This window comes from Scyliorhinus torazame, chromosome 22, assembly GCF_047496885.1.
Source record: "Scyliorhinus torazame isolate Kashiwa2021f chromosome 22, sScyTor2.1, whole genome shotgun sequence".
Lineage (NCBI taxonomy): Eukaryota > Metazoa > Chordata > Chondrichthyes > Carcharhiniformes > Scyliorhinidae > Scyliorhinus > Scyliorhinus torazame.
Window position 1 is genome coordinate 14,987,033 of NC_092728.1, and position 127,014 is coordinate 15,114,046.

Here is a 127,014-nt window from a genome sequence, read left to right on the forward strand (position 1 = left end):
CAGCCCCTACAACCCTCCCTATCTCTGTAACCTCCTCCAGCCCCGACAACCCTCCCTATCTCTGTAACCTCCTCCAGCCCCGACAACCCTCCCTATCTCTGTAACCTCCTCCAGCCCCGACAACCCTCCCTATCTCTGTAACCTCCTCCAGCCCCTACACCCTCCCTATCTCTGTAACCTCCTCCAGCCCCTACAACCCTGCCTATCTCTGTAACCTCCTCCAGCCCCCACACCCCTCACTATCTCTGTAACCTCCTCCAGTCCCTACACCCTCCCTGTCTCTGTAACCTCCTCCAGCCCCTACAACCCTCCCTATCTCTGTAACCTCCTCCAGCCCCTACAACCCTCCCTATCTCTGTAACCTCCTCCAGCCCCCACAACCCTCCCATCTCTGTAACCTCCTCCAGCCCCAACAACTCTCCCGATCTCTGTAACCTCCTCCAGCCCCGACAACCCTCCCATCTCTGTAACCTCCTCCAGCCCCTACAACCCTCCCTATCTCTGTCACCTCCTCCAGCCCCTACAACCCTCCCTATCTCTGTAACCTCCTCCAGCCCCGACAACCCTCCCATCTCTGTAACCTCCTCCAGCCCCAACAACTCTCCCGATCTCTGTAACCTCCTCCAGCCCCGACAACCCTCCCATCTCTGTAACCTCCTCCAGCCCCTACAACCCTCCCTATCTCTGTCACCTCCTCCAGCCCCAACAACTCTCCCAATCTCTGTAACCTCCTCCAGCCCCTACAACCCTCCCTATCTCTAAAACCTCCTCCACCCCTACAACCCTCCCTATCTCTGTAACCTCCTCCAGCCCCTACAACCCTCCCTATCTCTGTAACCTCCTCCACCCCTACAACCCTCCCTATCTCTGTAACCTCCTCCAGCCCCTACAACCCTCCCGATCTCTGTAACCTCCTCCAGTCCCTACAACCGTCCCTATCTCTGTAACCTCCCCCAGCCCCGACAACCCTCCCTATCTCTGTGACCTCCTCCAGCCCCGACGACCCTCCCTATCTCTGTAACCTCCTCCAGCCCCTACGACCCTCCCTATCTCTGTAACCTCCTCCAGTCCCTACAACCCTCCCTATCTCTGTAACCTCCTCCAGCCCCTACAACCCTCCCTATCTCTGTAACCTCCTCCAGCCCCCCAACCCTCCCTATCTCTGCAACCTTCTCCAGCCTCTACAACCCTCCCTATCTCTGTAACCTCCTCCAGTCCCTACAACCCTCCCTATCTCTGTAACCTCCTCCAGCCCTACAACCCTCCCTCTCTCTGTCACCTCCTCCAGCCCCGACAACCCTCCCTATCTCTGTAACCTCCTCCAACCTCTACAACCCTCCCTATCTCTGTAACCTCCTCCAGCCCCTACACACTCCCTATCTCTGTAACCTCCTCCAGCCCCGACAACCCTCCCTATCTCTGTAACCTCCTCCAGCTCCGACACCCCTCCCTATCTCTGTAACCTACCTCAGCCCCTACACCCTCCCTATCTCTGTAACCTCCTCCAGCCTCTACAACCCTCCCTATCTCTGTAACCTCCTCCAGCCCCTACAACCCTCCCTATCTCTGTAACCTACCTCAGCCCCTACACCCTCCCTATCTCTGTAACCTCCTCCAGCCTCTACAACCCTCCCTATCTCTGTAAACTCCTCCAGCCCCTACAACCTTCCCTATCTCTGTAACCTCCTCCAGCCCCTACAACCCCCCCTATCTCCGGAACCTCCTCCAGCCCCTCCAACCCTCCCTATCTCTGTAACCTCCTCCAGCACCTACAACCCTCCCTAACTCTGTTACCTCTGCTCCAGCTCCTAGAACCCTCCCTATCTCTGTCACCTCCAGTCCTACACCCGTTGCCAGCATGGTAGCACGGTGGTTAGCACAGCTGCTTCACAGCTCCAGGGTCCCACAACTGCAGAGTGTGGTGAACTCAGCCCAACGCATCACACAAGCTTGCCACCCTCCCGTTGATTCTGTCTACCCCTCCCACGCAGGCTTTGCCCTCTTCCAGACTCTTCCATCAGGCAGAAGGTCCAGAAGTCTGAAGACCCGCACATCCAGACATCGGAACAGCTTCTTCCCCACAGCTACCAGACTCCTCAACGACTCCCCCTCGGATGATCTGTTCCCTGTAAGAACACTATTCACGACGCCCTATGCTGCTCTTGATCATGTATTGCTTTGTTTGGCCCCTTGTTCCGCACTGTAACCAATCACTGTTTGTCGATGCATCATTTGTCAATGTATTATTCTTTTGTCTACTATGAACAAAGAACAAAGAAAAGTACAGCACAGGAACAGGCCCTTCGGCCCTCCAAGCCTGTGCAGACCTTGCTGCCCGTCTAAACTAAACTCTTCTGCACTTCCTGGGTCCGTATCCCTCTATTCCCATCCTATTCGTGTATTTATCAAGATGTCCCTTAAACGTCACTATCGTCCCTGCTTCCATCACCTCCTCCGGCAGCGAGTTCCAGGCACCCACTACCCTCTGTGTAAAAAACTTGCCTCGTACATCTCCTCTAAACCTTGCCCCTCGCACCTTAAACCTATGCCCCCTAGTAATTGACCCCTCTACCCTGGGAAGAAGCCTCTGACTATCCACTCTGCTTATGCCCCTCATAATTTTGTAGATCTCTATCAGGTCTCCCCTCAACCTCCGTCGTTCCAGTGAGAACAAACCGAGTTTATTCAACCTCTCCTCATAGCTAATGCCCTCCATACCTGGCAACATCCTGGTAAATCTATTCCGCACCCTCTCCAAAGCCTCCACATCCTTCTGGTAGTGTGGCGACCAGAATTGAACACTATACTCCAAGTGTGGCCGAACTAAGGTTCTATACAGCTGCAACATGACTTGCCAATTCTTGTACTCAATGCCCCAGCCAATGAAGGCAAGCATGCCGTATGCCTTCTTGACTACCTTCTCCACCTGTGTTGCCCCTTTCAGTGACCTGTGGACCTGTACACCTAGATCTCTCTGACTTTCAATACTCTTGAGGGTTCTACCATTCACTGTATATTCCCGACCTGCATTAGACCTTCCAAAATGCATTACCTCACATTTGTCCGGATTAAACTCCATCTGCCATCTCTCCGCCAAAGTCTCCAAACAATCTAAATCCTGCTGGATCCTCTGACAGTCCTCATCGCTATCCGCAATTCCACCAACCTTTGTGTCGTCTGCAAACTTACTGATCAGACTAGTTACATTTTCCTCCAAATCATTGATATATACTACAAACAGCAAAGGTCCCAGCACTGATCCCTGTGGAACACCACTAGTCACAACCCTCCAATCAGAAAAGCACCCTTCCATTGCTACTCTCTATGAGAAATGAGCATTTTATGTTGTTTTTACATGTATAACTCTGGTTCACAATTAAGATGTCAACAATAGGGCTTGATGGGAAATTAAAATGTCAAGTTCTGTGTAAGCTACATTGAGCAAGTTGTTGTAACTATGTACAGGACTGACCTTCGGGGAAGAACGGGATGTACAATAACAGAAACCACTAGGCAAAGGGGAAAGACAAAATGAACATAACTAGTCCAAATAAGGAATCACTGATAAGGAAACTGCCCTTTCGGCAGTTTGTGGGATGTGTTTCTCACAGATTGTATATCACAAAGTGATGCTGTATGAATTCTTTGTGTCTGCCAATGTTGATGGGCGGCACCCGCTCTTGCAAGATCGATTGAGTAAAATACTTCTTCAGAATTTGACTAAGTGTAAATTATTATCAAGTGAGTGGTGTTTCTCACATCTCTGCCTGCTATGACCTAGCCAGTTCTGTATCCACCTTGCCAGCTCACCCCTGATCCCGTGTGACTTCACCTTTTGTACTAGTCTACCATGAGGGACCTTGTCAAAGGCCTTACTGAAGTCCATATAGACAACATCCACTGCCTTCTTTGTCTCTCTCTCTGTCCCTGTCTCTGCGGTAGTCACCAATGTATCCACCTAAAATGGCCGATTCCCAATTAATTTGGCCAAACCCCGAAGTAAAATGGCTAACCGGAAAGGCTGATGGGAAAAGCAGCCAACAGGGCACAAACGGACAGCTGCAGACAGAACAGCGTATTCGGCTCTGGGGAAGTCGGCCCAGATCGATACCTGCGACCATTAGCAGGACATCAACACAGACATCTGCAGTTTAATCGGCTATCCCCGGGAACAATTGCAACATATTAGCAATTGAATGCCGGGCCAGACTTCTCGGCGCCAGCAGTGGCCGAAACAAAGACAGGTGAACGACCACCCCCCGATCGAGGAATCGCCCCATTATTGGAGCATATCGAACCCAGTGATTGGGACCAAGTCCAATCACTTGGGACCAGGGTCAAGGTCCGCCCCGAGAGGCGGGAAGCCCCTGGGAACTATAAAGATAGGGGCCAAGTTCAGATCGACCCTTCTTCTCTTCGAGACCCTTCGATGAAGAAACAAGTAAGTCTTACTCCAGCGATCGCTGCCAGATAGGTGTTCCAGACTATCGACCCGTACCAGCCCTTTTGAATCCCGCAGGCCAGACCCAATTCGATAAGTCATTCGTTTCCCTGACCTGGTGGGCCATCACCAAAGTTAAGTATTGGCCTTTAGTGGTAGGTAATAGTCTAGAAGTAGGATTATTGTATACGTATTTATTGCTGTATATAATAAATGATCGTTGATTTAACATTTACTAAACGGTGTGCTGCATGATTAATCATTACTTGAGCTTGAACCATGTGGCGGTACCAGAAAGATACCTGGCGACTCGTGAGCAAAGGTGACAGAATTAGAGCTAATAAAACTAAGGCTAATAAGAGCAACACCACTGTTGTATTATATTGTATATATGGATATTACGGTAAGGCCCCTGTACTACAGGTACGGGGGTAGATCCCTGCCTGCTGGCTCCGCCCAGTAGGCGGAGTATAAATGTGTGTGCTCTCCGAACAGCAGCCATTTCATCAGCTGCTGTAGGAGGCCACACATCTCTGTGTAATAAAGCCTCGATTACATTCTGCTCTCGTCTCGTCGTAATTGACCGTGCATCAATTTATTCCACACAGATTTTTCAGAGATGGACCTCCGCATCGAGCCGGATCGCCTGCAGCTGCATCCCCAAGCAGACAATGCCAAAAAGGACTTCCAACATTGGCTAGTTTGCTTTGAAGCCTACATCGGGTCTGCGCCAGACCCAGTCTCAGACGCACAGAAGCTCCAGATTCTGTACACGCGGCTGAGCTCCAACGTTTTCCCCTCGTCCGGGACGCGCCGACCTACGCAGAAGCCATGGCGCTACTGAAGGAGAATTACGCTCAGCAGACCAACAAGATCTACGCCAGGCACCTCCTGTCCACGCGGCACCAACTTCCCGGTGAGTCTATGGAAGATTTCTGGCGTGCCCTGCTCGCCCTGGTGAGAGACTGTGACTGCCAGGCCGTTTTGGCCACTAAACATTTTGTATCGCCCCGGTAAGCTCAATGAGCCCCCCGATGCCCTGTCCCGAGGTACATGTGCCAGCGCACAAGTGGACCGACTCCGGACCCTGCACGATGATCTCTGTCACCCGGGAGTCACCCGCTTTTACCACTTCATTAAGGCCCGCAATCTGCCCTACTCCATCGAGGAAGTCAGGGCTATCACCAGAGACTGCCAGGTCTGCGCCCAGTGGGGGACCTGTTTGTGGACGGGAAGTTCGCGAGCTTGGGTGAGCTGGAGGAGAAGTACGGGCTCCCCCCGGGGAACACCTTCCGGTACTTACAGGTAAGGGCGTTTGCCAGACGGCAGGTGGTGGAATTCCCACGGCTACTGCCACGCACAGTACAGGACAGGGTGCTCTCGGGGGGGTGGGTGGGAGTGGGGAAGATCTCGGAAACTTACCAGGTGATGCAGGAGGAGGAGGAGGCCTCGGTGGTGGAGTTGAAAGGTAAGTGGGAGGAGGAGTTAGGAGAGGAGATCGAAGAGGGGACGTGGGCAGATGCCCTAGGGAGGGTGAATTCTTCCTCTTTGTGCGCAAGGCTCAGCCTCATACAGTTTAAGGGCACAGGGCACACATGACCGGGACAAGGATGAGCCGGTTCTTTGGGGGTGAGGACAGGTGTGTTAGGTGCTCAGGGAGCCCAGCAAATCACACCCATGTGTTCTGGGCATGCCCAGCACTGGAGGAATTTTGGAAGGGCGTAGCGAGGACGGTGTCGAGGGTGGTAGGATCCACGGTCAAACCGGGCTGGGGGCTCGCAATATTTGGGGTGGCAGAGGAGCCGGGAGTGCAGGAGGCGAAAGAGGCCGGAATTCTGGCCTTTGCGTCCCTGGTAGCCCGGCGACGGATTCTCCTTCAGTGGAAAGATACGAGGCCCCCAAGCGTGGAATCCTGGATCAGCGATATGGCAGGGTTCATTGGAGAGGGTGAAATTCGCCTTGAGGGGGTCGGTACAAGGGTTCTTTAGGCGGTGGCAACCGTTCTTAGACTTTCTGGCAGAACGCTAGACATTGGTCAATGGCAGCAGCAGCTCGGGGGGTGGGGGGGGGGGGTTACTTTATGTTTGTTTATGTTATTTACACTGGAGGGTCTGAGGGGGTGTATACACCTGTTGTGTTAAGTAGGGGTGTTAATGTTAATTTATTATTTATGTATGGGGGGGAGGGGTTTGGGGGGTTGCTTTTTTAGATTGTGTTTTGTACTTAACCCTGTTGGGTTCTTTTTTCTTTCTCATTTTGTTATTGATATTTTATGAAAACCTTTAATAAGATTTTTTTAAAAAAAAAAGGTCTGCGCAGAGTGCAAGCCGCACTTCTACCGGCCAGACCGTGCGCGCCTGGTGAAGGCCTCCCGCCCCTTTGAACGCCTCAGCATGGACTTCAAAGGGCCCCTCCCCTCCACCGACCGTAACACATACTTTCTTAATGTGGTCGATGAGTACTCCAGATTCCCCTTCGCCGTCCCATGCCCGATATGACGTCTGCCACCGTCATCAAAGCCCTCAGCACCATCTTCGCCCTGTTCGCTTTCCCCACCTACGTCCACAGCGACCGGGGATCCTCATTCATGAGCGAGGAGCTGCGTCAGTTCCTGCTCAAAGGGGCATTGCCTCGAGCAGGACGACCGGCTACAACCCCCGGGGAAACGGGCAGGTGGAGCGGAAGAATGGGACGGTCTGGAAGGCCGTCCAGCTGGCCCTACGGGCCAGAAATCTCCCGGCCTCCCGCTGGCAGGAGATCCTCCCCGACGCCCTTCACTCCATTCGGTCGCTCCGGTGCACCGCGACCAACGAACCCCCCATGAACGTTTCTTTGCCTTCCCCAGGAAGTCCACCTCCGGGGTTTCGCTCTGTAGCCACCTGAGTTGGCCACTTCCCGACTTAAAATGGAGAACCGCAAAGGCTGAAGGGAAATTCAGCCAACACAGGCAAAGACTACCAAATACAGAGATCATGTATATTGGAACCTGCAAAACAACCGGGCAGCACCGAAACCAGCAGCCATCTGCATAGTAATGAGCGATTCCCAGGCACAATTGAAACATTTAAGGTAAACAAGGCCAAGCCAGACTCCTCGGCGCCAGCAGGAGCCAAGACAAAGGAAGGCCAACGGACACTCGGGGTCCGCCCAGCGATCAGGGAACAGCTCCAGTATTGGAGAAATCGATCCAAGTTGATCGGAACGCAGTCCAATCATTGGAACCAGGTACGGGGTCCGCCCCGAAGGGCGGGAAGCCCCTGGGGACTATAAAGTAAAGCCCCCAAGTTCAAATCGTCCTTCTTTGGCAGGGTCACTCAGCAACTTGAACCAACCCTTGACAGTGACCTGTCTTGTTGCCTCCAAGCAAGTAAGTCTCAAGTAAACGCTCGCTACGAGATAGGCGCTCCTTGCTACCAGTCCATACCAGCTTTTGAATCCCGCAGACTCAGAATTGAACGAAAGGCCATTTGTTCCCCTGACCTGGTGGGCCAGACCGAAGCTAAGTATCGGCCTGTTAGTTATAGAAATAGCCTAGAAAGTAGAGTTTATGCATGAGTAGCGATTTACTGTGTATAATAAATGTGTTTTCATTTGAATCTTACTAATTGGTGTGTTGAGTTATTGATCATTACTTGAACTTGAACCTCGTGGCGGTATCATAAAGATACCGGGCGACTCGAGAGCAAAGGTTATAAAACAGAGTCAATTGAACGAACCAAAAGTTAGCAACACAGTACGCCTACGTTGCGTACCCCGACGGCCGCCAAGACACAGTCTCCCTCAGGGATCTGGCACCAGCTGGGTCCCCACAAACCCTGCCCCCCCGCCCCGTCGCCACCCACCCCTCCCCCGGTGCACCCCACCGCAGCCCTCGCTCCAGGACAATCCGTCCTCCCCTTGCTCCCACCCGGGGATGAAGAGGATTTCGACACACTCCCGGAGTCACCGAAGACCAAGCAAACGCCTGAGTCGCCACCAGCACTGCGGCGCTATCAACGACAGATCAAGGCGCCCGATCGTCTAAATTTGTAACCTTCTCTGTAATTTTAAAACCAATCTGTATGTATATAGTCCCCCCCCCCCCACTCCGCTGGACTCATTTTTAACAGGGGGTGAATGTGGTAGTCACCACTGTTGTATTATATTGTATATATGGATATTACGGTAAGGCCCCTGTACTACAGGTACGGGGGTAGATCCCTGCCTGCTGGCTCCGCCCAGTAGGCGGAGTATAAATGTGTGTGCTCTCCGAACAGCAACCATTTCATAAGCTGCTGTAGGAGGCCACACATCTCTGTGTAATAAAGCCTCGATTACATTCTACTCTCGTCTCGTCATAATTGATAGTGCATCAGTCTGTTTGTCTCTGTCTCTCGCTCTCTCACTCTCTCTGCCTCTCGCTCTCTCGCTCTCTCTGCCTCTCTTTGTCGCTCACTCTGTCTTTTGCTCACTCTCTCTCTAAAACATTCCAAGGCCTAGCTAGACCATCAAAACTTGCTTCCCTTTCTCTCTGTTTGTGGCCTAGATCGCAGGCTGCAGCCTGCGGCCTCGTTCAGACTTGGTTGAGCGAGGGACATGGGCTTGTGGGAGGGGGGAGCAGGTTGGGGAGGGCGTGGGGAGGGGGGGTTGGTGGTTGCAAGCTGGTTAGAGCCAAGGCAGGCACAGATCGAGCCTGGCTAATTTCTTGACATGAGATAATAAATACTTGGCCTCCTCTGACCTGAAGTTAACGTCAGAGCTCTCGCAAGGTTCTGGCTGTGCTCATAGCGCCATTATTCCTGTCTATTTCCTGTCAGTATCACAGTCAGAATTGGTGGGAGATTAACCTCAGCATCTGAAGCCAATTTCATTCAGGATGGTGTTGGCTTGACTCAGCCTCTGTGTTGGGGCAGCTGAGTTCAGGCGCTCTGTGGAGCGGGTTTCACATTCTTCACGGCAACCAGGGCTGTGGAGCAGCCTGTTCAGTAACAGCAGTAACCCTTTGCGAGCTCTGTGGCCCAGCCCAAGATTTAATTGAGATTCCTGAATACAGAGTAAAGCTCCCTCTACACTGTCCCCATCAAACACTCCCAGGACAGGTACAGCACGGGGTTAGATACAGAGTAAAACTCCCTCGACACTGTCCCCATCAAACACTCCCAGGACAGGTACAGCACGGGGTTAGATACAGAGTAAAGCTCCCTCTACACTGTCCCCATCAAACACTCCCAGGACAGGTACAGCATGGGGTTAGATACAGAGCAAAGCTCCCTCTACACTGTCCCCATCAAACACTCCCAGGGCAGGTACAGCATGGGGTTAGATACAGAATAAAGCTCCCTCTACACTGTCCCCATCAAACACTCCCAGGAGAGGTACAGCACGGGGTTAGATACAGAGTAAAGCTCCCTCTACACTGTCCGCATCAAAAACTCCCAGGATAGGTACAGCACGGGGTTAGATACAGAGTAAAACTCCCTCTACACTGTCCCCATCAAACACTCCCAGGACAGGTACAGCACGGAGTTAGATACAGAGTAAAGCTCCCTCTACACTGTCCCCATCAAACACTCCCAGGATAGGTACAGCACGGGGTTAGATACAGAGTAAAGCTCCCTCTACACTGTCCCCTTCAAACACTCGCAGGACAGGTACAGCACGGGGTTAGATACAGAGTAAAGCTCCCTCTACACTGTCCCCATCAAACACTCCCAGGACAGGCACAGCACGGGGTTAGATACAGAGTAAAGCTCCCCCTACACTGTGCCCATCAAACACTCCCAGGACAGGCACAGCACGGGGTTAGATACAGAGTAAAGCTCCCTTCTCACTGTCCCCAACAAACACTCCCAGGACAGGTACAGCACGGGGTTAGATACAGAGTAAAGCTCCCTCTACACTGTCCCCATCAAACACTCCCAGGACAGATACAGCACGGGGTTAGAGACAGAGTAAAGCTCCCTCTACACTGTCCCCATCAAACAGTCCCAGGACAGGTACAGCACGGGGTTAGGTACAGAGTCAAGCTCCCTCTACACTGTCCCCATCAAACACTCCCAGGACAGGTACAGCACGGTGTTAGATACAGAGTAAAGCTCCCTCTACACTGTCCCCATCAAACACTCCCAAGGCACGTACAGCACGGGGTTAGATACAGAGTAAAGCTCCCTCTACACTGTCCCCATCAAACACTCCCAGGGCAGGTACAGCAAGGGCTTAGATAGAGAGTAAAGCTCCCCCTACACTGTCCCCATCAAACACTCCCAGGACAGGCACAGCACGGGGTTAGATACAGAGTAAAGCTCCCTTCTCCCTGTCCCCATCAAACACTCCCAGGACAGGTACAGCACGGGGTTAGATACAGAGTAAAGCTCCCTCTACACTGTCCCCATCAAACACTCCCAGGACAGGTACAGCACGGGGTTAGATACAGAGTAAAGCTCCCTCTACACTGTCCCCATCAAACACTCCCAGGACAGGTACAGCACGGGGTTAGATACAGAGTAAAGCTCCCTCTACACTGTCCCCATCAAACACTCCCAAGACAGGTACAGCACGGGGTTAGATACAGAGTAAAGCTCCCTCTACACTGTCCCCATCAAACACTCCCCAGGACAGGTACAGCACGGGGTTAGATACAGAGTAAAGCTCCCTCTACACTGTCCCCATCAAACACTCCCAGGACAGGTACTGCACGGGGTTAGATACAGAGTAAAGCTCCCTCTACACTGTCCCCATCAAACACTCCCAGGACAGGTACAGCACGGGGTTAGATACAGAGTAAAGCTCCCTCTACACTGTCCCCATCAAACACTCCCAGGACAGGTACAGCACGGGGTTAGATACAGAGTAAAGCTCCCTCTACACTGTCCCCATCAAACACTCCCAAGACAGGTACAGCACGGGGTTAGATACAGAGTAAAGCTCCCTCTACACTGTCCCCATCAAACACTCCCCAGGACAGGTACAGCACGGGGTTAGATACAGAGTAAAGCTCCCTCTACACTGTCCCCATCAAACACTCCCAGGACAGGTACAGCACGGGGTTAGATACAGAGTAAAGCTCCCTCTACACTGTCCCCATCAAACACTCCCAGGACAGGTACAGCACGGGGTTAGATACAGAGTAAAGCTCCCTCTACACTGTCCCCATCAAACACTCCCAAGACAGGTACAGCACGGGGTTAGATACAGAGTAAAGCTCCCTCTACACTGTCCCCATCAAACATTCCCAGGACAGGTACAGCACGGGGTTAGATACAGAGTAAAGCTCCCTCTACACTGTCCCCATCAAACACTCCCAGGACAGGTACAGCACGGGGTTAGATACAGAGTAAAGCTCCCTCTACACTGTGTCCATCAAACACTCCCAGGACAGGTACAGCACGGGGTTAGATACAGAGTAAAGCTCCCTCTACACTGTCCCCATCAAACACTCCCAGGACAGGTACAGCACGGGTTTAGATACAGAGTCAAGCTCCCTCTACACTGTCCCCATCAAACACTCCCAGGACAGGTACAGCACGGGGTTAGATACAGAGTAAAGCTTCCTCTACACTGTTCCCATCAAAAACTCCCAGGACAGGTACAGCACGGGGTTAGATACAGAGTAAATCTCCCTCTACACTGTCCCCATCAAACACTCCCAGGACAGGTACAGCACGGGGTTAGATACAGAGCAAAGCTCCCTCTACACTGTCCCCATCAAACACTCCCAGGACAGGTACAGCACGGGGTTAGATACAGAGTAAAGCTCCCTCTACACTGTCCCCATCAAACACTCCCAGGACAGGTACAGCACGGGTTTAGATACAGAGTCAAGCTCCCTCTACACTGTCCCCATCAAACACTCCCAGGACAGGTACAGCACGGGGTTAGATACAGAGTAAAGCTTCCTCTACACTGTTCCCATCAAAAACTCCCAGGACAGGTACAGCACGGGGTTAGATACAGAGTAAATCTCCCTCTACACTGTCCCCATCAAACACTCCCAGGACAGGTACAGCACGGGGTTAGATACAGAGCAAAGCTCCCTCTACACTGTCCCCATCAAACACTCCCAGGACAGGTACAGCACGGGGTTAGATACAGAGTAAAGCTCCCTCTACACTGTCCCCATCAAACACTCCCAGGACAGGTACAGCACGGGGTTAGATACAGAGTAAAGCTCCCTCTACACTGTTCCCATCAAACACTCCCAGGGCAGGTACAGCACGGGGTTAGATACAGAGTAAAGCTCCCTCTACACTGTCCCCATCAAACACCCCAGGACAGGTACAGCACGGGGTTAGATACAGAGTAAAGCTCCCTCTACACTGTCCCCATCAATCACTCCCAGGACAGGTGCAGCACGGGGTTAGATACAGAGTAAAGCTCCCTCTACACTGTCCCCATCAAACACTCCCAGGACAGGTACGGCACGGGGTTAGATAGAGTAAAGCTCCCTCGACACTGTTCCCATCAAACACTCCCAGGACAGGTACAACACGGCGTTAGATACGGAGTAAAGATCCCTCTACACTGTCTCCATCAAACACTCCCAGGGCAGGTACAGCACGGGGTTAGATACAGACTAAAGCTCCCTCTACACTGTCCCCATCAAACACTCCCAGGACAGGTACAGCACGGGGTTAGATACAGCGTAAAGCTCCCTCTACACTGTCCCCATCAAACACTCGCAGGACAGGTACAGCACGGGGTTAGATACAGAGTAAAGCTCCCTCTACACTGTCCCCATCAAACACTCCCAGGACAGGTGCAGCAGAGGGTTAGATACAGAGTAAAGCTCCCTCTACACTGTCCCCATCAAATACTCCCAGGACAGGTACAGCACGGGGTTAGATACAGAGTAAAGCTCCCTCTACACTGTCCCCATCAAATACTCCCAGGACAGGTACAGCACGGGGTTAGATACAGAGTAAAGCTCCCTCTACACAGTCCCCATCAAACACTCCCAGGACAGATACAACACGGGGTTAGATACAGAGTAAAGCTCCCTCTACACAGTCCCCATCAAACACTCCCAGGACAGGTACGACACGGGGTTAGATACAGCGTAAAGCTCCCTCTACACTGTCGCCATCAAACACTCCCAGGACAGGTACAGCACGGGGTTAGATACAGAGTAAAGCTCCCTGTGCACTGACCCCGTCAAACACTCCCAGGAGAGGTACAACACGGCGTAAGATACGGAGTAAAGCTCCCTCTACACTGTCCCCATCAAACACTCCCAGGACAGGTACAACACGGGGTTAGATACAGAGTAAAGCTCCCTCTACACTGTCTCCATCAAACACTCCCAGGGCAGGTACAGCACGGGGTTAGATACAGAGTAAAGCTCCCTCTACACTGTCCCCATCAAACACTCCCAGGACAGGTACAGCACGGGGTTAGATACAGCGTAAAGCTCCCTCTACACAGTCCCCATCAAACACTCCCAGGACAGATACAACACGGGGTTAGATACAGAGTAAAGCTCCCTCTACACTGTCTCCATCAAACACTCCCAGGGCAGGTACAGCACGGGGTTAGATACAGAGTAAAGCTCCCTCTACACTGTCCCCATCAAACACTCCCAGGACAGGTACAGCACGGGGTTAGATACAGCGTAAAGCTCCCTCTACACTGTCCCCATCAAACACTCGCAGGACAGGTACAGCACGGGGTTAGATACAGAGTAAAGCTCCCTCTACACTGTCCCCATCAAACACTCCCAGGACAGGTGCAGCAGAGGGTTAGATACAGAGTAAAGCTCCCTCTACACTGTCCCCATCAAATACTCCCAGGACAGGTACAGCACGGGGTTAGATACAGAGTAAAGCTCCCTCTACACTGTCCCCATCAAATACTCCCAGGACAGATACAGCACGGGGTTAGATACAGAGTAAAGCTCCCTCTACACAGTCCCCATCAAACACTCCCAGGACAGATACAACACGGGGTTAGATACAGAGTAAAGCTCCCTCTACACAGTCCCCATCAAACACTCCCAGGACAGGTACGACACGGGGTTAGATACAGCGTAAAGCTCCCTCTACACTGTCGCCATCAAACACTCCCAGGACAGGTACAGCACGGGGTTAGATACAGAGTAAAGCTCCCTGTGCACTGACCCCGTCAAACACTCCCAGGACAGGTACAACACGGCGTAAGATACGGAGTAAAGCTCCCTCTACACTGTCCCCATCAAACACTCCCAGGACAGGTACAGCACGGAGTTAGATACAGAGTAAAGCTCCCTCTACACTGTCTCCATCAAACACTCCCAGGGCAGGTACAGCACGGGGTTAGATACTGAGTAAAGCTCCCTCTACACTGTCCCCATCAAACACTCCCAGGACAGGTACAGCACGGGGTTAGATACAGAGTAAAGCTCCCTCTACACTGTCCCCATCAAATACTCCCAGGACAGGTACAACACGGGGTTAGATACAGAGTAAAGCTCCCTCTACACAGTCCCCATCAAACACTCCCAGGACAGGTACAACACGGGGTTAGATACAGAGTAAAGCTTCCTCTACACAGTCCCAATCAAACACTCCCAGGACAGGTACGGCACGGGGTTAGATACAGAGTAAAGCTCCCACGACACTGTCCCCATCAAACACTCCCAGGACAGGTGCAGCAGAGGGTTAGATACAGAGTAAAGCTCCCTCTACACTGCCCCAACAAACACTCCCAGGACAGGTACAACACGGCGTTAGATACGGAGTAAAGCTCCCTCTACACTGTCCCCATCAAACACTCCCAGGACAGGTACAGCACGGAGTTAGATACAGAGTAAAGCTCCCTCTACACTGTCCCCATCAAACACTCCCAGGACAGGTGCAGCAGAGGGTTAGATACAGAGTAATGCTCCCTCTATACTGTCTCCATCAAACACTCCCAGGGCAGGTACAGCACGGGGTTAGATACAGAGTAAAGCTCCCTCTACACTGTCCCCATCAAACACTCCCAGGACAGGTACAGCACGGGGTTAGATACACAGTAAAGCTCCCTCTACACTGCCCCCATCAAACACTCCCGATGTGCTTACGTACGTGTATATTCTCTTGGCCACAGAAAAATACTTTTCACTGTACTTCGGTACATGTGACAATTGTCATGATACGCAAACGTGCAACCAACGAACACTCAGAATAGGACACAACCAATGGACAGGCAGGACACTCAGAGGTGGCATCACCACAAGGGGGCATGAGATAAACGCTATAAAAGGGATGAGGCATTCACACCCTGCCTCTTTCCACAGACAGACGTCTAGAGAGTTGGACAGGGTTGATCAGCAGCGTCACACCCCAGCACGGGGCTTAGAGCAAGCTGCTACAGTTAGACTGAGTTACTGCAGTTAGATTAGCAGAGAGTCGATCTCATTTGAGAACTGTGTTAATAGTTCAATAAACACAGTGTCCCAGTGAACTGATTTCAGAGTCTGGAGCACCCTTTAGTTAAGACTGCATCAAGTAGCAGCCTGCGTTATCCGAAGCAGCATAACACAACAACAATAAATATCTATCAATCAATCTGTTTTTTTTAAGTAGCAATAAGAATAAAATATTCCCAGGGACTCAACAAGTAGCACTGAAGAAAGGCTTTCGACAGATCATCTCTGTTTCAAAGAGATTTGTTTTAATATTCATTGGATTGGATTGGATTTGTTTATTGTCACGTGTACCGAGTGAAAAGTATTTTTCTGCGAGCCGCTCAACAGATCATTAAGTACATGAGAAGAAAAGGGAAGAAAAGAAAATACATACATACATCCATTTATTGGATGAGGATATTCCATTGAAGACTGGTACTTACAGCCAGCAATGATACAACCGAGGGCCTCGCTCGGACTGTTTCATGGGGCACTCAAAGAGTCGTCCATCATTGCGATGGATCACGAAGGACCATAAGACATAGGAGCGGAAGTAAGGCCATTCGGCCCATCGAGTCCACTCCACCATTCAATCATGGCTGATTTCAACTCCATTTACCCGCTCTCTCTCCATAGCCCTTAATTCCTCGAGAAATCAAGAATTTATCAACTTCTGTCTTAAAGACACTCAACGTCCCGGCCTCCACCGCCCTCTGTGGCAATGAATTCCACAGACCCACCACTCTCTGGCTGAAGAAACTTCTCCTCATCTCTGTTCTAAAGTGACTCCCTTTTATTCTAAGGCTATGCCCCCGGGTCCTAGTCTCCCCTGCTAATGGAAACAACTTCCCTACATCCACCCTATCTAAGCCATTCATTATCTTGTAAGTTTCTATTAGATCTCCCCTCAACCTCCTAAACTCCAATGAATATAATCCCAGGATCCTCAGACGTTCATCGTATGTTAGGCCTACCATTCCTGGGATCATCCGTGTGAATCTCCGCTGGACCCGCTCCAGTGCCAGTATGTCCTTCCTGAGGTGTGGGGCCCAAAATTGCTCACAGTATTCTAAATGGGGCCTAACTAGTGCTTTATAAAGCTTCAGAAGTACATCCCTGCTTTTATATTCCAAGCCTCTTGAGATGAATGACAACATTGCATTTGCTTTCTTAATTACGGACTCAACCTGCAAGTTTACCTTTCGAGAATCCTCGAAAGGACAGGCCCGGTAAGGACGGCAGATTTCCTTCCCAAAAGGCCATGAGTGAACCATCCCGACTCAGAAAGTTAGTTCCGTTCTCCCTCCACAGACAGGCCTGCTCAGATTGTGAAGCCTTTCTTGTTTTTGTTTCCGACTCCAGCAGTAATTTGCCTTCATTGCCAAGGCAGCACGGTAGCACAAGTGGATAGCACTGTGGCTTCACAGCGCCAGGGTCCCATGTTCACTGGGTCACTGTCTGTGCGGAGTCTGCACGTTCTCCCCGTGGCTGCGTGGGTTTCCTCCGGGTGCTCCGGTTTCCTCCCACAGTCCAAAGAAGTGCATGGATTGGCCGTGATAAATTGCCCTTAGTGACGAAAAAGGTTAGGAGGGCTTATTGGGTTACGGGGATAGGGTGGAAGTGAGGGCTTAAGTGGGTCGGTGCAGACTCGATGGGCCGAATGGCCTCCTTCTGTACTGTATGTTCTATGTTGTTCTTTTAAAAAAATATATATTTTATTAACGTTTTTCGATCAACCAAGAATTTTCCATTTTTACAACTTTGTAACAGTATATACATTGATCGTTTAAAAAAAAATAATATATTAACTAACGGCAAGTGCCAACACAAATAAAAAACAAAAAGAAATATTAACATTGACGAGATAAATATGAACAGCAAATATATAAGAACACACAAAAAAAACCCGAAGACCCGAATGCACCCTCCCCCCTCCCCCCCCCCCCACCCCCCCCACCCCCCGCCCCCGGGTTGCTGCTGTTGTCTTTCCTATTTTCCCTTATCGCTCTGCGAGATAGTCGAGGAACGGTTGCCACCGCCTGGTGAACCTCTGAGCCGAACGTCTTAGTGCGAACTTTATTCCTTCCAGTTTTATAAACCCTGCCATGTCGTTTATCCAGGCCTCCACTCCCGGGGGTTTAGCTTCCTTCCACATAAGTAGAATCCTTCGCCGGGCTACTAGGGACGCAAAGGCCAAAACATCGGCCTCTCTCGCCTCCTGGACTCCCGGCTCATCAGCAACCCCAAATATAGCCAACCCCCAGCCTGGTTCGACCTGGACCCCCACCACCTTTGAAATCACTTTTGCCACACCCACCCAGAACCCATGCAATACCGGACATGACCAGAACATGTGGGTGTGGTTCGCCGGGCTTCCCGCGCTCCTCCCGCACCTATCCTCCACTCCAAAAAAATCTACTCAGCCTTGCTCCAGTCATATGCGCCCTGTGTAGAACCTTGAATTGTATCAGGCTGAGCCTGGCACACGAGGACGAAGAGTTTACCCTACTTAGGGCCTCTGCCCACAGCCCCTCCTCAATCTCTTCCCCCAGCTCCTCCTCCCATTTTCCCTTCAGCTCCTCTATCATCGTCTCCCCCTCGTCTCTCATTTCCCTGTATATATCTGACACCCTACCATCACCCACCCATGCCCCCGAAATCACTCTGTCCTGGATCCCTTGCGCCGGGGGCTGCAGAAATTCGCTCACCTGTTGCCTCGCAAATGCCCTCACTTGCATATAGCGAAATGCATTCCCAGGTGGCAACCCGTATTTTTCTGTCAGTGCTCCCAGACTTGCGAACGTCCCGTCTAAGAACAAGTCCTTCAGTTTCGCAATTCCTGCTCGCTGCCAAGATTTAAATCCCCCATCTATCCTTCCCGGGACGAACCTATGGTTGTTCCTTATCGGGGACCACACTGAGGCCCCCGTCACTCCCCTGTGTCGTCTCCACTGCCCCCAAATTTTCAGAGTTGCCACCACCACTGGGTTTGTGGTGTACTTTTTCGGGGAGAACGGCAGCGGCGCCGTCGCCAGTGCTTTTAAGCTAGTTCCCCTACAGGACGCCATCTCCAGTCTTTTCCACGCCGCTCCTTCTTCTTCCCTCATCCACTTACATATCACAGACACTTAGCGGCCCAATAATAATCACTCAGACTCGGCAGTGCCAATCACCCTCTATCTCTACTGCGCTGCAGGAACACCCTCTTTACCCTTGGGGTCTTTCCGGCCCCCACAAAGCTCACGATGCTCCTGTCCACCTTCTTAAAAAAGGTCTTTGTAATCAGTACAGGGAGGCACTGGAACACAAAAAGAAACCTCGGGAGGACCACCATTTTAACCGCCTGCACCCTGCCCGCCAATGACAGGGGCACCATATCCCACCTCTTAAAATCCTCCTCCATCTGCACTACCAGTCGTGTCAAGTTAAGCTTATGCAAGGTTCCCCAGTCCCTGGCCACCTGGATCCCTAAATACCGGAAATCTCTTGTTACCCTCCTCAGCGGCAGCTCGTCTATTCCCCTGCCCTGTTCCCCAGGGTGCACCACAAACAGTTCACTCTTCCCCATATTCAGCTGGTATCCCGAAAACTCTCCAAACTCCCTGAGTGTCTGCATTATCTCAGGCATCCCCTCCACTGGGTCCGCGACATATATAACAGCAGATCATCCACGTATAGTGACACCCGATGTTCTTCTCCTCCTCTAAGTACCCCTCTCCACTTCCTAGAGCCCCTCAGCGCTATGGCCAATGGCTCAATTGCCAACGCAAACAGTAACGGGGACAGGGGGCACCCCTGTCTTGTGCCCCTATATAGTCGGAAGTAGTCGGATCGTTGCCTGTTCGTAATCACACTTGCCATCGGGGCCCCGTACAGGAGCCGAACCCATCTAATGAACCCCTCTCCAAATCCAAATCTCTTCAGCACCTCCCACAGGTAGTCCCACTCCACTCTATCAAATGCCTTCTCTGCATCCATAGCCATCACTATCTCCGCCTCCCCCTCCGGTGGGGGCATCATCATCACCCCCAGCAGCCTCCGTATATTGGTATTCAATTGCCTCCCTTGAACAAATCCTGTTTGGTCACCATGCACCACCCCAGGGACACAGTCCTCTATACTTGTCGCCATCACTTTGGCCAATAACTTGGCATCTACATTCAAGAGGGAGATAGGCCTGTATGACCCGCACTTCAGCGGGTCTTTGTCTCTTTTCAGGATCAGCGATATCGTCGCCTCCGACATCGTCGGGGGTAGTGCCCCCTTTCCTTAGCCTCATTAAAGGTTCTCATCAGGAGTGGGGCCAGCAGGTCAACATATTTCCTATAGAATTCCACCGGGAACCCATCTGGCCCCGGGGACTTCCCCGACTGCATGTTCCCCAATCCTTTGCCCTGTATCAATCCTAAACTAATCTCACTGCCCCACTCTCTCCCCATAGCCCTGTATCAATCCCCAAACTAATCCCACTGCCCCACTCTCTCCCCATAGCCCTGTATCAATCCCCAAACTAATCCCACTGCCCCGCTCTCTCCCCATAGCCCTGTATCAATCCCCAAACTAATCCCACTGCCCCGCTCTCTCCCCATAGCCCTGTATCAATCCCCAAACTAATCCCACTGCCCCACTCTCTCCCCATAGCCCTGTATCAATCCCCAAACTAATCCCACTGCCCGCTCTCTCCCCATAGTCCTGTATCAATCCCCAAACTAATCCCACTGCCCCGCTCCCCATAGCTCTGTATCAATCCCCAAACTAATCCCACTGCCCCGCTCTCTCCCCATTGCCCTGTATCAATCCCCAAACTAATCCCACTGCCCGCTCTCTCCCCATAGCCCTGTATCAATCCCCAAACTAATCCCACTGCCCCGCTCCCCATAGCCCTGTATCAATCCCCAAACTAATCCCACTGCCCCGGGGCCTTCCCTGCCTGCATGCTCCCGATTCCTTTTACCACCTCCTCCACCTCAATCTGCGCTCCCAATCCTGTCCTCTCCTGCTCCTCAACCTTCGGGAACTCCAACTGGTCTAGGAAGTGCATCATTCCCTCTTTCCCTTCCGGGGGTTGGGCCTTATACAGCCTCTCGTAGAATACCTTAAATACCCCGTTCACCCTCTCCGCTCTCTGTTCCATCCTTCCCTCCTCATCTCTAACTCCTCCGATCTCTCTCGCCGCCCCCCTCTTCCTAAGTTGTTGGGCCAGTAACCGGCTCGCCTTCTCTCCATATTCATACTGCACTCCCTGTGCCTTCCTCCACTGCGTCTCCGCCTTACCCGTGGTCAACAAGTCAAAGTCCGTGTGTAGTCTCGGTCTTTCCCTGTATAGCCCTTAGTCCGGAGCCTCCGCGTATTGCCTATCCACCCTCAAAATCTCCCCAATCAGTCTCTCCCTTTCTTTACCCTCTTGTTTCCCCTTATGGGCCCTTATGGAGATCAGCTCCCCTCTCACCACCGCCTTCAGCGCCTCCCAGACTACTCCCACCTGGACCTCTCCGTCATCATTGACCTCTAGGTATCTTTCAATACATCCCCTCACCCTTCCACATACCCCCTCGTCCGCCAACAGTCCCATGTCCAGTCTCCAAAGTGGGCGTTGCTCCTTTTCCTCACCTAGTTCCAGATCTACCCAATGTGGGGCATGATCTGAAATGGCTATAGCCGAGTACTCCGCTCCTGCCACCTCCGGGATCAGCGTCCTTCCCAGGACAAAGAAATCTATCCAGGAGTACACTTTATGGACGTGGGAGAAGAAGGAAAACTCTTTACTCCTGGGCCTAGTAAATCTCCAGGGATCCACTCCTCCCATCTGCTCCATAAAGCCCTGAAGCACCTTGGCCGCTGCCGGCCTCCTCCCGGTCCTAGACCTGGACCGGTCCAGCCCTGGGTCCAGTACTGTGTTGAAGTTTCCCCCCCCCATTACCAACTTTCCCATCTCCAGGTCCGGGATACGCCCCAACATACGCTTCATAAAGTTCGCATCATCCCAGTTCGGGGCATATACGTTCACCAGCACCACCGCCTCACCTTGCAATCTGCCACTCACCATCACGTATCTACCCCCACTGTCCGCCACTATGGTCTTCGCCTCAAACAATACCCGTTTCCCCACCAGTATTGCCACCCCTTTTTCGCATCCAAGCCCGAGTGGAATACCTGTCCCACCCATCCTTTTCTTAATCTGACCTGATCCGCCAGTTTCAGGTGCGTCTCCTGAAGCATGACCACATCTGCCTTTAGCTTCTTTAGGTGCGCAAGTACCCTTGCCCTCTTAATCGGCCCATTCAACCCTCTCACGTTCCACGTGATCAGCCGGGTTGGGGGACTCTTTACCCCACCCCCATCGTCGACTAGCCATCCCCTTTTTTAAACCAGCTCCTCACCCGGTTCCCACGCAACCGCTTGTCCCCCAGACGGTGTCCTCCCGTCCCAACCATCCCATCCCGCAACAGCTCCCCCTTCCCCTTAGTAGCAGCAACCCAGTTAATCCCCCCTCCCCCCCCGCTAGATCCCGCTCTAGCTTGATTGCACCCCCCAAATTGCTTCCCGGAGTCAGCAAACTCTGGCTGACCTCGGCTTCCCCCGTTTATCCTTAGCCTCCCTGCGTGTGAGGCCCCCTCGTTCCTACGCCCCCTTTTCCCGCCACAGTTTCCATAGCGCGGGAACAAAGCCCGCGCTTCCCTCTCGGCCCCGCCCCAAATGGCGCAGCTCCCTCTCTCCTTCCCCATCCCCACCGGCGCCCACATTTCTTCGTGTCCCCCCCTTCGAGGGGAAAAAATTCCCCCATCTGATTTATAATTCCTTGCCACCACCTCGCTACTTCATTCCAAACATCCTTTCCCAAATCTAGTCCAACTTCTCCTCTTGAATGAATGTCCACGCCTCCTCTGCCGTCTCGAAGTAGTGGTGTTTGCCCTGGTGTGTAACCCACAGTCTTGCCGGCTGCAACATCCCGAATTTCACTTTCTTCCTGTGGAGCACCGCCTTGGCCCGATTGAAACTCGCCCTCCTTCTCGCCACCTCCGCACTCCAATCTTGGTAGACGCGGATCACCGCGTTCTCCCATCTGCTGCTCCGTGTCTTCTTAGCCCATCTCAGGACCATCTCCCTGTCCTTGTAGCGGTGGAATCTCACCACTATTGCTCGCGGTATTTCCCCTGCCGTTGGTCTTCTCACGAGGACCGGGTACGCTCCCTCCACTTCCAGGGGGCCAGTCGGGGCCTCAGCTCCCATTAAGGTATGGAGCATCACGCTCACGTACGCCCCAACGTCCGCTCCCTCTGCCCCTTCGGGGAGACCCAAAATCCTTAAGTTCTTCCTCCTCGAGTTATTTTCCAGGGCTTCCAATCTCTCCAATCACCTCTTATGTAGCGCCTCGTGCGTCTCCGTCTTCACCACCAAGCCCTGTATCTCGTCCTCATTTTCGGCAGCCTTTGCCTTCACTCCATGGAGCTCCATCTCTTGGGTCTTTTGCGTCTCCTTCAGCCCCTCAATCGCCTGCAGCATCGGCGCCAGCACCTCCTTCTTGAGCTCCTCCACACATCGCCGGAGGAACTCCTGCTGTTCCAGGCCCCATACCAACTGGCCTCCCTCCACCACCATCTTGCTTCTCACTTCCCTTCTCTGCCACTGCTCCAGAGGATCCTCCACAATCTGGCCACTACTATCACTTCTTTCCATCCACACCCGGGGGGACTCCTTCCTATGTCGCCTCACACTGGGTTTAGCCTTTGGACATTTCCGTTGGGGCTCCCGATAAGAGCCCAAAAGTCCGTTGAAACGGGAGGTGCCGAAACGTGCGACTTAGCTGGTCATCGCCGCACCCGGAAGTCATTCTATGTTGTTCTAATAGAGATACAGTCATGTTCATTTCATTCCAGGACAACCTGGCAGTTCTCGAAATATTTTGTTTAGTAAATGGTCATAGAAAAGATAAAAGGATGAAACCAAACACCCCACAGACCAATAATGGCGGCTTTCTAATCGCCGTAATTGATGCCAGTTTTTTAATGCCAGATTTTTAATATTAATGGCATTAAAATTCCTTCGGCGGGGGTGGGATTCGAACCATTGGCCCCGGGTTCAATTGTGGGCCGAGCGGGCAGGGCGCCAGGCATGCGCTGTGGGAAGGCGCAGGAGCGGACTACAAGTCATGCGCCCAGTTCGGCACACGTGATCAATTGTGGGGCTAAAGAGGCGGACGGCAGTGACATGATGCCGGGCATGCGCAGTTATCAGTCCACGTGATAAGTTGTAGGCGCAATGCTGGACTACAGATCCCAGAGGGCATAGCACCGGGCATGCGCGGGTATCACGTGATTACTTGTAGGCGCAAAGCTGGACTACAAGACCCAGAGGGCGTGGCGCCGGGCATGCTCAGTGGGCTCCCGGGCGGAAAGGGGTGATGAAGATGATGATGATGATGGCGGCGGGGCGATGGGCGAGCGCAGCGGCCGGGAGGACACTCAAACACTCGGCCCAGGTAACCGGGGCGGCTCCGGGGACAGCGCATCAGCGAGCGTCCCGGAGGTCACCTTCAGTCCGGGCGCCGGCTCTCTTAAAGGGACAGTAACCCCACTATGCACCAGGTTGCTCTCTTAAAGGGGTAGTAACCCCACTATGCACCAGGCTGCTCTCTTAAAGGGACAGTAACCCCACTATGCACCAGGTTGCTCTCTTAAAGGGACAGTAACCCCACCAGGCTGCTCTCTTAAAGGGACAGTAACCCCACTATGCACCAGGTTGCTCTCTTAAAGGGACAGTAACCCCACCAGGCTGCTCTCTTAAAGGGGCATTGACCCCACTCCCACCACCAGGCTACTCCCTTAAAGGGACAGTGACCTTCCTCTCCCAACCAACCTCCTCTCTTAAAGAGGCAGTGACCGCCCCTCTCCAGCACTAGGCTGCTCCCTTAAAAGGACGGTGACCCTCTTCTAATCAACCTGCCCTCTTAAAGTGACCTTCCTCCACCAGCCTGCTCTCTTAAATGGGCAGTGACCCTCCTCTCCCCACCAGCCTGCTCTCCGAAAGGGGCAGTGACCCCACTCCCTCCACCAGGCTGCTCCCTTAAATGGACAGTGACCTTCCTCTCCCCACCAGCCTGCTTTCTTAAAGGTCAGTGACCCCCCCCCCCGACCTTCACTGTTAAAGAGTTAGTTTCCACAAATTAACGTGCCTACTTTAAGAGGCGAGAACGTGGGTAGCATGTTCCTTTAAGGGATAGGACCCTGCAGGATATTCTCTGAAAGAGACAGGGTTTCCTGCCCTTCCCCTGCTCCCATTTAAAGGGCCAGGGAACCACACCCAGGTTCCGCTCTCAGTGGAATGTGTCTCTGGAAATTTCAGGCTTGAGAACTGGAATATTTTGCTCAATACTGGATAGTCATCAGTGAATTACCCATCAGGAGGCCCATTCAGCTCCGCTTCCTGTTTCTAAAACAGAAACTGGAAGAGCCCATTCAGCCCCTCTCGAGCCTGTTACACAGGGAAGGAGGAGGCCCATTCCCGTACCAGCCTCCCCGAACAGGTGCTGGAATGTGCGACTAGGGGCTTTTCACAGTAACTTCATTTGAAGTCTGCTTGTGACAGACAATAAGTGATTTTCATCTCATTTTCATTTCATTCAGCCCCTCTCGATCCTGTTACACAGGAACAGGAGGAGGCCCATTCAGCCCCTCTCGAGCCTGTTACACAGGAACAGGAGGAGGCCCATTCAGCCCCTCTCGAGCCTGTTACACAGGAACAGGAGGAGGCCCATTCAGCCCCTCTCGAGCCTGTTACACAGGAACAGGAGGAGTCCCATTCAGCCCCTCTCGAGCCTGTTACACAGGAACAGGAGGAGGCCCATTCAGCCCCTCTCGAGCCTGTTACACAGGAACAGGAGGAGGCCCATTCAGCCCCTCTCGAGCCTGTTACACAGGAACAGGAGGAGGCCCATTCAGCCCCCCTCTCCAGCCTGTTACACAGGAACAGGAGGAGGCCCATTCAGCCCCCCTCTCCAGCCTGTTACACAGGAACAGGAGGAGGCCCATTCAGCCCCTCTCCAGCCTGTTACGCAGGAACAGGAGGAGGCCCGTTCAGCCCCTCTCCAGCCTGTTACACAGGAACAGGAGGAGGCCCATTCAGCCCCCCTCTCCAGCCTGTTACACAGGAACAGGAGGAGGCCCATTCAGCCCCTCTCAAGCCTGTTTTCCGGGTGGATGAGATCATGGCTGATCTAACTCCGTATCTTTGTTCCGTGTCCCTTAACCAGCAACAATCTGCATTTCTGTACCACCGACTAGGATATTCCCATGATGCTTCAGAGCGGTGTTTACACTTGAGGTATAACATTACCCAAAGTAAGGACGTGTTAGATTAGGACAGAAACGTGTGTTTTGAAGAGAGATGGAGAGGTTTAGGGAGTTTGTTTAAAAGGTTATTCTTCTAGTTTGTCGTGCAAGTGAGTGGTCTGTAACGGTGGCCCCACAGCCACTGTCAGACCGGACGCCATCGTTACAGTGTGGCACGTTGACATGTCCGTTTACATTCTGATTGGAGGAGAGCGGGTCGGGGAGGGGGGGTGGGGGGCCAGAGCGGGTCAGCCGGGCGGGGGGCAAGTACGGGCGGCCTGGGGGTCTCTGGGAGAGCCTCGTCTCCTCTGGCGCTAACCCTCATTCTCTTTCTCGATTCCACAGGCCCGCCGCGTGACACCGTCCGCTCACCGAGGGTTCTCGACATTGGCCGTAAGTCCGCCCGTCCCCGCCTCCTAGCTCCGCCAGGGCGTCGGTCAGTATGGTGACGTCCTGGCCGCGTGACGAGCGAGGTCTCTCTCTCTCTCTCTCCCCCATCCCCGTCTCGCAGGAAGGGCTCACTCTGAGCAGATCGGCCGCCGGCCTGTAGCTGGGGCTGAGGGAGTGACCCGGTTGGTGGGCGCGGTGACGTTCTCTCAATAGATGCCCTCCTCCCCTGACCCCAACTCCCCTCAACGCCCAGAGTACGCCTCCCGCAGCCACTCCGAAGCCAGGGGTTACCGAGCAGGTGGCCACATCTCGGGTGGCCTGTCCCTTTTGACCGTCCACTTCGCCCTGCCCAGACGACCACCACTCAACCCAGTTTTACCACCCCTTTCAGAGGCCTTCCCCCACAAACTCCGCTTACCTCCCCCCCCCCCCCCCCCATGTCCGAATGGGCGCCCACCACCCCTCGCCCAGCTCACTGATCCTCACCGACTCCCCCATTGTAAAATTCTCCTGCTGCCCTTTCAATTGGTCAATGTTCTCACCCCCTCCCCATTGCTGTAACCGCCCCCCCCCAGCCCCGACATCCTCCCTATCTCTGTAACCTCCCCCAGCCCCGACAACCCTCCCTATCTCTGTAACCTCCTCCAGCCCCTACAACCCTCCCTATCTCTGTAACCTCCTCCAGCCCCGACACCCTAACTATCTCTGTAACCTCCTCCAGCCCCGACACCCTCCCTATCTCTGTAACCTCCTCCAGCCCTGACAACCCTCCCTATCTCTGTAACCCCCTCCAGCCCCGACAACCCTCCCTATCTCTGTAACCTCCTCCAGCCCCAACAACACTCCCTATCTCTGTAACCTCCTTCAGCCCCTACACCCTCCCTATCTCTGTAACCTCCTCCAGCCCCTACAACCCTCCCTATCTCTGTAACCTCCTCCAGCCCCGACAACCCTCCCTATCTCTGTAACCTCCTCCAGCCCCGACAACCCTCCCTATCCCTGTAACCTCCTCCAGCCCCGACAACCCTCCCTATCTCTGTAACCTCCTCCAGCCCCGACAACCCTCCCTATCTCTGTAACCTCCCCCAGCCCCGACAACCCTCCCTATCTCTGTAACCTCCTCCAGCCCCGACAACCCTCCCTATCCCTGTAACCTCCTCCAGCCCCGACAACCCTCCCTATCTCTGTAACCTCCTCCAGCCCCGACAACCCTCCCTATCTCTGTAACCTCCCCCAGCCCCGACAACCCTCCCTATCTCTGTAACCTCCTCCAGCCCCGACAACCCTCCCTATCTCTGTAACCTCTTCCAGCCCCGACAACCCTCCGTATCTCTGTAACCTCCTCCAGCCCCTACAACCCTCCCTATCTCCGTAAACCCCTCCAGCCCCGACAACCCTCCCTATCTCTGTAACCTCCTCCAGCCCCCGCACCCTCCCTATCTCTGTAACCTCCTCCAGCCCCTACAACCGTCCCTATCTCTGTAACCTCCCCAGCCCCGACAACCCTCCCTATCTGTGTAACCTCCTCCAGCACCTACAACCCTCCCTATTTCTGTAACCTCCTCCAGCCCCTACAACCCTCCCTATCTCTGTAACCTCCTCCAGCCCCTACAACTGTCCGGATCTCTGTAACCTCCTCCAGCCCCGACAACTCTCCCTATCTCTGTAACCTCCTCCAGCCCCGACAACCCTCCCTATCTCTGTAACCTCCTCCAGCCCCGACAACCCTCCCTATCTCTGTAACCTCCTCCAGCCCATGCAACCCTCCCTATCTCTGTAACCTCCTCCAGCCCCGACAACCCTCCCTATCTCTGTAACCTTCTTCAGCCCCTACAACCCTCCCGATCTCTGTAACCTCCTCCAGCCCCTACAACCCTCCCTATCTCCGTAACCTCCTCCAGCCCCGACAACCCTCCCTATCTCTGTAACGTCCTCCAGCCCCGACAACCCTCCCTATCTCTGTAACCTCCTCCAGCCCCGACAACCCTCCCTATCTCTGTAACCTCCTCCAGCCCCTACACCCCCTCCCTATCTCTGTAACCTCCTCCAGCCCCGACAATCCTCCCTATCTCTGTAACCTCCTCCAGACCCTACACCCTCCCTATCTCTGTAACCTCCTCCAGCCCCGAAAACCCTCCCTATCTCTGGAACCTCCTCCAGCTCCTACACCCCCTCCCTATCTCTGTAACCTCCCCCAGCCCCGACAACCCTCCCTATCTCTATAAACTCCTCCAGCCCCTACACCCCCTCCCTATCTCTGTAACCTTCTCCAGCCCCTACACCCCCTCCCTATCTCTGTAACCTCCCCCAGCCCCGACAACCCTCCCTATCTCTGTAACCTCCTCCAGCCCCTACACCCCCTCCCTATCTCTGTAACCTTCCCCAGCCCCGACAACCCTCCCTATCTCTGTAACCTCCTCCAGCCCCGACAACCCTCCCTATCTCTGTAACCTCCTCCAGCCCCTCCAACCCTCTCTATCTCTGTAACCTCCTCCAGCCCCGACACCCTAACTATCTCTGTAACCTCCTCCAGCCCCGACACCCTCCCTATCTCTGTAACCTCCTCCAGCCCTGACAACCCTCCCTATCTCTGTAACCCCCTCCAGCCCCGACAACACTCCCTATCTCTGTAACCTCTTTCAGCCCCTACACCCTCCCTATCTCTGTAACCTCCTCCAGCCCCTACAACCCTCCCTATCTCTGTAACCTCCTCCAGCCCCGACAACCCTCCCTATCTCTGTAACCTCCTCCAGCCCCGACAACCCTCCCTATCCCTGTAACCTCCTCCAGCCCCGACAACCCTCCCTATCTCTGTAACCTCCTCCAGCCCCGACAACCCTCCCTATCTCTGTAACCTCCCCCAGCCCCGACAACCCTCCCTATCTCTGTAACCTCCTCCAGCCCCGACAACCCTCCCTATCTCTGTAACCTCTTCCAGCCCCGACAACCCTCCGTATCTCTGTAACCTCCTCCAGCCCCTACAACCCTCCCTATCTCCGTAAACCCCTCCAGCCCCGACAACCCTCCCTATCTCTGTAACCTCCTCCAGCCCCCGCACCCTCCCTATCTCTGTAACCTCCTCCAGCCCCTACAACCGTCCCTATCTCTGTAACCTCCCCCAGCCAGGACAACCCTCCCTATCTGTGTAACCTCCTCCAGCACCTACAACCCTCCCTATTTCTGTAACCTCCTCCAGCCCCTACAACCCTCCCTATCTCTGTAACCTCCTCCAGCCCCTACAACCCTCCCTATCTCTGTAACCTCCTCCAGCCCCTACAACTGTCCGGATCTCTGTAACCTCCTCCAGCCCCGACAACTCTCCCTATCTCTGTAACCTCCTCCAGCCCCGACAACCCTCCCTATCTCTGTAACCTCCTCCAGCCCCGACAACCCTCCCTATCTCTGTAACCTCCTCCAGCCCATGCAACCCTCCCTATCTCTGTAACCTCCTCCAGCCCCGACAACCCTCCCTATCTCTGTAACCTTCTTCAGCCCCTACAACCCTCCCGATCTCTGTAACCTCCTCCAGCCCCTACAACCCTCCCTATCTCTGTAACCTCCTCCAGCCCCGACAACCCTCCCTATCTCTGTAACGTCCTCCAGCCCCGACAACCCTCCCTATCTCTGTAACCTCCTCCAGCCCCGACAACCCTCCCTATCTCTGTAACGTCCTCCAGCCCCGACAACCCTCCCTATCTCTGTAACCTCCTCCAGCCCCGACAACCCTCCCTATCTCTGTAACCTCCTCCAGCCCCTACACCCCCTCCCTATCTCTGTAACCTCCTCCAGCCCCGACAATCCTCCCTATCTCTGTAACCTCCTCCAGCCCCTACACCCTCCCTATCTCTGTAACCTCCTCCAGCCCCGACAACCCTCCCTATCTCTGGAACCTCCTCCAGCTCCTACACCCCCTCCCTATCTCTGTAACCTCCCCCAGCCCCGACAACCCTCCCTATCTCTATAAACTCCTCCAGCCCCTACACCCCCTCCCTATCTCTGTAACCTTCTCCAGCCCCTACACCCCCTCCCTATCTCTGTAACCTCCCCCAGCCCCGACAACCCTCCCTATCTCTGTAACCTCCTCCAGCCCCTACACCCCCTCCCTATCTCTGTAACCTTCCCCAGCCCCGACAACCCTCCCTATCTCTGTAACCTCCTCCAGTCCCGACAACCCTCCCTATCTCTGTAACCTCCTCCAGCCCCTACACCCTCCCTATCTCTGTAACCTCCTCCAGCCCCTACAACCCTCTCTATCTCTGTAACCTCCTCCAGCCCCAACAACACTCCCTATCTCTGTAACCTCCTTCAGCCCCTACACCCTCCCTATCTCTGTAACCTCCTCCAGCCCCTACAACCCTCCCTATCTCTGTAACCTCCTCCAGCCCCGACAACCCTCCCTATCTCTGTAACCTCCTCCAGCCCCGACAACCCTCCCTATCCCTGTAACCTCCTCCAGCCCCGACAACCCTCCCTATCTCTGTAACCTCCTCCAGCCCCGACAACCCTCCCTATCTCTGTAACCTCCCCCAGCCCCGACAACCCTCCCTATCTCTGTAACCTCCTCCAGCCCCGACAACCCTCCCTATCTCTGTAACCTCTTCCAGCCCCGACAACCCTCCGTATCTCTGTAACCTCCTCCAGCCCCTACAACCCTCCCTATCTCCGTAAACCCCTCCAGCCCCGACAACCCTCCCTATCTCTGTAACCTCCTCCAGCCCCCGCACCCTCCCTATCTCTGTAACCTCCTCCAGCCCCTACAACCGTCCCTATCTCTGTAACCTCCCCCAGCCCCGACAACCCTCCCTATCTGTGTAACCTCCTCCAGCACCTACAACCCTCCCTATTTCTGTAACCTCCTCCAGCCCCTACAACCCTCCCTATCTCTGTAACCTCCTCCAGCCCCTACAACCCTCCCTATCTCTGTAACCTCCTCCAGCCCCTACAACTGTCCGGATCTCTGTAACCTCCTCCAGCCCCGACAACTCTCCCTATCTCTGTAACCTCCTCCAGCCCCGACAACCCTCCCTATCTCTGTAACCTCCTCCAGCCCCGACAACCCTCCCTATCTCTGTAACCTCCTCCAGCCCATGCAACCCTCCCTATCTCTGTAACCTCCTCCAGCCCCGACAACCCTCCCTATCTCTGTAACCTTCTTCAGCCCCTACAACCCTCCCGATCTCTGTAACCTCCTCCAGCCCCTACAACCCTCCCTATCTCTGTAACCTCCTCCAGCCCCGACAACCCTCCCTATCTCTGTAACGTCCTCCAGCCCTGACAACCCTCCCTATCTCTGTAACCTCCTCCAGCCCCGACAACCCTCCCTATCTCTGTAACCTCCTCCAGCCCCTACACCCCCTCCCTATCTCTGTAACCTCCTCCAGCCCCGACAATCCTCCCTATCTCTGTAACCTCCTCCAGCCCCTACACCCTCCCTATCTCTGTAACCTCCTCCAGCCCCGACAACCCTCCCTATCTCTGGAACCTCCTCCAGCTCCTACACCCCCTCCCTATCTCTGTAACCTCCCCCAGCCCCGACAACCCTCCCTATCTCTATAAACTCCTCCAGCCCCTATACCCCCTCCCTATCTCTGTAACCTTCTCCAGCCCCTACACCCCCTCCCTATCTCTGTAACCTCCCCCAGCCCCGACAACCCTCCCTATCTCTGTAACCTCCTCCAGCCCCTACACCCCCTCCCTATCTCTGTAACCTTCCCCAGCCTCGACAACCCTCCCTATCTCTGTAACCTCCTCCAGCCCCGACAACCCTCCCTATCTCTGTAACCTCCTCCAGCCCCTCCAACCCTCCCTATCTCTGTAACCTCCTCCATCCCCGACACCCTAACTATCTCTGTAACCTCCTCCAGCCCCGACACCCTCCCTATCTCTGTAACCTCCTCCAGCCCTGACAACCCTTCCTATCTCTGTAACCCCCTCCAGCCCCGACATCCCTCCCTATCTCTGTAACCTCCTCCAGCCCCAACAACACTCCCTATCTCTGTAACCTCCTTCAGCCCCTACACCCTCCCTATCTCTGTAACCTCCTCCAGCCCCTACAACCCTCCCTATCTCTGTAACCTCCTCCAGCCCCGACAACCCTCCCTATCTCTGTAACCTCCTCCAGCCCCGACAACCCTCCCTATCCCTGTAACCTCCTCCAGCCCCGACAACCCTCCCTATCTCTGTAACCTCCTCCAGCCCCGACAACCCTCCCTATCTCTGTAACCTCCCCCAGCCCCGACAACCCTCCCTATCTCTGTAACCTCCTCCAGCCCCGACAACCCTCCCTATCTCTGTAACCTCTTCCAGCCTCGACAACCCTCCGTATCTCTGTAACCTCCTCCAGCCCCCGCACCCTCCCTATCTCTGTAACCTCCTCCAGCCCCTACAACCGTCCCTATCTCTGTAACCTCCCCCAGCCCCGACAACCCTCCCTATCTGTGTGACCTCCTCCAGCACCTACAACCCTCCCTATTTCTGTAACCTCCTCCAGCCCCTACAACCCTCCCTATCTCTGTAACCTCCTCCAGCCCCTACAACCCTCCCTATCTCTGTAACCTCCTCCAGCCCCTACAACTGTCCGGATCTCTGTAACCTCCTCCAGCCCCGACAACTCTCCCTATCTCTGTAACCTCCTCCAGCCCCGACAACCCTCCCTATCTCTGTAACCTCCTCCAGCCCCGACAACCCTCCCTATCTCTGTAACCTCCTCCAGCCCATGCAACCCTCCCTATCTCTGTAACCTCCTCCAGCCCCGACAACCCTCCCTATCTCTGTAACCTTCTTCAGCCCCTACAACCCTCCCGATCTCTGTAACCTCCTCCAGCCCCTACAACCCTCCCTATCTCTGTAACCTCCTCCAGCCCCGACAACCCTCCCTATCTCTGTAACGTCCTCCAGCCCCGACAACCCTCCCTATCTCTGTAACCTCCTCCAGCCCCGACAACCCTCCCTATCTCTGTAACCTCCTCCAGCCCCTACACCCCCTCCCTATCTCTGTAACCTCCTCCAGCCCCGACAATCCTCCCTATCTCTGTAACCTCCTCCAGCCCCTACACCCTCCCTATCTCTGTAACCTCCTCCAGCCCCGACAACCCTCCCTATCTCTGGAACCTCCTCCAGCTCCTACACCCCCTCCCTATCTCTGTAACCTCCCCCAGCCCCGACAACCCTCCCTATCTCTATAAACTCCTCCAGCCCCTACACCCCCTCCCTATCTCTGTAACCTTCTCCAGCCCCTACACCCCCTCCCTATCTCTGTAACCTCCCCCAGCCCCGACAACCCTCCCTATCTCTGTAACCTCCTCCAGCCCCTACACCCCCTCCCTATCTCTGTAACCTTCCCCAGCCCCGACAACCCTCCCTATCTCTGTAACCTCCTCCAGTCCCGACAACCCTCCCTATCTCTGTAACCTCATCCAGCCCCTACACCCTCCCTATCTCTGTAACCTCCTCCAGCCCCTACAACCCTCTCTATCTCTGTAACCTCCTCCAGCCCCTACAACTGTCCCGATCTCTGTAACCTCCTCCAGCCCCGACAACTCTCCCTATCTCTGTAACGTCCTCCAGCCCCGACAACCCTCCCTATCTCTGTAACCTCCTCCAGCCCCGACAACCCTCCCTATCTCTGTAACCTCCTCCAGCCCCTACAACCCTCCCGATCTCGGTAACCTCCTCCAGCCCCGACAACCCTCCCTATCTCTGTAACCTCCTCCAGCTCCTACACCCCCTCCCTATCTCTGTAACCTCCCCCAGCCCCGACAACCCTCCCTATCTCTGTAACCTCCTCCAGCCCCTACACCCCCTCCCTATCTCTGTAACCTCCTCCAGCCCCTACACCGCCTCCCTATCTCTGTAACCTCCCCCAGCCCCGACAACCCTCCCTATCTCTGTAACCTCCTCCAGCCCCTACACCCCCTCCCTATCTCTGTAACCTCCCCCAGCCCCGACAACCCTACCTATCTCTGTAACCTCTTCCAGCCCCCTACAACCCTCCCTATCTCTGTAACCTCCTCCAGCCCCTACAACCTTCCCGCTGTCTGTAACCTCCTCCAGCCCTACAACCCTCCCTATCTCTGTAACCTCCTCCAGCCCCGTACAACCCTCCCTATCTCTGCAACCTCCTCCAGCCCCTACAACCCTCCCTAGCTCTGTAACCTCCTCCAGCCCCTACACCCCTCCCTATCTCTGTAACCTCCTCCAGCCCCGACAACCCTCCCTATCTCTGTAACGTCCTCCAGCCCTGACAACCCTCCCTATCTCTGTAACCTCCTCCAGCCCCGACAACCCTCCCTATCTCTGTAACCTCCTCCAGCCCCTACACCCCCTCCCTATCTCTGTAACCTCCTCCAGCCCCGACAATCCTCCCTATCTCTGTAACCTCCTCCAGCCCCTACACCCTCCCTATCTCTGTAACCTCCTCCAGCCCCGACAACCCTCCCTATCTCTGGAACCTCCTCCAGCTCCTACACCCCCTCCCTATCTCTGTAACCTCCCCCAGCCCCGACAACCCTCCCTATCTCTATAAACTCCTCCAGCCCCTATACCCCCTCCCTATCTCTGTAACCTTCTCCAGCCCCTACACCCCCTCCCTATCTCTGTAACCTCCCCCAGCCCCGACAACCCTCCCTATCTCTGTAACCTCCTCCAGCCCCTACACCCCCTCCCTATCTCTGTAACCTTCCCCAGCCTCGACAACCCTCCCTATCTCTGTAACCTCCTCCAGCCCCGACAACCCTCCCTATCTCTGTAACCTCCTCCAGCCCCTCCAACCCTCCCTATCTCTGTAACCTCCTCCATCCCCGACACCCTAACTATCTCTGTAACCTCCTCCAGCCCCGACACCCTCCCTATCTCTGTAACCTCCTCCAGCCCTGACAACCCTTCCTATCTCTGTAACCCCCTCCAGCCCCGACATCCCTCCCTATCTCTGTAACCTCCTCCAGCCCCAACAACACTCCCTATCTCTGTAACCTCCTTCAGCCCCTACACCCTCCCTATCTCTGTAACCTCCTCCAGCCCCTACAACCCTCCCTATCTCTGTAACCTCCTCCAGCCCCGACAACCCTCCCTATCTCTGTAACCTCCTCCAGCCCCGACAACCCTCCCTATCCCTGTAACCTCCTCCAGCCCCGACAACCCTCCCTATCTCTGTAACCTCCTCCAGCCCCGACAACCCTCCCTATCTCTGTAACCTCCCCCAGCCCCGACAACCCTCCCTATCTCTGTAACCTCCTCCAGCCCCGACAACCCTCCCTATCTCTGTAACCTCTTCCAGCCTCGACAACCCTCCGTATCTCTGTAACCTCCTCCAGCCCCCGCACCCTCCCTATCTCTGTAACCTCCTCCAGCCCCTACAACCGTCCCTATCTCTGTAACCTCCCCCAGCCCCGACAACCCTCCCTATCTGTGTGACCTCCTCCAGCACCTACAACCCTCCCTATTTCTGTAACCTCCTCCAGCCCCTACAACCCTCCCTATCTCTGTAACCTCCTCCAGCCCCTACAACCCTCCCTATCTCTGTAACCTCCTCCAGCCCCTACAACTGTCCGGATCTCTGTAACCTCCTCCAGCCCCGACAACTCTCCCTATCTCTGTAACCTCCTCCAGCCCCGACAACCCTCCCTATCTCTGTAACCTCCTCCAGCCCCGACAACCCTCCCTATCTCTGTAACCTCCTCCAGCCCATGCAACCCTCCCTATCTCTGTAACCTCCTCCAGCCCCGACAACCCTCCCTATCTCTGTAACCTTCTTCAGCCCCTACAACCCTCCCGATCTCTGTAACCTCCTCCAGCCCCTACAACCCTCCCTATCTCTGTAACCTCCTCCAGCCCCGACAACCCTCCCTATCTCTGTAACGTCCTCCAGCCCCGACAACCCTCCCTATCTCTGTAACCTCCTCCAGCCCCGACAACCCTCCCTATCTCTGTAACCTCCTCCAGCCCCTACACCCCCTCCCTATCTCTGTAACCTCCTCCAGCCCCGACAATCCTCCCTATCTCTGTAACCTCCTCCAGCCCCTACACCCTCCCTATCTCTGTAACCTCCTCCAGCCCCGACAACCCTCCCTATCTCTGGAACCTCCTCCAGCTCCTACACCCCCTCCCTATCTCTGTAACCTCCCCCAGCCCCGACAACCCTCCCTATCTCTATAAACTCCTCCAGCCCCTACACCCCCTCCCTATCTCTGTAACCTTCTCCAGCCCCTACACCCCCTCCCTATCTCTGTAACCTCCCCCAGCCCCGACAACCCTCCCTATCTCTGTAACCTCCTCCAGCCCCTACACCCCCTCCCTATCTCTGTAACCTTCCCCAGCCCCGACAACCCTCCCTATCTCTGTAACCTCCTCCAGTCCCGACAACCCTCCCTATCTCTGTAACCTCATCCAGCCCCTACACCCTCCCTATCTCTGTAACCTCCTCCAGCCCCTACAACCCTCTCTATCTCTGTAACCTCCTCCAGCCCCTACAACTGTCCCGATCTCTGTAACCTCCTCCAGCCCCGACAACTCTCCCTATCTCTGTAACGTCCTCCAGCCCCGACAACCCTCCCTATCTCTGTAACCTCCTCCAGCCCCGACAACCCTCCCTATCTCTGTAACCTCCTCCAGCCCCTACAACCCTCCCGATCTCGGTAACCTCCTCCAGCCCCGACAACCCTCCCTATCTCTGTAACCTCCTCCAGCTCCTACACCCCCTCCCTATCTCTGTAACCTCCCCCAGCCCCGACAACCCTCCCTATCTCTGTAACCTCCTCCAGCCCCTACACCCCCTCCCTATCTCTGTAACCTCCTCCAGCCCCTACACCGCCTCCCTATCTCTGTAACCTCCCCCAGCCCCGACAACCCTCCCTATCTCTGTAACCTCCTCCAGCCCCTACACCCCCTCCCTATCTCTGTAACCTCCCCCAGCCCCGACAACCCTACCTATCTCTGTAACCTCTTCCAGCCCCCTACAACCCTCCCTATCTCTGTAACCTCCTCCAGCCCCTACAACCTTCCCGCTGTCTGTAACCTCCTCCAGCCCTACAACCCTCCCTATCTCTGTAACCTCCTCCAGCCCCGTACAACCCTCCCTATCTCTGCAACCTCCTCCAGCCCCTACAACCCTCCCTAGCTCTGTAACCTCCTCCAGCCCCTACACCCCTCCCTATCTCTGTAACCTCCTCCAGCCCCGACAACCCTCCCTATCCCTGTAACCTCCTCCAGCCCCGACAACCTTCCCCATCTCTGTAACCTCCTCCAGCCCCGACAACCCTCCCGATCTCTGTAACCTCCTTCAGCCCCTACACCCTCCCTATCTCTGTAACCTCCTCCAGCCCCTACAACCCTCCCTATCTCTGTTCCCTCCTCCAGCCCCTACACCCTCCCTATCTCTGTAACCTCCTCCAGCCCCGACAACCCTCCCTATCTCTGTCACCTCCTCCAGCCCCAACAACCCTCCCTATCTCTGTAACCTCCTCCAGCCCCGACAACCCTCCCTATCTCTGTAACCTCCTCCAACCCCAACAACCTTCCCCATCCCTGTAACCTCCTCCAGCCCCGACAACCTTCCCCATCTCTGTAACCACCTCCAGACCCTACAACCCTCCCTCTCTGTAATCTTCAACATCCCTCTGGGATCTCTGCGCTCCTCCAAATCTGGCCTTTCGAGTACCTCCTGATTCCCATCACTCTGCCATTGGTCACTCCCACTGTCCACAATCCCAATGGACCCAAACCCCTTCCCGTTCACTCCCAATGTGCACAATCCCAATGGACCCAAACCCCTTCCCGTTCACTCCCACTGTACACAATCCCAATGGACCAAAACCCCTTCCCGTTCACTCCCACTGTCCACAATCCCAATGGACCCAAACCCCTTCCCATTCACTCCCACTGTACACAATCCCAATGGATCCAAACCCCTTCCCGTTCACTCCCACTGTGCACAATCCCAATGGACCCAAACCCCTTCCCGTTCACTCCCACTGTACACAATCCCAATGGACCCAAACCCCTTCCCGTTCACTCCCACTGTGCACAATCCCAATGGACCCAAACCCCTTCCCATTCACTCCCACTGTGCACAATCCCAATGGACCCAAACCCCTTCCCGTTCACTCCCACTGTACTCAATCCCAATGGACCCAAACCCCTTCCCATTCACTCCCACTGTACACAATTCCAATGGACCCAAACCCCTTCCCATTCACTCCCACTGTACACAATCCCAATGGACCCAAACCCCTTCCCGTTCACTCCCACTGTACACAATCCCAATGGACCCCAACCCCTTCCCATTCACTCCCACTGTCCACAATCCCAATGGACCCAAACCCCTTCCCGTTCACTCCCACTGTCCACAATCCCAATGGACCCAAACCCCTTCCCGTTCACTCCCACTGTGCACAATCCCAATGGATCCAAACCCCTTCCCGTTCACTCCCACTGTGCATAATCGCAATGGACCCAAACCCCTTCCCATTCACTCACACTGTCCACAATTCCAGTGGACCCAAACCACTTCTCATTCACTCCCACTGTGCACAATCCCAATGGGCCCAAACCCCTTCCCATTCACTCCCACTGTCCACAATCCCAATGGACCCAAACCCCTTCCCGTTCACTCCCACTGTACACAATCCCAATGGACTCAAACCACTTCCCGTTCACTCCCACTGTGCACATTCCCAATGGATCCAAACCCCTTCCCATTCACTCCCACTGTACACAATCCCAATTGACCCAAACCCCTTCCCATTCACTCCCACTGTCCACAATTCCAATGGACCCAAATCCCTTCCCGTTCACTCCCACTGTGCACAATCCCAATGGATCCAAACCCCTTCCCGTTCACTCCCACTGTCCATAATCGCAATGGATCCAAACCCCTGCCCTTTCACTCCCACTGTCCACAATCGCAATGGATCCAAACCCCTTCCCGTTCACTCCCACTGTGCACAATCCCAATGGACCCAAACCCCTTCCCGTTCACTCCCACCTTCCCGTTCACTCCGACTGTGCAGAATCCCAATGGACCCAAACACCTTCCCATTCACTCCCACTGTACACAATCCCAATGGACCTAAACCCCTTCCCACTCACTCCCACTGTGCACAATCCCAATGGACCCAAACCCCTTCCCGTTCACTCCCACTGTACACAAACCCGATGGACCCAAACCCTTTCCCATTCACTCCCACTGTACACAATCCCAATGGACCCAAACCCCTTCCCATTCACTCCCACTGTGCACAATCCCAATGGACCCAAACCCCTTCCCGTTCACTCCCACTGTACACAATCCCAATGGGCCCAAACCACTTCTCTTTCACTCCCACTGTACACAACCCCAATGGACTCAAACCCCTTCCCGTTCACTCCCACTGTACACAATCCCAATGGACTCAAACCCCTTCCCGTTCACTCCCACTGTACACAACCCAATGGACCCAAACCCCTTCCCATTCACTCCCACCGTACACAATCCCAATGGACCCAAACCCCTTCCCATTCACTCCCACTGTGCACAATTCCAATGGACCCAAACCCCTTCCCGTTCACTCCCACTGTACACAATCTCAATGGACCCAAACCCCTTCCCGTTCACTCCCAGTGTACACAATCCCAATGGACCCAAACCCCTTCCCGTTCACTCCCACTGTGCAGAATCCCAATGGACCCAAACCCCTTCCCATTCACTCCCACTGTACACAATCCCAATGGACCCAAACCCCTTCCCATTAGCTGAGGTGGGGGAGGGGTGGTGTGGGGAGGGGAATCTGGGGTGGGGCAGGGGTAGCTGCGGTGGTGGGTGGTGTAGCTGGGGCGGGGGGTGGGTGGTGTGGTAGCTGTGGCGAGGGGTTGGGTAGCTGAGCTGGGGGTGGGTCAGGGGGTGGGGTAGCTGGGTCAGGGGGTGAGGTAGCTGGGGTGGGGGTGAGTTGGGTGGGGTAGCTAGGAGTGGGTGGGGGGTAGCTGGGTCGGGGGTGGGGGGTGAGGTGGGTGGGGTAGCTGGGGGTGGGGTAGCTGGGGTGGGGGGTGAGCTGGGTGGGGGTGTGGTAGCTGGGTGTGGGTGGTGGGGGTGAGGTAGCTGGGGTGTGGTTGGGGGTGCGGTTGCTGGTGGGGGGGTTGGGGGTGCTGGGGGGGTGGGGGTGTGGGGTGGGGTTGCTGGGGCGTGGCGGGGGTTGCTGGGGCAGGGGCTGGGGGAGCTGGGGGTGGGAAGCTGGGGGGTGGGTGGGGGTGCGGTTACTGGTGGGGGGGTGGGGGTGCTGGGGCGGGGGGGTGGGTTTGGGGTTGGGGTAGCTCGGTCAGGGGGTGGGGTAGCTGGGGTGGGGGTGAGGTGGGTGGGGGCGGGGTAGCTAGGAGGGGGTGGGGGGTAGCTGGGTCGGGGGTGGGGTAGCTGGGGTGGGGGGGTGAGGTGGGTGGGGGTGGGGTAGCTGGGGCGGGGGGTGAGGTGGGTGGGGTAGCTGGGGGTGGGGTAGCTGGGGTGGGGGGTGAGCTGGGTGGGGTTGTGGTAGCTGGGTGTGGGTGGTGGTGGGGCGTGGGGTAGCTGGGGGGTGGTTGGGGGTGCGGTTGCTGGTGGGGTGGTGGGGGTGCTGGGGGTGGGGGTGCGGGGTGGGGTTGCTGGGGCAGGGGGTGGGGGAGCTGGGGATGGGTAGCTGGGGGGTGGGTGGGGGTGCGGTTGCTCGTGGGGGGGGGGGGTTGCTGGGGCAGGGGGTGGGGGAGCTGGGGGTGGGCACAGGCTTTGCCCAGCTGCCAACATTGACTCTGCCCTGTGCGAGCCTTGTCTGCAGGGACCTTCCTCCCAACGCCTGTGTGTTCTTGCTATTTCCTGCAGGGTAACGCTGCTTGCTTCTGCTCGGAGCAATGTGATTATTGATGCTGTACTGGCTGCTTGGCGTGTGGTTAACTAACGTTTTCCTTTCTCCTCCTCCTCACTCAGACTGAACAATCAATCGTAAGTATTTTTCGGTGAATCTTAATTGATAATAACATGAGTTGGCTTTGGTCGGGGGTGCTTTCTGCCTGAATCTGTACTGTGCCGCACTCTCCCACGTTCCTCTCATCTGCTGCAGCCCAACATAGGTCCAATACCGAGCCAGCAAGGTGCTGGTATCTCACTGCACTCCAAATCCCAATGTCAGGTTAGGGATTCACCACAATCCGAACTGTGGGAGGGTCAGTGCTGAGGGAGCGCCACACTGTCGGAGGGTCAGTGCTGAGGGAGTGCCGCACTGTCGGAGGATCAGTGCTGAGGGAGCGCCGCACTGTCGGAGGGTCAGTGCTGAGGGAGCACCGCACTGTCGGAGGGTCAGTGCTGAGGGAGCGCCGCACTGTCGGAGGGTCAGTGCTGAGGGAGCGCCGCACTGTAGGAGGGTCAGTGGTGAGGGAGCGCCGCACTGTCAGAGGGTCAGTACTGAGTGAGCGCCGCACAGTCGGAGGGTCAGTGCTGAGGGAGCGCCGCACTGTCAGAGGGTCAGTACTGAGGGAGCGCCGCACTGTCGGAGGGTCAGTGCTGAGGGAGCGCCTCACTGTCGGAGTGTCAGTGCTGAGGGAGCGCCTCACTGTCAGAGGGTCAGTGCTGAGGGAGCGCCGCACTGTCAGAGGGTCAGTGCTGAGGGAGTGCCGCACTGTCGGAGTGTCAGTGCTGAGGGAGCGCCGCACTGTCCGAGGGTCAGTGCTGAGTGAGCGTCGCACTGTCAGAGGGTCAGTGCTGAAGGAGCGCCGCACTGTAGGAGTGTCAGTGCTGAGGGAGCGCCGCACTGTCGGAGGGTCAATGCTGAGTGAGCGCCGCACTGTCGGAGGGTCAGTGCTGAGGGAACACCGCACTGTCGGAGGGTCAGTGCTGAGGGAGCGCCGCACTGTCGGAGGGTCAGTGCTGAGGGAGCGCCGCACTGTAGGAGGGTCAGTGGTGAGGGAGCGCCGCACTGTCAGAGGGTCAGTACTGAGTGAGCGCCGCACAGTCGGAGGGTCAGTGCTGAGGGAGCGCCGCACTGTCAGAGGGTCAGTACTGAGGGAGCGCCGCACTGTCGGAGGGTCAGTGCTGAGGGAGCGCCTCACTGTCGGAGTGTCAGTGCTGAGGGAGCGCCTCACTGTCGGAGTGTCAGTGCTGAGGGAGCGCCGCACTGTCAGAGGGTCAGTGCTGAGTGAGCGTCGCACTGTCAGAGGGTCAGTGCTGAAGGAGCGCCGCACTGTAGGAGTGTCAGTGCTGAGGGAGCGCCGCACTGTCAGAGGGTCAGTGCTGAGTGAGCGTCGCACTGTCAGAGGGTCAGTGCTGAAGGAGCGCCGCACTGTCGGAGTGTCAGTGTTGAGGGAGCGCCGCACTGTCGGAGGGTCAGTGCTGAGGGAGCGCCGCACTGTCGGAGGGTCAGTGCTGAGTGAGCGCCGCACTGTCGGAGGGTCAGTGCTGAGGGAGCGCCGCACTGTTGCAGGGTCAGTGCTGAGGGAGCGCCGCACTGTCGGAGGGTCGGTGCTGAGGCAGCGCCGCACTGTCGGAGGGTCAGTGCTGAGGGAGCGCCGCACTGTTGCAGGGTCAGTGCTGAAGGAGCGCCGCACTGTCAGAGGGTCAGTGCTGAGGGAGCGCCGCACTGTCGGAGTGTCAGTGCTGAGGGAGCGCCGCACTGTCGGAGGGTCAGTGCTGAGGGAACACCGCACTGTCGGAGGGTCAGTGCTGAGGGAGCGCCGCACTGTCGGAGGGTCAGTGCTGAGGGAGCGCCGCACTGTAGGATGGTCAGTGGTGAGGGAGCGCCGCACTGTCAGAGGGTCAGTACTGAGTGAGCGCCGCACAGTCGGAGGGTCAGTGCTGAAGGAGCGCCGCACTGTCAGAGGGTCAGTACTGAGGGAGCGCCGCACTGTCGGAGGGTCAGTGCTGAGGGAGCGCCTCACTGTCGGAGTGTCAGTGCTGAGGGAGCGCCTCACTGTCGGAGTGTCAGTGCTGAGGGAGCGCCGCACTGTCAGAGGGTCAGTGCTGAGGGAGCGCCGCACTGTCAGAGGGTCAGTGCTGAGGGAGCGCCGCACTGTCGGAGTGTCAGTGCTGAGGGAGCGCCGCACTGTCAGAGGGTCAGTGCTGAGTGAGCGTCGCACTGTCAGAGGGTCAGTGCTGAAGGAGCGCCGCACTGTAGGAGTGTCAGTGCTGAGGGAGCGCCGCACTGTCAGAGGGTCAGTGCTGAGTGAGCGTCGCACTGTCGGAGGGTCAGTGCTGAGGGAGCGCCGCACTGTTGCAGGGTCAGTGCTGAGGGAGCGCCGCACTGTCGGAGGGTCGGTGCTGAGGGAGCGCCGCACTGTTGCAGGGTCAGTGCTGAGGGAGCGCCGCACTGTCGGAGGGTCAGTGCTGAGGGAGCGCCGCACTGTCGGAGGGTCAGTGCTGAGGGAGCGCCGCACTGTCGGAGGGTCAGTGCTGAGGGAGTGCCGCACTGTGGGAGGGTCAGTGCTGAGGGAGCGCCGCACTGTTGCAGGGTCAGTGTTGAGGGAGCGCCGCACTGTCGGAGGGTCAGTGCTGAGGGAGCACCACACTGTCGGAGGGTCAATGCTGAGTGAGCGCCGCACTGTCGGAGGGTCAGTGCTGAGGGAGCGCCGCACTGTCGGAGGGTCAGTGCTGAGGGAGCGCCGCACTGTCGGAGGGTCAGTGCTGAGGGAGTGCCGCATTGTCGGAGGATCAGTGCTGAGGGAGCGCCGCACTGTCGGAGGGTCAGTGCTGAGGGAGCGCCGCACTGTCGGAGGGTCAGTGCTGAGGGAGCGCCGCACTGTCGGAGGGCCGTATTTCACACTGAGACAATAAACCCAACCCAGGTGCTCTTTCTGACGTCTCAGGTGCATGTGAACGATCCCATCACCATTGCTGGAAGGGAGATGTGGGGTGGGTGGGGGGGGGGGGGGCGCTGTAGGGGGTGGGTGGGGGGCATGGTGCGAGGGGAGCCCTCCCAGTCTACTGAGGCCTATATTTATCTCACTGCCCTCATTGCTCGAATTGAGATTTGATTACTGCTGTTTGTGGAATCTTGCTTTGTAACCGTGGCCCCAAAATTCTGAGGAAGGAGAGAACGTTTCCTCCTCACTCGGGGCTGGATAACCAGTTGCAGGGGATGAGCGGCGATTCGAGCCAACCCCGTCGCACCCAGAGGGCGGTGGGAGCCTGGGACTCGCTGCCTGACCCGGTGGTGGGGCCGGGAACTCTAACAACAATTAAGAAGTGTTTCGGTGAGCTCTCGAAAAGCCGCAGCGCACAGGGCTGCGGACCGCGTGCTGGAGAATGGGGTTGGAATTGAGTGGGGGGGCTCGACGGGCCGTCGGGCCTCCTTGCGTGCTCCGGAACGCTGAGACAGATGTGGCTGACGCACTGGGCATCCTGCGGCCGCCGGGTGCTAGGTAAATGCAGTCAGCTTCTTCTCACCGCTGTGGAATTAATGGTTGCCGTGGCGAAGTGCCGGGTCCTCATTTTGGTGTCCACCATCCCTCCACGCGCATTTACGGTTCTTGCGTGGCTCGGGGGTGAGAATAGGCTGCGCTGGCTGTATTTTTAACCCTCATTCCCACCCTCGGACCCAGGGGTTCGGTTACACCAGCAGCCTCCACGTCTCTCTGGCGATGTTCACCCTGTGATCCGTCCCCAGGGTGCACCCCCGCAGCGTCAATCAGACAGAATGCTGAGATATTAGGAACAGGCGACCAAACGCTCGGAGTGAGGGAGACAGAGGGAGGGACAGAGACACAGACGGACAAACGGACGGATGGCTTCAGGCAGATGATTCCGGAGCAGGGAGGGCCGCCCAGGCAGTTAAAGGCACGGCTGCGAATGGTGGTGATAAGAATCGGAGGATGCTCCACAGCCCGTCATTGGAGGAGCGCAGAGATCTGCAAGAGTTCCGTCCCTGGGAGAGAGGGGACTGAGAGACACCAGTCAGTGTACAGATATCTCCCTGAGAGAGAGGGGACTGAGAGACACCAGTCAGTGTACAGATATCTCCCTGAGAGAGAGGGGGGACTGAGAGACACCAGTCAGTGTACAGATATCTCCCTGAGAGAGAGGGGACTGAGAGACACCAGTCAGTGTACAGATATCTCCCTGAGAGAGAGAGGGGACTGAGAGACACCAGTCAGTGTACAGATATCTCCCTGAGAGAGAGGACTGAGAGACACCAGTCAGTGTACAGATATCTCCCTGAGAGAGAGAGGGGACTGAGAGACACCAGTCAGTGTACAGCTATCTCCCTGAGAGAGAGGGGACTGAGAGACACCAGTCAGTGTACAGATATCTCCCTGAGAGAGAGGGGACTGAGAGACACCAGTCAGTGTACAGATATCTCCCTGAGAGAGAGGGAACTGAGAGACACCAGTCAGTGTACAGATATCTCCCTGAGAGAGAGGACTGAGAGACATCAGTCAGTGTACAGATATCTCCCTGAGAGAGAGAGGACTGAGAGACACCAGTCAGTGGACAGATATCTCCCTGAGAGAGTGAGGGGACTGAGAGACACCAGTCAGTGGACAGATATCTCCCTGAGAGAGAGGACTGAGAGACACCAGTCAGTGTACAGCTATCTCCCCGAGAGAGAGGGGACTGAGAGACACCAGTCAGTGTACAGAGATCTCCCTGAGAGAGAGGGGACTGAGAGACACCAGTCATTGTACAGATATCTCCCTGAGAGAGAGAGGGGACTGAGAGACACCAGTCAGTGTACAGATATCTCCCTGAGAGAGAGAGACTGAGAGACCCCAGTCAGTGTACAGATATCTCCCTGAGAGAGAGAGAGGGGACTGAGAGACACCAGTCAGTGTACAGATATCTCCCTGAGAGAGAGAGGACTGAGTGACACCAGTCAGTGTACAGATATCTCCCTGAGAGAGAGGGGACTGAGAGACACCAGTCAGTGTACAGATATCTCCCTGAGAGAGAGACTGAGAGACCCCAGTCAGTGTACAGATATCTCCCTGAGAGAGAGAGAGGGGACTGAGAGACACCAGTCAGTGTACAGATATCTCCCTGAGAGAGAGAGGACTGAGTGACACCAGTCAGTGTACAGATATCTCCCTGAGAGAGGGGACTGAGAGACACCAGTCAGTGTACAGATATCTCCCTGAGAGAGAGGGGACTGAGAGACACCAGTCAGTGTACAGATATCTCCCTGAGAGAGAGAGGGGCATGAGAGACCCCAGTCAGTGTACAGATATCTCCCTGAGTGAGAGGGGACTGAGTGACACCAGTCAGTGTACAGATCTCTCCCTGAGAGAGAGAGGGGCCTGAGAGACCCCAGTCAGTGTACAGATATCTCCCTGAGAGAGAGAGGGGACTGAGAGACACCAGTCAGTGTACAGATATCTCCCTGAGAGAGAGGGGACTGAGAGACACCAGTCAGTGTACAGATATCTCCCTGAGAGAGAGAGAGGACTGAGAGACACCAGTCAGTGTACAGATATCTCCCTGAGAGAGAGAGGGGACTGAGAGACACCAGCCAGTGTACAGATATCTCCCTGAGTGAGAGGGGACTGAGAGACACCAGTCAGTGTACAGATCTCTCCCTGAGAGAGAGGGGGGCCTGAGAGACCCCAGTCAGTGTACAGATATCTCCCTGAGAGAGAGGGGGGACTGAGAGACACCAGTCAGTGTATAGATATCTCCCTGAGAGAGAGGGGACTAAGAGACACCAGTCGGTGTACAGATATCTCCCTGAGAGAGAGGGGACTGAGAGACACCAGTCAGTGTACAGATATCTCCCTGAGAGAGAGGGGACTGAGAGACACCAGTCAGTGTACAGATATCTCCCTGAGAGAGAGAGAGGACTGAGAGACACCAGTCAGTGTACAGATATCTCCCTGAGAGAATGAGGGGACTGAGAGACACCAGTCAGTGTACAGATATCTCCCTGAGTGAGAGGGGACTGAGAGACACCAGTCAGTGTATAGATATCTCCCTGAGAGAGAGAGGGGACTGAGAGACAGCAGTCAGTGTACAGATATCTCCCTGAGAGAGAGGGGACTGAGAGACACCAGTCAGTGTACAGATATCCCCCTGAGAGAGAGAGAGAGGACTGAGAGACACCAGTCAGTGTACAGATATCTCCCTGAGAGAGAGAGGACTGTGAGACACCAGTCAGTGTACAGATATCCCCCTGAGAGAGAGAAGACTGTGAGACACCAGTCAGTGTACAGATATCTCCCTGAGAGAGAGGGGACTGAGAGACACCAGTCAGTGTACAGATATCCCCCTGAGAGAGAGAGGACTGAGAGACACCAGTCAGTGTACAGATATCTCCCTGAGAGAGAGGGGGGACTGAGAGACACCAGTCAGTGTACAGATATCTCCCTGAGAGAGAGAGGACTGTGAGACACCAGACAGTGTACAGATATCTCCCTGAGAGAGAGGGGACTGAGAGACACCAGTCAGTGTACAGATATCTCCCTGAGAGAGAGAGGGGACTGAGAGACACCAGTCAGTGGACAGATATCTCCCTGAGAGAGAGGGGACTGAGAGACACCAGTCAGTGTACAGATATCTCCCTGAGAGAGAGGGGACTGAGAGACACCAGTCAGTGGACAGATATCTCCCTGAGAGAGAGGGGACTGAGAGACACCAGTCAGTGTACAGATATCTCCCTGAGAGAGAGGGGACTGAGAGACACCAGTCAGTGTACAGATATCTCCCTGAGAGAGAGGGGACTGAGAAACACCAGTCAGTGTACAGATATCTCCCTGAGAGAGAGGGGACTGAGAGACACCAGTCAGTATACAGATATCCCCCTGAGAGAGAGGGGACTGAGAGACACCAGTCAGTGTACAGATATCTCCCTGAGAGAGAGGGGACTGAGAGACACCAGTCAGTGTACAGATATCCCCCTGAGAGAGAGGGGACTGAGAGACACCAGTCAGTGTACAGATATCTCCCTGAGAGAGAGGGGACTGAGAGACACCAGTCAGTGGACAGATATCTCCCTGAGGGAGTTGTCTCTGGGGATATCTGAGATGGTGGACTGACTTTACTCAGCGTCCGCACCCAGTGGGCACACAGCTGTTGGGGCTTTGAAGGGACCAGTCCGTAAGCTTCCGGCAATGGGTCTTAGAATCATAGAATTTACAGTGCAGAAGGAGGCCATTTGGCCCATTCAGTCTGCAGCGGCTCTTGGAAAGAGCACCCCACTTAAGCCCACACCTCCACCCTATCCCCATAACCCAGTAACCCCACCCAACACTAAGGGCAACTTTGGACGCTAAGGGCAATTTATCACGGCCAATCCACCTAACCTGTCTTTGGACTGTGGGAGGAAACCGGAGCACCCGGAGGAAACCCACGCAGACACGGGGAGAACGTGCAGACTCCGCACAGACAGTGACCCAGCGGGGAATCGAACCTGGGTCCCTGGAGCTGTGAAGCAATTGTGCTATCCACAATGCTACCGTGCTGCCCCATTGCTCAGGTATTGCTTGGGGTGACTGGGAAAGGAAGGCTGAGAGCGAGCAGGAGGCCTGTCAATGGTGAGATGGTGGAACTGGCAAGACAATCACATCAGCCCTTCCTCAGCCTCCCACAGGGAGGATAGGGGTACATTTGGTAGCCTGTTACCCGAAGCTGGACTGTATCGGTGGGAAGATTACCCTTTAGGGCTGACCCTGGTTGTCTTATTATCCGCACTCTCTCTGTATGTACAGCACCTCCTTGGCTTGGAACTTTCTCTCCTCACACTGACGGCCTCTCTATCCTGCAGCCTCCTCCAGCCATGTACGGAGGCCGACACACCGTCACGATGATCCCGGGGGACGGTATCGGCCCTGAACTGATGCGACACGTCCGTGACGTTTTCAGGTGAGAACCCTTGTCTAAACGGAGCAGAAACCAGGGCCATGTGTCCGTGCTTATTCCCAATCCCAATCTCTTCCCATTCACTCCCACTGTGCACCATCTCAATCCCAATCTCTTCCCATTCACTCCCACTGTGCACAATCCCAATCCCCAACTCTTCCCATTCACTCCCACTGTGCACAATCCCAATCCCAATCTCTTCCCATTCACTCCCACTGTGCACCATCTCAATCCCAAACTCTTCCAATTCACTCCCACTGTGCACAATCCCAATCCCAAACTCTTCCCATTCACTCCCACTGTGCACAATCCCAATCCCAATCTCTTCCCATTCACTCCCACTGTGCACCATCTCAATCCCAAACTCTTCCCATTCACTCCCACTGTGCACAATCACGATCCCAAACTCTTCCCATTCACTCCCACCATGCACAATCCTAATCCCAAACTCTTCCCATTCACTCCCACTGTGCACCATCTCAATCCCAAACTCTTCCCATTCACTCCCACTGTGCACAATCCCAATCCCAAACTCTTCCCATTCACTCCCACTCTGCACAATCCCAATCCCAAACTCTTCCCATTCACTCCCACCGTGCACAATCCCAATCCCAAACTCTTCCCATTCACTCCCACTGTGCACAATCCCAATCCCAAACTCTTCCCATTCACTCCCACTGTGCACCATCTCAATCCCAAACTCTTCCCATTCACTCCCACTGTGCACAATCCCAATCCCAAACTCTTCCCATTCACTCCCACTCTGCACAATCCCAATCCCAAACTCTTCCCATTCACTCCCACCGTGCACAATCCCAATCCCAAACTCTTCCCATTCACTCCCACTGTGCACCATCTCAATCCCAAACTCTTCCCATTCACTCTCACTGTGCACAATCCCAATCCCAATCTCTTCCCATTCACTCCCACTGTGCACAATCCCAATCCCAATCTCTTCCCATTCACTCCCACTGTGCACAATCCCAATCCCAAACTCTTCCCATTCACTCCCACTGTGCACAATCCCAATCCCAAACTCTTCCCATTCACTCCCACTGTGCACAAAACCAATCCCAAACTCTTCCCGTTCACTCCAAGTGTGCACAATCCCAATCCCAATCTCTTCCCATTCACTCCAACTGTGCACAACCCCAATCCCAAACTCTTCCCATTCACTCCCACTGTGCACAATCCCAATCCCAAACTCTTTCCATTCACTCCCACTGTGCACAATCCCAATCCCAAACTCTTCCCATTCAATCCCACTGTGCACAAAACCAATCCCAAACTCTTCCCGTTCAGTCCAACTGCGCACAATCCCAATCCCCAACTCTTCCCATTCACACCACTGTGCACAATCCCAATCCCAAACTCTTCCCATTCACTCCCACATTGCACACTCCCAATCCCAAACTCTTCCCATTCACTCCCACTGCGCACAATCCCAATCCCCAACTCTTCCCATTCACTCCCACTGTGCACAATCCCAATCCCAAACTCTTCCCATTCACTCCCCCTGTGCACAATCCCAATCCCAAACTTCTTCTCATTCACTCCCACTGTGCACAATCCCAATCCCAAACTCTTCCCATTCACTCCCACTGTGCACCATCTCAATCCCAAACTCTTCCCATTCACTCCCACTCTGCACAATCCCAATCCCAAACTCTTCCCATTCACTCCCACCGTGCACAATCCCAATCACAAACTCTTCCCATTCACTCCCACTGTGCACCATCTCAATCCCAAACTCTTCCCATTCACTCCCACTGTGCACAATCCCAATCCCAATCTCTTCCCATTCACTCCCATTGTGCACAATCCCAATCCCAATCTCTTCCCATTCACTCCCACTGTGCACAATCCCAATCCCAAACTCTTCCCATTCACTCCCACTGTGCACAATCCCAATCCCAAACTCTTCCCATTCACTCCCACTGTGCACAAAACCAATCCCAAACTCTTCCCGTTCACTCCAACTGTGCACAATCCCAATCCCAATCTCTTCCCATTCACTCCCACTGTGCACAATCCCAATCCCAATCTCTTCCCATTCACTCCCACTGTGCACAATCCCAATCCCAAACTCTTCCCATTCACTCCCACTGTGCACAATCCCAATCCCAAACTCTTCCCATTCACTCCCACTGTGCACAAAACCAATCCCAAACTCTTCCCGTTCACTCCAACTGTGCACAACCCCAATCCCAAACTCTTCCCATTCACTCCCACTGTGCACAATCCCAATCCCAAACTCTTTCCATTCACTCCCACTGTGCACAATCCCAATCCCAAACTCTTCCCGTTCAGTCCAACTGCGCACAATCCCAATCCCCAACTCTTCCCATTCACTCCCACTGTGCACAATCCCAATCCCAAACTCTTCCCATTCACTCCCACATTGCACACTCCCAATCCCAAACTCTTCCCATTCACTCCCACTGCGCACAATCCCAATCCCCAACTCTTCCCATTCACTCCCACTGTGCACAATCCCAATCCCAAACTCTTCCCATTCACTCCCACTGTGCACAATCCCAATCCCAAACTTCTTCTCATTCACTCCCACTGTGCACAATCCCAATCCCAAAGCTCTTCCCATTCACTCCCACTGTGCACAATCCCAATCCCAAACTCTTCCCATTCACTCCCACTGTGCACAATCCCAATCCCAAACTTCTTCTCATTCACTCCCACTGTGCACAATCCCAATCCCAAACTCTTCCCATTCACTCCCACTGTGCACAATCCCAATCCCAAACTCTTCCCATTCACTCCCACTGTGCACAATCCCAATCCCAAACTCTTCCCATTCACTCCCACTGTACACAATCCCAATCCCAAACTCTTCCCATTCACTCCCACTGTGCCCAATCCCAATCTCTTCCCATTCACTCCTACTGTACACAATCCCATTGAACCCAAACCCCTTCCCCTTCACTCCCACTGTACACAATCCCAATGGACCCAAACCCCATCCCATTCACTCCCACTGGACACAATCCCAATGGACCCAAACCCCTCCCCATTCACTCCCACTGTCCCCAATCCCAATGGATCCAAACCCCTTCCCCTTCACTCCCACTGTACACAATCCCAATGGACCCAAACCCCTTCCCATTCACTCCCACTGTACACAATCCCAATCCCAAACTCTTCCCATTCACTCCCACTGTGCACAATCCCAATCCCAAATCTCTTCCCATTCACTCCCACTCTACACAATCCCAATCTCTTCCCATTCACTCCAACTGTGCACAATCCCAAACTCTTCCCGTTCACTCCCACTGTACACAATCCCAATGGACCCAAATCCCTTCCCGTTCACTCCCACTGTGCACAATCCCAATTGTCCCAAACCCCTTCCCGTTCACTCCCACTGTGCACAATCCCAATGGACCCAAACCCCTTCCCATTCACTCCCACTGTACACAATCCCAATGGACCCAAACTCCTTCCCATTCACTCCCACTGTACACAATCCCAAAGGACCCAAACCCTTTCCCATTCACTCCCACTGTGCACAATCCCAATCCCAAACTCTTCCCATTCACTCGCCCTGTACACAATACCAATGGACCCAAACCCCTTCCCATTCACTCCCACTGTACACAATCCCAATCCCAAACTCTTCCCATTCACTCCCACTGTGCACAATCCCAATCCCAAACTCTCCCCATTCACTCCCACATTGCACACTCCCAATCCCAAACTCTTCCCATTCACTCCCACTGTGCACAATCCCAATCCCAATCTCTTCCCATTCACTCCCACTGTGCACAATCCCAATACCAAACTCTTCCCATTCACTCCCACAGTGCACAACCCCAATCCCAATCTCTTCCCATTCACTCCCACTGTGCACCATCTCAATCCTAAACTCTTCCCATTCACTCCCACTGTGCACAATCCCAATCCCAAACTCTTCCCATTCACTCCCACTGTGCACAATCCCAATCTCTTCCCATTCACTCCCACTGTGCACAATCCCAATACCAAACTCTTCCCCTTCACTCCCACTGTGCACAACCCCAATCCCAATCTCTTCCCATTCACTCCCACTGTGCACCATCCCAATCTCTTCCCATTCACTCCCACTGTGCACAATCCCAATCTCTTCCCATTCACTCCCACTGTGCACAATCCCAATCCCAATCTCTTCCCATTCACTCCCACTGTGCACAATCCCAATCCCGAACTCTTCCCATTCACTCCCACTGTGCACAATCCCAATCCCAAACTCTTCCCATTCACTCCCACTGCGCACAATCCCAATCCCAAACTCTTCCCATTCACTCCCACCATGCACAATCCCAATCCCAAACTCTTCCCATTCACTCCCACCGCGCAAAATCCCAATCCCAAACTCTTCCCATTAACTCCCACTGTGCACAATCCCAATCCCAAACTCTTCCCATTCACTCACACTTTGCACAATCCCAATCCCAAACTCTTCCCATTCACTCCCACTATGCACAATCCCAATACCAAACTCTTCCCATTCACTCCCACTGTGCACAATCCCAATCCCAATCTCTTCCCATTCACTCCTACTGTACACAATCCCATTGAACCCAAACCCCTTCCCATTCACTCCCACTGTACACAATCCCAATGGACCCAAACCCCTTCCCATTCACTCCCACTGGACACAGTCCCAATGGACCCAACCCCTCCCCATTCACTCCCAATCCCAATCCCAATCTCTTCCCATTCACTCCCACTGTGCACAATCCCAATCCCAAACTCTTCCCATTCACTCCCACTGTGCACAATCCCAATCCCAAACTCTTCCCATTCACTCCCACTGTGCACAAAACCAATCCCAAACTCTTCCCGTTCACTCCAACTGTGCACAATCCCAATCCCAATCTCTTCCCATTCACTCCCACTGTGCACAATCCCAATCCCAAACTCTTCCCATTCACTCCCACTGTGCACAATCCCAATCCCAAACTCTTCCCATTCACTCCCACTGTGCACAAAACCAATCCCAAACTCTTCCCGTTCACTCCAACTGTGCACAACCCCAATCCCAAACTCTTCCCATTCACTCCCACTGTGCACAATCCCAATCCCAAACTCTTTCCATTCACTCCCACTGTGCACAATCCCAATCCCAAACTCTTCCCGTTCATTCCAACTGCGCACAATACCAATCCCCAACTCTTCCCATTCACTCCCACTGTGCACAATCCCAATCCCAAACTCTTCCCATTCACTCCCACATTGCACACTCCCAATCCCAAACTCTTCCCATTCACTCCCACTGCGCACAATCCCAATCCCCAACTCTTCCCATTCACTCCCACTGTGCACAATCCCAATCCCAAACTCTTCCCATTCACTCCCACTGTGCACAATCCCAATCCCAAACTTCTTCTCATTCACTCCCACTGTGCACAATCCCAATCCCAAACTCTTCCCATTCACTCCCACTGTGCACAATCCCAATCCCAAACTCTTCCCATTCACTCCCACTGTGCACAATCCCAATCCCAAACTCTTCCCATTCACTCCCACTGTACACAATCCCAATCCCAAACTCTTCCCATTCACTCCCACTGTGCCCAATCCCAATCTCTTCCCATTCACTCCTACTGTACACAATCCCATTGAACCCAAACCCCTTCCCATTCACTCCCACTGTACACAATCCCAATGGACCCAAACCCCTTCCCATTCACTCCCACTGGACACAGTCCCAATGGACCCAACCCCTCCCCATTCACTCCCAATCCCAATCCCAATCTCTTCCCATTCACTCCCACTGTGCACAATCCCAATCCCAAACTCTTCCCATTCACTCCCACTGTGCACAATCCCAATCCCAAACTCTTCCCATTCACTCCCACTGTGCACAAAACCAATCCCAAACTCTTCCCGTTCACTCCAACTGTGCACAATCCCAATCCCAATCTCTTCCCATTCACTCCCACTGTGCACAATCCCAATCCCAAACTCTTCCCATTCACTCCCACTGTGCACAATCCCAATCCCAAACTCTTCCCATTCACTCCCACTGTGCACAAAACCAATCCCAAACTCTTCCCGTTCACTCCAACTGTGCACAACCCCAATCCCAAACTCTTCCCATTCACTCCCACTGTGCACAATCCCAATCCCAAACTCTTTCCATTCACTCCCACTGTGCACAATCCCAATCCCAAACTCTTCCCGTTCAGTCCAACTGCGCACAATACCAATCCCCAACTCTTCCCATTCACTCCCACTGTGCACAATCCCAATCCCAAACTCTTCCCATTCACTCCCACATTGCACACTCCCAATCCCAAACTCTTCCCATTCACTCCCACTGCGCACAATCCCAATCCCCAACTCTTCCCATTCACTCCCACTGCGCACAATCCCAATCCCAAACTCTTCCCATTCACTCCCACTGTGCACAATCCCAATCCCAAACTTCTTCTCATTCACTCCCACTGTGCACAATCCCAATCCCAAACTCTTCCCATTCACTCCCACTGTGCACAATCCCAATCCCAAACTCTTCCCATTCACTCCCACTGTGCACAATCCCAATCCCAAACTCTTCCCATTCACTCCCACTGTACACAATCCCAATCCCAAACTCTTCCCATTCACTCCCACTGTGCCCAATCCCAATCTCTTCCCATTCACTCCTACTGTACACAATCCCATTGAACCCAAACCCCTTCCCCTTCACTCCCACTGTACACAATCCCAATGGACCCAAACCCCATCCCATTCACTCCCACTGGACACAATCCCAATGGACCCAAACCCCTCCCCATTCACTCCCACTGTCCCCAATCCCAATGGATCCAAACCCCTTCCCCTTCACTCCCACTGTACACAATCCCAATGGACCCAAACCCCTTCCCATTCACTCCCACTGTACACAATCCCAATCCCAAACTCTTCCCATTCACTCCCACTGTGCACAATCCCAATCCCAAATCTCTTCCCATTCACTCCCACTCTACACAATCCCAAACTCTTCCCGTTCACTCCCACTGTACACAATCCCAATGGACCCAAATCCCTTCCCGTTCACTCCCACTGTGCACAATCCCAATTGTCCCAAACCCCTTCCCTTTCACTCCCACTGTGCACAATCCCAATGGACCCAAACCCCTTCCCATTCACTCCCACTGTACACAATCCCAATGGACCCAAACTCCTTCCCATTCACTCCCACTGTACACAATCCCAAAGGACCCAAACCCTTTCCCATTCACTCCCACTGCGCACAATCCCAATCCCAAACTCTTCCCATTCACTCCCACTGTGCACAATCCCAATCCCAAACTTCTTCTCATTCACTCCCACTGTGCACAATCCCAATCCCAAACTCTTCCCATTCACTCCCACTGTGCACAATCCCAATCCCAAACTCTTCCCATTCACTCCCACTGTGCACAATCCCAATCCCAAACTCTTCCCATTCACTCCCACTGTACACAATCCCAATCCCAAACTCTTCCCATTCACTCCCACTGTGCCCAATCCCAATCTCTTCCCATTCACTCCTACTGTACACAATCCCATTGAACCCAAACCCCTTCCCCTTCACTCCCACTGTACACAATCCCAATGGACCCAAACCCCATCCCATTCACTCCCACTGGACACAATCCCAATGGACCCAAACCCCTCCCCATTCACTCCCACTGTCCCCAATCCCAATGGATCCAAACCCCTTCCCCTTCACTCCCACTGTACACAACCCCAATGGACCCAAACCCCTTCCCATTCACTCCCACTGTACACAATCCCAATCCCAAACTCTTCCCATTCACTCCCACTGTGCACAATCCCAATCCCAAATCTCTTCCCATTCACTCCCACTCTACACAATCCCAATCTCTTCCCATTCACTCCAACTGTGCACAATCCCAAACTCTTCCCGTTCACTCCCACTGTACACAATCCCAATGGACCCAAATCCCTTCCCGTTCACTCCCACTGTGCACAATCCCAATTGTCCCAAACCCCTTCCCGTTCACTCCCACTGTGCACAATCCCAATGGACCCAAACCCCTTCCCATTCACTCCCACTGTACACAATCCCAATGGACCCAAACTCCTTCCCATTCACTCCCACTGTACACAATCCCAAAGGACCCAAACCCTTTCCCATTCACTCCCACTGTGCACAATCCCAATCCCAAACTCTTCCCATTCACTCGCCCTGTACACAATACCAATGGACCCAAACCCCTTCCCATTCACTCCCACTGTGCACAATCCCAATCCCAAACTCTTCCCATTCACTCCAACATTGCACACTCCCAATCCCAAACTCTTGCCATTCACTCCCACTGTGCACAATCCCAATCCCAATCTCTTCCCATTCACTCCCACTGTGCACCATCTCAATCCTAAACTCTTCCCATTCACTCCCACTGTGCACAATCCCAATCCCAAACTCTTCCCATTCACTCCCACTGTGCACAATCCCAATCTCTTCCCATTCACTCCCACTGTGCACAATCCCAAGACCAAACTCTTCCCCTTCACTCCCACTGTGCACAACCCCAATCCCAATCTCTTCCCATTCACTCCCACTGTGCACCATCCCAATCTCTTCCCATTCACTCCCACTGTGCACAATCCCAATCCCAATCTCTTCCCATTCACTCCCACTGTGCACAATCCCAATCCCGAACTCTTCCCATTCACTCCCACTGTGCACAATCCCAATCCCAAACTCTTCCCATTCACTCCCACTGCGCACAATCCCAATCCCAAACTCTTCCCATTCACTCCCACCATGCACAATCCCAATCCCAAACTCTTCCCATTCACTCCCACCGTGCAAAATCCCAATCCCAAACTCTTCCCATTAACTCCCACTGTGCACAATCCCAATCCCAAACTCTTCCCATTCACTCACACTTTGCACAATCCCAATCCCAAACTCTTCCCATTCACTCCCACTATGCACAATCCCAATACCAAACTCTTCCCATTCACTCCCACTGTGCACAATCCCAATCCCAATCTCTTCCCATTCACTCCTACTGTACACAATCCCATTGAACCCAAACCCCTTCCCATTCACTCCCACTGTACACAATCCCAATGGACCCAAACCCCTTCCCATTCACTCCCACTGGACACAGTCCCAATGGACCCAACCCCTCCCCATTCACTCCCACTGTCCCCAATCCCAATGGATCCAAACCCCTTCCCCTTCACTCGCACTGTACACAATCCCAATGGACCCAAACCCCTTCCCATTCACTCCCACTGTACACAATCCCAATCCCAAACTCTTCCCATTCACTCCCACTGTGCACAATCCCAATCCCAAATCTCTTCCCATTCACTCCCACTCTACACAATCCCAATCTCTTCCCATTCACTCCAACTGTGCACAATCCCAAACCCTTCCCGTTCACTCCCACTGTACACAATCCCAATGGACCCAAATCCCTTCCCGTTCACTCCCACTGTGCACAATCCCAATTGTCCCAAACCCCTTCCCATTCACTCCCACTGTACACAATCCCAATGCACCCAAACCCCTTCCCGTTCACTCCCACTGTACACAATTCCAATGGACCCAAACCCTTTCCCATTCACTCCCACTGTGCACAATCCCAACGGACCCAAACCCCTTCCCATTCACTCCCACTGTACACAATCCCAATGGACCCAAACCCCTTACAATTCACTCCCACTGTACACAATCCCAATGGACCCAAACCCCTTCCCATTCACTCCCACTGTACACAATCCCAATGCACCCAAATCCCTTCCCATTCACTCCCACTGTACACAATCCCAGTGGACACAAACCCCTTCCCGTTCACTCCCACTGTACACAATCCCAATGGACCCAAACTCCTTCCCGTTCACTCCCACTGTACACAATCCCAATGGACCCAAACCCTTTCCAATTCACACCCACTGCACACAATCTCAATGGACCCAAACCCCTTCCCGTTCACTCCCACTGTACACAATCCCAATGGACCCAAATCCCTTCCCATTCACTCCCACTGTACACAATCCCAATGGACACAAACCCCTTCCCATTCATTCCCACTGTGCACAATCCCAATGGACCCAAACCCCTTCCCATTCATTCCCACTGTACACAATCCCAATGGACACAAACCCCTTCCCCTTCACTCCCACTGTGCACAATCCCAATGGACCCAAACCCCTTCCCATTCATTCCCACTGTGCACAATCCCAATGGACCCAAACCCTTTCCCATTCACTCCCACAGTACACAATCCCAATGCATTCAAACCCTCTCCCATTGTACACAATCGCAATCCAAGTCCTTCAGAGAGAGACTGGTTATCAGGAGGAGTTCCTGATCCTGAGGGCCCCGGATAGCTGAAGGCACTGCCACAGAGAGCAGAGATCTCAAGGGTTTCTTGATGTCACCGAGATCGGGAGGGTTGTAGGGGCTGGAGGAAGTTACAGAGATAGGGAGGGTTGTAGGGGCTGGAGGAAGTTATAGAGCTAGGGAGGGTTGTAGGGGCTGGAGGAGGTTACAGAGATAGGGATGGTTGTTGGGGCTGGAGAAGGTTACAGAGATAGGGAGGGTTGTAGGGGCTGGAGGAGGTTACAGAGATAGGGATGGTTGTTGGGGCTGGAGAAGGTTACAGAGATAGGGAGGGTTGTAGGGGCTAGAGGAGGTTACAGAGATAGGGAGGGTTGTCGGGGCTGGAGGAGGTTACAGAGATAGGGAGGGTTGTAGGGGCTGGAGGAGGTTACAGAGACAGGGAGGGTTGTGTGGGCTGGAGGAGGTTACAGAGATAGGGATGGTTGTTGGGGCTGGAGGAGGTTACAGAGATAGGGAGGGGTGTAGGGGCTAGAGGAGGTTACAGAGATAGGGAGGGTTGTCGGGGCTGGAGGAGGTTACAGAGATAGGGAGGGTTGTAGGGGCTGGAGGAGGTTACAGAGATAGGGAGGATTGTAGGGGCTGGACAAAGTTACAGAGATAGGGAGGGGTTTGGGGCGGGAGGTTACAGAGATAGGGAGGGTTTTCGAGGCTGGAGGATTTTACAGAGATAGGGAGGGTTTTCGAGGCTGGAGGAGGTTACAGAGACAGGGAGGGTGTAGGGGCTGGAGGAGGTTACAGAGATAGGGAGGGTTGTAGGGGCTGGAGGAGGTTACAGAGATAGGGAGGGTTGTAGGGGCTGGAGGAGGTTACAGAGACAGGGAGGGTTGTAGGGGCTGGAGGAGGTTACAGAGATAGGGAGGGGTTTGGGGCGGGAGGAGGTTACAGAGATAGGGAGGGTTTTCAAGGCTGGACGAGATTACAGACATAAGGGGTGTTGTAGGGGCTGGAGGAGGTTACAGAGATAGGGAGGGTTGTCAGGGCTGGAGGAGGTTACAGAGATAGGGAGGGTTGTCGGGGCTGGAGGAGGTTACAGAGATAGGGAGGGGTTTGGGGCGGGAGGAGGTTACAGAGATAGGGAGGGTTTTCGAGGCCTGAGGAGGTTACAGAGATAGGGAGGGCTTTGGGGCGGGAGGAGGTTACAGAGATGGGGAGGGTGTTCGAGGCTGGAGGAGGTTACAGAGATAGGGAGGGTTGTAGGGGCTGGAGGAGGTTACAGAGATAGGGAGGGTTGTAGGGGCTGGGGGAGTTTACAGAGATCGCGAGGGTTGTAGGGGCTGGGGGAGGTTACAGAGATAGGGAGGGTTGTCGGGGTTGGAGGAGGTTACAGAGATAGGGAGGGTTATAGGGGCTGGAGGATGTTACAGAGATAGGGAGGGTTGTAGGGGCTGGAGGAGGTTACAGAGATAGGGAGGGTTTTAGGGGCTGGAGGAGGTTACAGAGATAGGGAGGGGTTTGGGGCGGGAGGAGGTTACAGAGATAGGGAGGGTTTTCAAGGCTGGAGGAGTTTACAGAGATCGGGAGGGTTTTCGAGGCTGGAGGAGGTTACAGAGATAGGGAGGGGTTTGGGGCGGGAGGAGGTTACAGAGATAGGGAGGGTTTTCGAGGCTGCAGGAGTTTACAGAGATAGGGAGGGTTTTCGAGGCTGGAGGAGGTTACAGAGACAGGGAGGGTGTAAGGGCTGGAGGAGGTTACAGAGATAGGGAGGGTTGAAGGGGCTGGAGGAGGTTACAGAGATAGGGAGGGTTTTCGAGGCTGGAGGAGGTTACAGAGACAGGGAGGGTTGTCGGGACTAGAGGAGGTTACAGAGATAGGGAGGGTTGTAGGGGCTGGAGGAGGTTCCAGAGATAGGGAGGGTTGTAGGGGCTGGAGGAGGTTACAGAGATAGGGAGGGTTTTCGAGGCTGGGGGGGTTACAGAGATAGGGAGGGTTGTGGGGGCTGGAGGAGGTTACAGAGATAGGGAGGGTTGTAGGGACTGGAGGAGGTTACAGAGATAGGGAGAGGGCCATGAAGCAGTGTGAATAGGATGATAATTTTATAATGGACGGGTTCCCACCTGGATCGCCGGTGTCGGTGTCGGGCAGCGCTGCTCTGTGATTGATGGGTGAACATGACGGGACTCTGTCCCAGTTAGGATGTGGGCGGGGTGGCGAATGCCCAACCGAGTTTCCGATCCGCAGAGTGACCGTCCGGGATGGTATTCAAAAGATTCGAGGGATATGGGGGAAAGCGGGGAGGAGGGTTTATCAGAGGGGACGGGTATAACCGTTACCCTGTGTGACGCTACTCTCCTTCCTCATCAAAGGTGTGCCTGCGTACCTGTCGACTTTGAGGTGGTCGATGTCCATCCTTCCCTCGACAACAAGGCCGGCATTGAGGGCGTGCTGACTGCCATTCGGAGGAATCGCGTCGCGCTAAAGGGTGAGCAGTTGTGGGGGGAGGTGATGTGGGGGGGGTGATGTTGTTCAGGCAGCAGGATTTATGGGATCAATCTGCACTCTTAGCGTCAGGTTCTCCACCTGATGCTGTGCCGCCGCGAGCCATCTTGTTGTTTCGGTGGGATCTTGCTGTGGCTAGAAGGGCTGCTGCCGTGGCCAAATGGCTGCCGTCTTGGCCAAATAGGCTGCTGCCGTGGCCAAAATGGCTGCCGTCGTGGCCAAAATGGCTGCCGTCGTGGCCAAAATGGCTGCCGTCGTGGCCAAAATGGCTGCCGTCGTGGCCAAAATGGCTGCCGTCGTGGCCAAAATGGCTGCCGTCGTGGCCAAAATGGCTGCCGTCGTTGCCAAAATGGCTGCCGTCGTTGCCAAAATGGCTGCCGTCGTGGCCAAAATGGCTGCCGTCGTGGCCAAAATGGCTGCCGTCGTGGCCAAAATGGCTGCCGTCGTGGCCAAAATGGCTGCCGTCGTGGCCAATATGGCTGCCGTCGTGTCCAAAATGGCTGCCGTCGTGTCCAAAATGGCTGCCGTCGTGTCCAAAATGGCTGCCGCCGTGGCCAAATGGCTGCCGCCGTGGCCAAATGGCTGCCGCCGTGGCCAATATGGCTGCCGTCGTGGCCAATATGGCTGCCGCCGTGGCCAAAATGGCTGCCGCCGTGGCCAAAATGGCTGCCGCCTTCACCTGGACAACAATGGGCTGTACTCAGAAAGAATCCATTGTGTGTACAAATTAAAGGGATGTAGCCGCTTACGAGTAAGTGGCAACAAATGGGAAATATTGTTATGAAATATTGGTTTGAAATATTTGCTTTTTAATAAAAATATATTTTGTTCATTAGTCACTGGTAGGACACGGATGTGGGTGTCGCTGGATTTAGGCCCACATTTCTTCCCCATGCCTAATTGCCCCTCGAGAAGGTGGTGGGTGAGCTGCCATCTTGAACCGCTGCCGTCCCCGTGTGATGTAGGTACACCCACAGTGCTGTTAGGGAGGGAGTTCCAGGATTCTCACCCAGTGACAGTGATGGAACGGCCGATATATTTCCAAGTCGGGGTGTTGTGTGTGCGCATGGCAATGTGGGGTGGGGGTCAAAGGGGGGACGTGAGTGGTTGCCTGACCCGCTTGTGCCCTCCGAAGTGGTGGAGCCTCAGCTCGGCTCTCTCTCCTCTTTCTCCTCGCTCCCTGTCTCGCTCCCTCTGCCCCGCTGCCTCCCCCTGCCCCGTTGCCCCCCTCTGCCCCGCTGTCTCTCGTCACCATGTCACACAGCCCTTTGCAAATTCCGATCAACCCCAAACACCCAGTTCTGCTCGTCTCCCTTCCTATTCCGGAAGGGGCTGCGGATCCTCGAGAAGGGGCAGAGGGGGGGTATTTATCACAATGGTTCCAGGGACGCAGGGGGAGTAATTGAGAGAGCTGAACAAGATGAGGACCGGTTTGAATCACGTCAGTGTTGGAAAGGTGTTCCTGACAGCTGATGGGACAAGGACCGGGGGTGCTGCCGAGGGGATGTCACAGATTTTAGGTGGGGGAGGATATGAAGGAGAACGTTTTAGGTGGGAGAGAATGTGAGGGGGCGGGGGTGAACACCGCAAGAGAATTAAACTCGGAAGTACAATGGAGGGTTGGGGACAATAAGGGTTTGGCGTACAGGGGAGCTGGTGTGTTATGGATGGGATGAATGATCTCCTGTACTGTACTGCCTCGCAAGTTCCGACTGTGCACCTTATGGATGGGACGCATTGCGCCAGCGGTGGAAGGAGTAAATTTTTTAAGGCCCCTGAACGCAAAATGTGACGAGGCTCAAACGCTGCAGTGTGTGCCCTGCCCATCATGTCCTGGCTATTCGCCTGTGGTGGTGCTCACAGAAAGACTGTTTCACCACAGTCCTGCGTTTCCAAACTCTTACCGGCTGCTCTTTTTCAGGGAATATAGAAACCAACCACAACATGCCCCCATCACACAAGTCCAGTAACAACCTGCTAAGGTAAGTGTGCATTAAATATAGAATAACAGATACCCGGGAGTGAGTTACAGACTGGAATCTAATCGAGGGGTTCGGGGTGGTTTATATATAGAATAACAGATACCCGGGAGTGAGTTACAGACTGGAATCTAATCGAGGGGTTCGGATGGTTTATATATAGAATAACAGATACCCGGGAGTGAGTTACAGACTGGAATCTAATCGAGGGGTTCGGGGTGGTTTATATATAGAATAACAGATACCCGGGAGTGAGTTACAGACTGGAATCTAATCGAGGGGCTCGGGGTGGTTTATATATAGAATAACAGATACCCGGGAGTGAGTTACAGACTGGAATCTAATCGAGGGGTTCGGGGTGGTTTATATATAGAATAACAGATACCCGGGAGTGAGTTACTGCCTGGAATCTAATCGAGGGGTTCGAGGTGGTTTATATATAGAATAACAGATACCCGGGAGTGAGTTACAGACTGGAATCTAATCGAGGGGTTTGGGGTGGTTTATATATCGAATAACAGATACCCGGGAGTGAGTTACAGACTGGAATCTAATCGAGGGGTTCAGGGTGGTTTATATATAGAATAACAGATATCCGGGAGTGAGTTACAGACTGGAATCTAATCGAGGGTTCGGGGTGGTTTATATATAGAATAACAGATACCCGGGAGTGAGTTACAGGCTGGAATCTAATCGAGGGGTTCGGGGTGGTTTATATATAGAATAACAGGCACCCGTGAGTGAGTTACAGACTGGAATCTAATCGAGGGGTTCGGGGTGGTTTAAATATAGAATAACAGATACCCGGGAGTGAGTTACAGACTGGAATCTAATTGAGGGGTTCGGAGTGATTGAGTTATAGAATAACAGTACCCGGGAGTGAGTTACAGACTGGAATCTAATCGAGGGGTTCGGGGTGGTTTATATATAGAATAACAGATACCCGTGAGTGAGTTACAGACTGGAATCTAATCGAGGGGTTCAGGGTGGTTTATATATAGAATAACAGATACCCAGGAGTGAGTTACAGACTGGAATCTAATCGAGGGGTTCGGGGTGGTTTATATATAGAATAACAGATACCCGGGAGTGAGTTACAGGCTGGAATCTAATCAAAATGTTTGGGGTGGTTTTTATATGGAATAACAGATACCCTGGAGTGAGTTACAGACTGTAATCTATTTGAGGGGTTCGGGGTGGTTTATATATAGAATAACAGATACCCGGGAGTGAGCTACAGACTGGAATCTAATTGAGGGGTTCGGGGTGGTTTATATATGGAATAACAGATACCCGGGAGTGAGTTACAGACTGGAATCTATTTGAGGGGTTCAGGGTGGTTTATATATAGAATAAAAGATACCCGGGAGTGAGCTACAGACTGGAATCTAATCGAGGGGTTCGGGGTGGTTTATATATAGAATAACAGATACCTGGGAGTGAGTTACAGACTGGAATCTAATTAAGGGGTTCGGGGTGGTTTATATTTAGAATAACAGATAACCGGGAGTGTGTTACAGACTGGAATCTAATAGAGGGGTTCGGGATGGTTTACATATAGAATAACAGATACCCGGGAGTAAGTTACAGACTGGAATCTAATCGAGGGTTCGGGGTGGTTTATATATAGAATAACACCCAGGAGTGAGTTACAGACTGGAATCTAATCGAGATGTTGGGGGGGTTTATATATAGAATAACAGATACCCGGGAGTGAGTTACAGTCTGGAATCTAATCGAAATGTTTGGGGTGGTTTATATATAGATTAACAGATACCCGGGAGTGAGTTACTGACTGGAATCTAATCAAAATGTTTGGGGTGGTTTACATATAGAATAACAGATACCCGGGAGCGAGTTACAGACTGGAATCTAATCGAGGGGTTCGGGGTGGTTTATATATAGAATAACAGATACCCGGGAGTGAGTTACAGACTGGAATCTAATCGAGGGGTTCGGGGTGGTTTATATATAGAATAACAGATACCCGGGAGTGAGTTACAGACTGGAATCTAATCAAAATGTTTGGGGTGGTTTATATGTAGAATAACAGATACCCGGGAGTGAGTTACTGACTGGAATCTAATCAAAATTTTTGGGGTGGTTTACATATAGAATAACAGATACCCGGGAGCGAGTTACAGACTGGAATCTAATCGAGGGGTTCGGGGTGGTTTATATATAGAATAACAGATACCCGGGAGTGAGTTACAGACTGGAATCTAATCGAGGGGTTCGGGGTGGTTTATATATAGAATAACAGATATCCGGGAGTGAGTTACTGACTGGAATCTAATCGAGGATTTCGGGGTGTTTATATATAGAATAACACCCGGGAGTGATTTACAGACTGGAATCTAATCGAGGGGTTCGGGATGGTTTATATATAGAATAACAGATACCCGGGAGTGAGTTACAGACTGGAATCTAATCGAGGGGTTCGGGGTGGTTTATATATAGAATAACAGATACCCGGGAGTGAGTTACTGACTGGAATCTAATCGAGGATTTCGGGGTGTTTATATATAGAATAACACCCAGGAGTGAGTTACAGACTGGAATCTAATCGAGATGTCGGGGGGGTTTACATATAGAATAACAGATATCCGGGAGTGAGTTACAGACTGGAATCTAATCTCTGGGATTCGCGGTGGTTTATATATAGAATAACAGATAACCGGGAGTGAGTTACTGACTGGAATCTAATCGAGGATTTCGGGGTGTTTATATATAGAATAACACCCGGGAGTGATTTACAGACTGGAATCTAATCGAGGGGTTCGGGATGGTTTATATATAGAATAACAGATACCCGGGAGTGAGTTACAGACTGGAATCTAATCGAGGGGTTCGGGGTGGTTTATATATAGAATAACAGATACCCGGGAGTGAGTTACTGACTGGAATCTAATCGAGGATTTCGGGGTGTTTATATATAGAATAACACCCAGGAGTGAGTTACAGACTGGAATCTAATCGAGATGTCGGGGGGGTTTACATATAGAATAACAGATATCCGGGAGTGAGTTACAGACTGGAATCTAATCTCTGGGATTCGCGGTGGTTTATATATAGAATAACAGATACCTGAGAGTGAGTTACAGGCTGGAATCTAATCGAAATGTTTGGGGTGGTTTATATATAGAATAACAGATACCCGGGAGTGAGTTACTGACTGGAATCTAATCGAGGGTTTCGGGGTGGTTTATATATAGAATAACAGATGTCCGAGAGCGAGTTACAGACTGGAATCTAATCGAGGGGTTCCGGAGGTTTATATATAGAATAACAGATACCCGGGAGTGAGTTACAGACTGGAATCTAATCGAGGGGTTCGGGGTAGTTTATATATAGAATAACAGATACCTGGGAGTGAGTTACAGACTGGAATCTAATTAAGGGGTTCAGGGTGGTTTATATATAGAATAACAGATACCCGGGAGTGAGTTACAGACTGGAATCTAATCGAGGGGTTCGGGGTGGTTTATATATAGAATAACAGATACCCGGGAGTGTGTTACAGACTGGAATCTGATCGAGGGGTTCGGGGTGGTTTATATATAGAATAACAGATACCCGGGAGTGAGTTACAGACTGGAATCTAATCGAGGGGTGCGGGGTGGTTTATATATAGAATAACAGATACCCAGGAGTGAGTTACAGACTGGAATCTAATCGAGGGGTTCCGGTGGTTTATATATAGAATAACAGATACCCGGGAGTGAGTTACAGACTGGAGTCTAATCGAGGGGTTCGGGGTGGTTTATATATAGAATAACAGATACCCGGGAGTGAGTTACAGACTGGAATCTAGTCGAGGGGTTCGGGGTGGTTTATATATAGAATAACAGATACCCAGGAGTGAGTTACAGACTGGAATCTAATCGAGGGGTTCGGGGTGGTTTATATATAGAATAACAGATATCCGATAGCGAGTTACAGACTGGAATCTAATCGAGGGGTTCGGGGTGGTTTATATATAGAATAACAGATACCTGGGAGTGAGTTACAGACTGGAATCTAATTAAGGGGTTCAGGGTGGTTTATATATAGAATAACAGATACCCGGGAGTGAGTTACAGACTGGAATCTAATCGAGGGGTTCGGGGTGGTTTATATATAGAATAACAGATACCCGGGAGTGAGTTACAGACTGGAATCTAATCGAGGGGTTCGGGGTGGTTTATATATAGAATAACAGATACCCGGGAGTGAGTTACAGACTGGAATCTAATCGAGGGGTTCGGGGTGGTTTATATATAGAATAACAGATACCCGGGAGTGTGTTACAGACTGGAATCTAATCGAAATGTTTGGGGTGGTTTATATATAGAATAACAGATACCCGGGAGTGAGTTACTGACTGGAATCTAATTAAGGGGTTCAGGCTGGTTTATATATAGAATAACAGATACCCAGGAGTGAGTTACAGACTGGAATCTAATCGAGGGGTTCGGGTGGTTTATATATAGAATAACAGATACCCGGGAGTGAGTTACAGACTGGAATCTAATCGAGGGGCTCGGGGTGGTTTATATATAGAATAACAGATACCCAGGAGTGAGTTACAGACTGGAATCTTATCGAGGGGTTTGGGATGGTTTATATATAGAATACCAGATACCCAGGAGTGAGTTACAGACTGGAATCTAATCGAGGGGTTCAGGGTGGTTTATATATAGAATAACAGATACCCGGGAGTGAGTTACAGACTGGAATCTAATCGAGGGGTTCAGGGTGGTTTATATATAGAATAACAGATACCCGGGAGGGAGTTACAGACTAGAATCTAATCTAGGGGTTCAGGGTGGTTTATATATAGAATAACAGATACCCGGGAGTGAGTTACAGACTGGAAACTAATCGAGGGGTTCAGGTGGTTTATGTATAGAATAGCAGATACCCGGGAGTGAGTTACAGACTGGAATCTAATCGAGGGGTTCGGGGTGGTTTATATATAAAATAACAGATACCCGGGAGTGAGTTACAGACTGGAATCTAATCGAGGGGTTCCGGGTGGTTTATATGGAATAACATATGATGTAGGTACACCCACAGTGCTGTTAGGGAGGGAGTTCCAGGATTCTGACCCGGCGACAGTGATGGAACGGCCGATATATTTCCATCGGGATGGTGTGTGTTTGGGGGAGGGGGGACGTGCAGGCTGTGGGTGTTCCCCATGGCATCTGCTGCCCTCGTCCTTCTCGGGGGTAGAGGTGGATGGTTTGGCGGTGCTGTCGAAGGAGCCTTGGCGAGTGGCTGCCGTGCATCTTGTAGACGGTGCACACGGCTGCCGCTGTGCGTCGGGGGGTGGAGGGAGTGAATGTTGAACGTGGGGGTTAGCGTGTCGATCGAGCCGGGGGGCGGGGGCTGCTTTGTCCTGGGTAGTGTCGAGCTTCTCGAGTGTTGTCGGAGCCGCGCTCATCCAGGCGAGTGGGAGAGTCCATCACACTCCTGACTTGTGTCCTTGTAGATGGTGGACAGGCTTTGAGGGGGTCGGGAGGTGAGTTACTCTCCGCAGGATTCCCAGCCTCTGACCTGCTCTGGTAGCCACAGTATTTATACGGCTGGGTCCAGTTCAGTTTCTGATCAATGGTAACCCCAGGGTGTTGAGTGTGGGGGGATTCAGCGATGGTAATGTCAGTGAATGTCAAGGGGCGGTGGTTAGATCCTCTCTTGTCGGAGACGGTCATTTCCGGGCACTTGTGTGATGTGAATGTAACTTGCCCCTTGTCAGCCCCGAGCCCGGATATTGCCCGGGTCTTGCTGCATTTGGACAGGGACTGATTCAGTATCTGAGGAGTTGCGAATGGTGCTGAACATTGTGCAGTTATCCGCAAACATCCCCACGACTGACCCTATGATGGAAGGGAGGACATTGATGAAGCAGCTGAAGATGGTTGGGGCCGAGGACTCGACCCTGAGGAACTCCTGCAGTGATGTCCTGGAGCTGAGATGATTGACCTCCAACCACCACAACCATCTTCCTTTGTGCCGGGTATGACCCCAACCAGCGGGGCGTTTACCCCTGATTCCCACTGACTCCAGTTTAGCTCGGGCTCCTTGATGCCAGACTCGGTCAAATGCTGCCTTGATGTCGAGGGCAGTCACTCTCACCTCGCTTCAATGCTTCATCAAGTTGTGTCAAACCTTTCTAACCATTGGAGCAGAGAAGGTTAAGAGGGGAGATTTAATCGAGGCGTTCACAATCACCGGGGGGGGTTTCGATCGAGTAAAAGAGGAGAAATTGTTCCCAGCAGCAAATCCGCCCTTGGGAAAGGGAATCCGAGAGATAGTTGGAAGGGGATAAATATCCGAGGCGCTGGGACTAATTGGGGAGCTCTGTCAAAGGTGCCAGCACAGTGTGAGCTGGGTGGCCGCTTCCTGTGCTTTGTCCTCTTTGTAAAACATTCTCTGGTGTTTTTGCTCCCACCCTGTGGAGACCAGAGACCCTGTCGCTGTCACCTGTGTTTCACTTCTTCCCCCATCCTCCGGTCTATAGGACCAGCCTGGACCTTTACGCCAACGTGATACACTGCCAGAGCCTGCCGGGCGTCCAGACCAGGCACCAGGACATCGATATCCTCATCATTCGAGAGAACACCGAGGGAGAATACAGCAACCTGGAGCACGAGGTGAGAGCCACAGCCAGGTCCTTCACAGAGATCGATGCCCGGGTGTGTGGCTGCGCGGGTGTGTGGGGGTAATGGGGTGGCCTGGCACTGGGGGTAGTGTCTGGGTACGTCCCCTCCCCTCCACCCTGTAAACCTTCCATTCACCTGGTTTCCCTTTTTAAAAATCGGCGAATGGAGACCATCCAATATGGCGGGGAAGCCATTTAGATGAGATTGTCATTTATTTGAACGAGGTTCCCCACCCCTCCGGGTGGGAAACTTGTCAGGGGCGCGGGGGGGGGGGGGGGGGGGGGGGCGGCGGGCGGCGCGCAGAATCACGGCATTAACAACACCGGAGTGAGGGGCCAGTCCGCTCGTGGGGGGGGAGGGGGGTGCGTTGGGAACCATTCCCTCACTCTCCTCCCTGGAGGGGCTGGATTGGCGCAGTCGAGACCGTGACGGGTAGATTTCTGTCAACTGAGGTGGTCACAGAGCCAAAACACAAGAATGAGAAGGAGGCCACTGGGCCCCTCGATCATATCCCCCCCCTCCCCCATCCGATAAGATGGCGCCTGATCCGATCGGGGCCTCAACACCTTCCCGTCTGTCTCTCCCCCGAGTCTACCCCTCCTCCAGTCAGGGTAAGGGGGCCGAGACTCTACTCCAGTCAGTCGCTGTTTCTGGGATCTTGCTGTGCGTCGGCCCAGCTGCCTGCAGCCCGACATGTTTTTTCCTGTCCCCGCAGAGCGTGGCCGGCGTTGTGGAGAGCCTGAAGATCATCACCGAGCACAACTCGAGGCGCATCGCGGAGTACGCCTTCGGACTGGCCCGCGCCAAGGGGCGCAAGAAGGTTACGGCCGTGCACAAGGCCAACATCATGTGAGTGGGCCACGGGCTAGCGGCGCATATTCCACCCGATCTGGGCCTCGCGGGTCGGGGCCCGGAGGTTTTTTTCTCCGTCCCTAATCGCCCCTCTAGGAGGTGGTGGGTGAGCTGCCATCTTGAGCCCGCTGCAGTCCCTGCGTGGTGTAGGTACATCCACAGTGCTGGTAGGGGGGGAGTTCCGGGGAGGGGTGGAGGGTCTTTCCTGCCCCCGAGGCTGATGTTTATGCCTCGACCAACATCAATGAAGAAACATGTGATGTGAGTCACTTATCACCTTGGCTTCCTTTGGGATCTTGCTATGCGCACATTGGCGTTCCCGACATTGCAGCAGTGAGGGCATTCTGATTGGTGAGGCGCTGTGGGACATCGCAAGGCGGCTGGGGGCCTGTGCTCTTTCATTCTGGAGGGGTGATAGATGGCAAGAGACCAGTGGGTAAACGTCAAGATGTAGCCACTTCCACCGGGGGCTACAGAGATAGGGAGGGTTGTTGGGGCTGGAGGAGGTTACAGAGATAGGGAGGGTTGTAGGCCCTGGAGGAGGTTGCAGAGATTGGGAGGGTTGTAGGGGCTGGCGGAGGTTACAGAGTTAGGGAGGGTTGTAGGGGCTGGAGGAGGTTACAGAGATGGGGAGGGTTGTAGGGGCTGGAGGAGGTTACAGAGATAGGGAGGGTTGTCGGGGCTGGAGGAGGTTACAGAGATAGGGAGGGTTGTCTGGACTGGAGGAGGTTACAGAGATAGGGAGGTATGTCGGGGCTGGAGGAGGTTACAGAGATAGGGAGGGTTGTAGGGCTGGAGGAGGTTACAGAGATAGGGAGGGTCGTAGGGGCTGGAGGAGGTTACAGAGATAGGGAGGGTTGTCGGGGCTGGAGGAGGTTACAGAGATAGGGAGGGTTGTAGGGGCTGGAGGAGGTTACAGAGATAGGGAGGGTTGTCGGGGCTGAAGGAGGTTACAGAGATCGGGAGGGTTGTAGGGGCTGTTGGAGGTTACAGAGATAGGGAGGGCTGGAGGGGATTACAGAGATAGGGAGGGTTGTAGGGGCTGGAGGAGGTTACAGAGATAGGGAGGGTTGTCGAGGCTGGAGGAGGTTACAGAGATAGGGAGGGTTGTAGGGACTGGAGGAGGTTACAGAGATAGGGAGGGTTGTAGAGGCTGGAGGAGGTTACAGTGACAGGGAGAGTTGTAGGGGCTTGAGGGGGTTACAGGGATATGGAGGGTTGTAGGGTCTGGAGGAGGTTACAGCGATAGGGAGAGTTGTCGGGGCTGGAGGAGGTTACAAACAAAGGGAGGGTTGTAGGGCTGGAGGAGGTTACAGAGATAGGGAGGGTTGTAGGGGCTGGAGAAGGTTACAGAAATAGGGAGGGTTGTAGGGGCTGGAGGATCTTACAGAGGTAGGGAGGGTTGTTGGGGCTGGAGTAGGTTACAGAGATAGGGAGGGTTGTCAAGGCTGGAGGAGGTTACAGAGATAGGGAGAGTTGTCAGGGCTGGAGGAGGTTACAGAGATAGGGAGGGTTGTCAGGGCTGGAGGATGTTACAGAGATAGGGAGGGTTGTCTGGGCTGGAGGAGGTTACAGAGATAGGGTTGTCGGGGCTGGAGGAGGTTACAGGGATAGGGAGGGTTGTCGGGGCTGGAGGAGGTTACAGAGATAGGGCGGGTTGTCGAGGCTGGAGGAGGTTACAGTGATAGGGAGGGTTGTAGGGGCTGGAGGAGGTTACAGAGATAGGGAGGGTTGTCGGGGCTGGAGGAGGTTACAGAGATAGGGAGGGTTGTAGGGTTTGATGAGGTTACAGAGATAGGGAGGGTTGTAGAGGTTGGAGGAGGTTACAGAGATAGGGAGGGTTGTAGGGGCTGGAGGAGGTTACAGAGTTAGGGAGGGTTGTAGGGGCTGGAGGAGGTTACAGAGATAGGGAGGGTTGTAGGGGCTGGAGGAGGTTACAGAGATAGGGAAGGCTGTAGGGGCTGGAGGACGTTACAGGGATAGGGAGGGTTGTAGGGGCTGGAGGAGGTTACAGATATAGGGAGGGTTGTCGGGGCTGGAGGAGGTTACAGAGATAGGGAGGGTTGTCGGGGCTGGAGGAGGTTACAGAGACAGGGAGGGTTGTCGGGGCTGGAGGAGGTTACAGAGATGGGGAGGGTTGTAGAGGTTGGAGGAGGTTACAGATATAAGGAAGGTTGTCGAGGCTGGAGAAGGTTACAGAGATAGGGAGGGTTGTCGGGGCTGGAGGAGGTTACAGGGATAGGGAGGGATAGGGAGGGTTGTCGGGGCTGGAGGAGGTTACAGAGATAGGGCGGGTTGTCGAGGCTGGAGGAGGTTACAGAGATAGGGAGTGTTGTAGGGGCTGGAGGAGGTTAAAGAGATAGGGAGGGTTGTTGGAGATGGAGGAGGTTACAGTGATAGGGAGGGTTGTAGGGCTGGAGGAGGTTACAGAGATAGGGAGGGTCGTAGGGGCTGGAGGAGGTTACAGAGATAGGGAGGGTTGTCGGGGCTGGAGGAGGTTACAGAGATAGGGAGGGTTGTCGGGGCTGAAGGAGGTTACAGAGATAGGGAGGGTTGTAGGGACTGGAGGAGGTTACAGAGATAGGGAGGGTTGTAGAGGCTGGAGGAGGTTACAGAGATAGGGAGGGTTGTTGGAGCTGGAGGAGGTTACAGTGATAGGGAGGGTTGTAGGGGCTGGAGGAGGTTACAGAGATAGGGAGGGTTGTCGGGGCAGGAGGAGGTTACAGAGATAGGGAGTGTTGTAGGGGCTGGAGGAGGTTACAGAGATAGGGAGGGTTGTTGGAGCTGGAGGAGGTTACATTGATAGGGAGGGTTGTAGGGGCTGGAGGAGGTTACAGAGATAGGGAGGGTTTTCGGGGCTGGAGGAGGTTACAGAGATAGGGAGGGTTGTAGGGGTTGGAGGAGGTTACAGAGATAGGGAGGGATGGAGGGGCTGGAGGAGGTTACAGAGATAGGGAGGTTTGTCGGGGCTGGAGGAGGTTACAGAGATAGGGAGGGTTGTTGGTGCTGGAGGAGGTTACAGAGATGGGGAGGTGTGTAGGGGCTGGAGGAGGTTACAGAGATAGGGAGGGTTGTCGGGCTGGAGGAGGTTACAGAGATAGGGAGGGTTGTAGGTGCTGGAGGAGGTTACAGAGATAGGGAGGTGTGTAGGGGCTGGAGGAGGTTACAGAGAGAGGGAGGGTTGGAGGAGGTTACAGAGATAGGGAAGGTTGTAGGGCTGGAGGAGGTTACAGAGATAGGGAAGGTTGTAGGTGCTGGAGGAGGTTACAGAGATAGGGAGGGTTGTAGGGCCTGGAGGTGGTTACAGAGATAGGGAGGTGTGTAGGGGCTGGAGGAGGTTACAGAGATCGGGAGGGTTGTAGGTGCTGGAGGAGGTTACAGAGATGGGGAGGTGTGTAGGGGCTGGAGGAGGTTACAGAGATAGGGAGGGTTTTTGGGCTGGAGGAGGTTGCAGAGATAGGGAGGATTGTAGGTGCTGGAGGAGGTTACAGAGATAGGGAGGAGTGTAGGGGCTGGAGGAGGTTACAGAGATAGGGAGGGTTGTCGGGCTGGAGGAGGTTAGAGATAGGGAGGGTTGTAGGTGCTGGAGGAGGTTACAGAGATGGGGAGGTGTGTAGGGGCTGGAGGAGGTTACAGAGATAGGGAGGGTTGTAGGGGCTGGAGGAGGTTACAGAGATAGGGAAGGCTGTAGGGGCTGGAGGACGTTACAGGGATAGGGAGGGTTGTAGGGGCTGGAGGAGGTTACAGATATAGGGAGGGTTGTCGGGGCTGGAGGAGGTTACAGAGATAGGGAGGGTTGTCGGGGCTGGAGGAGGTTACAGAGACAGGGAGGGTTGTCGGGGCTGGAGGAGGTTACAGAGATGGGGAGGGTTGTAGAGGTTGGAGGAGGTTACAGATATAAGGAAGGTTGTCGAGGCTGGAGAAGGTTACAGAGATAGGGAGGGTTGTCGGGGCTGGAGGAGGTTACAGGGATAGGGAGGGATAGGGAGGGTTGTCGGGGCTGGAGGAGGTTACAGAGATAGGGCGGGTTGTCGAGGCTGGAGGAGGTTACAGAGATAGGGAGTGTTGTAGGGGCTGGAGGAGGTTAAAGAGATAGGGAGGGTTGTTGGAGATGGAGGAGGTTACAGTGATAGGGAGGGTTGTAGGGCTGGAGGAGGTTACAGAGATAGGGAGGGTTGTAGGGGCTGGAGGAGGTTACAGAGATAGGGAGGGTTGTCGGGGCTGGAGGAGGTTACAGAGATAGGGAGGGTTGTCGGGGCTGAAGGAGGTTACAGAGATAGGGAGGGTTGTAGGGACTGGAGGAGGTTACAGAGATAGGGAGGGTTGTAGAGGCTGGAGGAGGTTACAGAGATAGGGAGGGTTGTTGGAGCTGGAGGAGGTTACAGTGATAGGGAGGGTTGTAGGGGCTGGAGGAGGTTACAGAGATAGGGAGGGTTGTCGGGGCAGGAGGAGGTTACAGAGATAGGGAGTGTTGTAGGGGCTGGAGGAGGTTACAGAGATAGGGAGGGTTGTTGGAGCTGGAGGAGGTTACATTGATAGGGAGGGTTGTAGGGGCTGGAGGAGGTTACAGAGATAGGGAGGGTTTTCGGGGCTGGAGGAGGTTACAGAGATAGGGAGGGTTGTAGGGGTTGGAGGAGGTTACAGAGATAGGGAGGGATGGAGGGGCTGGAGGAGGTTACAGAGATAGGGAGGTTTGTCGGGGCTGGAGGAGGTTACAGAGATAGGGAGGGTTGTTGGTGCTGGAGGAGGTTACAGAGATGGGGAGGTGTGAAGGGGCTGGAGGAGGTTACAGAGATAGGGAGGGTTGTAGGTGCTGGAGGAGGTTACAGAGATAGGGAGGTGTGTAGGGGCTGGAGGAGATTACAGAGAGAGGGAGGGTTGGAGGAGGTTACAGAGATAGGGAAGGTTGTAGGGCTGGAGGAGGTTACAGAGATAGGGAAGGTTGTAGGTGCTGGAGGAGGTTACAGAGATAGGGAGGGTTGTAGGGCCTGGAGGTGGTTACAGAGATAGGGAGGTGTGTAGGGGCTGGAGGAGGTTACAGAGATCGGGAGGGTTGTAGGTGCTGGAGGAGGTTACAGAGATGGGGAGGTGTGTAGGGGCTGGAGGAGGTTACAGAGATAGGGAGGGTTTTTGGGCTGGAGGAGGTTGCAGAGATAGGGAGGATTGTAGGTGCTGGAGGAGGTTACAGATAGGGAGGTGTGTAGGGGCTGGAGGAGGTTACAGAGATAAGGAGGGTTGTCGGGCTGGAGGAGGTTAGAGATAGGGAGGGTTGTAGGTGCTGGAGGAGGTTACAGAGATGGGGAGGTGTGTAGGGGCTGGAGGAGGTTACAGAGATAGGGAGGGTTGTAGGGGCTGGAGGAGATTACAGAGATAGGGAGGGTGGTAGGGGCTGGAGGAGGTGATAGGGAGGGTTGTAGGGCTGGAGGCGGTTACAGCGATAGGGAGGGTTGTAGGGGCTGGAGGAGGAGCCCCCCCTCTCGCTCTGCCCCCCTCTCGCTCTGCCCCCCTCTCGCTCGCTCTCTGCACTCTCTCGCTCGCTCTCTGCCCTCTCTCGCTCGCTCTCTGCACTCTCTCGCTCGCTCTCTGCCCTCTCTCGCTCGCTCTCTGCCCTCTCTCGCTCGCTCTCTGCCCTCTCTCGCTCGCTCTCTGCACTCTCTCGCTCGCTCTCTGCACTCTCTCGCTCGCTCTCTGCCCTCTCTCGCTCGCTCTCTGCACTCTCTCGCTCGCTCTCTGCACTTTCTCGCTCGCTGCACTCTCGCTCGCTCTCTGCCCTCTCTCGCTCGCTCTCTGCCCTCTCTCGCTCGCTCTCTGCCCTCTCTCGCTCGCTCTCTGCCCTCTCTCGCTCGCTCTCTGCCCTCTCTCGCTCGCTCTCTGCCCTCTCTCGCTCGCTCTCTGCACTCTCTCGCTCGCCCTCTGCACTCTCTCGCTCGCCCTCTGCACTCTCTCGCTCGCTCTCTGCCCTCTCTCGCTCGCTCTCTGCCCTCTCTCGCTCGCTCTCTGCACTCTCTCGCTCGCCCTCTGCACTCTCTCGCTCGCCCTCTGCACTCTCTCGCTCGCTCTCTGCCCTCTCTCGCTCGCTCTCTGCACTCTCTCGCTCGCTCTCTGCACTCTCTCGCTCGCTCTCTGCACTCTCTCGCTCGCTCTCTGCACTCTCTCGCTCGCCCCCTGCACTCTCTCGCTCGCTCTCTGCACTCTCTCGCTCGCTCTCTGCCCTCTCTCACTTGCTCTCTGCACTTTCTCGCTCTCTGCACTCTCTCGCTCGCTCTCTGCCCTCTCTCGCTCGCTCTCTGCCCTCTCTCGCTCGCTCTCTGCACTCTCTCGCTCGATGTCTGCTCTCTCTCGCTCGCCCCCTGCACTCTCTCGCTCGCCCCCTGCACTCTCTCGCTCGCCCCCTGCACTCTCTCGCTCGCCCCCTGCACTCTCTCGCTCGCCCTCTGCACTCTCTCGCTCGCCCTCTGCACTCTCTCGCTCGCCCCCTGCACTCTCTCGCTCGCCCCCTGCACTCTCTCGCTCGCCCCCTGCACTCTCTCGCTCGCCCCCCTGCACTCTCTCGCTCGCCCCCTGCACTCTCTCGCTCGCCCCCTGCACTCTCTCGCTCGCCCCCTGCACTCTCTCGCTCGCCCCCTGCACTCTCTCGCTCGCTCTCTGCACTCTCTCGCTCGCTCTCAGCACTCTCTCGCTCGCTCTCTGCCCTCTCTCGCTCGCCCCCTGCACTCTCTCGCTCGCCCTCTGCCCTCTCTCGCTCGCCCCCTGCACTCTCTCGCTCGCTCTCTGCCCTCTCTCGCTCGCCCCCTGCACTCTCTCGCTCGCTCTCTGCCCTCTCTCGCTCGCCCCCTGCACTCTCTCGCTCGCCCTCTGCCCTCTCTCGCTCGCCCCCTGCACTCTCTCGCTCGCTCTCTGCACTCTCTCGCTCGCCCCCTGCACTCTCTCGCTCGCCCCCTGCACTCTCTCGCTCGCCCCCTGCACTCTCTCGCTCGCTCTCTGCCCTCTCTCGCTCGCCCCCTGCACTCTCTCGCTCGCTCTCTGCCCTCTCTCGCTCGCCCCCTGCCCTCTCTCGCTCGCCCCCTGCCCTCTCTCGCTCGCCCCCTGCCCTCTCTCGCTCGCCCCCTGCCCTCTCTCGCTCGCCCCCTGCCCTCTCTCGCTCGCCCCCTGCCCTCTCTCGCTCGCCCCCTGCACTCTCTCGCTCGCCCCCTGCTCTCTCTCGCTCGCCCTCTGCACTCTCTCGCTCGCCCCCTGCCCTCTCTCGCTCGCTCTCTGCACTCTCTCGCTCGCCCTCTGCTCTCTCTCGCTCGCTCTCTGCACTCTCTCGCTCGCCCCCTGCCCTCTCTCGCTCGCCCTCTGCCCTCTCTCGCTCGCCCCCTGCACTCTCTCGCTCGCCCCCTGCACTCTCTCGCTCGCCCCCTGCACTCTCTCGCTCGCCCCTGCACTCTCTCGCTCGCCCCCTGCACTCTCTCGCTCGCCCCCTGCACTCTCTCGCTCGCCCCCTGCACTCTCTCGCTCGCCCCCTGCACTCTCTCGCTCGCCCCCTGCACTCTCTCGCTCGCCCCCTGCACTCTCTCGCTCGCCCCCTGCACTCTCTCGCTCGCCCCCTGCACTCTCTCGCTCGCCCCCTGCACTCTCTCGCTCGCCCCCTGCACTCTCTCGCTCGCCCCCTGCACTCTCTCGCTCGCCCCCTGCACTCTCTCGCTCGCCCCCTGCACTCTCTCGCTCGCCCCCTGCACTCTCTCGCTCGCCCCCTGCACTCTCTCGCTCGCCCCCCTGCACTCTCTCGCTCGCCCCCTGCACTCTCTCGCTCGCCCCCTGCACTCTCTCGCTCGCCCCCTGCACTCTCTCGCTCGCCCCCTGCACTCTCTCGCTCGCCCCCTGCACTCTCTCGCTCGCCCCCTGCACTCTCTCGCTCGCCCCCTGCACTCTCTCGCTCGCCCCCTGCACTCTCTCGCTCGCCCCCTGCACTCTCTCGCTCGCCCCCTGCACTCTCTCGCTCGCCCCCTGCACTCTCTCGCTCGCCCCCTGCACTCTCTCGCTCGCCCCCCTGCACTCTCTCGCTCGCCCCCTGCACTCTCTCGCTCGCCCCCTGCACTCTCTCGCTCGCCCCCTGCACTCTCTCGCTCGCCCCTGCACTCTCTCGCTCGCCCCCTGCACTCTCTCGCTCGCTATCTCTGCACTCTCTCGCTCGCCCCCTGCACTCTCTCGCTCTCTGCACTCTCTCGCTCGCCCCCTGCACTCTCTCGCTCGCCCCCTGCACTCTCTCGCTCGCCCCCTGCACTCTCTCGCTCGCCCTCTGCCCTCTCTCGCTCGCCCCCTGCCCTCTCTCGCTCGCCCCCTGCCCTCTCTCGCTCGCCCCCTGCCCTCTCTCGCTCGCCCCCTGCACTCTCTCGCTCGCCCCCTGCACTCTCTCGCTCGCCCCCTGCACTCTCTCGCTCGCCCCCTGCACTCTCTCGCTCGCCCCCTGCACTCTCTCGCTCGCCCCCTGCACTCTCTCGCTCGCCCCCTGCACTCTCTCGCTCGCTATCTCTGCACTCTCTCGCTCGCCCCCTGCACTCTCTCGCTCGCCCCCTGCACTCTCTCGCTCGCCCCCTGCACTCTCTCGCTCGCCCCCTGCACTCTCTCGCTCGCTATCTCTGCACTCTCTCGCTCGCCCCCTGCACTCTCTCGCTCGCCCCCTGCACTCTCTCGCTCGCCCCCTGCACTCTCTCGCTCGCCCCCTGCACTCTCTCGCTCGCCCCCTGCACTCTCTCGCTCGCCCCCTGCACTCTCTCGCTCGCCCCCTGCACTCTCTCGCTCGCCCCCTGCACTCTCTCGCTCGCCCCCTGCACTCTCTCGCTCGCCCCCTGCACTCTCTCGCTCGCCCCCTGCACTCTCTCGCTCGCCCCCTGCACTCTCTCGCTCGCCCCCTGCACTCTCTCGCTCGCCCCCTGCACTCTCTCGCTCGCCCCCTGCACTCTCTCGCTCGCCCCCTGCACTCTCTCGCTCGCCCCCTGCACTCTCTCGCTCGCCCCCTGCACTCTCTCGCTCGCCCCCCTGCACTCTCCTCGCTCGCCCCCTGCACTCTCTCGCTCGCCCCCTGCACTCTCTCCGCTCGCCCCCTGCACTCTCTCGCTCGCCCCCTGCACTCTCTCGCTCGCCCCCTGCACTCTCTCGCTCGCCCCCTGCACTCTCTCGCTCGCCCCCTGCACTCTCTCGCTCGCCCCCTGCACTCTCTCGCTCGCCCCCTGCACTCTCTCGCTCGCCCCCTGCACTCTCTCGCTCGCCCCCTGCACTCTCTCGCTCGCCCCCTGCACTCTCTCGCTCGCCCCCTGCACTCTCTCGCTCGCCCCCTGCACTCTCTCGCTCGCCCCCTGCACTCTCTCGCTCGCCCCCTGCACTCTCTCGCTCGCCCCCTGCACTCTCTCGCTCGCCCCCTGCACTCTCTCGCTCGCCCCCTGCACTCTCTCGCTCGCCCCCCTGCACTCTCTCGCTCGCCCCCTGCACTCTCTCGCTCGCCCCCTGCACTCTCTCGCTCGCCCCCTGCACTCTCTCGCTCGCCCCCTGCACTCTCTCGCTCGCCCCCTGCACTCTCTCGCTCGCCCCCTGCACTCTCTCGCTCGCCCCCTGCACTCTCTCGCTCGCCCCCTGCACTCTCTCGCTCGCCCCCTGCACTCTCTCGCTCGCCCCCTGCACTCTCTCGCTCGCCCCCTGCACTCTCTCGCTCGCCCCCTGCACTCTCTCGCTCGCCCCCTGCACTCTCTCGCTCGCCCCCTGCACTCTCTCGCTCGCCCCCTGCACTCTCTCGCTCGCCCCCTGCACTCTCTCGCTCGCCCCCTGCACTCTCTCGCTCGCCCCCTGCACTCTCTCGCTCGCCCCCTGCACTCTCTCGCTCGCCCCCTGCACTCTCTCGCTCGCCCCCTGCACTCTCTCGCTCGCCCCCTGCACTCTCTCGCTCGCCCCCCTGCACTCTCTCGCTCGCCCCCTGCACTCTCTCGCTCGCCCCCTGCACTCTCTCGCTCGCCCCCTGCACTCTCTCGCTCGCCCCCTGCACTCTCTCGCTCGCCCCCTGCACTCTCTCGCTCGCCCCCTGCACTCTCTCGCTCGCCCCCTGCACTCTCTCGCTCGCCCCCTGCACTCTCTCGCTCGCCCCCTGCACTCTCTCGCTCGCCCCCTGCACTCTCTCGCTCGCCCCCTGCACTCTCTCGCTCGCCCCCTGCACTCTCTCGCTCGCCCCCTGCACTCTCTCGCTCGCCCCCTGCACTCTCTCGCTCGCCCCCCTGCACTCTCTCGCTCGCCCCCTGCACTCTCTCGCTCGCCCCCTGCACTCTCTCGCTCGCCCCTGCACTCTCTCGCTCGCCCCCTGCACTCTCTCGCTCGCCCCCTGCACTCTCTCGCTCGCCCCTGCACTCTCTCGCTCGCCCCCTGCACTCTCTCGCTCGCCCCCTGCACTCTCTCGCTCGCCCCCTGCACTCTCTCGCTCGCCCCCTGCACTCTCTCGCTCGCCCCCTGCACTCTCTCGCTCGCCCCCTGCACTCTCTCGCTCGCCCCCTGCACTCTCTCGCTCGCCCCCTGCACTCTCTCGCTCGCCCCCTGCACTCTCTCGCTCGCCCCCTGCACTCTCTCGCTCGCCCCTGCACTCTCTCGCTCGCCCCCTGCACTCTCTCGCTCGCCCCCTGCACTCTCTCGCTCGCCCCCTGCACTCTCTCGCTCGCCCCTGCACTCTCTCGCTCGCCCCCTGCACTCTCTCGCTCGCCCCCTGCACTCTCTCGCTCGCCCCCTGCACTCTCTCGCTCGCCCCCTGCACTCTCTCGCTCGCCCCCCTGCACTCTCTCGCTCGCCCCCTGCACTCTCTCGCTCGCCCCCTGCACTCTCTCGCTCGCCCCCTGCACTCTCTCGCTCGCCCCCTGCACTCTCTCGCTCGCCCCCTGCACTCTCTCGCTCGCCCCCTGCACTCTCTCGCTCGCCCCCTGCACTCTCTCGCTCGCCCCCTGCCCTCTCTCGCTCGCCCCCTGCCCTCTCTCGCTCGCCCCCTGCCCTCTCTCGCTCGCCCCTCTGCCCTCTCTCGCTCGCCCCCTGCCCTCTCTCGCTCGCCCCCTGCCCTCTCTCGCTCGCCCCCTGCCCTCTCTCGCTCGCCCCCTGCCCTCTCTCGCTCGCCCCCTGCCCTCTCTCGCTCGCCCCCTGCACTCTCTCGCTCGCCCCCTGCACTCTCTCGCTCGCCCCCTGCACTCTCTCGCTCGCCCCCTGCACTCTCTCGCTCGCCCCCTGCACTCTCTCGCTCGCCCCCTGCACTCTCTCGCTCGCCCCCTGCACTCTCTCGCTCGCCCCCTGCACTCTCACGCTCGCCCCCTGCACTCTCTCGCTCGCCCCCTGCACTCTCTCGCTCGCCCCCTGCACTCTCTCGCTCGCCCCCTGCACTCTCTCGCTCGCCCCCCCTGCACTCTCTCGCTCGCCCTCTGCCCTCTCTCGCTCGCCCCCTGCACTCTCTCGCTCGCTCTCTGCACTCTCTCGCTCGCCCCCTGCACTCTCCTCGCTCGCCCCCTGCACTCTCTCGCTCGCTATCTCTGCACTCTCTCGCTCGCCCCCTGCACTCTCTCGCTCTCTGCACTCTCTCGCTCGCCCCCTGCACTCTCTCGCTCGCCCCCTGCACTCTCTCGCTCGCCCCCTGCACTCTCTCGCTCGCCCCTGCACTCTCTCCTCGCTCGCCCCCTGCACTCTCTCGCTCGCCCCCTGCACTCTCTCCTCGCTCGCCCGCTGCACTCTCTCGCTCGCCCCCTGCACTCTCTCGCTCGCCCCCTGCACTCTCTCGCTCGCTATCTCTGCACTCTCTCGCTCGCCCCCTGCACTCTCTCGCTCTCTGCACTCTCTCGCTCGCCCCCTGCACTCTCTCGCTCGCCCCCTGCACTCTCTCGCTCGCCCCCTGCACTCTCTCGCTCGCCCCCTGCCCTCTCTCGCTCGCCCCCTGCCCTCTCTCGCTCGCCCCTGCCCTCTCTCGCTCGCCCCCTGCACTCTCTCGCTCGCCCCCTGCACTCTCTCGCTCGCCCCCTGCACTCTCTCGCTCGCCCCCTGCACTCTCTCGCTCGCCCCTGCACTCTCTCGCTCGCCCCTGCACTCTCTCGCTCGCCCCCTGCACTCTCTCGCTCGCTATCTCTGCACTCTCTCGCTCGCCCCCTGCACTCTCTCGCTCGCCTCTGCCTCTCTCGCTCGCCCCCTGCACTCTCTCGCTCGCCCCCTGCACTCTCTCGCTCGCCCCCTGCACTCTCTCGCTCGCCCCCTGCACTCTCTCGCTCGCCCGCTGCACTCTCTCGCTCGCCCCCTGCACTCTCTCGCTCGCCCCCTGCACTCTCTCGCTCGCCCCCTGCACTCTCTCGCTCGCCCCCTGCACTCTCTCGCTCGCTCTCTGCACTCTCTCGCTCGCCCCCTGCACTCTCTCGCTCGCCCCCTGCACTCTCTCGCTCGCTATCTCTGCACTCTCTCGCTCGCCCCCTGCACTCTCTCGCTCTCTGCACTCTCTCGCTCGCCCCTGCACTCTCTCGCTCGCCCCCTGCACTCTCTCGCTCGCCCCCTGCACTCTCTCGCTCGCCCCTGCACTCTCTCGCTCGCCCCCTGCACTCTCTCGCTCGCCCCCTGCACTCTCTCGCTCGCCCGCTGCACTCTCTCGCTCGCCCCCTGCACTCTCTCGCTCGCCCCCTGCACTCTCTCGCTCGCTATCTCTGCACTCTCTCGCTCGCCCCCTGCCTCTCTCGCTCTCTGCACTCTCGCTCGCCCCCTGCACTCTCTCGCTCGCCCCCTGCACTCTCTCGCTCGCCCCCTGCCCTCTCTCGCTCGCCCCCTGCCCTCTCTCGCTCGCCCCTGCCCTCTCTCGCTCGCCCCCTGCCCTCTCTCGCTCGCCCCCTGCCCTCTCTCGCTCGCCCCCTGCACTCTCTCGCTCGCCCCTGCACTCTCTCGCTCGCCCCCTGCACTCTCTCGCTCGCCCCCTGCACTCTCTCGCTCGCCCCCTGCACTCTCTCGCTCGCCCCCTGCACTCTCTCGCTCGCTATCTCTGCACTCTCTCGCTCGCCCCCTGCACTCTCTCGCTCGCCCCCTGCACTCTCTCGCTCGCCCCCTGCACTCTCTCGCTCGCCCCTGCACTCTCTCGCTCGCCCCCTGCACTCTCTCGCTCGCCCCCTGCACTCTCTCGCTCGCCCCTGCGACTCTCTCGCTCGCCCCCTGCACTCTCTCGCTCGCCCGCTGCACTCTCTCGCTCGCCCCCTGCACTCTCTCGCTCGCCCCCTGCACTCTCTCGCTCGCCCCTGCACTCTCTCGCTCGCCCCCTGCACTCTCTCGCTCGCCCCCTGCACTCTCTCGCTCGCCCCCTGCACTCTCTCGCTCGCCCCTGCACTCTCTCGCTCGCCCCCTGCACTCTCTCGCTCGCCCCCTGCACTCTCTCGCTCGCCCCCTGCACTCTCTCGCTCGCCCCCTGCACTCTCTCGCTCGCCCCCTGCACTCTCTCGCTCGCCCCCTGCACTCTCTCGCTCGCCCCCTGCACTCTCTCGCTCGCCCCCTGCACTCTCTCGCTCGCCCCCTGCACTCTCTCGCTCGCCCCCTGCACTCTCTCCTCGCCGCCCCCTGCACTCTCCGCTCGCCCCCTGCACTCTCTCGCTCGCCCCCTGCACTCTCTCGCTCGCCCCTGCACTCTCTCGCTCGCCCCCTGCACTCTCTCGCTCGCCCCTGCACTCTCTCGCTCGCCCCCTGCACTCTCTCGCTCGCCCCCTGCACTCTCTCGCTCGCCCCCTGCACTCTCTCGCTCGCCCCCTGCACTCTCTCGCTCGCCCCCTGCACTCTCTCGCTCGCCCCCTGCACTCTCTCGCTCGCCCCCTGCACTCTCTCGCTCGCCCCCTGCACTCTCTCGCTCGCCCCCTGCACTCTCTCGCTCGCCCCCTGCACTCTCTCGCTCGCCCCCTGCACTCTCTCGCTCGCCCCCTGCACTCTCTCGCTCGCCCCCTGCACTCTCTCGCTCGCCCCCTGCACTCTCTCGCTCGCCCCCTGCACTCTCTCGCTCGCCCCCCTGCACTCTCTCGCTCGCCCCCTGCACTCTCTCGCTCGCCCCCTGCACTCTCTCGCTCGCCCCCTGCACTCTCTCGCTCGCCCCCTGCACTCTCTCGCTCGCCCCCTGCACTCTCTCGCTCGCCCCTGCACTCTCTCGCTCGCCCCCTGCACTCTCTCGCTCGCCCCCTGCACTCTCTCGCTCGCCCCCTGCACTCTCTCGCTCGCCCCCTGCACTCTCTCGCTCGCCCCTGCACTCTCCCGCTCGCCCCCTGCACTCTCTCGCTCGCCCCTGCACTCTCTCGCTCGCTCTCTGCTCTCTCTCGCTCGCCCCCTGCGCTCTCTCGCTCGCCCCCTGCACTCTCTCGCTCGCCCTCTGCCCTCTCTCGCTCGCCCCCTGCACTCTCTCGCTCGCTCTCTGCACTCTCTCGCTCGCCCCCTGCACTCTCTCGCTCGCCCCCTGCACTCTCTCGCTCGCCCCCTGCACTCTCTCGCTCGCTCTCTGCACTCTCTCGCTCGCCCCCTGCACTCTCTCGCTCGCCCCCTGCACTCTCTCGCTCGCTATCTCTGCACTCTCTCGCTCGCCCCCCTGCACTCTCTCGCTCTCTGCACTCTCTCGCTCGCCCCCTGCACTCTCTCGCTCGCCCCCTGCACTCTCTCGCTCGCCCCCTGCACTCTCTCGCTCGCCCCTGCACTCTCTCGCTCGCCCCCTGCACTCTCTCGCTCGCCCCCTGCACTCTCTCGCTCGCCCCCTGCACTCTCTCGCTCGCCCCCTGCACTCTCTCGCTCGCCCCCTGCACTCTCTCGCTCGCTATCTCTGCACTCTCTCGCTCGCCCCCTGCACTCTCTCGCTCTCTGCACTCTCTCGCTCGCCCCCTGCACTCTCTCGCTCGCCCCCTGCACTCTCTCGCTCGCCCCCTGCACTCTCTCGCTCGCCCCCTGCCCTCTCTCGCTCGCCCCCTGCCCTCTCTCGCTCGCCCCCTGCCCTCTCTCGCTCGCCCCCTGCCCTCTCTCGCTCGCCCCTGCCCTCTCTCGCTCGCCCCCTGCACTCTCTCGCTCGCCCCCTGCACTCTCTCGCTCGCCCCCTGCACTCTCTCGCTCGCCCCCTGCACTCTCTCGCTCGCCCCCTGCACTCTCTCGCTCGCTATCTCTGCACTCTCTCGCTCGCCCCCTGCACTCTCTCGCTCGCCCTCTGCACTCTCTCGCTCGCCCCCTGCACTCTCTCCGCTCGCCCCCTGCACTCTCTCGCTCGCCCCCTGCACTCTCTCGCTCGCCCCCCTGCACTCTCTCGCTCGCCCCCTGCACTCTCTCGCTCGCCCGCTGCACTCTCTCGCTCGCCCCCTGCACTCTCTCGCTCGCCCCCTGCACTCTCTCGCTCGCCCCCTGCACTCTCTCGCTCGCCCCCTGCACTCTCTCGCTCGCCCCCTGCACTCTCTCGCTCGCCCCCTGCACTCTCCTCGCTCGCCCCCTGCACTCTCTCGCTCGCCCCTGCACTCTCTCGCTCGCCCCTGCACTCTCTCGCTCGCCCCCTGCACTCTCTCGCTCGCCCCCTGCACTCTCTCGCTCGCCCCCTGCACTCTCTCGCTCGCCCCCTGCACTCTCTCTCGCTCGCCCCCCTGCACTCTCTCGCTCGCCCCCTGCACTCTCTCGCTCGCCCCCTGCACTCTCTCGCTCGCCCCCTGCACTCTCTCGCTCGCCCCCCTGCACTCTCTCGCTCGCCCCCTGCACTCTCTCGCTCGCCCCCTGCACTCTCTCGCTCGCCCCCTGCCCTCTCTCGCTCGCCCCCCTGGCCCTCTCTCGCTCGCCCCTGCCCTCTCTCTCGCTCGCCCCCTGCCCTCTCTCGCTCGCCCCCTGCCCTCTCTCGCTCGCCCCCTGCCCTCTCTCGCTCGCCCCCTGCCCCTCTCTCGCTCGCCCCCTGCCCTCTCTCGCTCGCCCCTGCCCTCTCTCGCTCGCCCCCTGCCCTCTCTCGCTCGCCCCCTGCCCTCTCTCGCTCGCCCCCTGCCCTCTCTCGCTCGCCCCCTGCCCTCTCTCGCTCGCCCCTGCCCTCTCTCGCTCGCCCCCTGCCCTCTCTCGCTCGCCCCCTGCCCTCTCTCGCTCGCCCCCTGCCCTCTCTCGCTCGCCCCCTGCCCTCTCTCGCTCGCCCCCTGCCCTCTCTCGCTCGCCCCCTGCCCTCTCTCGCTCGCCCCCTGCCCTCTCTCGCTCGCCCCCTGCCCTCTCTCGCTCGCCCCCTGCCCTCTCTCGCTCGCCCCCTGCCCTCTCTCGCTCGCCCCCTGCCCTCTCTCGCTCGCCCCCTGCCCTCTCTCGCTCGCCCCCTGCCCTCTCTCGCTCGCCCCCTGCCCTCTCTCGCTCGCCCCCTGCCCTCTCTCGCTCGCCCCCTGCCCTCTCTCGCTCGCCCCCTGCCCTCTCTCGCTCGCCCCCTGCCCTCTCTCGCTCGCCCCCTGCCCTCTCTCGCTCGCCCCCTGCCCTCTCTCGCTCGCCCCCTGCCCTCTCTCGCTCGCCCCCTGCCCTCTCTCGCTCGCCCCCTGCCCTCTCTCGCTCGCCCCCTGCACTCTCTCGCTCGCCCCCTGCACTCTCTCGCTCGCCCCCTGCTCTCTCTCGCTCGCCCCCTGCCCTCTCTCGCTCGCCCCCTGCCCTCTCTCGCTCGCCCTCTGCACTCTCTCGCTCGCCCTCTGCTCTCTCTCGCTCGCCCTCTGCACTCTCTCGCTCGCCCCCTGCCCTCTCTCGCTCGCCCCCTGCCCTCTCTCGCTCGCCCCCTGCCCTCTCTCGCTCGCCCCCTGCCCTCTCTCGCTCGCCCCCCTGCACTCTCTCGCTCGCCCCCTGCACTCTCTCGCTCGCCCCCTGCACTCTCTCGCTCGCCCCCTGCACTCTCTCGCTCGCCCCCTGCACTCTCTCGCTCGCCCCCTGCACTCTCTCGCTCGCCCCCTGCACTCTCTCGCTCGCCCCCTGCACTCTCTCGCTCGCCCCCTGCACTCTCTCGCTCGCCCCCTGCACTCTCTCGCTCGCCCCCTGCACTCTCTCGCTCGCCCCTGCACTCTCTCGCTCGCCCCCTGCACTCTCTCGCTCGCCCCCTGCACTCTCTCGCTCGCCCCCTGCACTCTCTCGCTCGCCCCCTGCACTCTCTCGCTCGCCCCCTGCACTCTCTCGCTCGCCCCCTGCACTCTCTCGCTCGCCCCCTGCACTCTCTCGCTCGCCCCCTGCACTCTCTCGCTCGCCCCCTGCACTCTCTCGCTCGCCCCCTGCACTCTCTCGCTCGCCCCCTGCACTCTCTCGCTCGCCCCCTGCACTCTCTCGCTCGCCCCCTGCACTCTCTCGCTCGCCCCCTGCACTCTCTCGCTCGCCCCCTGCACTCTCTCGCTCGCCCCCTGCACTCTCTCGCTCGCCCCCTGCACTCTCTCGCTCGCCCCCTGCACTCTCTCGCTCGCCCCCTGCACTCTCTCGCTCGCCCCCTGCACTCTCTCGCTCGCTCTCTGCACTTTCTCGCTCGCTGCACTCTCGCTCGCTCGCTGCACTCTCGCTCGCTCTCTGCACTCGCTCGCTCGCTCTCTGCACTCTCGCTCGCTCTCTGCATTCTCTCGCTCGCCCTCTGCACTCGCTCGCTTGCTGCACTCTCGCTCGCTCTCTGCGCTCGCTCGCTCTCTCTGTCTCTCTCTCTGTCTCTCTCTCTGTCTCTCTCTCTGTCTCTCTCTCTGTCTCTCTCTCTGTCTCCCTCTCTGTCTCCCTCTCTGTCTCCCTCTCTGTCTCCCTCTCTGTCTCCCTCTCTGTCTCCCTCTCTGTCTCCCTCTCTGTCTCCCTCTCTGTCTCCCTCTCTGTCTCCCTCTCTGTCGCTCTCTCTGTCGCTCTCTCTGTCGCTCTGTCTCTCTCTATCTCACTCTCTGTCTCTCTGTCTCTCTGTCTCTGTGTCTCTCTGTGTCTGTCTCTGTGTCTGTCTCTGTGTCTGTCTCTGTGTCTGTCTCTGTGTCTGTCTCTGTGTCTGTCTGTCTCTGTCTGTCTCTGTGTCTGACTCTGTCTGACTCTGTCTGACTCTGTCTGACTCTGTCTCTGTCTGTCTCTGTCTGTCTCTGTCTGTCTCTGTCTGTCTCTGTCTGTCTCTGTCTGTCTCTCTGTGTCTGTCTCTGTCGCTCTCTCTGTCGCTCTCTCTGTCGCTCTCTCTGTCGCTCTCTCTGTCGCTCTCTCTGTCGCTCTCTCTGTCGCTCTCTCTGTCGCTCTCTCTGTCGCTCTCTCTGTCGCTCTCTCTGTCGCTCTCTCTGTCGCTCTCTCTGTCGCTCTCTCTGTCGCTCTCTCTGTCGCTCTCTCTGTCGCTCTCTCTGTCGCTCTCTCTGTCGCTCTCTCTGTCGCTCTCTCTGTCGCTCTCTCTGTCGCTCTCTCTGTCGCTCTCTCTGTCGCTCTCTCTGTCGCTCTCTCTGTCGCTCTCTCTGTCGCTCTCTCCGTCGCTCTCTCTGTCGCTCTCTCTCTCTCACACTCCCTCTCGCTCTCACTCTCTCTCTGCGTCGCTCTCTCTCTCTCTCTCTCTTGCCCCCATGAAACCCTTAACAACGTAGCTGGGGCCGGTGGGTGGCTGGGGTGTGTGTATGAAGGGGGGGAGGGGTGGGGTGGCAGGGCAGAGGGGGTGGCGGGGCAGAGGGGTTGGGTGGAGAGGTGGGGGCTTGGTTGACGAGGGGGAGGATTCGGAGAGGGGATTGACGGCGGCGCTAACTTGTCGCCACCTCGCGTTTCAGGAAACTGGCCGATGGGCTCTTCCTGCAGTGCTGCAGGGAGGTGGCGGAGCGCTACGCGGACATCACCTTCGACACCATGATCGTGGACAACACCACCATGCAGGTGAGACATCCCCCCCTCCCGTGTGCTGCGGCTCCTCAGCTGGGGTGGCGAGGGGGGGCGGCGGGGTGGGGGCTGCGGAGTGTGAGGGGAGGGCAGAGTGTGAGGGGAGGTGCGCTGTGCCACACCACCTGGTGCCTTGGGGAGTGCCGGGCACCACTTTGGTTGCCACGGCAGTTGGATCTTGGGGAAGGAGGCCAGCCGGGTTGGGCGAGTCGGCAGAAAGGCATTGTGGATCTTGAGCTTCAGCAATGGAGGCCTCGAGCACAGAGCTGATGCTGAATATTTTACGAGGCCCTGGTTAGGCCCAACTAGAGTATTGAGGCCTGGTGCAGGCTCCACCGTCTATAGGAAGGCGTGAGGGGGTCCCTGAGAGGGTGCAGAGCGTGGCTTAAACTAGATCCTAAAACTAAAAGTTACGGCCAGACCGTTCAGGAGCGATGTCGGGGATAAACTTCTTCACCAAAGGTCGAGATGTGGAACCCTCTCCCACAAACAGCAACCGAAGCCCGAACAGTTAATTTTAATTCTGAGATAGATATGAAGGAATATGCGCCAAGGGAGTTAGGTGACAGATCAAACATGATCTCATTGACTGGCGGGACAGGCTCGAGGGGCTGAATGGCCTCCTCCGGTTCCTAAAATCAGATTTGTTAATCGCAACCCGGTCATTCCCGGAGGAACCCTGGCGATTATCCCCCGCTGCCCTCTGTGAGCGACTGCCGCGGCTTCGGATGTGATGCAGCCTTCGCCCTGGGCAAGGGGAGGGAAGGAGGGACGTGTGACTCAGGGGCAGCTCGTTGGCCGATGCTGCCCTCCCAGTGCTCCCGGCAATAACTCGACAATGTTTCCTCTCCTGCCCCTCCCTGAAGCTCGTCTCGAGACCGCAGCAGTTCGACGTGATGGTGATGCCCAATCTCTACGGCAACGTGGTGAGCAACGTGTGCGCCGGCCTAGTCGGGGGACCCGGACTGGCGCCGGGCGCCAACTACGGCAAGGATTACGCGGTGTTCGAGACAGTGAGTATGCACAGAATTCTAAAGGGGAGTGCTGAGGGAGCGCCGCACTGTCTCAGGGTCAGTGCTGAGGGAGCGCCGCACTGGGAGGGTCAGTGCTGAGGGAGCGCCGCACTGTCGGAGGGTCAATGCTGAGGGAGCGCCGCACTGTCGGAGGGTCAGTGCTGAGGGAGCGTTGCACTGTCGGAGAGTCAGTGCTGAGGGAGCGCCGCACTGTCGGGAGGGTCAGTGCTGAGGGAGCGCCGCACTGTTGGAGGGTCAGTGCTGAGGGAGCGCCGCACTGTCGAAGGGTCAGTGTTGAGGGAGCGCCGCACTGTCGGAAGGTCAGTGCTGAGGGAGCCGCACTGTCGGAGGGTCAGTGCTGAGGGAGCGCCGCACTGTCGGAGGGTCAGTGCTGAGGGAGGGCCGCTCTGTCAGAGGGTCTCTACAGACTGAGCGCCGCACTGTCGGAAAGTCAGTACTGAGGGAGGGCCGCTCTGTCGGAGGTTCAGTGCTAAGGGAGCCGCACTGTTGGAGGGTCAGTGCTGAGAGAGTGCTGCACTGTCAGATGGTCAGTGCTGAGGGAGTGCCGCACTGTCGGAGGGTCAGTGCTGAGGGAGCGCCGCATTGTCGGAGGGTCAGTGCTGAGGGAGCGCCGCACTGTAGGAGGGTCAGTGCTGAGGGAGCGCCGCACTGTCGGAGGGTCAGTGCTGAGGGAGCGCCGCACTGTCGGAGGGTCAGTGCTGAGGGAGCGCCGCACTGTCGGAGGGTCAGTGCTGAGGGAGCGCCGCACTGTCGGAGGGTCAGTGCTGAGAGAGTGCCGCACTGTCAGAGGGTCAGTGCTGAGGGAGCGCCGCACTGTAGGAGGGTCAGTGTTGAGGGAGCGCCGCACTGTCGGAAGGTCAGTGCTGAGGGATCCGCACTGTCAGATGGTCAGTGCTGAGGGAGTGCCGCACTGTCGGAGGGTCAGTGCTGAGGGAGCGCCGCACTGTCGGAGGGTCAGTGCTGAGGGAGCGCCGCACTGTCGGAGGGTCAGTGCTGAGGGAGCGCCGCACTGTCGGAGGGTCAGTGCTGAGGGAGCGCCGCACTGTCGGAGGGTCAGTGCTGAGGGAGCGCCGCACTGTCGGAGGGTCAGTGCTGAGGGAGCGCCGCACTGTCGGATCGTCAGTGCTGAGGGAGCGCCGCACTGTCGGAGGGTCAGTGCTGAGGGAGCGCCGCACTGTCGGAGGGTCAGTGCTGAGGGAGCGCCGCACTGTCGGAGGGTCAGTGCTGAGGGAGCGCCGCACTGTCGGAGGGTCAGTGTTGAGGGAGCGCCGCACTGTCGGAAGGTCAGTGCTGAGGGATCCGCACTGTCGGAGGGTCAGTGCTGAGGGAGCGCCGCACTGTCGGAGGGTCAGTGCTGAGGGAGCGCCGCACTGTCGGAGGGTCAGTGCTGAGGGAGCGCCGCACTGTCGGAGGGTCAGTGCTGAGGGAGCGCCGCACTGTCGGAGGGTCAGTGCTGAGGGAGGGTCGCTCTGTCGGAGGGTCTCTACAGACTGAGCGCCGCACTGTCGGAAAGTCAGTACTGAGGGAGGGCCGCTCTGTCGGAGGTTCAGTGCTGAGGGAGCCGCACTGTTGGAGGGTCAGTGCTGAGGGAGCGCCGCACTGTCGGAGGGTCAGTACTGAGGGTGCGCCGCACTGTCGGAGGGTCAGTGCTGAGGGAGCGCCGCACTGTCGGAGGGTCAGTGCTGAGGGAGCGCCGCACTGTCGGAGGGTCAGTGCTGAGAGAGTGCTGCACTGTCAGAGGGTCAGTGCTGAGGGAGCGCCGCACTGTCGGAGGGTCAGTGCTGAGGGAGCGCCGCACTGTCGGAGGGTCAGTGCTGAGAGAGTGCTGCACTGTTGGAGGGTCAGTGCTGAGGGAGTGCCGCACTGTCGGAGGGTCAGTGCTGAGGGAGCGCCGCACTGTCGGAGGGTCAGTGCTGAGGGAGCGCCGCACTGTCGGAGGGTCAGTGCTGAGGGAGCGCCGCACTGTCGGAGGGTCAGTGCTGAGGGAGCGCCGCACTGTCGGAGGGTCAGTGCTGAGGGAGTACCGCACTGTCGGAGGGTCAGTACTGAGAGAGCACCGCACTGTCGGAGGGTCAGTGCTGAGGGAGCGCCGCACTGTGGGAGGGTCAGTGCTGAGGGAGCGCCGCACTGTCGGAGGGTCAGTGCTGAGGGAGCGCCGCACTGTCGGAGGGTCAGTGCTGAGGGAGCGCCGCACTGTCAGAGGGTCAGTGCTGAGGGAGCGCCGCACTGTCGGAGGGTCAGTGCTGAGGGAGTGCTGCACTGTCGGAGGGTCAGTGCTGAGGGAGCGCCGCACTGTCGGAGGGTCAGTGCTGAGGGAGCACCGCACTGTAGGAGGGTCAGTGCTGAAGGAGCGCCGCACTGTCGGAGGGTCAGTGCTGAGGGAGCGCCGCACGGTCGGAGGGTCAGTACTGAGGGAGCGCCGCACTGTCGGAGGGTCAGTGCTGAGGGAGCGCCGCACTGTCGGAGGGTCAATGCTGAGGGAGCGCCGCACTGTCGGAGGGTCAGTGCTGAGAGAGTGCTGCACTGTCAGAGGGTCAGTACTGAGGGAGCGCCGCACTGTCGGAGGGTCAGTGCTGAGGGAGCGCCGCACTGTTGGAGGGTCAGTGCTGAGAGAGTGCTGCACTGTCGGAGGGTCAGTGCTGAGGGAGTGCCGCACTGTCGGAGGGTCAGTGCTGAGGGAGCGCTGCACTGTCGGAGGGTCAGTGCTGAGGGAGCGCCGCACTGTCGGAGGGTCAGTGCTGAGGGAGCGCCGCACTGTCGGAGGGTCAGTGCTGAGGGAGCGCCGCACTGTCGGAGGGTCAGTGCTGAGGGAGTACCGCACTGTCGGAGGGTCAGTACTGAGAGAGCACCGCACTGTCGGAGGGTCAGTGCTGAGGGAGCGCCGCACTGTGGGAGGGTCAGTGCTGAGGGAGCACCGCACTGTCGGAGGGTCAGTGCTGAGGGAGCGCCGCACTGTCGGAGGGTCAGTGCTGAGGGAGCGCCGCACTGTCAGAGGGTCAGTGCTGAGGGAGCGCCGCACTGTCGGAGGGTCAGTGCTGAGGGAGTGCTGCACTGTCGGAGGGTCAGTGCTGAGGGAGCGCCGCACTGTCGGAGGGTCAGTGCTGAGGGAGCACCGCACTGTCGGAGGGTCAGTGCTGAAAGAGCGCCGCACTGTCGGAGGGTCAGTGCTGAGGGAGCGCCGCACTGTCGGAGGGTCAGTGCTGAGGGAGTGCCGCACTGTCGGAGGGTCAGTGCTGAGGGAGTGCCGCACTGTCGGAGGGTCAGTGCTGAGGGAGGGCCGCTCTGTCAGAGGGTCTCTACAGACTGAGCGCCGCACTGTCGGAAAGTCAGTACTGAGGGAGGGCCGCTCTGTCGGAGGTTCAGTGCTGAGGGAGCCGCACTGTTGGAGGGTCAGTGCTGAGGGAGCGCCGCACTGTCGGAGGGTCAGTACTGAGGGAGCGCCGCACTGTCGGAGGGTCAGTGCTGAGGGAGCGCCGCACTGTCGGAGGGTCAGTGCTGAGGGAGCGCCGCACTGTCGGAGGGTCAGTGCTGAGGGAGCGCCGCACTGTCGGAGGGTCAGTGCTGAGGGAGCGCCGCACTGTCGGAGGGTCAGTGCTGAGGGAGCGCCGCACTGTCGGAGGGTCAGTGCTGAGGGAGTACCGCACTGTCGGAGGGTCAGTACTGAGAGAGCACCGCACTGTCGGAGGGTCAGTGCTGAGGGAGCGCCGCACTGTGGGAGGGTCAGTGCTGAGGGAGCACCGCACTGTCGGAGGGTCAGTGCTGAGGGAGCGCCGCACTGTCGGAGGGTCAGTGCTGAGGGAGCGCCGCACTGTCAGAGGGTCAGTGCTGAGGGAGCGCCGCACTGTCGGAGGGTCAGTGCTGAGGGAGTGCTGCACTGTCGGAGGGTCAGTGCTGAGGGAGCGCCGCACTGTCGGAGGGTCAGTGCTGAGGGAGCACCGCACTGTCGGAGGGTCAGTGCTGAAAGAGCGCCGCACTGTCGGAGGGTCAGTGCTGAGGGAGCGCCGCACTGTCGGAGGGTCAGTGCTGAGGGAGTGCCGCACTGTCGGAGGGTCAGTGCTGAGGGAGTGCCGCACTGTCGGAGGGTCAGTGCTGAGGGAGGGCCGCTCTGTCAGAGGGTCTCTACAGACTGAGCGCCGCACTGTCGGAAAGTCAGTACTGAGGGAGGGCCGCTCTGTCGGAGGTTCAGTGCTGAGGGAGCCGCACTGTTGGAGGGTCAGTGCTGAGGGAGCGCCGCACTGTCGGAGGGTCAGTACTGAGGGAGCGCCGCACTGTCGGAGGGTCAGTGCTGAGGGAGCGCCGCACTGTCGGAGGGTCAGTGCTGAGGGAGCGCCGCACTGTCGGAGGGTCAGTGCTGAGGGAGCACCGCACTGTCGGAGGGTCAGTGCTGAGGGAGCGCCGCTCTGTCGGAGGGTCAGTGCTGAGGGAGCGCCGCACTGTCGGAGGGTCAGTACTGAGGGAGCGCCGCACTGTCGGAGGGTCAGTGCTGAGGGAGCACCGCACTGTCGGAGGGTCAGTGCTGAGGGAGCGCTGCACTGTCGGAGGGTCAGTGCTGAGGGAGCACCGCACTGTCGGAGGGTCAGTGCTGAGGGAGCGCTGCACTGTCGGAGGGTCAGTGCTGAGGGAGCACCGCACTGTCGGAGGGTCAGTGCTGAGGGAGTGCCGCACTGTCGGAGGGTCAGTGCTGAGGGAGCACCGCACTGTCGGAGGGTCAGTGCTGAGGGAGCGCCGCTCTGTCGGAGGGTCAGTACCGAGGGAGCGCCGCACTGTCGGAGGGTCAGTGCTGAGGGAGCGCCGCACTGTCGGAGGGTCAGTGCTGAGGGAGCCCCGCACTGTTGGAGGGTCAGTGCTGAGAGAGTGCTGCACTGTCGGAGGGTCAGTGCTGAGGGAGTGCCGCACTGTCGGAGGGTCAGTGCTGAGGGAGCGCTGCACTGTCGGAGGGTCAGTGCTGAGGGAGCGCCGCACTGTCGGAGGGTCAGTGCTGAGGGAGCGCCGCACTGTCGGAGGGTCAGTGCTGAGGGAGCGCCGCACTGTCGGAGGGTCAGTGCTGAGGGAGTACCGCACTGTCGGAGGGTCAGTACTGAGAGAGCACCGCACTGTCGGAGGGTCAGTGCTGAGGGAGTGCCGCACTGTCGGAGGGTCAGTGCTGAGGGAGCGCCGCACTGTCGGAGGGTCAGTGCTGAGGGAGCGCCGCACTGTCGGAGGGTCAGTGCTGAGGGAGCGCCGCACTGTCGGAGGGTCAGTGCTGAGGGAGTACCGCACTGTCGGAGGGTCAGTGCTGAGGGAGCGCCGCACTGTCGGAGGGTCAGTACTGAGAGAGCACCGCACTGTCGGAGGGTCAGTGCTGAGGGAGCGCCGCACTGTCAGAGGGTCAGTGCTGAGGGAGTGCCGCACTGTCAGAGGGTCAGTGCTGAGGGAGCGCCGCACTGTCGGAGGGTCATTGCTGAGGGAGCGCCGCACTGTTGGAGGGTCAGTGCTGAGAGAGTGCTGCACTGTCGGAGGGTCAGTGCTGAGGGAGTGCCGCACTGTCGGAGGGTCAGTGCTGAGGGAGCGCTGCACTGTCGGAGGGTCAGTGCTGAGGGAGCGCCGCACTGTCGGAGGGTCAGTGCTGAGGGAGCGCCGCACTGTCGGAGGGTCAGTGCTGAGGGAGCGCCGCACTGTCGGAGGGTCAGTGCTGAGGGAGTACCGCACTGTCGGAGGGTCAGTACTGAGAGAGCACCGCACTGTCGGAGGGTCAGTGCTGAGGGAGCGCCGCACTGTGGGATGGTCAGTGCTGAGGGAGCACCGCACTGTCGGAGGGTCAGTGCTGAGGGAGCGCCGCACTGTCGGAGGGTCAGTGCTGAGGGAGCGCCGCACTGTCAGAGGGTCAGTGCTGAGGGAGCGCCGCACTGTCGGAGGGTCAGTGCTGAGGGAGTGCTGCACTGTCGGAGGGTCAGTGCTGAGGGAGCGCCGCACTGTCGGAGGGTCAGTGCTGAGGGAGCACCGCACTGTCGGAGGGTCAGTGCTGAAAGAGCGCCGCACTGTCGGAGGGTCAGTGCTGAGGGAGCGCCGCACTGTCGGAGGGTCAGTGCTGAGGGAGTGCCGCACTGTCGGAGGGTCAGTGCTGAGGGAGTGCCGCACTGTCGGAGGGTCAGTGCTGAGGGAGGGCCGCTCTGTCAGAGGGTCTCTACAGACTGAGCGCCGCACTGTCGGAAAGTCAGTACTGAGGGAGGGCCGCTCTGTCGGAGGTTCAGTGCTGAGGGAGCCGCACTGTTGGAGGGTCAGTGCTGAGGGAGCGCCGCACTGTCGGAGGGTCAGTACTGAGGGAGCGCCGCACTGTCGGAGGGTCAGTGCTGAGGGAGCGCCGCACTGTCGGAGGGTCAGTGCTGAGGGAGCGCCGCACTGTCGGAGGGTCAGTGCTGAGGGAGCACCGCACTGTCGGAGGGTCAGTGCTGAGGGAGCGCCGCTCTGTCGGAGGGTCAGTGCTGAGGGAGCGCCGCACTGTCGGAGGGTCAGTACTGAGGGAGCGCCGCACTGTCGGAGGGTCAGTGCTGAGGGAGCACCGCACTGTCGGAGGGTCAGTGCTGAGGGAGCGCTGCACTGTCGGAGGGTCAGTGCTGAGGGAGCACCGCACTGTCGGAGGGTCAGTGCTGAGGGAGCGCTGCACTGTCGGAGGGTCAGTGCTGAGGGAGCACCGCACTGTCGGAGGGTCAGTGCTGAGGGAGTGCCGCACTGTCGGAGGGTCAGTGCTGAGGGAGCACCGCACTGTCGGAGGGTCAGTGCTGAGGGAGCGCCGCTCTGTCGGAGGGTCAGTACCGAGGGAGCGCCGCACTGTCGGAGGGTCAGTGCTGAGGGAGCGCCGCACTGTCGGAGGGTCAGTGCTGAGGGAGTGCCGCACTGTCGGAGGGTCAGTGCTGAGGGAGCGCTGCACTGTCGGAGGGTCAGTGCTGAGGGGGCGCCGCACTGTCGGAGGGTCAGTGCTGAGGGAGCGCCGCACTGTCGGAGGGTCAGTGCTGAGGGAGCGCCGCACTGTCGGAGGGTCAGTGCTGAGGGAGCGCCGCACTGTCGGAGGGTCAGTGCTGAGGGAGCGCCGCACTGTCGGAGGGTCAGTGCTGAGGGAGTGCCGCACTGTCGGAGGGTCAGTGCTGAGGGAGCGCCGCACTGTCGGAGGGTCAGTGCTGAGGGAGCGCCGCACTGTCGGAGGGTCAGTGCTGAGGGAGCGCCGCACTGTCGGAGGGTCAGTGCTGAGGGAGCGCCGCACTGTCGGAGGGTCAGTGCTGAGGGAGTACCGCACTGTCGGAGGGTCAGTGCTGAGGGAGCGCCGCACTGTCGGAGGGTCAGTGCTGAGGGAGTGCCGCACTGTCGGAGGGTCAGTGCTGAGGGAGTACCGCACTGTCGGAGGGTCAGTGCTGAGGGAGCGCCGCACTGTCAGAGGGTCAGTGCTGAGGGAGCGCCGCACTGTCGGAGGGTCAGTACTGAGAGAGCGCCGCACTGTCGGAGGGTCAGTGCTGAGGGAGCGCCGCACTGTCGGAGGGTCAGTACTGAGAGAGCACCGCACTGTAAGAGGGTCCGTTATTGAGTGATGAGACAGTAAAACCAGGGCACCAAATTACCCTCCCAGGTCGACCCAAAGGATCGCTCAGCCATTATTGGCTGTGGAGCGTTTGAAGAGTTTTGCCATGGCTTCCTGAAGCCAACGTTGTCCCATCCTCGGGTTGCTTTGCAGAGAACAAGTCTGAAAGGCTGAACACTCCAGAGGAATGCCGACCGCCTTTCCCTCAGTGATGTGATGTATCTTCTCTGATTGTTCCCCACAGGGCACGAGAAACACCGGGAAGAGCATCGCCAACAAGAACATTGCAAATCCCACTGCCATGCTGCTGGCCAGCTGCCTGCTGCTAGATCACCTCAAGTAGGGAAATCATTGCAATCTAATCGAGGGGTTCGGGGTGGTTTATATATAGAATAACAGATACCCGGGAGTGAGTTACAGACTGGAATGTAATCGAGGGGTTCGGGGTGGTTTATACATAGAATAACAGATACCCGGGAGTGAGTTACAGACTGGAATCTAATCGAGGGTTCAGGGTGGTTTATATATAGAATAACAGATACCCGGGAGCGAGTTACAGACTGGAATCTAATCGAGGGGTTCGGGGTGGTTTATATATAGAATAACAGATACCCGGGAGTGAGTTACAGACTGGAATCTAATCGAGGGTTCAGGGTGGTTTATATACAGAATAACAGATACCCGGGAGTGAGTTACAGACTGGAATCTAATCGAGGGGTTCAGGGTGGTTTATATATAGAATAACAGATACCCGGGAGCGAGTTACAGACTGGAATCTAATCGAGGGGTTCAGGGTGGTTTATATATAGAATAACAGATACCCGGGAGTGAGTTACAGACTGGAATCTAATCGAGGGGTTCAGGGTGGTTTATATATAGAATAACAGATACCCGGGAGTGAGTTACAGACTGGAATCTAATCGAGGGGTTCGGGGTGGTTTATATATAGAATAACAGATACCTGGCAGTGAGTTACAGACTGGAATCTAATCGAGGGGTTCGGGATGGTTTATATATAAAATAACAGATACCTGGGAGTGAGTTACAGACTGGAATCTAATCGAGGGGTTCGGGATGGTTTATATATAAAATAACAGATACCCGGGAGTGAGTTACAGACTGGAATCTAATCGAGGAGTTCGGGGTGGTTTATATATAGAATAACAGATACCCGGGAGTGAGTTACAGACTGGAATCTAATCGAGGGGTTCGGGGTGGTTTATATATAGAATAACAGATACCTGGGAGTGAGATACAGACTGGAATCTAATCGAGGGGTTCGGGATGGTTTATATATAAAATAACAGATACCTGGGAGTGAGTTACAGACTGGAATCTAATCGAGGGGTTCGGGATGGTTTATATATAAAATAACAGATACCTGGGAGTGAGTTACAGACTGGAATCTAATCGAGGGGTTCGGGATGGTTTATATATAAAATAACAGATACCCGGGAGTGAGTTACAGACTGGAATCTAATCGAGGAGTTCGGGGTGGTTTATATATAGAATAACAGATACCCGGGAGTGAGTTACAGACTGGAATCTAATCGAGGAGTTCGGGGTGGTTTATATATAGAATAACAGATACCCGGGAGTGAGTTACAGACTGGAATCTAATCGAGGGGTTCGGGGTGGTTTATATATAGAATAACAGATACCCGGGAGTGAGTTACAGACTGGAATCTAATCGAGTGGTTCGGGGTGGGTTATATATAGAATAACAGATACCCGGGAGTGAGTTACAGACTGGAATCTAATCGAGGGGTTCGGGGTGTTTATATATAGAATAACAGATACCCGGGAGTGAGTTACAGACTGGAATCTAATCTAGGGGTTCGGGGTGGTTTATATATAGAATAACAGATACCCGGGAGTGAGTTACAGACTGGAATCTAATCGAGGAGTTTGGGGTGGTTTATATATAGAATAACGGATACCCGGGAGTGAGTTACAGACTGGAATCTAATCGAGGGGTTCGGGGTGGTTTATATATAGAATAACAGATACGCGGGAGTGAGTTACAGACTGGAATCTAATCGAGGGGTTCTGGGTGGTTTATATATAGAATAACAGATACCCGGGAGTGAGTTACAGACTGGAATCTAATCGAGGGGTTCAGGGTGGTTTATATATAGAATAACGGATATCCGGGAGTGAGTTACAGACTGGAATCTAATCGAGGGTTCGTTGTAGTTTATATATAGAATAACTAATAACCGGGAGTGAGTTACAGACTGGAATCTAATAGAGGGGTTCGGGGTGGTTTATATATAGAATAACAGATACCCGGGAGTGAGTTACAGACTGGAATCTAATCAAGGGGTTCGGGATGGTTTATATATAGAATAACAGATACCCGGGAGGGAGTTACAGACTGGAATCTAATCGAGGAGTTTGGGGTGGTTTATATATAGATTAACAGATACCCGGGAGTGAGTTACAGACTGGAATCTAATCGAGGGGTTTGGGGTGGTTTATATATAAAATAACAGATACCCGGGAGTGAGTTACAGACTGGAATCTAATCGAGGGGTTTGGGGTGGTTTATATATAGAATAACAGATACCCGGGAGGGAGTTGCAGACTGGAATCTAATCGAGGAGTTTGGGGTGGTTTATATATAGATTAACAGATACCCGGGAGTGAGTTACAGACTGGAATCTAATCGAGGGGTTTGGGGTGGTTTATATATAAAATAACAGATACCCGGGAGTGAGTTACAGACTGGAATCTAATCGAGGGGTTCGGGGTGGTCTATATATAGAATAACAGATACACGGGAGTGAGTTACAGACTGGAATCTAATCGAGGGGCTCGCGGTGATTTATATATAGAATAACAGATACCCGGGAGTGAGTTACAGACTGGAATCTAATCGAGGGGTTCAGGGTGGTTTATATATAGAATAACAGATCCCCGGGAGTGAGTTACAGACTGGAATCTAATCGAGGGGTTCGGTGTGGTTTATATATAGAATAACAGATACCCGAGAGTGAGTTACAGATTGGAATCTAATCGAGGAGTTTAGGGTGGTTTATATATAGATTAACAGATACTCTGGAGTGAGTTACAGACTGGAATCTAATCGAGGGACTCGGGGTGATTTATATATAGAATAACAGATACCCGGGAGTGAGTTACAGACTGGAATCTAATCGAGGGGTTCGGTGTGGTTTATATATAGAATAACAGATACCCGGGAGTGAGTTACAGATTGGAATCTAATCGAGGACCATTGCCATCGAAGGGAATGTAAACCGCCCTTCTTTTCACGCCTGTCTATTTCTCTCTTCCCAAGGCTGCATAAGTTTGCAAACTTGATCCGAAACGCTGTCATGACAACCATGAACGAACACCGGGTAAGTGAGACACGTTATTCCTCGTCCAATACTGCACTCCCTTCTTCCCACTGTTCCAACCAACGGAATAGCCAGAGGTGCTAGCACCAGCAATCAATCACCTCCCATCACCATAGCAACCAGTCTATAGTATTACCAACCGGACTGGACCCCAACAGTGACTAGTCAAACACACTAAGCCAGGATTTTACCCCTTACTGCCCCAAATACATTTCTACAATACATATGGAATTCCAATATTCATCACACCACCCTCCTTAAAAACATTACTGCCGCAGTCAAACACACTCAACAAGTATTTAACTCTTACTGCCCCAAATACATAACACAATATATCTTAATTTCCCACATTCATCACACTGGTCAGGCTTAAGTTAGGCCTTCAGCGTTTCTACTCGTCCTTACCTGAGAATGGACTAACTTATCCCCCACCCCCTCCACCCCCCCCGGGGATCAATCCTACCCTCTCCCAATCATTTCCCCCGTATTTGGTAGTGTTTGATGGGGACAGTGTAGAGGGAGCTTTACTTTGTCTCTAACCCCGTGCTGTACCTGTCCTGGGAGTGTTTGATGGGGACAGTGTAGAGGGAGCTTTACTCTGTATCTAACCCCGTGCTGTACCTGTCCTGGGAGGGTTTGATGGGGACAGTGTAGAGGGAGCTTTACCCTGTATCTAACCCCGTGCTGTACCTGTCCTGGGAGTGTTTGATGGGGACAGTGTAGAGGGAGATTTACTCTGTATCTAACCCCGTGCTGTACCTGTCCTGGGAGTGTTTGATAGGGACAGTGTAGAGGTAGCTTTACCCTGTATCTAACCCCGTGCTGTACCTGTCCTGGGAGTGTTTGATGGGGACCGTGTAGAGGGAGCTTTACTCTGTATCTAACCCCGTGCTGTACCTGTCCTGGGAGGGTTTGATGGGGACAGTGTAGAGGGAGCTTTACCCTGTATCTAACCCCGTGCTGTACCTGTCCTGGGAGTGTTTGATGGGGACAGTGTAGAGGGAGATTTACTCTGTATCTAACTCCGTGCTGTACCTGTCATGGGAGTGTTTGATGGGGACAGTGTAGAGGGAGCTTTACTCTGTATCTAACCCAGTGCTGTATCTGTCCTGGGAGTGTTTGATGGGGACAGTGTAGAGGGAGATTTACTCTGTATCTAACCCCGTGCTGTACCTGTCCTGGGAGTGTTTGATGGGGACAGTGTAGAGGGAGCTTTACTCTGTATCTAACCCCGTGCTGTACCTGTCCTGGGTGTATTTGATGGGGACAGTGTAGAGGGATTTTTTGCTCTGTATCTAACCCTGTGCTGTACCTGTCCTGGGAGTGTTTGATGGGGACAGTGTAGAGGGAGCTTTACTCTGTATCTAACCCCGTGCTGCACCTGTCCTGGGAGTGTTTGATGGGGACAGTGTAGAGGGAGCTTTACTCTGTATCTAACCCCGTGCTGTACCTGCCCTGGGAGTGTTTTATGGGGACAGTGTAGAGGGAGCTTTACTCTGTATCTAACCCCGTGCTGTACCTGTCCTGGGAGTGTTTGATGGGGACAGTGTAGAGGGAGCTTTACTCTGTATCTAACCCCGTGCTGTACCTGTCCTGGGAATGTTTGATGGGGACCGTTTTGAGAGAGCTTTACTCTGTATCTAACCCCGTGCTGTACCTGTCCTGGGAGTGTTTGATGGGGACAGTGGAGAGGGAGCTTTACTCTGTATCTAACCCCGTGCTGTACCTGTCCTGGGGGCGTTTGATGGGGACAGTGCAGAGGGAGCTTTACTCTGTATCTAACCCCGTGCTGTACCTGTCCTGGGAGTGTTTGATGGGGACAGTGTAGAGGGAGCTTTACTCTGTATCTAACCCCGTGCTGTACCTGTCCTGGGAATGTTTGATGGGGACCGTGTTGAGAGAGCTTTACTCTGTATCTAACCCCGTGCTGTACCTGTCCTGGGGGTGTTTGATGGGGACAGTGCAGAGGGAGCTTTACTCTGTATCTAACCCCGTGCTGTACCTGTCCTGGGAGTGTTTGATGGGGACAGTGTAGAGGGAGCTTTACTCTGTATCTAACCCCGTGCTGTACCTGTCCTGGGAGTGTTTGATGGGGACAGTGTAGAGGGAGCTTTACTCTGTATCTAACCCCGTGCTGTACCTGTCCTGGGAGTGTTTGATGGGGACAGTGTAGAGGGAGCTTTACTCTGTATCTAACCCCGTGCTGTACCTGTCCTGGGAGTGTTTGATGGGGACAGTGTAGAGGGAGCTTTACTCTGTATCTAACCCCGTGCTGTACCTCTCCTGGGTGTTTGATGGGGACAGTGTAGAGGGAGCTTTACTTTGTATCTAACCCATGCGCGCGCTCTCCCTCTCGCTCACGCTCTCTCGTGTGCCCACACACTGTGCGCTTGTTCTCACACACTCTCTGCTCACACTCACTGTCTCTCGCTCTCTCTGCCAGTTGCACACTCCGGACATTGGAGGAATGGGGACCACAATGGAAGTTGTCCAAGCAGTTACCCAGCTTATCCAGAGACAGCCGGTGCTGGCATAGAGTCCAGAGAGGAGGCGAGAGGGGTAAGTGGAGGGGAGAAGGGGTATCTGCTGGTTCGGCGCTATGAGTTACCCGGAATGGTAACATTGGGTGTATACGAGAGGCTGAATGTCTGTGTTGCAGTCACCGGCAATGCTTGCAGGGTGTCTCCGTGGGTATGAGGTGCAACGGCCGAGGTATTTTTAGGGTAATGCTGGGGTGTATGAGGCATAGTCTCTGAGTGGGGGGGTCTGTGGAATTACCCCCCTCCATCCCCCAGACGGCAGTGAGGGCTGCGGCTCATTCAAGGCCGAGTTAGATTTCTGATGGACGAGGGTTTGTGGGGGGAGAGAGACGGAAGTCAGTCCAGACAGGTGGCACAGTGGTTAGCACGGCTGCCTCACAGCGCCAGGGTCTCAGGTTCGATTCCCCGCTGGGTCACTGTCTGTGCGGAGTCTGCACGTTCTCCCCGTGTCTGCGTGGGTTTCCTCCGGGTGCTCCGGTTTCCTCCCACAATCCAAAGATGTGCCGGTTCGGTGGGGTTACGGGAATAAGGCCGGCGAGTGGGCCTGGGTAGAGAACTCTTTCAGCGGGTCGGTGCAGACTCGCTGGGCCAAGTGAACTCCTGCACCGTAGAGATTCGATGGTTCTGCGGAAAGTAGAGTTGAGGCCCAATCAGATAGACTTGATCTTATTGTGTGTGTTTGCGTGCGTGCCTACGTGTGCTTGTTTGCATGCGGGGTGCGCGCCTGGGTGTTGTGTGACTGCGTCTGCATGCGCGCCTGTGTGTGTGTGTGTGTGTATATCCGCACGTGTGTGTGTGCGTATATCCACGCGTGTGTGCGCATATCTGCGCGTGTGTGTGCATATCTGCGCGTGTGTGTGTGTATATCTGTGCGTGTGTGTGTATATCTGCGCGTGTGTATATCTGCGCGTGTGTCTGTGGGTGTGTGTCTGCGCGTGTGTGTGTGTCTGCGCGTGTGTGTGTATATGCGCGTGTGTGTGTATATCTGCGCGTGTGCGAGTACATATCTGCGCGTGTGTGTATAGCTGTGCGTGTGTGTGTTTCTGCGCGTGTGTGTATATCTGCGCGTGTGTCTGTGGGTGTGTGTCTGTGTGTGTCTGCGTGTGCGTGTATGCGTATATCTGCGCGCGTGTGTGTATATATCTGCGCGTGAGTGTGTATATCTGTGCGAGTGCATATCTGCGCGTGTGTGTATATCTGCGCGTGTGCGTGTGTGTGTATACCTGCGCGCGTGTCTGTGGGTGTGTGTCTGTGTGTGTGTCTGCGCGTGTGTGTATATATCTGCGCGTGTGTGTATATCTGCGCGTGTGCGAGTGTATATCTGCGCGTGTGTGTATATCTGCGCGTGTGCGTGTATCTGCGCGTGTGTGTGTATATCTGCGCGTGTGTCTGGGTGTGTGTCTGCGTGTGTGTGGGTGTGTGTGCGTATATCTGCGCGTGTGTGTATATATCTGCGCATGTGTGTATATCTGCGCGTGTGTGAGTGCATATCTGCGCGCGTGTGTGTGTATATCTGCGCGTGTGCGTGTGTGTGTATATCTGCGCGTGTGTATATCTGCGCGTGTGTCTGTGGGTGTGTGTCTGTGTGTGTCTGCGCGCGTGTGTGTATATATCTGCGCGTGTGTGTGTATATCTGCGCGTGTGCGAGTGCATATCTGTGCGTGTGTGTGTGTATATCTGTGCGAGTGCATATCTGCGCGTGTGTGTGTGTATATCTGTGCGTGTGCATATCTGCGCGTGTGTGTGTATATCTGTGCGTGTGTGTGTATATCTGCGCGTGTGTATATCTGCGCATGTGTCTGTGGGTGTGTGTCTGTGTGTGTGTCTGCGCGTGCGTGTGTATATCTGCGTGTGTGTGTATATCTGCGCGTGTGTATATCTGCGCGTGTGTCTGTGGGTGTGTGTCTGCGCGCGTGTGTGTGTATATCTGCGCGTGTGCGAGTGCATATCTGTGCGTGTGTGTGTGTATATCTGTGCGAGTGCATATCTGCGCGTGTGTGTGTATATCTGTGCGTGTGTGTGTATATCTGCGCGTGTGTATATCTGCGCGTGTGTCTGTGGGTGTGTGTCTGTGTGTGTGTCTGCGCGTGTGCGAGTGCATATCTGCGCGTGTGTGTATATCTGAGCGTGTGTGTATATCTGCGTGTGTGTGTGTGTATATCTGCGTGTGTGTGTGTATATCTGCGCGTGTGTGTATATCTGCGCGTGTGTGTGGGCGTGTGTGTCCGTGCGTGTGTGTATATCCGCGTGTGTGTGTGTATATCTGCGTGTGTGTGTCTGCGTGTGTGTGTGTCTGCGTGTGTGTGTGTCTGCGTGTGTGTGTGTCTGCGTGTGTGTGTGTGTCTGCGTGTGTGTGTGTCTGCGTGTGTGTGTGTCTGCGTGTGTGTGTGTCTGCGCGTGGGTGTGTGTCTGCGTGTGTGTGTGTGTCTGCGTGTGTGTGTGTGTCTGCGCGTGTGTGTGTGTCTGCGCGTGTGTGTGTGTCTGCGCGTGTGTGTGTGTCTGCGTGTGTGTGTGTCTGCGTGTGTGTGTGTCTGCGTGTGTGTGTCTGCGTGTGTGTGTGTGTCTGCGTGTGTGTGTGTGTCTGCGTGTGTGTGTGTGTCTGCGTGTGTGTGGGTGTCTGCGTGTGTGTGTGGGGGTGTCTGCGTGTGTGTGTGGGTGTGTGTCTGCGTGTGTGTGTGTGTCTGCGTGTGTGTGTGTGTCTGCGTGTGTGTGTCTGCGTGGGGGTGTGTGTGGGGGTGTGTGCGTGTGTGTCTGCGTGTGTGTGTGGGTGTGTGGGTGTGTGTGTGGGTGTGTGTCTGCGTGGGTGTGTGTGTGGGTGGTTGTGTGTGTGTGGGTGGGGTGATGCACAGGAATGAGATTGTTAAACCTGGAATATCAGCAGAGTTTTCCAAGGTTGAATGAGGAGCAGCATTGAAGTGTAAACGGATATGAGGGCTTACCCAGGGGTAATGGAAGGTTTACATGAGAGCTGGTGGACAGTATTTTAACTCGTGCTCACCAGCACCTTTGTCTAACTCCGTTTCCTCTTCTCGAGCATTGCACAGACGAGGGCGCTGTTTAGCTTTTTACATTTCAAACTTCAAATTCTTGATGGCCCGCAGTGCTGTGTCACTCTGTCAGTGACGGACTGACCCCTACGGAGTTACTGGCCTCAATCTCCTCGAAGGAGCCACCCCCGCCCCCCCCCCCCTTTCACTGCCTGGAACTGCCCCTCCCCCAGCCCAGCCCCGTCAGCCAAGAATGTTCTCTTCTGCTCACTGTCCCAGAGATTGCACCTGCTGCTTCCCGTCCACACAGCCCAGCGCCACGCTCGCTGGGCCTGCGAGCATGCACCCCCACCCGCCAACCCAAACCCCCCCCCCCGAGTGGGGCTGTGGGGGGCAGGGTGTGAGCTGTTACCCTGCGTGTAACTGCTCTTCCACTGGGCCCTGCACAGCCAGGGCGAGGCCGAGAGAGGCCTACCTCTTTTTGGTTTCAGCCTTGCTCGTGACGAGCAAGGGTGGCAGAGTGGCTCCGGGGTGGGGGGGGGGGTGGCATGGTGGCACAGTGGTTAGCACCGCGGGTTCAGTTCCATGTGACTGACTGTGCGGAGTCTGCACGTTCTCCCCGTGTGTGCGTGGGTTTCCTCCGGGCGCTCCGGTTTCCTCCCACAGGAGGACTCTCACAGTCCAGAGATGTGCAGATTCGGTGGATTGGTCATGCCAAAATTGCCCCTGAATGTCCAAAGGACGTGTAATGGAGAATGGGCCTCGGTTAGGGTGCTCTTTCGGAGGGTCGGTACAGACTCGAGGGACTGAATAACCTCCTCCTGGACTGTCGGGATTCTATGGGAACCTCCCACTGCCACAAGACTCCCATTTCCCCCTAACCCACACCCGCTACTTACCCTCCTCACCTGCTCTTGGCCTCGAACGTCCTGGGGTTAACATTGACCACGGACTGGACCAGTTCTGTCGACACTGTGACCTCAAAATGCAGGTCGCAGATGGGAAATTATTCAGTGAGTAACTCCCCTCCTGACCCCCCGCCCTTCAAAAGCCGGCCCCCCAGATTTTCACAAAATGTATATATAATCTGGGTGTCGCTGGCCGGGCCTAGCATTTATTGTCCATCCTGATTTGCCCCTCGGGGAAGGGGGTGGGTGAGCCGCCATCTTCAACCGCTGCAGCCCCCGTGTGGTGTAGGTACCCCCACAGCGCTGTTAGGGAGGGAGTTCCAGGCCTCATAGTCCACCAGGAAGTCCACCAGGAGCACCCGCGGTCGCCAAGAAGCGAGGCCCGGCTACCCGAGCGAGAGGGGAGGCGCGAAGGCCGGGCAATCGGCGGCGTTGTCGTTTTCGGGGAGTAACGGGGGGGGGCACTCGACCAGAGAGGACAGGGCTGGGCGGCGACCAGAGCGGGGAGGGCAAGAGAGCAGAGGCTATATCCGGAATACGTGTGCAGATTTGGTCTCTGCGTTTTAAGAGGGGCGATACCTGCGTTGGGGGTGTGGTACAGCGAAGGCTCACTGGGATGAGGAAGGGAGGGGGTGGGGGGGGGGGTTGTCCCACGATGTAAGGCTGAGTAAATCAGGCCTAAATTTCCTGGACTTCGGAAGAACGAGAGACGATATCAATCAGACACACCAGTCTTTTTTTTTAAATTTAGAGTACGCAATTAATTTTTTTTCCAATGCAGGGGCAATTTAGCGCGGCCAATCCACCTACCCGGCACATCTTTTGGGTTGTGGGGGCGAAACCCACGCAGACACGGGGAGAATGTGCAAACCCCACACGGACAGTGACCCAGAGCCGGGATCGAACCTGGGACCTCGGCGCCGTGAGGCAGCAGTGCTAACCCACCGTGCTGCCCTTGACGCACCATATTCTGAGGGAATTTGAACTATTTTGGTTCAACCAATTAAACTAAATCAAACTAACTGACGGGAGGGGCAGTCTCCGAATAGGCGAGGGGTCCCGATCGTTCAGGTCTGGGATGAGGAGAAATTACTTTGCTCGAAGGGTGGTGAATCTTTGGGATTTTCGACCCCGGGAGGGTTGTGGAAGCTCCGTGGTTGGAGGCTGGCGATCGGACGGCTTTTCTGGTCTCCCGAGGGAGCGGGCGGGGAAACTGGAATTGGAAGCCCAGGATCGGCCACGACGGCAACGGATGGAGGAGAGGTGGATGGGCCGAATGGTCTGCTCCTCGCTCCGATTTCCTGTGTAAAGCCCGCCTCTCCTGCCTCAATATCTCCCCCACGTGGCTCGATGTCAAATCCTGTCCGTTTCACACTTCTGTAAAAGGGGTATTGGGGGGGGGGGGGGGGTTTCCGTTGCGAAGAGGTCATCCGCGAACGTAACCCGCTGTTGAAGCCACGATTCTAGAAATCCCGCCTCCTGTCTTTTCAGATGCCGTCGACGTGTTGGCCGCTGGGAGCCGGGTTTCCCCCGTCTCCTCTCAACTCTGACGAGGTACAAGATGAATTTCTTCTGCCGACTGGGCCCCGGACACGTTCTTCGCCCAGTGTGGAGGGGTTTGGTGTGGGTGGGGGGGGGGGGGGGGACCTTTTTGCCACAACATTGCGTTGGCGGCCCGCAGACTCACCAGTCAAGCTCTTCCAGCTGCTGCTTTTCTCCGGAAAACTGTGCGCGCTCCCACCAATATTCCTACTGCTTCACGATCACTGTCCGTCATTTAAATAGGGGGTTCAGGAGGGGTGGGGTCCTGTATGCATCTAGGCTGCTAATTGTGAAATGCCCATTGTGCGGACTGCTGTCTCCGAATGCACCGTTCCCAATGCCTGCTCCATCCCATGCAATGACCTTGTGCTTGTAGCCGGATCAAGCTTGCCCGATCAAATCTCAGTAATTCCGAGGACATGTCTGTTTGTGCATTAAGACAGATCTTCTATCGAATAAAACGATGCTTGAACTCTGCCGGAAATGTTTGACGTCTTCTTCATTGTGTCAACAGTATAAATCAAGAGTGAACAGATACCCGGGAGTGAGTTACAGACTGGAATCTAATCGAGGGGTTCGGGCTGGTTTATATGTAGAATAACAGATACCCGGGAGTGAGTTACAGACTGGAATCTAATCGAGGGTTTGGGGTGGTTTATATATAGAATAACAGATACCCGGGAGTGAGTTACAGACCGGAATCTAATCGAGGGGTTCGGGATGGTTTATATATAGAATAACAGATACCCGGGAGTGAGTTACAGACTGGAATCTAATCGAGGGGTTCAGGGTGGTTTATATATAGAATAACAGATACCCGGGAGTGAGTTACAGACTGGAATCTAATCGGGGGGTTCGGGGTGGTTTATATATAGAATAACAGATACCCGGGAGTGAGTTACAGACTGGAATCTAATCGAGGGGTTCGGGGTGGTTTATATATAGAATAACAGATACCCCGGAGTGAGTTACAGACTGGAATCTAATCGAGGGTTCGGGGTGGTTTATATGTAGAATAACAGATACCCGGGAGTGAGTTACAGACTGGAATCTAATCGAGGGTTCGGGGTGGTTTATATATAGAATAACAGATACCCGGGAGTGAGTTACAGACTGGAATCTAATCGAGGGGTTCAGGGTGGTTTATATATAAAATAACAGATACCCGGGAGTGAGTTACAGACTGGAATCTAATCGAGGGGTTCGGGGTGGTTTATATATAGAATAACAGATACCCGGGAGTGAGTTACAGACTGGAATCTAATCGAGGGGTTCGGGGTGGTTTATATATAAAATAACAGATACCCGGGAGTGAGTTACAGACTGGAATCTAATCGAGGGGTTCGGGGTGGTTTATATATAGAATAACAGATACCCGGGAGTGAGATACAGACTGGAATCTAATAGGGTTTGGGGTGGTTTATATATAGAATAACAGATACCCGGGAGTGAGTTACTGACTGGAATCTAATCGAGGAGTTCGGGGTGGTTTATATATAGAATAACGGATACCTGGGAGTGAGTTACAGACTGGAATCTAATCGAGGGGTTCGGGGTGGTTTATATATAGAATAACAGATACCCGGGAGTGAGTTACAGACTGGAATCTAATCGAGGGGTTCGGGGTGGTTTATATATAGAATAACAGATACCCGGGAGTGAGTTACAGACTGGAATCTAATCGAGGGTTCGGGGTGGTTTATATGTAGAATAACAGATACCCGGGAGTGAGTTACAGACTGGAATCTAATCGAGGGTTCGGGGTGGTTTATATATAGAATAACAGATACCCGGGAGTGAGTTACAGACTGGAATCTAATCGAGGGGTTCGGGGTGGTTTATATATAAAATAACAGATACCCGGGAGTGAGTTACAGACTGGAATCTAATCGAGGGGTTCGGGGTGGTTTATATATAGAATAACAGATACCCGGGAGTGAGATACAGACTGGAATCTAATAGGGTTTGGGGTGGTTTATATATAGAATAACAGATACCCGGGAGTGAGTTACTGACTGGAATCTAATCGAGGAGTTCGGGGTGGTTTATATATAGAATAACAGATACCCGGGAGTGAGTTACAGACTGGAATCTAATCGAGGGGTTCAGGGTGGTTTAGAATAGAATAACAGATACCCGGGAGTGAGTTACAGACTGGAATCTAATCGAGGGGTTCGGGGTGGTTTATATATAGAATAACGGATACCCGGGAGTGAGTTACAGGCTGGAATCTAATCGAGGGGTTCGGGGTGGTTTATATATAGAATAACAGATACCCGGGAGTGAGTTACAGACTGGAATCTAATCGAGGGTTCGGGGTGGTTTATATATAGAATAACAGATACCCGGGAGTGAGTTACAGACTGGAATCTAATCGAGGGTTCGGGGTGGTTTATATATAGAATAACAGATACCCGGGAGTGAGTTACAGACTGGAATCTAATCGAGGAGTTTGGGGGGTTTATATATAGAATAACAGATACCCGGGAGCGAGTTACAGACTGGAATCTAATCGAGGGGTTCACGGTGGTTTATATATAGAATAACAGATACCCGGGAGTGAGTTACAGACTGGAATCTAATCGAGGGGTTCGGGGTGGTTTATATATAAAATAACAGATACCCGGGAGTGAGTTACAGACTGGAATCTAATCGAGGGGTTCGGTGCGGTTTATATATAGAATAACAGATACCCGGGAGTGAGATACAGACTGGAATCTAATCGAGGGGTTTGGGGTGGTTTATATATAGAATAACAGATACCCGGGAGTGAGTTACAGACTGGAGTCTAATCGAGGGGTTCGGGGTGGTTTATATATAGAATAACAGATACCTGGGAGCGAGTTACAGACTGGAATCTAATCGAGGGGTTCGGGGGGGTTTATACATAGAATAACAGGTACCCGGGAGTGAGTTACAGACTGGAATCTAATCCAGGGGTTCGGGGTGGTTTATATATAGAATAACAGATACCCGGGAGTGAGTTACAGACTGGAATCTAATCGAGGGTTCGGGTTGGTTTATATATAGAATAACAGATACCCGGGAGTGAGTTACAGACTGGAATCTAATCGAGGGGTTCGGGGTGGTTTATATATAGAATAACAGATACCCGGGAGCGAGTTACAGACTGGAATCTAATCGAGGGGTTCGGGGGGGTTTATACATAGAATAACAGATACGCGGGAGTGAGTTACAGACTGGAATCTAATCGAGGGGTTCGGGGTGGTTTATATATAGAATAACAGATACCCAGGAGTGAGTTACAGACTGGAATCTAATCGAGGGGTTCGGGGTGGTTTATATATAGAATAACAGATACCCAGGAGTGAGTTACAGACTGGAATCTAATCGAGGGGTTCGGGGTGGTTTATATATAGAATAACAGATACCCGGGAGTGAGTTACAGACTGGAATCTAATCGAGGGGTTCGGGGTGGTTTATATATAGAATAACAGATACCCGGGAGTGAGTTACAGACTGGAATCTAATCGAGGGGTTCGGGGTGGTTTATATATCGAATAACAGATACCCGGGAGTGAGTTACAGACTGGAATCTAATCGAGAGGTTCAGGGTGGTTTATATATAGAATAACAGATACCCGGGAGTGAGTTACAGACTGGAATCTAATCGAGGGGTTCGGGGTGGTTTCTATATAGAATAACAGATACCCGGGAGTGAGTTACAGACTGGAATCTAATCGAGGGGTTCGGGGTGGTTTATATATAGAATAACAGATACCCGGGAGTGAGATACAGACTGGAATCTAATCGAGGGGTTTGGGGTGGTTTATATGAAGAAAAACAGAGGGTGGTGCAGTGGTTAGCACTGCAGTCTCACGGCGTTGAGGTCCCAGGTTCGATCCCGGCCCCGGGTCACTGTCCGTGTGGAGTTTGCACATTCTCCCCACGTCTGCGTGGGTTTCACCCCCACAACCCAATGATATGCAGGGTAGGTGGATTGGCCACGGCTAAATTGCCCCTTAATTGGAAAAGAATTGAACTCTTTAAATTTATTTCCTTTAAAAGAAGAAAAATACAGAATAAGAGGTATTCAGGAGCGAGTTAGCGACTGTTTCTGGTGACTGCTGCTGGACGGAATCCATTAACGGTTCCCTCGCGAGAATAATGACTGTTCTGGGTTTTGTCGCCGTGGCAACAAGTTCCATTTGCGCCTCGGAAAGATAATGAAAGAATGTTGCCGTGGCAACGCAGGGCCACAAATATTGGGAGTGAATTTTGATGGCAGGTGGTACTTAAGTCAGAGAACTGCCTAGCGGACAGAGAGGTGGGGGAGGGAGGGAGGGACGGCGGTGATGGAGAATCCGCTCACTCAAAATGGTGACTGCAGGTGAGGCGGGTTCCGGTGGACACTGCAGGCCGAGGGTGGGCTGACTCGCGCGACAGCGCCGTCCGAGCCCCCCAGCTCTGCTCCCGAGAAGGATAAGTGCAGCAGACGCCATGGGAACAGCAGCCCCTACACCCTCCCTATCTCTCCAACCACCTCCACTCCCCACAAACCTCCCTATCTCTCCAACCACCTCCACTCCCCACAACACTCTCTGTCTCTCTAACCACCTCCACTCCCCACAACACTCTCTATCTCTCCAACCACCTCCACTCCCCACAACACTCCCTATCTCTCCAACCACCTCCACTCCCCACAACCCTCCCTATCTCTCCAACCACCTCCACTCCCCACAACCCTCCCTATCTCTCCAACCACCTCCACTCCCCACAACCCTCCCTATCTCTCCAACCACCTCCACTCCCCACAACCCTCCCTATCTCTCTAACCACCTCCACTCCCCACTACCCTCCCTATCTCTCTAACCACCTCCACTCCCCACAACCTTCCCTATCTCTCTAACCACCTCCACTCCCCACAACCCTCCCTATCTCTCCAACCACCTCCACTCCCCACAACCCTCCCTATCTCTCCAACCACCTCCACTCCCCACAACACTCTCTATCTCTCTAACCACCTCCACTCCCCACAACCCGCCCTATCTCTCCAACCACCTCCACTCCCCACAACCCCTCCCTATCTCTCTAATCACCTCCACTCCCCACAACCCTCCCTATCTCTCCAACCACCTCCACTCCCCACAACCCTCCCTATCTCTCTAACCACCTCCACTCCCCACAACCCTCCCTATCTCTCTAACCACCTCCACTCCCCACAACCCTCCCTATCTCTCTAACCACCTCCACTCCCCACAACCCTCCCTATCTCTCTAACCCCCTCCACTCCCCACAACACTCTCTATCTCTCTAACCACCTCCACTCCCCACAACACTCCCTATCTCTCCAACCACCTCCACTCCCCACAACCCTCCCTATCTCTCCAACCACCTCCACTCCCCACAACCCTCCCTATCTCTCCAACCACCTCCATTCCCCACAACACTCCCTATCTCTCCAACCACCTCCATTCCCCACAACACTCCCTATCTCTCCAACCACCTCCACTCCCCACAACCCTCCCTATCTCTCTAACCACCTCCACTCCCCACAACCCCTCCCTATCTCTCTAATCACCTCCACTCCCCACAACCCTCCCTATCTCTCCAACCACCTCCACTCCCCACAACCCTCCCTATCTCTCTAACCACCTCCACTCCCCACAACCCCTCCCTATCTCTCCAACCACCTCCATTCCCCACAACACTCCCTATCTCTCCAACCACCTCCACTCCCCACAACACTCTCTATCTCTCCAACCACCTCCACTCCCCACAACCCTCCCTATCTCTCCAACCACCTCCACTCCCCACAACACTCTCTATCTCTCCAACCACCTCCACTCCCCACAACACTCCCTATCTCTCTAACCACCTCCACTCCCCACAACACTCCCTATCTCTCCAACCACCTCCACTCCCCACAACACTCCCTATCTCTCCAACCACCTCCACTCCCCACAACCCTCCCTATCTCTCCAACCACCTCCACTCCCCACAACCCTCCCTATCTCTCTAACCACCTCCACTCCCCACTACCCTCCCTATCTCTCCAACCACCTTCACTCCCCACAACACTCTCTATCTCTCCAACCACCTCCACTCCCCACAACCCTCCCTATCTCTCCAACCACCTCCACTCCCCACAACCCTCCCTATCTCTCCAACCACCTCCACTCCCCACAACCCTCCCTATCTCTCCAACCACCTCCACTCCCCACAACCCTCCCTATCTCTCCAACCACCTCCACTCCCCACAACACACCCTATCTCTCCAACCACCTCCACTCCCCACAACACTCTCTATCTCTCCAACCACCTCCACTCCCCACAACCCTCCCTATCTCTCTAACCACCTCCACTCCCCACAACACTCTCTATCTCTCTAACCACCTCCACTCCCCACAACACTCTCTATCTCTCTAACCACCTCCACTCCCCACAACCCTCCCTATCTCTCTAACCACCTCCACTCCCCATCTCTCTAACCACCTCCACTCCCCACAACACTCTCTATCTCTCTAACCACCTCCACTCCCCACAACACTCTCTATCTCTCTAACCACCTCCACTCCCCACAACACTCTCTATCTCTCTAACCACCTCCACTCCCCACAACACTCTCTATCTCTCGAACCACCTCCACTCCCCACAACCCTCCCTATCTCTCTAACCACCTCCACTCCCCACAACACTCTCTATCTCTCTAACCACCTCCACTCCCCACAACACTCTCTATCTCTCTAACCACCTCCACTCCCCACAACACTCTCTATCTCTCTAACCACCTCCACTCCCCACAACCCTCCCTATCTCTCTAACCACCTCCACTCCCCACAACCCTCCCTATCTCTCCAACCACCTCCACTCCCCACAACCCTCCCTATCTCTCCAACCACCTCCACTCCCCACAACACTCTCTATCTCTCTAACCACCTCCACTCCCCACAACACAATCTCTCCAACCACCTCCACTCCCCACAACCTTCCCTATCTCTCTAACCACCTCCACTCCCCACAACCCTCCCTATCTCTCTAACCACCTCCACTCCCCACAACACTCTCTATCTCTCTAACCACCTCCACTCCCCACAACACTCCCTATCTCTCCAACCACCTCCACTCCCCACAACCCTCTCTATCCCTCTAACCACCTCCACTCCCCACAACCCTCTCTATCTCTCTAACCACGTCCACTCCCCACAACCCTCCCTATCTCTCCAACCACCTCCACTCCCCACAACACCCTCTATCTCTCAACCACCTCCACTCCCCACAACCCTCCCTGTCTCTCTAACCACCTCCACTTCCCACAACACTATCTTTCCAACCACCTCCACTCCCCACAACCTTCCCTATCTCTCTAACCACCTGCACTCTCCACAACCCTCCCTATCTCTCCAACCACCTCCACTCCCCACAACCTTCCCTATCTCTCTAACCACCTGAACTCCCCACAACCCTCCCTATCTCTCCAACCGCCTCCACTCCCCACAACACTCTCTATCTCTCTAACCACCTCCACTCCCCACAACACTCTCTATCTCTCTAACCACCTCCACTCCCCACAACACTCTCTATCTCTCTAACCACCTCCACTCCCCACATCCCTCCCTATCTCTCTAACAACATCCACTCCCCACAACACTCTCTATCTCTCCAACCACCTCCACTCCCCACAACCCTCCCTATCTCTCTAACCACCTCCACTCCCCACAACACTCTCTGTCTCTCCAACCACCTCCACTCCCCACAACCCTCCCTATCTCTCTAACCACCTCCACTCCCCACAACCCTCCCTGTCTCTCTAACCACCTCCACTCCCCACAACACTCTCTATCCCTCTAACCACCTCCACTCCCCACAACCCTCCCTATCTCTCCAACCACCTCCACTCCCCACAACCCTCCCTATCTCTCTAACCACCTCCACTCCCCACGACCCCTCCCTATCTCTCCAACCACCTCCATTCCCCACAACACTCCCTATCTCTCCAACCACCTCCACTCCCCACAACCCTCCCTATCTCTCCAACCACCTCCACTCCCCACAACCCTCCCTATCTCTCTAACCACCTCCACTCTCCACAACCCTCCCTATCTCTCCAACCACCTCCACTCCCCACAACCCCTCCCTATCTCTCTAATCACCTCCACTCCCCACAACCCTCCCTATCTCTCCAACCACCTCCACTCCCCACAACCCTCCCTATCTCTCCAACCACCTCCACTCCCCACAACCCTCCCTATCTCTCCAACCACCTCCATTCCCCACAACACTCCCTATCTCTCCAACCACCTCCATTCCCCACAACACTCCCTATCTCTCCAACCACCTCCACTCCCCACAACCCTCCCTATCTCTCTAACCACCTCCACTCCCCACAACCCCTCCCTATCTCTCTAATCACCTCCACTCCCCACAACCCTCCCTATCTCTCCAACCACCTCCACTCCCCACAACCCTCCCTATCTCTCTAACCACCTCCACTCCCCACAACCCCTCCCTATCTCTCCAACCACCTCCATTCCCCACAACACTCCCTATCTCTCCAACCACCTCCACTCCCCACAACACTCTCTATCTCTCCAACCACCTCCACAACCCTCCCTATCTCTCCAACCACCTCCACTCCCCACAACACTCTCTATCTCTCCAACCACCTCCACTCCCCACAACACTCCCTATCTCTCTAACCACCTCCACTCCCCACAACACTCCCTATCTCTCCAACCATCTCCACTCCCCACAACACTCCCTATCTCTCTAACCACCTCCACTTCCCACAACACTATCTTTCCAACCACCTCCACTCCCCACAACCTTCCCTATCTCTCTAACCACCTCCACTCCCCACAACCCTCCCTATCTCTCCAACCACCTCCACTCCCCACAACCTTCCCTATCTCTCTAACCACCTCCACTCCCCACAACACTCTCTATCTCTCTAACCACCTCCACTCCCCACAACACTCTCTATCTCTCTAACCACCTCCACTCCCCACATCCCTCCCTATCTCTCTAACCACCTCCACTCCCCACAACCCTCCCTATCTCTCCAACCACCTCCACTCCCCACAACACTCTCTATCTCTCTAACCACCTCCACTCCCCACAACCCTCCCTATCTCTCCAACCACCTCCACTCCCCACAACCCTCCCTGTCTCTCTAACCACCTCCACTCCCCACAACACTCTCTATCTCTCCAACCACCTCCACTCCCCACAACCCTCCCTGTCTCTCTAACCACCTCCACTCCCCACAACACTCTCTATCTCTCTAACAACATCCACTCCCCACAACACTATCTCTCCAACCACCTCCACTCCCCACAACACTCTCTATCCCTCTAACCACCTCCACTCCCCACAACCCTCCCTATCTCTCCAACCACCTCCACTCCCCACAACCCTCCCTATCTCTCTAACCACCTCCACTCCCCACAACACTATCTATCTCTCGAACCACCTCCACTCCCCACAACCCTCCCTATCTCTCTAACCACCTCCACTCCCCACAACACTATCTATCTCTCGAACCACCTCCACTCCCCACAACCCTCCCTATCTCTCTAACCACCTCCACTCCCCACAACCCTCCCTGTCTCTCTAACCACCTCCACTCCCCACAACCCTCCCTATCTCTCTAACCACCTCCACTCCCCACAACCCTCCCTATCTCTCCAACCACCTCCACTCCCCACAACCCTCCCTATCTCTCTAACCACCTCCACTCCCCACAACCCTCCCTATCTCTCTAACCACCTCCACTCCCCACAACCCTCCCTATCTCTCCAACCACCTCCACTCCCCACAACACTCTCTGTCTCTCTAACCACCTCCACTCCCCACAACACTCTCTATCTCTCCAACCACCTCCACTCCCCACAACCCTCCCTATCTCTCCAACCACCTCCACTCCCCACAACCCTCCCTGTCTCTCTAACCACCTCCACTCCCCACAAACACTCTCTATCTTTCTAACCACCTCCACTCCCCACAACCCTCCCTATCTCTCCAACCACCTCCACTCCCCACAACACTCTCTATCTCTCTAACCAACTCCACTCCCCACAACCCTCCCTATCTCTCTAACCACCTCCATTCCCCACAACACTATCTCTCTAACCACCTCCATTCCCCACAACACTCCCTATCTCTCTAACCTCCTCCACTCCCCACAACACTCTCTATCTCTCTAACCACCTCCACTCCCCACAACACTCTCTATCTCTCCAACCACCTCCACTCCCCACAACACTCTCTATCTCTCTAACCACCTCCATTCCCCACAATACTCTCTATCTCTCCAACCACCTCCACTCCCCACAACACTCTCTATCTCTCTAACCACCTCCACTCCCCACAACCATCCCTATCTCTCTAACCCCCTCCACTCCCCACAACACTCTCTATCTCTCTAACCACCTCCACTCCCCAGAACCTCCCTATCTCTCTAACCACCTCCACTCCCCACAACCCTCCCTATCTCTCTAACCACCTCCACTCCCCACAACACTCTCTGTCTCTCTAACCACCTCTACTCCCCACAACACTCTCTATCTCTCCAACCACCTCCACTCCCCACAACACTCTCTATCTCTCCAACCACCTCCACTCCCCACAACACTCTCTGTCTCTCTAACCACCTCCACTCCCCACAACCCTCCCTATCTCTCCAACCACCTCCACTCCCCACAACACTCTCTATCTCTCCAACCACCTCCACTCTCCACAACCCTCCCTATCTCTCCAACCACCTCCACTCCCCACAACCCTCCCTAGCCCAGATCGATACTCAATGTTATCAACAGCCCATCAACCCAGGTATCCGCAGTTTCATTCAGGACTGTTTACACCTAATCTACTCAGACATCCACAGTTAAATCGGCTATCCCCGGGAACAATTGCAACATATTAGCAATTTAATACCGGGCCAGACCTGTCGGCGCCTGCAGTGGCCGAAACAAAGACAGGTGAGCGACCACCCCCCCCCCCCCCCCCCCCCGATCGAGGAATCGTCTCACCATTGGACACATCGACCCCAGAGACTGGGGACAGAATCCAATCACTTGGGACTCAGGGTCAAGGGCCGCCCCGGGAGGCGGGAAGCCCCTGGGCCCTATAAAAGTGAAGGTCCAAGTTCAGATCTCTCTCTCTCTCATCTTCGCCTGCTCGAGACCTTCGCAAGACCAGCACCGTGTATCGTAAGTTTGAATCCAGCGATCGCTATCCGGTAGAGACACCGAGCCACCGACCTGTAGCAGCCTTTTGAATCCCGCGGGCCAGATTTGATTGGACAAGCCATTCGTTTCCCTGACCTGGTGGGCTCTTCTTAAGTTAAGTATTGGCCAGTAGTGATAGGTTTATTATATAGAAAGTAGTATTAGGGTATTAATATTGCTTGTTGTATATAATAAATGACCGTTGTTTTAATCCTTACTAAGCGGTGTGCTGTGTTATTAATCATAACCTGAACTTGAACCACGTGGCGGTATCATAAAGATACCTGGTGACTCATGAGCAAAGGTGACCTAAACAGAGCAAGTAGACTAAGGCTAAAAAGAGCAACATTATTGGCGACTCCGACGGGACCCGACATAGAAGTGGAAAACCACTCCGGGAGAACCCCAACATTTTGAATTAGAATCCAATCGGAAACAAAAAAAAACACAAGTGTTCAAGCGGTTCTGGTTAATAATTCACAATTCGGAAGTGTGTCGATGCATGCGTAACTAACAGGGTTATAAGGCAAAACTGATAGTTTTGACGCATCAAAAAAGCTATCGGCAGTAGGTATTTAGGAAATTACGCAAGCCGTACCCGTATCTGCCACACCACCTTGGCCCCCTGTTCCAAATTCGAACACAACGAGCAGATAAGAGAGAGCCATGCAGGCAATGCAAGCGATGCAGCGCCTCATGAACCCCGAAGATTTTGCTGTCGCACCAGTCAGCAGCGTAGGAGCGGGACAGTGTCCCGTTTGGGAGGTGGAAATCCGCAAAATTCTCCAGGGCAAAGGATGGCCCATGTGGAAGGATTTCTGCAATAACGACGACTCAGGTCCTGGAAGTATAGGGCATACTTGGTGGGAGAACCTGAGTGAGATTCACAGAAAGCGTTTAGCAAAAGCGCGCAAGCCGATGGCAATTGTGTCCTGTCTGGCACAACTGTGAGGCACAGAGGAGGCCGTCAGGGCGCTCCGCAAGGAAATAGAAGGCATACATCGGATAAGGAAAACCGATATATGTGAAATTGAGAAAGAGAACCTGGAATTGAAAGGGAAATTAGCAGCAAAGGACGAAGAGGTGGCTGACGCCAAACGGGGTCACCAATCTTGTCTGGCGCACTTGAGTAGTTTCCAGTCGCAGTATGAGAAGGCTTATCAGGACCTGCAGCATGCAGTCCTGGTAAAAAAAGAAACAGAAAACCAGGTAGAGAAGCTCCAGAAAACAATGCAGTGATCTCAAGGCAGCCTTGAGAGCGCTCCACGCCACAACAACGGAACAAAGGGCAGAGTACTTTAGACCATGCAAAGTGCCGAAAGCAAATTGCAGACCTGCAATCACTGCTTTCTGTCCAAAAGGGATTTCAAGAAACCTTTGGGAAAGTTTAGACCAGGAAGACGGCCCTGATTGGGAAGAATTGCAGGAGACAGCGCAGAGATATGTTCAGGGAGCATGTGCGCAGGGGAAAACCCCAAAGGAGGAAAGCACCCCCACCCCCCACACAACAGATAATACAGGCTCCCATGAACCCTGTAACAACCCACCGCACCGCCACAGCAGACGAGGCGGAGGTCTTATATTCCACCCCCCTCACAGTGACCCAATTACGGGACGCGTGTGCCAAAATCACACCGTTCCTCCCCGCTTCAGACCCACACCATTTCTTTGCCACCGTCAAACACCAGGCGACCATGTACGGCCTGGATGAGAAAGAGCAGGTAAAGCTCACGGTCCTCAGCTTAGACCCATCGGTCGCAGCAGCCCTTCCCGACCCACAGAATGTAGGAGGAGGCACCCTTGCAGAAATGCACACCGCGATCCTGGATGCGATCGGGTACAACCGGGGCGACCCCGTAGGCGGTCTGAATAAATGCAGACAGAAAAGTCTGAACACCCCACAGCGTTCGCAGGACGCTTGTGGATTCACTTTGAAGCCGTTTTCGGCAACGTAGATCGTGCCCATTTGTCCCCAGACAATATGGACCCGCACCCTTATCTCCCTGCCACAGAGGCAGGACAAAAAGCCTGTACGAATTATGACCCCTCAGAGGAATCCCACAATGAGAAATGGGTTTTAAAAAGATTGTCCCGCCTGGGAGCAGTCTGTACAAAACAAACCCACAGTTAAAAATCCCGAGGAAGAGCAGGCAGAAGCAGACAAACCCGCAGTTAGGGAACCCGAGGAAGAGCAGGCAGACATGCATCCAGTTAAAACGCACCAGAACCCCGCATGGTAAACGAAGGAAGGAACAGCCCCTTCCCCCAGAAACCACCGGAATGTTATAATTGCGGACAATTAGGACATTACGCACGAGAATGTCAAGCCCCCCTGAAACAGCAACGGATAAGCCCACACAAGCCCCCCGAACCAGCGAAGACACCAACAGCCCCGACCCCCCACCCAGGGAACATACCCAAGGGAACAATGCACCAGAGAGCCTGCTCCACCTTATGTGCCCCAGGGGTCATGTTACAACTGTAGGCAGCCAGGACACTTCGCCCGAGATTGCAGGAGACCCCCACCAGCTAGACTAGCCACCGGATATGGAAGAGAACACCACCCACAGCAGCTACAAGGTCCCAGCTGCCCCATGCAAACTGGGAGCGCTTACCCACCACTTCTCATGGCAGGGACACCTCAGCAAGGCCACTTCATTTTTGTTTCACTCCTCCTTCCTTTCTTCTTCGGTCACGCAGCACTCCCTCCATATGCTAATTACACCCCAGCCCAAATGTGATTTACGATGTCCCGTATTCTGATGGAACCTGCAGAATGGTTTACGTTGTCTGTCTGTTTGTTAAATGTTGTTCGTCCTACAGGAGAATGTTCTCACCGCCCACACCCATTCACCTGAACTTTTTAACTTTTCCCACTGACACCCACCGCGGCCACACGCCCATTCGGCCGAAACCTCTGAGGACTTGCCTCAGAGGCCCAAACAGTAACCCCACCACGATGACTACATTTTTGTCCGTTCTTTGGTCGCTCAGGCAGTGGAGAAACGGCGTGAGACCCGCCCTGCCTGGGGACCCCTCCCCGTTGGTCAAAAAAGCTCGGGTAGGGGAGATACGGTATTGGTAGCCATCCTACCCGGAGACTCCACCCAAATCGTACCCGTCGCGGCCCACACGCACCCCATTCGAACTTTACTTTCAAAAACCGTTTTATTTTATTTAGACAACCTTTGGTTGCTGCCCCATGTTATTTACATCCTCGAGCATCTGGATGATAAAGTTAGCACTGGTCCACCATTGGGAAGTGTGCCGTGTCCAAACATTTGTTTTGGGAAAAAAATGGGGGGGGGGGGGAGTCACATATAGTGACCAATTATAAGGGTTTAATTGGCCCCAAGAAGGACAGACACACCAACACACCAGATATTAAACCAAAGTATTTACACACACTACGCTTAGAGTAGACAGTCAGAGACTTTTTTCCCCGGGTGGAACAAACCATTACAAGGGGACATAAATTTAAGGTGAAAGGTGGAAGATATAGGAGGGATATCAGAGGTAGGTTCTTTACCCAGAGAGTAGTGGGGGCATGGAATGCACTGCCTGTGGAAGTAGTTGAGTCGGAAACATTAGGGACCTTCAAGCAGCTATTGGATAGGTACATGGATTACGGTAAAATGATATAGTGTAGATTTAGTTGTTCTTAAGGGCAGCACGGTAGCATTGTGGATAGCACAATTGCTTCACAGCTCCAGGGTCCCAGGTTCGATTCCGGCTTGGGTCACTATCTGTGCGGAGTCTGCACGTCCTCCCCATGTCTGCGTGGGTTTCCCTCCGGGTGCTCCGGTTTCCCTCCCACAGTCCAAAGATGTGCAGGTTAGGTGAATTGGCCAATGATAAATTGCCCTTAATGTCCAAAATTGCCCTTGGTGTTGGTGGAGGTGTTGAGTTTGGGTAGGGTGCTCTTTCCAGGAGCTGGTGCAGACTCAAAGGGCCGAATGGCCTCCTTCTGCACCGTAAATTCAATGATAATCTATGATTAATCTAGGACAAAGGTTCGGCACAACATCGTGGGGCCGAAGGGCCTGTTCTGTGCTGTATTTTCTATGTTCTATGTTGTCTTACAGAACTCCAGAAGCTGCAAGTCCGGAGAAAACCAGCAGAAACAGGAAAGGAAAAGAAAGAAGACAGCCGTGAGGACTCCTTTCTTCGTGCTCAACGTGCTTATTAGGGACCTTTGGTTGCGCGGGAACGCGGACCCCATTACTCCAAACCCCCCTGCCGTTAACGCTTCACTGCCCCGTAGTACCGAGGGCCCAGTCATCGACCACCGCTGCATTATCCTGGTGTGCCAAGTTCATAACTTGGTACTCCCTGTCGTACGTTATTGAGGCACTGTTCGCATTGGCCATACTCTGCTGTGGCAGTGCAGACCATGCGCCTCCGCAAGTGGAAAAGGAGAGCGTACCGCGCTCGAACCCCGGTCTATCGGATCCAATCCCTGATATTCGGCTATGACCAGACCCCAAACCCCCGCGACCTATAAAGAATAAAGAGTATTCACGTGCATTATTCCTGTAAATAAAAAGAGAATGTGTGGAAATGTGTGATCCTGAGCTTGACTGCCAAGCCAGGAAAGAATATATTAAATGTTGTAATTGTTATTGTATGTTTAGAGAGATAAGATTGTAAAATACTTGAAGAATTGTTTAGGTAAAATTAGAGTTCCCAGTTTATTTTTTTCCAGACACATGCCCCTGCCTGACATAGCGCCCTCAAGAATTGTTTAGGTAAATGTTTGTGCACAGCTCGGGTCAGAGTAGTGGCCGTGTGGGAGGTGCCCAGTCAGGAAACGAAGAGGACAAAATTTAGGCGATCCTTCACGCTTCGCGTTAGGATCACAAGGCGGGAATGTAGCCACGTAAAATGGCTGCGTTCCGATTAATCTGGCCAAAACCCAGTTTTAAAATGGCTAACCCGAAAGACTGCTGGGAAAAGCAGCCAAGAAGACACAAGCAGGCAACTGCAGACAGGTTTGCATATTCAGCACTGGGAACGTAGCCCAGATCGATACTCAGGGCTATCAACAGCCCATCAACCCAGGTATCCGCAGTTTCATTCAGGACTGTTTACACCTAATCTACTCAGACATCCACAGTTAAATCGGCTATCCCCGGGAACAATTGCAACATATTAGCAATTGAATGCCGGCCAGACCTGTCGGCGCCTGCAGTGGCCGAAACAAAGACAGGTGAGCGACCACCCCCCCCCGATCGAGGAATCGCCTCACCATTGGACACATCGACCCCAGAGACTGGGGACAGAATCCAATCACTTGGGACTCAAGGTCAAGGGCCGCCCCGGGAGGCGGGAAGCCCCTGGGCCCTATAAAGTGAGGGTCCAAGTTCAGATCTCTCCCTCTCCTGTCTTCGCCTGCTCGAGACCTTCGCAAGACAGCCACCGTGTATCGTAAGTTTGAGTCCAACGATCGCTATCCGTAGAGACACCTAGCCACCGACCTGAAGCAGCCTTTTGAATCCCACGGGCCAGATCTGATTGGACAAGCCATTCGTTTCCCTGACCTGGTGGGCTCTTCCTAAGATAA

General features: G+C 55.9%; 1 protein-coding gene across 3 annotated transcripts; it reads left to right on the forward strand.

Annotated features, from left to right (window-relative positions):
• Positions 1-24,140: 24,140 nt before the first annotated feature.
• idh3g (isocitrate dehydrogenase (NAD(+)) 3 non-catalytic subunit gamma) lies at positions 24,141-110,739 on the forward strand. Of its 3 annotated transcripts, none has more exons than XM_072487917.1 (14): positions 24,141-24,261; positions 26,456-26,503; positions 41,421-41,435; positions 49,174-49,271; positions 61,923-62,038; positions 63,977-64,037; positions 70,537-70,669; positions 71,394-71,527; positions 90,235-90,337; positions 91,207-91,353; positions 99,168-99,262; positions 102,225-102,285; positions 104,729-104,844; positions 110,212-110,739. In XM_072487917.1, the coding sequence occupies exons 1-13, from the start codon at positions 24,184-24,186 to the stop codon at positions 104,819-104,821; spliced, it is 1,182 nt and encodes a 393-aa protein (XP_072344018.1). In that variant the 5' UTR covers positions 24,141-24,183; the 3' UTR covers positions 104,822-104,844; positions 110,212-110,739. The 3 variants fall into 3 exon arrangements, with proteins under 3 accessions (XP_072344018.1, XP_072344019.1, XP_072344020.1); XM_072487919.1 differs by having other exon boundaries at positions 24,176-24,261; positions 41,316-41,435; XM_072487918.1 differs by lacking the exon at positions 41,421-41,435 and having other exon boundaries at positions 24,142-24,261.
• Positions 110,740-127,014: the final 16,275 nt, after the last annotated feature.

Excerpts from the sequence above, each read along its gene's own strand:
- idh3g (XM_072487917.1), top strand. The coding sequence starts at position 24,184 with ATGAAGATGATGATGATGATGGCGGCGGGGCGATGGGCGAGCGCAGCG. Across the intron at positions 99,263-102,224 it reads CTGCTGCTAGATCACCTCAA|GCTGCATAAGTTTGCAAACT; the intron begins GTAGGGAAATCA and ends TCTCTTCCCAAG. Across the intron at positions 102,286-104,728 it reads CAACCATGAACGAACACCGG|TTGCACACTCCGGACATTGG; the intron begins GTAAGTGAGACA and ends TCTCTCTGCCAG.